Source organism: Engystomops pustulosus, chromosome 1 (assembly GCF_040894005.1).
Source record: "Engystomops pustulosus chromosome 1, aEngPut4.maternal, whole genome shotgun sequence".
NCBI lineage: Eukaryota > Metazoa > Chordata > Amphibia > Anura > Leptodactylidae > Engystomops > Engystomops pustulosus.
The window spans coordinates 233,735,277-233,862,760 of record NC_092411.1 but is presented as its reverse complement, the minus strand read 5'-3'; the positions used below and the strand labels follow the sequence as shown (position 1 = coordinate 233,862,760).

The window sequence follows — 127,484 nt, the reverse complement described above, 5'->3', positions numbered from 1 at the left end:
TGTGTATATATGCTGTATATCTGTGCGTATGTGTTGTATAAACTGGATGTGTGTGTATATATGCTGTATATCTGTGTGTATGCTGTATATACTGGATGTGTGTATGTATATATATATATATATATATGTTGTATATCTGTGCGTACGTGTTGTATATACTGGATGTGTGTGTGTATATATGCGGTATATCTGTGCGTTCATGTTGTATATATTGGATGTGTGTGTATATATTATGTATATCTGTGCATACGTGTTGTATATACTGGATGTGTGTGTATATATGCTGTATGTCTGTGCGTATGTGCTGTATATACTGGATGGGTGTGTGTATATATGCAGTATATCTGTGCGTTCATGTTGTATATATTGGATGTGTGTGTATATATTATGTATATCTGTGCATAGGTGTTGTATATACTGGATGTGTGTGTATATATGCTGTATGTCTGTGCGTATGTGCTGTATATACTGGATGGGTGTGTATATATGCTGTATATCTGTGTGTATGTATTGTATATACTGGATGCGTGTGTATATATGCTGTATATTTGTACGTGGGTGTTTTGGTATTTTAAATGTCTGTTTTTTAATGTCGCTACATAAGTTCACTGTTAAGGGGCCTACTGAGGCTTTATCGCCCAGGGGCCCACTGAAACCTGGAGCCGGCCCTGTCTATGGACTTTATTTCAAGTGTTACAGGTAAAATCTTTCAGATTTAACAGTTTATAAACTGCAGATCTGAAGAGGTTCTATACAGAGCAGTCTGTGAATGTCTGTTTAATGTGGATAAATGTAAGGTTATGCACCTGGGGGCCAATAATCCAAAGGCAAAATATGTCCTTGGGGGAGTAAATCTGGGAGAGTCCCTTGTTGAGAAGGACCTGGGGGTACTAGTAGATCATAAATTGAATAACAGCATGCAATCAGCTGCCTCTAAAGCTAGTAGGATCATGTCATGTATCAAAAGTGGAATGGACTCTCGTGATAGGGATGTAATATTACCACTATACAAGGCACTGGTTCGGCCACACCTGGAATATGCTGTCCAGTTCTGGGCACCGGTCCATAAAAAGGATGCCCTGGAGCTGGAGAGGGTTCAACGTAGAGCCACAAAACTGATAAGGGGTATGGAGGGTCTTAGTTATGAGGAAAGATTAAAACAACTAGATTTATTTAGTCTGGAAAAGAGATGACTACGAGGGGACATGATTAATTTATATAAATATATGAATGGTCCATACAAAAAATATGGTGGTAAATTGTTCCAGATTAAATCAAATCAAAAGACGAGGGGAGAAACCAAGGTTTAATCACCGGAGGCGACAGGGCTTTTTTACTATGAGAACTGTCAATCTGTGGAATAACCTGCCTCAGGCGCTGGTCACAGCAGGGACAGCGGAGAGCTTCAAGAAGGGTCTAGATGCCTTTTTACACCTTAATAACATTGATTGTTATGCTATATAGGATTGTTTTCCCTAAATCCCTTCCTTGGTTGAACTTGATGGACAAGTGTCTTTTTTCAACCGTATAAACTATGAAACTATGAAAGCATTGAGTTCATAAGAAAAGCCAAATGTGAATTAAGACAAAAAATATATTAGAAATAACAGAGAAACCTCCATTGTCCTCCCACATAAACATTATACACAAAGGCAACTGGGATAAAACCATCTTAGGCTACATGCACACAATGTATGCCCGCTGTACCGTAGTACGGCGGGCATACATCGGCGCTGTGAGAGAGGAGCAGGGGATGAGCGCAGTTCACCACTGCCCCTCCCCATAGACGGCACCCATCAGCATGCATTAAATGTGCATACACAGTTAGAACCAGCCTTCAGCTGCACACCAATTTACCCCGAGTCAGCCCGATTAAGCTCTCGCTTGGCGGCAATTCAGAAAGGATATACCTAAGCCTGTGACCAGGACAAGGGGGCATCCACTATGCCTAGAGGAGACGCAGTTCTACTATCACCATAGACGGGGATTCTTTACTGTGAAACTATGGAAGAGCAGTGAAACTATGGAACTCTCTGCCAAGTTGGTTCTACAAGTTATTGAGCCATGGGAATGACTTAACATTTGGTTTTTCTCTTTTAGCTTCATTTTTTTAAAATAAATATTTTAATATTAAAGTTAAAATAATAATTCTTATTAAATCCTGATGAAGGTAGAATCAGATATACAACATATATAAAAAGTTATAACTTGGAATATTAGACATGTATAAAGGTACAACTAGGTCGCATGTTCAGAGACATAGCCTATATAAGGACACCCTTTACCATAAATCATATATTTCCATAAGGGACCTTCAGTAGATGCATGATTGGTTGGGTGGAGATCCTCAGTAAATATATGAGGGGTGTGGGAGGGTACTCTATGTAATGTATGCGTTGTAGTGGAGAAGGGACCTTTGTAAGACTCCATCCCCCACCATTTAGTTATGGATGGTTACTGACACAGAGCGCTCTCTTTAAAGTTGTTGGGGATGGGGGGATACAGCACTAGCAATGTTGTGTTGTAATTAATTTCAGCCACATTAGTTTCAGGCTCCAGCTGAGCTACTTAGGTAACTGCAGTGACCACACAAAATATCCTGCTTGGTTCCCTCTAGTACTGTATGTCTCTGTTCTGCACTACAGTGATATAGTAGCAGTTACAGCGGTGCCTTGTGTGCTGAGCTGCGGAGACTGGAAGAGGGCGACTAAATGCTGGCTCAGCTGCCCGCTGTTATATGGGCATCTTAAGGCCCATGACGTATTATAAGAAGATTACAATTGGAAATCATGTATCACTGACCTCACTAAAATGTATAATTTAGAAAATATGTATAGACAAAAAGATTTTAATCTAAATTTCATTGGCTATAGGAACTCATCAAATGTCAGTTTTCTTTTTTCTCAAGCTAGCTTCTCTCTACTGCAAAGCTGCCATGACCTACAGGTTACAACCTGCTCTCTGCACTGACATCAGCTTCCTGGCACCAGTTACTGCATCTGCTGCTAAACATGGTACATCATATACATACTAGACAGAGTATATATTAGCAAAATAATTGGAATTATCTCCCCAAAAAAAGCAACAAAAAATTTGTGCAACCAAGGCCGGATGAAGATAGGTGGAGGCCCTCTAGTAAATGTAGCCCAGACAGTATACATTACTATTCTAAATTATCAATAATATTCTGCCGGCCTCACTGGCACAGTGACAGCAGTGTTAGCTTAGCTCTTGGCCTAGCTGGCACAGTTGCTGTGGCAGTACTATTGAACTACTAGTTCCAGTCGCAATGCCAGTCTCAATCGCTACTGCTTCATTAAGAGATTTCCACTCACACTGCATTCAGATGATATTGAGTACAGGCTGGGAGCTGATTGTCGGACATTGCTGGTGGGAGCCTCCTTTTGAGTAAAGTGGTGGGAGCCTCAGGACGCGTGCCCCTGGAGCCCTTCCTATAATCCGGTCCTGTGTGCAATAATTTCAACTTCAACTCAGACACTTCCATGGTTGGAATGGAGCTCATCGAAAAGATATTCCAGGGTAGGATAATCCATCAATATCAGATGAGACATTGTATTATTAGACACTTCATAAAATGACTGTAGTTCTACAATATTATTCATGTGCTGTATAGGTTCAACACTATTAGATACTCCAACCTTCATTCTACATATTATATTCTTTAGCAGGACCTCCCATGACTGCATTGTATCATTATATTACCATTTCAAGACTAAGGGACTCCATGTGCTCGGCTTTCATGATACACACATCACTCCCTATCTGCTAGGACACTGGATTTTTTTTAATATCCACAATCTTTTGCCCTGTTCAAGCGTTTCTTAGTTCTTGTGTTGTTACTGTAACATCTGAGGATGCTGATCAGAAGCATGTATTCTGCTAAAATAACTTCAGTTTCTGAAAATTAGCATTTAGAATGATATGCACTCACTAAAAGAAAAAATAAATCACATAAGTCAGATTTTTCAGCAGATATATAAAGTAAAGTTCTTTCCCTGCTGCACTAATAAACTTCTTAGGGGTTAGAATCCATAGAAAAACCAAGGAATCCAGCATCCAGGCATAAATGTGTCAAAGATAAGGTAAAATCCCTTCCGTAAGGTGCCAATCTGATGTTTTTAATGTGATTTAAATTAAGGAAGTGGTTTTATCTTAGCTCTGACACGTTTATACCTGGATGCCGGATTCCTTTGTTTTTCTATGGATTCTAACTACTGGTTCAGCCCAGATGCGCCAGTGACTACAAACATGAATCAGAAGCAGGTGAGCCATGACACCCATTTTTTTCCTCAGAGGTTACTTATGAGTAATGTACTTCTTGGCCCAAACTATTTTCAGATGCTAAGCAAAAGAAACTTTGCTGTCATGGTGCCCATTATTCGTCCTACAATTCACAGCCAGTCACCGTTGCTTTGCTGGGATTGGTGTTGTGAACAAGAATCCTGCTATGGGCTGGAACCATATCATCTTTACTGTCAAATTCAGGTTGTATTTGAAGTGCTTAAATTCTGTCTTCGCTGTGGAGCAACAGACTGCCTCAACTGCTGGAGTACCATCACATTTGACATTCGGACATCCCAAGTATACCAGGGACACAAACATGCTCAGGGATATGTGCAGGTCATCCAGTGGCCACATGGCAAGGTTTCATGGCAAAGCATCCTACTAGAATCGAGCAATTATGAGACCAGCGTACACACCAAAAGCCTACTTGTGTGTAAGATTTACTGACCCAGCTGCAACATTGCAGCATGTCACATGGCTGTAACATGTCACATGATACCATACAAGGGCCAGGAAGTAAGAGTTCTTCTATTGGAGAAGGAAGAGATTCCCAACTGTAGACAACACTGTTTTGACATAGTTGCGTCTCTTCAGTACAGTGTAGGGAACTTGTTTAGCTGAGTGAGAGGCTCAGAGGGTAAGAGTACTCCTTACGAATATGTTACCAATTAAGCCCACTTTATAGGCATGTGGAGACTTACAGCCATTGATGCTCCACTGGGGGAGTCTGGGAAAAATACAAATAAGTTTTCCAGCGAGGGACAAGGAAAATTATGGCTCTCTTGCTTGTAAGGCAGCCCCCCTTGCCATCAAACATGACTTTCAAGAAGCCTAATGACATGGTGTGATATTAAAGTATAAACCACTAAACAGTGCTGTCTCTAGTTGGGAATCTCTTCCTTCTGGAATAGATATACTAGTTTAGCTTAAATCCTGCATAACGTTATTAGGTTTCCTGCTTGATTGTAAAGGGGCTGCCTTACAAGATAGCAAAAGAGGCGTGGTTTTCCTTATCCCATCCTGGAAAACTTATTTGCATGATACCATTTAAAACATATATTCCTGTATGCTCACCCATAACTTCTCTAGTATCCAGGTGAGTGATGATCTAACAAGGTACTAGAAGCTCCTTTCAACTGTACAATATTATCAATGCATTCACACCTTTCATTTGATTCCAACAGCTCCTTCTAGTATAATTCTTGTATGATTTAGGATTTATTGGAAAAGTATATATCGCACTGACCCACGTTTTGCTCATCCTTAACACCTCAGTCCAAAACAAATATAATCTTCAGCGACTTACTATTTTTCCAACTATACAGGCGTTCTTTGGTGTGGTAGGCACTTGGGTCCTTTTAGTGCCAACCAACCGTGTTGCGCAGCCTGGGATCTCTAATATTGTAACTACTGTGCTAAAAAATATTTTTTTCTTTTCCTTATCGCATATTTGGTCCATAAACTAGGTCAACTGTTTTATTTTATATCAAAATTGTTTAAATTGGTATATGGTTACAAACTGTGGTTATAGCATGCAAGTTTATTACTATTCTATTTTTAATTAATTATTTTACTGTTTAGTGGCAGTTGTTGCTTGGTATTTTTATTTCATACTTTATGATTTATGTATCTCTCTTGTCAGTTTCGATGTATTGCCCACATAGCATAACCAAATCATCTAATAACAATTAAGTGGCGGAGGGAGCGACAGCACTTTTGTACAACAAGAGAACCAGATAAGGTGAAATAGCAACACTATACACTCAGATCTGTATATGTGTCTCCTGTCACTCTCCGGTCTCTGGGTGAGGGAATGAACTTAGTCCTGATGACTGCTAGGGAAACTGTACACAGATTCTTTGTAATAGGAATACAGGCAGTCCCCGGGTTACGTACAAGATAGGGTCCGGAGGTTTATTTTTAAGTTGAATTTGTATGTAAGTCGAAACTGTATATTTTATCATTGTAGATCCAGACAAAAAAAATGTTTGGCCCCAGTGACAATTGGAGTTTAAACATTTTTTGCTGTAATGGGACCAAGGATTATCAATAAAGCTTCATTACAGACACCTTACAGCTGATTATTGCAATCTGGGACTATAGTAAAGCATTGAGAAAGCTTCACCAGAGGTCAGAGGGGTCTGTCTGTAACTATGGGTTGTCTGTAAGTCGGGTGTCCTTAAGTAGGGGACTGCCTGTAACTGTATTTGATTAAAACATACATTTTAATTAAAATGTAGAATAATAGAGACTATTATTTATTTGATAAAATTCTAATGTCAAGTAAATAGTTAGATTTCAAAAGGTTATCAGGTTCATCTACATCACTGTGTACTGATGATCTTCAGGAACATTGAATATATGACAGGTTCTTGATCTAGGCTCAGCAATAAGAGCCTAGAAAGTTATTCCTACTACTGAGGATTTTAGTATTGAGAGGACATGGTGTTAGAGACAGCAGATAGACAATTACTGGTGTTATATATTAACGCTGGGGTGATGTTACTACATCCAGAATGATAGAAGGAATAACAGAGTAGTTAACCAACATAGATTTTTTTTTAAAAAACAATTTGTATTCATAGAAAACAATCTTGCTTACTTAAAGAAAAATATCCGGAACATAGATATAATAGGTCCTCATTAAGTGCTTAGAGTGTCTAGATGAACGCTATGTACTAATATTTTAGGGATTAGCTGTATAAACACTTAAGATGTTATATGATTCAAAAGTATGGAAAATTCTTCTCACCTTCATTTAAGAACTTAATCCTCATTTCCAATCATAAAGAAGCCTACTTGGAAATCATACTATACATGCATTTACGTCATTTTTACTTTTATACTGGATGCTTCCATTATTAACACACTCTGCTGAGAGATAGCAGTGACTCATCTCATGTAGTCATCATACTTGGAGGTCATTGGACTCTTTTATAACCCTTTAAATGAGGTCATTGTCATAATAACTGCACAAGCAATTGAAAGCGGATGTATGATCCATATCTGTTTTTTTTTTTCTTTTAAATCAGTGACATATATTCTTTTTTTTATCTGGAATTGTTTTCATAAACAAAACAAATGAGCAAACTGCGTACAAAAGAAAGATCCCTACTAGAGATGAGCGAACACTAAAATGCTCGGGTACTCGTTATTCGAGACGAACTTTTCCCGATGCTCGAGTGCTCGTCTCGAATAACGAACCCCATTGAAGTCAATGGGAGACTCGAGCATTTTTCAAGGGGACCAAGGCTCTGCACAGGGAAGCTTGGCCAAACACCTGGGAACCTCAGAAAAGGATGGAAACACCACGGAAATGGACAGGAAACAGCAGGGGCAGCATGCATGGATGCCTCTGAGGCTGCTTAATCGCACCATTATGCCAAAATTATGGGCAACAGCATGGCCATGACAGAGTGACAGAATGAAGCTAGATAGCATGTAAAACATCCAATAATTGACCCTGACACTATAGGGGACGGCATGCAGAGGCAGAGGCAGCGGCAGCAGGCTAGAGAGTGGCATGGCGACATACCCTAATTGGACTCAGGCTTCAAACCAATGGGTGGCAGAGAGGAACCAAAGGAGGTGAGCAAGAAGCGCTCAAATAATATCGGTACATGATAAAAGTTTGCCAGTATATTTTGTGGATTACACAGCAGGGTGGCGACAAAGTTAACATGGAAGCCATGAAAACAATCCAAAATTCTGCCTGACACAGCTCGTTTGATAAGGGGACCATGTATGCTTACAGTTCATGCCAGTCGCTGCACTGGCTGCCAGTCTCCTTTCGAATACAGTTTAAAATAATAATAACCCTCATCCATAAAGCTCTGTATAATGCTGCACCCCCCTACCTCTCCTCTCTTATCTCAGTCTATCGCCCAACCCGTGCTCTTAGATCCGCCAGTGATCTTAGATTAACCTCTACCCTAGTGCGGACCTCCCACTCGCGTCTCCAAGACTTCTCTAGAGCTGCACCAATTCTATGGAATGCTCTGCCCCGGACTATCAGACTAATACCTAACCTCCAAAGTTTCAAACGTGCTCTTAAAACCCATTTCTTTAGGCAAGCCTATAACACTCATTAACTGCATGAAGTTTTAACTCTTCTACTAACCCGTCCTGTGTCGTCCTCCCATCTGTTATCCAGCAACCAACAGGCACCAGACTTCTCTGCAGTCCCATTCACCCTGGACCTGGTATATAAGATGACGGCTGAGTGGTTCAAGCGACAGCAATTCAATTTATTATATTTTTTTCTATTCCCTAAGAAGAATGGCTTGACCATTAAATATTCTTTTACCTCGTGTTACCCCATCATCTTCATAAACCGTAAGCTCTGGCGAGCAGGGACCTCACTCCTGTTGTTCCATACAAATGTTGTGCTCTGTTACATTACATTTGTATTTGTTTCCTATGATTTGTAAAGCGCTACAGAATATGATGACGCTATATAAATAAAGATTATTATTATTATTATTATGGAGGCAGTGAACTAGTAGTAGATTAAAGGTGCTGCAACTATGTTAGTTGGATCTTGGGATGGAGCTGGCGCTCTGCAGCCAGGCGAGCTTTTGCCAATCCAAGCCCCTGTCTCTAGGCTACTCCCCAAACAGCACTTCTAAGAACCTTTTGTATAAGATCAAGTGTAGTAGCGTTCTTATAAGTTTAGGATATGGCGGGTGAGGGGAATGTAAACAGATGCGCAAGAAGCGCTGAAATAATATCCCTAAATGGTAAAAGTTTGCAAGTATATTTTGTGGATTACACAGCAGGGTGGCGACAAAGTTAACAACTTTGATGTGGAATGCCCTGTAATAGCTCTTGGGCGGTGTGCCTTTTATCGCCTAGGCTCAGCAGTTTCAGCACCGCCTGCTGTCGCTTAGCGACGGCACTGCTGCTGTGCCTAGAGCTACCGACTGATGGCGCCATGCCCACGGATGGTAATTCGGAGGAGGAGGAGGTGGAGGAGGGGTGGGAGGAGGTATAGTAGGCCTTTGAGACCTGGACCGAGGTAGGCCCCGCAATTCTCTGCGTCGGCAGTATATGACCAGCCCCAGGGTCAGACTCGGTCCCAGCCTGCACCAAGTTAAGTGTAGTAGCGTTCTTATAAGTTTGGGATATGGCGGGTGAGGGGAATGTAAACAGATGCGCAAGAAGCGCATGATGCGCATGGAGCTGGCGCTCCGCTGCCAGGCGAGCTTTCGCCAATTCAAGCCCCTGTCTCTAGGCTACTCCCCAAACAGCACTTCTAAGAACCTTTTGTATAAGATCAAGTGTAGTAGCGTTCTTATAAGTTTAGGATATGCCGGGTGAGGGGAATGTAAACAGATGCGCAAGAAGCGCTGAAATAATATCCCTAAATGGTAAAAGTTTGCCAGTATATTTTGTGGATAACACAGCAGGGTGGCGACAAAGTTAACAACTTTGATGTGGAATCCATGAAAACAACCCAAATTTCTGCCTGACACACCTCGTTTGATAAAGGGACGATGTATGGAGGCAGCTATATGGACGACTTTTGGAGGTAGCAATGGAGACAACGTGTGGAGGCTGCTATGGAGACAATTTAATTTGGATAGTGCCTGTATGTGGCAGTCCCAAACATTTTTCAAACCAGAGGAGCAGGTAGGTGGCCCTGCAGTAAAATGGAATAGATTGAGTGCCTGTATGTGGCAGTCCCAAAAATTTTTCAAACCAGAGGAGCAGGTAGGTGGCCCTCCAGTAAAATGGAATAGATTGAGTGCCTGTATGTGGCAGTCCCAAAAATGTTTCAAACCAGAGGAGCAGGTAGGTGGCCCTGCAGTAAAATGGAATAGATTGAGTGCCTGTATGTGGCAGTCCCAAAAATGTTTCAAACCAGAGGAGCAGGTAGGTGGCCCTGCAGTAAAATGGAATAGATTGAGTGCCTGTATGTGGCAGTCCCAAAAAATTTTCAAACCAGAGGAGCAGGTAGGTGGCCCTCCAGTAAAATGGAATAGATTGAGTGCCTGTATGTGGCAGTCCCAAAAATGTTTCAAACCAGAGGAGCAGGTAGGTGGCCCTGCAGTAAAATGGAATAGATTGAGTGCCTGTATGTGGCAGTCCCAAAAATGTTTCAAACCAGAGGAGCAGGTAGGTGGCCCTCCAGTAAAATGGAATAGATTGAGTGCCTGTATGTGGCAGTCCCAAAAATGTTTCAAACCAGAGGAGCAGGTAGGTGGCCCTGCAGTAAAATGGAATAGATTGAGTGCCTGTATGTGGCACTCACAAAAATTGTTTCAAACAGAGGACCGGGTAGGTGGCCCTCCAGAAAAATTAAATGCATGAAGTACTATAGCAAGAGCCAGTGGGCCCTGTCAAAAAATAGCCATTTTCCTCTGCTTTACTGTACAAAGAGGAGGAGAAGGAGGAAAATGAGGAGGAGGAGGAGTGGATCAATTATTCAGGTTGAGCTTCCTTCACCTGGTGGAGATTGGAAATTCTGAGAAATCCAGCCTTTATTCATTTTAATAAGCGTCAGCCTGTCAGCGCTGTCAGTCGACAGGCGTGTACGCTTATCGGTGATGATGCCACCAGCTGCACTGAAAACCCGCTCGGACAAGACGCTAGCGGCAGGGCAGGCAAGAACCTCCAAGGCGTACAGCGCCAGTTCGTGCCACATGTCCAGCTTTGAAACCCAGTAGTTGTAGGGAGCTGTGTGATCATTTAGGACGATGGTATGGTCAGCTACGTACTCCCTCACCATCTTTCTGTAAAGATCAGCCCTACTCTGCCGAGACTGGGGACAGGTGACAGTGTCTTGCTGGGGTGACATAAAGCTGGCAAAAGCCTTGTAAAGCGTACCCTTGCCAGTGCTGGACAAGCTGCCTGCTCGCCTACTCTCCCTCGCTACTTGTCCCGCAGAACTACGCACTCTGCCGCTAGCGCTGTCAGAAGGGAAATACTGTTTCAGCTTGTGCACCAGGGCCTGCTGGTATTCATGCATTCTCACACTCCTTTCCTCTGCAGGGATGAGAGTGGAAAGATTTTGCTTGTACCGTGGGTCCAGGAGAGTGAACACCCAGTAATCGGTGCTGGAATAAATTCTTTGAACGCGAGGGTCACGGGATAGGCAGCCTAGCATGAAATCTGCCATATGCGCCAGAGTACCAACGCGTAAGAATTCACTCCCCTCACTGGCCTGACTGTCCATTTCCTCCTCCTCCAACTCCTCCAACTCCTCTTCTTCTGCCCATACACGCTGAACAGTAAAGGACTCAACAATGGTCCCCTCTTGTGTCTCGCCAACATTCTCCTCCTCTTCCTCCTCATCCTCCTCCACCTCCACCTCCTCCGATATGCGGTGAGAAACAGACCTGAGGGTGCTTTGGCTATCAACAAGGGAATATTCTTCCCCTGTCTCTTGTGACGAGCGCAAAGCTTCCGACTTCATGCTGACCAGAGAGTTTTTCAACAGGCCAAGCAGCGGGATGGTGAGGCTGATGATGGCGGCATCGCCACTGACCATCTGTGTTGACTCCTCAAAGTTACTCAGCACCTGACAGATATCAGACATCCACGTCCACTCCTCATTGTAGACTTGAGGAAGCTGACTGACCTGACTACCAGTTCTGGTGGAAGTTGACATCTGGCAGTCTACAATCGCTCTGCGCTGCTGGTAAACTCTGGATAACATGGTCAGTGTTGAATTCCACCTCGTGGGCACGTCGCACAACAGTCGGTGAGCGGGCAGTTGGAGGCGGCGCTGCGCTGCCCTGAGAGTGGCAGCATCTGGGCTGGACTTCCTGAAATGCGCACAGATGCGGCGCACCTTCGTGAGCAAATCAGACAGATTGGGGTATGTCTTGAGGAAACGCTGAACTATCAGATTTAACACATGGGCCAGGCATGGCACATGTGTCAGTCTGCCGAGTTGCAGAGCCGCCACCAGGTTACGGCCGTTGTCACACACAACCATTCCCGGCTTGAGGTTCAGCGGTGCCAGCCACAGATCAGTCTGCGCCGTGATGCCCTGTAATAGCTCTTGGGCGGTGTGCCTTTTGTCGCCTAGGCTCAGCAGTTTGAGCACCGCCTGCTGTCGCTTAGCGACGGCACTGCTGCTGTGCCTAGAGCTACCGACTGATGGCGCCGTGCCCACGGATGGTAGTTCGGAGGAGGAGGTGGAGGAGGGGTGGGAGGAGGAGGAGGCATAGTAGGCCTGAAACACCTGGACCGAGGTAGGCCCCGCAATCCTCGGCGTCGGCAGTATATGAGCAGCCCCAGGGTCAGACTCGGTCCCAGCCTCCACCAAGTTAACCCAATGTGCCGTCAGAGATATATAGTGGCCCTGCCCGGCAGCACTCGTCCACGTGTCCGTGGTCAGGTGGACCTTGTCAGAAACGGCGTTGGTCAGGGCACGGATTATGTTGTCTGACACGTGCTGGTGCAGGGCTGGGACGGCACATCGGGAAAAGTAGTGGCGGCTGGGGACCGAATACCGAGGGGCGGCCGCCGCCATGAGGCTGCGAAAGGCCTCGGTCTCTACTAGCCTATAGGGCAGCATCTCCAGGCTTAGCAATCTGGAAATGTGCACATTAAGGGCTTGGGCGTGCGGGTGGGTTGCACTATATTTGCGTTTCCGCTCCAGCGTCTGGGGTATGGAGAGCTGAACGCTGGTGGATGCTGTGGAGGATCGTGGAGGCGACGATGGGGTTTTTGTGGCAGGGTCCTGGGCAGGGGGCTGACTAGCAGCTGACACAGGGGAAGGAGCAGTGGTGTGCACGGCCGGAGGTGAACGGGCTTGTTGCCACTGAGTGGGGTGTTTAGCATTCATATGCCTGCGCATACTGGTGGTAGTTAAGCTAGTAGTGGTGGAACCCCTGCTGAGCCTGGTTTGGCAAATGTTGCACACCACAGTCCGTCGGTCATCCGGTGTTTCCTTAAAGAACCTCCAGACTTCTGAAGATCTAGCCCTCGCCGCAAGAGCCCTCGCCACGGGAGCTTCACTAGTTGACACATTTGGCGCTGATGCACCAGCTCTGGCCCTGCCTCTCCGTCTGGCCCCACCACTGCCTCTTCCAACCTGTTCTAGTCGAGGACTCTCCTCCGTCTCAGAAGCACTGTGTTCACCCGGCCTCATCATCCTCCGATCCCTCAGTCTGCTCCCCCCTCGGACTTCCTGCCCTGACAACAACTTCCCCACTGTCTGACAACCGTGTCTCCTCATCGTCGGACACCTCTTTACACACTTCCACTACGTCAAGAAGGTCATCATCACCCACAGACTGTGACTGGTGGAAAACCTGGGCATCGGAAAATTGCTCAGCAGCAACCGGACAAGTGGTTTGTGACTGTGGGAAGGGTCCAGAAAACAGTTCCTCAGAGTATGCCGGTTCAAATGCCAAATTTTCCTGGGAGGGGGCAGACTGGGGGGGAGGAGGCTGAGGTGCAGGAGCAGGAGGAGTGGCGATTTCGGTGACATGGGTGGACTGCGTGGAAGACTGACTGGTGGTGGACAAATTGCTCGAAGCATTGTCAGCAATCCACGACATCACCTGTTCGCACTGTTCTGGCCTCAACAGTGCTCTACCACGAGTCCCAGTAACTTCAGACATGAACCTAGGGAGTGTAGCTCTGCGGCGTTCCCCTGCTCCCTCATCAGCAGGTGGTGTCTCACCCCGCCCAGGACCACGGCCTCTGACCCCTGCAGTAGTTGGACGCCCACGTCCCCGCCCTCGTCCTCTACCCCTAGCCCTCGGGTTAAACATTTTTAAAATGAGAGTTATAACTTTATTTTTTTTTTAACTTTTTTTTGTTTTTTTTTGTGTTTTTTGTTTTTTTTTGAGTTTTTAAAACCAAACAATGCTATCCTATTGCTATGGCTATTTTCTAGCCAAGTATCAAAGCACACTACTATGCCAGATGAGATGACACTGAGTTAGTGCCTAATTGAAATCCAACCCCTACTAAATTTTCCCACTTCGGTCTTTGCTATGGATATGTGCGTCACTAAGCGCAGAACACAGCGGTCGCAAGTCTCACTACAAATTGCTCAGAATTGGCTAGTACATGCACTGCAGAAAGTACAGCCACCAGCAGATCAACCAGAAATCAAATATATAGAACGCTACTGTATGCGTAAGTAAGCTCTTTGTATTCTCCTATGGCTATTTTCTAGCCAAGTATCAAAGCACACTACTATGCCAGATGAGATGACACTGAGTTAGTGCCTAATTGAAATCCAACCCCTACTAAATTTTCCCACTTCGGTCTTTGCTATGGATATGTGCGTCACTAAGCGCAGAACACAGCGGTCGCAAGTCTCACTACAAATTGCTCAGAATTGGCTAGTACATGCACTGCAGAAAGTACAGCCACCAGCAGATCAACCAGAAATCAAATATATAGAACGCTACTGTATGCGTAAGTAAGCTCTTTGTATTCTCCTATGGCTATTTTCTAGCCAAGTATCAAAGCACACTACTATGCCAGATGAGATGACACTGAGTTAGTGCCTAATTGAAATCCAACCCCTACTAAATTTTCCCACTTCGGTCTTTGCTATGGATATGTGTGCCACTAAGAGCTAAACACAACGGTGGCAAGTCCCCCTGCTAATTCCTCACAAAATGGTACTAGATGCAAATTAAAATAAAAAAAGTAGAACGTTATTGTAGCCCTAAGAAGGGCTGTTGGGTTCTTTGAGAATCACTCCTGCCTAACAGTAAGCTAATAGAACACCCTAACGCTTTCCCTGACCAGCAGCAGCTCTCTCCCTAGCGGCATCCAGACACAGAATGATCCGAGCAGCGCGGGCAGCGGCTAGTCTATCCCAGGGTCACCTGATCTGGCCAGCCAACCACTGCTATCGACATGTAAGGGTACCACGTCATGCTGGGTGGAGTGCAGAGTCTCCTGGCTTGTGATTGGCTCTGTTTCTGGCCGCCAAAAAGCAAAACGGCGGGAGCTGCCATTTTCTCGAGCGGGCGAAGTATTCGTCCGAGCAACGAGCAGTTTCGAGTACCCTAATGCTCGACCGAGCATCAAGCTCGGACGAGCATGTTCGCTCATCTCTAATCCCTACCCATAACAGTTTTTATATTCTAAGCAAAAGGAGTCTAAACTTAGCCTAGGCCAGTGGGGCTGAATCTCTGACCCAAAGCCTAGTTCTCCAGACAGGTCTCAAAGCCCCCACTTGCAATCCCAGGCAGCCCAGGAAGTGATATTTTAAAGCGCCACTTCTTAGGTCGCTGGGACTCAAGGAAGAATGAGAAACTGCGGACAGGGTCGGATTATCAGTGGAGCTCCAGAATCGGGCCCTGTGATTCTTAATCTTTCATGGGCACTGGAGATTAGCTACTGCGATAATCTGAATTTCCCCCCCATTTTCAGTGGTGTTAGTATCCTTAGGACACTAATGTTAACAGCTGTGGCAGAGCACGGAGCAATAAGATACTGCATAAAAGTGTTAGCGATAAATAATTGGGTTCTGAGTTTCAGTTTGGTCTCGGTCTCTTAAAGGTTTAAAATCACTGGACTAGGCCTTCATAAACTGAGACAGCTAAACCTAAATACAAAAGAAAGGGGGAAACACTAGTATGTAAAAATGAGTGTATCTTTATTAATTCATGCAAAAATAAAATATGTATCAAACACATGATAAATAGAACCCATAGAGGATGTGGACCATAAAATTGGCACATCTGGGTAAGGACCCACATAAATCCGTATATATTTGAAACATTGATACTATTAATACATAGAACTATTAATGCATGCCCTCAGCAAAAATATAGTAAAAAATAATCATTACATAGCTAGTAAGCAAAAGGTACATTCTCCTAAACATAGGTACAAAAAAATGTAAGGCTTACATCCAATACAAGTGTCAATAAAGGAGCAGAAACCAGTGGACCTGTTTTTTGGAAGAAACTTCTCCATCCCCCCTGTCCTTACCCAGATGTGCCAATTTTATGGTCAACGTCCCATATGGGTTCTATTTGTCATGTGTTTGATACTAATTTTAGGATGTCATTTGAGCATGAATTAATAAAGATATCCCTATTTATACTAGTGTGTCCCCCCTTTATTTTGGTTTGTAGTTTAATTGGCAGTACTAGATCAGTCCATGTATAAATACTAGGATATTGGAAAAAAATCTGGGTGTTTCAGCATTTTTTTTCTTTTTAGATTGATTGAGGTTTATCACGGTGCCTGATGCTGGCAGATACAGCATGTGTATCGTTACAATATCCAGAATTAATTCCACCATCTCTTTGTTGGCCCGGTTTACACCAAAAAATGCACCAACATATATAAAAACCAGTCCTTATCACCTAATCCCTAAACCATGACCTCTTATTTAACAAGGCACTAACATTGTAGAAACAATAATTTTGCTCTATAGAAAAGCTGAAATTGTTTTTGGTACAAAATATGGCATAATTTTGATTTGTAAATGGTAAATCTGCACCAATAGATACAAGATTTTAATTTAATGCAGGTCACCTGTTTTTGTGCTGGAAATGAAAATGAGTAAAACTGTGTATAAGATCTTGGCCTTGTTAGTATTCTAACCATTGTCTGTAAGTCACACAATTACTAGTAAATGTTACCAGACAATTCTATGCTGCTTATGCCTTATACATAAACTAGTGTACATGCTCTGTGAGTAGTGCTCTGTATGTTGTTGCTGCAGTGCCACCATCTGGACAGATTCGGGTACAGCATAGAAGCCCATATGAAGGAATAGGGTGAGAGTAAGGAGGCTCAGGGTGTACACATTGTAATACACACACGGAAGATCAGAATAAGAGCATAACACACTATTTTCTACATGTCAAGGTCATTGTGTAGTCTCCATGTGACTATATACTAATATGAGGAACTGGCTGTATTTGAAGCTTATTTCATAACTTGTATATATTCTAAAGCACAGAATAAAAATGTAAATGAGATCATTTTAAAATAACACTCAAAATTAGAGAACACTTTTAGATACCTGCAGGTCATTGGCACCTGATACTAATTACCTTAATTATCTGACTAACTTTTCATTTGCTCTGGCTTTGTGAAAATGGTGTGCTGTTCCAAAGTGACTGAAACCCTCTGGCATCAGGTTGTCCAGATGAAGGCTAAAGGGGTGACCCTATGAGCCATAGCAAGATTTGGTTGTTTCAAGTCTGTGATTTCTTGAATATTGCTTCTCTACAACACATCACAAACTAATTCTACTCTACAACATCACAAATCCCCGTGATTAGCCATGAAAGACAAATGCAAGAGAGGACAAGATAATGCGGAGAATCTCCATGGGTAATCAGTTCTAAACTGCAGCTGGAATTGCTCACCAGTTCAGCATGGAACAGGATAAGGCTTTGTCTCATCATATTGTGTATTAATATTTAGGATCATTTGGGTTGAAAGCCCACTCTGCAGAGACTAAACCTTTCATTAGTAGTAAGAATCAAAAAGCAAGGCTCACCTTTTTGAGGAGCATGTTGTGTGGACAAAGAAGTTGTCCACTGTAAACTTAAGTGATGAAAAGTTAAGTGGTTTGGGGAATGTTTTGTGCAACAGGAGTTTGCCTCTTATACAGGCAGAGTGAATGTGAGTGTGTATCAGAACCTTCTTCAACAACATGTGGTTCCTTCCTTGTGTTCTTCACCCAGTCAGCAATTAAAGATGCCCCCTGTCACACAAAACAGGTAAAGAAGTTCCCTAAAACAATGAAATGGCCTGCACAGATCCTGAACTTAACCCAATAGTAAACCTCTGGAAAATCCTTGGTGAAAAACTCATGACCAAGAAACAGTCACAGAGACTAGAAGAAGAGTGAAGAAATCAGGCGATACCTTTTTAAGGCTAACTGAGTATATTTGATGGTGAGCTTTCGAGAATACTAGTTCTCTTCGTCAGACATGATGTTATGCATGAAACAGAAATTTCTTCACTCTTCTTCTGCTCTCCATGGCTAACACAGTACAAATCTACACTACTAGCATCACAGAGACTAGGGATATCTGTCACGGTTACACCCGCAATCCTCGGTACAGATCGCGGGTGCACCCGTGCCCTCATGTGTGCCCCCACTGCCTCGCCTGCTCCCCCAGGGTCTGTACTCACTTCTCCTGGTACCTGGCTCCTGGCTCCGGTCCCTGGCTCCTGGCTCCGGTTCCATCTGGGGACGCTCCTGCTGCCTGACTAGGCCACTCGTGTCCCTGCTCACTAACGTCCTCCTAATTGGCGATGGCATTTCCGGGTTCCTTTATAGCCCGGCGGCTCCCAGCATCTCCCAAGTCATTCTGCTGAAGAGAAAGCCCTCCATGTTTCTTGAGCGTTTCCAGATGCCTCCATATTCTTGTACGTTTCCAGACGCATCCGTGTGTCCCGTGTTCCTGTGGTATTCCTGTGATCCTGTGGCGTTCCTGTGGCGGTCCTGTACTCCTGTGGCGGTCCTTTGTTCCTGTGGTGGTCCTGTACTCCTGTGGTGGTCCTGTGTTCCTGTGGTGGTCCTGTACTCCTGTGGCGGTCCTGTACTCCTGTGGTGGTCCTGTATCCCGGTGGCCATCCTGAGGTCCTGCCCTCCTCAGGTCCTGTCATCCCATGGTCCTGCCTTCCCTGTGTCCCGATTTGCGGCGGGCTCTGGTGGAATGCACCTCTGGGATCGTGGTAAGGGACAGGTAAGTAAATCTCCCCCATTGACTATTATCTGCAAGCCACTTAGTAAGCAGGTTGGTAGCATGCTTAGGGTCATTGTCCATTTGGAAGTGCCATTTGCACCCAAGCTTCTTTCCTCATGAAGCCATTTATTTTGTAAAGTGCCCTAGTCCCTCCTGCAGCAGAACAACCCCACGATATGATGCTGCCAACCCCGTGTTTCACAGTTGGGATGGTGCTTAATTGCTTCTCCCCTTTCCTCCAAATGTAATGATGGTCATTATAGGCAAAAAGTTCAATTTTAGTTTCTACACACCACAGTCCAGGTCTTGAAAAAAGGAAGATCTTTGTTGCTGTCTGCATTAACAAATATCAATCTGACTTTTTTTCATTCTTTTCTTTTGGAGTAATAGCTTCTTCCTGGCAGAGTGGCCTTTCAGCCCATCTCGATACAGAACTTGTTTCACTGTCGATAATGACACACAAGAGCCCCCTCCCTTTTCTGTATCCCCCTTTATATAAGTCGACCTGAGTATAAACCGAGGAAACTAATTAATGAAATGTCCAACAACCATCCCTTATTCATATTATGCACAGCCCCCATTGTAATGTCCCCTGCCCAGGCCCCAAAGTAATGTCCATTGCATAGCCCCCATAGTAATGTCCCCTGCTCAGCCCCCCATAGTAATGTCCACAGCACAGCCCACATTGTAATGTCGGCTGCACAGCCCCATAATAATGTCCATTGCATAGCCCCCATAGTAATGTCCCCTGCTCAGCCCCCCATAGTAATGTCCACAGCACAGCCCACATTGTAATGTCGGCTGCACAGCCCCCATAGTAATGTCCCCTGCACAGACCCCCATAGCAATGTCCCCTGCACAGCCCCCATGGTAATGTCCCCCATAGTAATATCTCCGGCCCAGTCCCCACAGTAATGATCCCTGCACAGCCCCCTTAAAAATAAAAAACTGCATACCTACCTCAGACACTCCTATTTTCCCTAAAGCTCCTGGTTCTTCTTTGCCCCGCGGCTTCCCAGCAGATGGTCAGAGGCACTTCTATGTGCTCTGGCAGTCCACCCACACTGACGCGTAAACGGACGTGTCAGAATGTAGATATTTTTGCTAATTAATTTATTAAACAAGACAAATTGAAATATCACATGGTCATAAGTTTTCAGACACTCATATTTAACATGCTGTCCAATTCCTTATAATCCTCTATGAGTTGGTTCTACTCCTTAATTGAAGTCCAGCTGTGTTTAATTAAAATGATTGGACTTGATAAGAAAGGCACACACCTGTCCATTTAAGACCTCACAGCTCAGGTTTAAGGAACTAGCCAATTGAACCATGGCACAAATGTTCCAAAGAGCACAGTGGCCTCCAAAATCTTTAAATGGAAGAAGTTTGGGACGACCACAACTCTTCCTAGACCTGGCTATCCAGCCAAACTAAACAATCATTGGAGAAGTACCTTGGTGAGAGAGGTAAAGAATAACCAAAAGATCACTGTGGCTGAGCTCCGAATATGCAGTAGGGAGATGAGATAAAGTTTCACAAATTCACCTATCACTGCAGCCTACACCAATCGGGGCTTTATGGCAGAGTCTGCTGACAGAAGCCTCTCCTCAGTTCAAGACATATGAAAGCCTGTATACAGTTTGCAAAAAAACATTAAAGACTCCCATACTATGACAAATAAGATTCTCTGGTCTGATGAGATGTGGATTAAACTTTTGGGTGTTAATTCTAAATGGTATGGGTGGAGAAAGCCAGGCACTGCTTATCACCTGCTAAATACAATCCTAACAGTGATACATGGTGGTGGCAGCATCATGCTATGGGGGTGTTTTTGAGCTACAGAGACAGGACAACTGAATGCGGCCAAGTACAGAGATATCTTAGATGAAATCCTCTACCAGAGCGCTCTGGACCTCAGACTAGGCCAAAGATTCACCTTCTATCAAGACAATGACCCTAAGCATACAACTAAAATAACAAAGCAGTGGCTTCAGAACAACTCTGTGACCATTCTTGACAGGTCCAGCCAGAGCCCTGACCTAAACCCAATTGAGCATCTCTGGAGAGATTTGAAAATGGCTTCCACCAATGTTCACCATCCAACCTGAGGGAACTGGAGAGGATCTGCAAGGAAGAGGCAGAGGATCCCTAAATCCAGATGTGAAAAACTTGTTGCATCATCCAGAAAAAGATCAAGAAATTGAAAGAATTGTAACGATCAGTGGAGGAAAACTGATGATGTGGGGTTGCTTCATAAGGTGTTGGATAATTGACCTACCGTATATACTTGATTATAAGCAGAGGTTTTCAGCAAAAAAAACTCTAACGCAGCTACTCAAGTCAAAAAAACACCAAAAAGTGTACTCACCTTCTGACCCCCTGGCAGGTCCTCTTCCATACACTCCATCCCCGGCTCCCAGTCTGTCACAGGCATATTCACGCCAGAATTGGCACACACTATGATGTCAGCGAGCGGCTGGCGTCATGGTGCCTGCGACGGACCAGCTATATACCACAGGGTGCTGGTTGGCTATATACTAGGGAGGCTGTGACCAATGCATTTCCCACCCTCGGTTTATACTCGAGTCAATAGGTTTTTCCGGTTTTTTTGTGTTAAAATTAGGGGTCTCGGCTTATACTTGGTATTTGATATCAGTCAAGTCTGCTCAAGAACATGTACAGAAGGATTCCGGCAGTGTTGAAAGCAAACAGGTGGGTTTACAAAATGCTACCAAAATTATTAAGATGGAGATTCAAGAAAAAAATTCTGGAAAAACAAATCAGTTACATGATGATGATATAGACAAAATGATGACTATAAAATGATGGTAGACCCCTGCGGAAGCCTCTTCTTGTGGCAATACATGTGGGTCTTGCTGTCCGCTCGCCCCCCCTATTTGTAGGTCTGTATCTAGATGGCTTTAGCACATGTATTTATTTAGTCAGTGGGGCACATTTACTAAGAAGGTAGGAAACTGCACTTATTCATGAATCTTTCGATTCTCTTTACTGGCCTGACAGAGTTCACCAACATTTTTGTGGTGCACCTTTAACAGTGCAACATACTTTGCATGTTAAATCAGGCGCGCGGTCTGACTACGCACCGGAACACCCCCTAATTTTTGTTACATGATGCCTAGTGAAGCACAAAAGTGGCGCAGACACTTCTTAAATACATGTGCAAGCAGTTTACACCTAAAAGAATGTGCAAACTAGCGCAAAGCCCTTAGTAAATGTGCCCCAGTGTGTTTTTTGCTTGGTTATCTCACTTTTGGGACTTGTTCCTATAATTGATGGAGTATTCAGTGTCTATTCTGGTGGGCATCACACGTATATACATATCCATGTTCATCATTTTTTTATTAGCTGCCAGATACTATTTTCTGACCTACATTTAGGACATTTGCATTGGTACTAACACTATCATATCTTTAGTTAGGTGTTAGGTGGTTGTTGTGGTTGCCTGTATGACACATTTCTTTCTTGAGAGGTTTTTATAAAATTATGGTAATCTCTGCTGCTATCCGATTACTGTGATACAACCCTGGACTTGTTATTTTACTCCATCTCTATTCTGTGATTCTGCTATTCTGATTCATGGTAACGATTCCAGGTTCATCTGACTTTGAATCGTAGCTTCTTCCAAGCTCTGCCTGAACTCCACCTTCCCTGACCTTAGCCTGTCTGGGACTATCCTCTGCCTGATATCATATAGCTGTGCACCAGGGTCTTCTGACCCACCAGGGCCAGCTTTCAGAAATACTGGGAAACGAGGAGAGATTCTAAAACATAGAGGATGTGCAAATCTACACATCTTGCTTTTACCTTACAAATATTGGCTACTTTTGTACAGTATATTGACAGGTTATATCTTTAGTTCTGACTCAAAACACCCCTGAACTTTTAGGACTCTAGATTGCCCGACATAAGTTGCAATAATATAATATGTAAAATATTATACAATGTTTACAATAATCAGTGTATTAACAACTATAGAAAATATGACCCAGATTCAGATTTTGCTCGCCAGTTTTTATACTGTATCTGATTATATTTTATAGTCATTAACTTACTGTAAGCTGCAGGCTGCACCACCAAGATTATATTATGTTTGGATTAGCGTATACACCCTATGCTATCTACACTCACTCCCTGCACAGATTAACTTGAAATCCTATCAAGTGTCTGGAGCCTCTAACTCTAGCTGGCAGAGCAGTATCCTGCAGGCATTGAGAAAATCTCTGAAATCTTCCATGCCATGTCATGCCATGCCAACAGGAAGGCATGTGCCTTAATGTATCCAGCACTTTCCTGGGACGTGTTTCTCTTTCCAAGATGCTTCCCAGCAGGATAGCTTTGCATTTAGCAGACGCGCATAATTCAGTTATAATTCGGTCATTGCTGCACTTTCACTGGATTGAAAATGAAAAAGCACTTACGGAGTGAGAAGCCATGAATACAACTGGCGTAAGAGCTTGATTTTAGGTAATGACTTTTCATTGACAATGTAAAATATTAATTTACTTAATAATGCTTGACTTGTTTGGATGTCATGCTTCATGAAGCAGAGCATAAAGTGGTGTAGCAGCGTGGCGTGAGTAATCAGCATTACTAGATGATAAATGAAATCAGTTTACTAATAATGTTTCTGGTTGAAAATGGAAAGGTTATCAGGTCATATGTGGAGGGGGCATTTATTTAGACCGGTGTTTTCTATGCCAGACTTATTTAACCTGTTTTGAGATGATAAAAATATCCAAGAGGCTCCATTCAGCATCATAATAACTTTGGTGCATCTTGTGAGGGATGTTTTGCCAGAATAAACATTTTCTGCATCCCTCATAGGAACACTATTCCATATATGAAGGTCGGGGACTTAGTTGGGTGCGATCACAAACCACAAGTGATGGGAATGGCCTGCGAGTAGCATCAACTGCATTGTCTTGCATTAAAAAAGCAAATGGACCAAATTCTGACTATTATGTTTAGACTGTGTTAGCCAAGTTTATTAATTATTTACTGCAGAAATATGAGTGCAGCTCTGAGTCAGATTATTAATAACTGTATAAAATGAATGAGAACATGAAGGCCCAATAGTATTGTTTAAAGGACATCTACCACCAGATCAGGGATTGAAGACCAAGCCCACTTACTGTACATGCATGTGTGTGTCCCCTCTGGCAGGATCTGCTGTTCTTTTAGCTTCTTGGTATCCTATGAGAGGCTGTAGGATTTGGAAAGGGGCCCCTGGGGGGGACCTGATCCATGGTGGGCCAGTCCTTGTATGAATGTGGATTAGGGATAATTTTTTAAAAAAGAAAATCTTTTTAAACTTTCCACTACCTGCTCCATCTGTCATGGAGTTTGTCAGTATTTAGCCGCTTTCATGCGACCATATTGGGGACGTTTGTATGGCCATGAGCTTGCCGTACATACGCCCCCTCATAGACAGCAATGGCCACACGTGCTGTACCGTACTGCTCCATACATGGGGAAAAGATGTCCTATCTTTTCCTGAGTAGGCCTGTACAGTGTGCATTTGTTTGGAGAGTGGAGCGGTCACCACTTCTCCTCTCCTTCGCAGCCGACGCATGCCCGCCCGGCTAGGTTTGTGTAAATTCAGTCTTACTATGTTAGTGCACAATAATAGGGGCAATAACCTCTCTGTACTAAGCTACTGACTTCATTCTTCCTGCAGACATCTCTTCCATGCTGCAGTATACAGTAAAAGGCCCATTAGTTTTCTGATTGGTTTTGTTATTCCAAAATCCTACACACTCATGACAATAGGGATACATTGATGGCCGCCATAGAAATTGAAGTATATAAACATAAATGTATATATATATATATATATATATATATATATATATATATATATATATACACTGTATACAAATGAGTGCAGGATATGACAGTGCAGATCACATGTATCAGACTGTTTCTATGGCAATAGTTTCGGGGGAAAAAAAAAATCTCCATCTGCAGTTTCCTTGGAAACAATTCCCCAGTGAGACAGGTGCCTTAGAGGGAAATGAGGTGAATGGCAATGAGAATGGCTAAGCGTGTGATGAGGAGCGAGAGCGGGATTGGATGTCACTAAGGCAGCCCTGCCATTCTATTAGGTGCATTTTCGGGGAGGCAGGGCAGTCATCTGCAGAGCTATGGATATGTAATTCGCTCCTTGAATGAAAGGAAAGTTTATGTGTCCTCATTTTTAGATGAAGCAGACCACTGACCATTCCATATGAGCGCTCCAGAACACAGTCATCTGTACTCTGGATATAGCTTTATAGGGCTTACTTTGTAGCTAACGGTAAATATGGTTCCATTTTCTGCCTATTATGAATTGGTACAGTACTATGACATACTGCCATGCTCTCATGTGATGTATATGTGATGTATGCATACTGTGCATGCTGTATATGTGTGCATTTGTATGGGTTTTAGGGGATCATACTTTTGTAACTCAGTGATTTTACATATCTAAATTTTATTGCTATTGGTTGCATCTTTTTTTCTTCCCATTCTTAGCTCAGGATAGATCTATTTTCAAGTCATGTAAGGATTAGATAAGATAACTGGCTATAGCATTATAAAGAAAGCAGACTGCAGTGTGTTTACCATATTCATTAGAAGAGTAAAATAAATATCATTGGGAATTTATGGCACAAAGTATCTTGATACATTATTAGAACACAACTGTACAGATAAGATGACTTTTACTTTTCAGAAGTTACGTTTCACAGTATGTTATCTTGGGCAACTCTCTAATTATGAACATATGCACAGCAAAACTTATGTGTGAGGCTAATATGGAGAGACAGAGAGAGACATATAGGGAGACAGAGACACAGACAGAGAGTCAGAGAGATAGACAGAGAGTCAGAGACTGAGACAAACAGAGACTAAGACTGAGACAGACAGAGACTGAGACAGACAGAGAGTCAGAGAATGAGACAGACAGACAAATAGATATAGAGATAAATAAATATAGAGATATATAGAAAATATTTTGTTGCCCATATTATTTGGTTATCATTAAGAGCAGTTATTTACTATCCTGGGCAACATTGGAGGATACAGCTAGTAGAATATATATGTAAAATTTTCCAAAAGCCAAAATAAAGCCTTCTTATGCTAGTATATCGGGAACTTTCCAGTTCTGCATTTTAAGGATGCATCCATAGAAGGATTATGATGCAACATGTAATACAGTTTTATTATAGGGTTGATACAAATTACATTGTTATCATTAATATCCACAAATGTAGCTCTAATACTTGAGTGATATGTAAAATTTTCCAAAAGCCAAAATAAAGCCTTCTTATGCTAGTATATCGGGAACTTTCCAGTTCTGCATTTTAAGGATGCATCCATAGAAGGATTATGATGCAACATGTAATACAGTTTTATTATAGGGTTGATACAAATTACATTTTTATCATTAATATCCACAAATGTAGCTCTAATACTTGAGTGATAAAATGAGTGTGTGTGCGTGTAATTTATGTGCGTTGTGCGTTGTTTATGCTGTAGTTATGAGCCATTGTCAAATGATTCAACAGGATATAACTAGATGAAAATCTGATTTTAACTTTTGGTTCCTACATACAAATGAATACTAACTATTTTGAATACAGTGTATTTAAAAATTAATAAGGTGTATGTTTCATCTAATATTTTCCAAATACATATGTATTCTTATAAACACACAAAATATATTCTTATATATTTTTATTTTTGGACACAACTTAATCATGTAATGGAGTAGCCTGTTGTAACGAACAGAGATATGCACATTCTTCATGTCATTGTATAGAAAGCTGATATAATGTAATTATACCATCTACATAGATAAAGTCACAAATGTGGTTTGATTGTTTTACAGCCACAAATGGCCTTAATTGCATTGTGGGCAAATTACCCCTGTACAGTTGCATGCAGTTCAATTTGCAACTTAAAGGAAACCTACCACTTAAAAGTGGTAGGTTTATACACATATACATGGCACCAGCCCAGGGTGAGCTGGTGCCAGAGCATATTTTTGTTAAGGGAACAAAGCCCCTATCTTAGAATTATAAGTTATATTAACTTATAACTCGGCGCACCGCACTTGGGCCGACCGTGCGCGCGCCGGATTCTGAAGTGCAGGAGAGCCGGTGACGTCACTGAGCTCACCGGCACACGCGCGGCTGCGCAACTTAGTACACCATGTATATGTGTATAAACCTACCACTTTTAAGTGGTAGGTTTCCTTTAAGTTTTAAATGTGGAAAGTTTTTTTTTCTGGGACAACCCTTTAAAAGAAATTACCTTAAGAAATCAAGCATGATAGACCAGGGACATTTACTCAACGATCCTCTTAGATCTTCTTATATTTGTTATCCATGGCCTCCTTCCTACTCAAATGTACTTTTAAAATTATGCTAATGAGTCAGAAGTGCTTCTGACAGAGCCCCTCTATGCTGCAGCTTATTAGACTGTTGCACCTGTCGCACCCTTCCCTGCTGTTCCCTCAGCACTTCACCTCTCCCACTGCCTGATGTAATTGCTTGTGTCATAGCCCTTTAATGGATGCAATGAATATAAACCAAGCACACGTGATGGCATGTGCTTGCTGAAACTGGTCTTCTTTTTGCTTATAACAGTTCAATTTTTGAGAAAAACACCTTTTTGTCGTCTGCAAGTAATTCTGGTTTCCATGTTGAATGGAAGTGAGAATAATTAGCAGACAACAGATCCAGAAGGGGCTTCTGTGACTTAGACAGGAGCCTTTGAGGCTTATTTGCATAATTTTAAAAGACGGTTTTATTCTAAAACTAAGCGATAAGCAAAAATAAGAATGGGTCTTGATTCAGGAGGCACATCGCAGCATGTAAGTGTGCTTGGATTAGAAGCACTGCATCCATGTGGTAGATTTCCTTAAACCTTTATCGTCCAAAGTGAAGAACTGGTATATATTTGTTCCACGTATACAGTATGGCCCACATTTATCAAAACCAGTACAATCTATAATATGTGCAGTTTGCCTGTGTAGTGTGCAGGGTGCGGCAGATTCATCAAAATTGGTCTTCATTAATCTGGCGCCTCCTGCACTGCTCTGGAAGTGGGCACCATTGTTTTTTTTGGTGCACTTTGTTCACGTTGCTGAATTGTGGTGCAGACAGGATTGTGGCGCACATAATAAATGTGGAGGAATCTACGACTAAGCAGTAACATGCCCCTCCAGGTGCACATTTATTCTGTCTTGTTGGACACAGCTCAGCCGCGACACAAAACTAGCGCAGACACTTAATAAATACATGTACAAGCAGTTTGCACATTTTTTCGGTGCAAAGTCAGACAGAAAAGTGGCGCAAACACTTTAATAATTGTGGGCCTATGTGTTAGGGAAACACAGCCTTGTAAATTAGAATGAATGTGTGCAATAATGTATTTTTTCTGAATCAATCAGTTCCTTACATTTCCTTGACATGAGGTTGGTGATAATACATTATTCTTAGACTTCAGACTTTCACTAGATTGTCATCATAAGATAAGAGCTAACAATCTGAATCAGAGGGGCATATTCTATGCAAAACAGAGATACTGACGCCTAAATACAGTATATGAAAAGCCTATAAATCTTATGATTTGTATGGTCCGTAATGTCATACTTGGGTTTGTTACAGTTCGTAAAACAATGGTAATAGTGAGAGTATGAAGTAAATGGAAAATATCAGACACCAAAAGCAGCATGATGTTACTAATCGTAGTCTTTGATGCAGCAGCTTGCAGCTGGGAAGCTTTGATAGATACCCATCATTATTATTCTCGCTCCCTGCAGACAGGCGGTGGTGAAGCACATTGCTGCGCATCACATAATGTGAGCGTATGAAACCCTGAGGCAGTAGGGAGGTCACATCTGACAGATGCAGCGGATGCAAGCAGCATGCAAGGCATAGCATAAAGAAGGTAACCATACTGCAGTCTTTCATCTGCTAGCACATAGACAGACCACATCTGAATCAACTCTCTCTTGTTTCTCCTGGAGCAGCCACTGGATCCCTGTATCTCCTAAATGTAAGTAATGTGGTGATCTCTTATCCTTATATTACATTTCATCATACCAGTGTTGTATTTGTCCTGCATGATGCACAGATGGATAAGACTTATGGCAATGATATGGTTAAGAATAATGTACTGGACGTACACACTGCAAGTGCATATAAATATAAATGCAAAATATGGACCATTGTTAATGGATATGTTGCATCCATCAGTGTTGTTGCTTCTTGGCTCCGTGGTCTAAACCATGAAGACACAAGTGATAACTGCTGTATCGCTATGTCCCTTGTCCCCATCCAGTCCACATGTATGACCTTGTGGACTGTGTATGTCTTTGCTTGTGCTGCCTCTTTTTGCTGCATTTTATGTGGTTTGTTCTGCTTTGAAGTCTAGACATGGGTGGTTGACTTGCCTTGTGTAACCTTCAGCCTTCGCAGTACTGCAGAGGACTTATTCACTGAGAAAATGCAGACAGAGAAAGAGTCTTAATGTTTTCTTGTAGTTTTGTTTTTTATGCATGGAATACGGTATGTAATTATTAGTCTGAACTCAAACAAGTTGAACATTGCCTTATTGAGAACTCCACACTGAACATTTATCATATAGTTAGGCTTAACTCTCGACATGTGTTTACCTTGCATAAAAAAATAAAATAAAACAATATATAAATTATTATATAAATATTAAAAAAGCTTCTGTAGCAAAATCTAGTGTCTTTTGGTACTAAAATATAAGTACATGTGTTTTTGGAGAGTGAATCAAACAACGAAGAATAAAAGTCCTCAGAATTATTTCTAATGTCTATGTTTATACTCTTTTATTCTAAGGAAGGAGGACAGATATGGACAGATCTATTTGCACATGTTTGTATTAGAAAAAAAGGAATTATAGTAAAAAAGGCATAAAATTATACAAAAACGAATACAACCGTTTCATATTGCTATTTTTTTCTGATATACACTGGTGTACAGGGGGCTTCTATCCAAAGAAGCAGGTCACATCATGACTGGAAGGTGAAGCTGCCTCCTGCTCCTTACCATCTACTGGTTCATAATACTGACATATGCTTTTAGTCAAATTACTGTGGCCTATGGTGGAGGAAAAGTATGTTCTTGGGGTATAGTGAGGGAAGTGGGGCACAGGTGGAATAGCTACTAAGTACTGTCATTTTCGTGGTTAGCTTTAGAATGTCAGCCTGATCCATCCATCCAAGGACTTTTCTGGTTAAATAAAATCAAAAGTGTCTCAGTACGGCACTGTGACTTAGTGGTTAGTATTACAACCTTGTAGTGCTGGGGACCTTGGTTCATGTCCTAGGGACCACATCTGCAAAGAGTTTGTATGTTCTCTCTGTGTTTGCGTGGGTTTCCTCCGGGTCCTCCAGTTTCCTCCCACACTCCAAATCATACTGGTAAGTTGATTAGATTGTGAGCCCCATGGGGACAGGGACCGATTTGGCAAGCTCTGTGTAGCGCTGGGTAATCTGTGTGCAATATATAATTAAAGGAATTATTATTATTATATCAGCTAGATTTAAAGAACATCTACCATTAGTTTAGTGATGGCATATGTGTCCAAGTAACACTGTTTCTCAGGACTTCTTTCATTATATCTCTATATCTCGTGGAAATCTAGAGTTATAAAAGTTATGCTAATTACCCTGGGATGCTCAGGCCATTATAAAGTTACAATAAAAGAAATCCTGAGAAACAATGCTCCTCAGGACGTTCTTACTAGTACACATCTACTATCACTAAACTGATGGTAGAGGTCCTTTAAAGACTATCTATAACTTTCCAACATATTGCCAAAAACTTTGTGTCTTTGAAAAACTTGCATCCAAATGGAAATATTCAACAAACTCTTTACAAAACTACAATGCAGTAATCATATTATCATAATCTTCTGAGAAAATCAGTAAAATAACAGGGGGTTATGATTGCAGTATCTGACTACACAGTTTGTATGTTGTCTGTTTACATAGAGATGTCATGGTGTACATAATTGCTGCAGACATAGAATAGTAGGATAATTCTAATGGAAAACTGCTAAATTTTTAAAGGAGTTGGCCACTAATACAACATTTTACCGGAGAAACAGGGCAGCACGGTGGCTGAGTGAGTAGCACTTCTGCCTTGCAGCGCTGGGATCCTGGGTTCTCATCCCACCCAGGTCAACATCTGCAAAGAGTTTTTATGTTCTCTCCGTGTTTGTGTGGGTTTCCTCCCACTCTCCAAAACATACTGGTAGGTTGTTTAGATTGTGAGCCCCAATGGGGACAGCGACCAATTTGTCATGCATTGTGCTTTGCTGCGTAATCTGTAGGCGCTATATAAATAAAGAATTATTATTAAAGTAGAAGACCCTAATAGAGTCACCTATATTATACATTACCCTGATAAAGTTTTTATGCACTCATTTGGAGCAGTGGGTCACGTGATCTGACGGAAGCTGTACTCAAGACTTTGTTTGATGTCCTGTGTCCTTCTGGCAGATGGAGGGGACTATGTAGTCATTACTGAATGCACATACCCTCTTTGAACACCCCTGCCATGTCAGTGGTTGAATGACATGTTATGGTGTCCTTGATGCGCATATAGTAATGACTGAATGGCCCCCTACATCGGACAGAAGCACACAGGACACAGGGTGTCCAAACCTGCTGCTGCGAGTGTCTGCATGAACTCTTCCTGCAGGACATACTAATAAGTCAAGTTTGTACATGATCATAAAAAAATATTTTCCTCATGTAAAGTAATCATGTAAATAATATATAATACTATTAGTGCATTTATTGATTTCTTTGTTTTTGTGCACATTACTGCATTGCTGGATGATTACACTTCAGTCCCCTGCTGGCTTGTAAATCTGCATCTAATCTCCAAAGGGAATATAATGTTCTGTAAATATGGAACTAAATAGTTGCTTATTATATTTTTATGGCTTAGACTTGTGTTATCTGGGTATAAGTATCTTATTCTGGGACATACAAATATTGATATGCTTAGGCTGCAAAGCCTAATTCTATAACTTCAGCTTTTATGGGGTTGCTTGAAATTTGTATGTATGTCGGAACTGTATATTTTATAATTGTAACCCCAGCCAAATTTTTTTTGGTCTCTGTGACAATTGGATTTAAAAAATGTTGGATTGTTATAAGAACCAGGATTAACAATAAATCTTCATTGCAGATGCCTGTGATAACTGTTACAGCTGTTTATTGTAGCTTAAGGCTAAAGTACAGTATATTACCAATTACCAGACGTCTGTTTGTAACTAGGGGTCGTCTGTAAGTTGGGTGTTCTTTTAATAGGGTACTTCCTGTACTTCTGTACCTCTGCGAACCCTCCCGGCTTACCGCACTGCCGTCCCTCTGGTCGATGCCCTTGTTTGTTTACAGGGGCACAGAAGCTCAGCTGAGTTTGCTTGACTGTCCCCATATCTCAGTGCATGATACAGTGCTAGTAATAGGGACGGGTGGTTGTAGCCGGGCACCTAGACAGTCCAGAAGCTGAACTCGGCTGAGCTTCCATGCCCCTGTAAACAAATGGGCACGGACTGTAGACCGACAGTGTGGGATGCCAGGAGTGACCGTGGAGGTGAGTAAATGTTTTTTTTTTTTATCCAACCCCATCCCGGCCACATAGAAGGTTTTTAAAGGTCTCGGACAACCCCTTTAATAAAGAACTTGTTTCAAATGTAACAGTACCTGCTCCCCGGCATGAACTATGTCTGTTAGATACAGATCTCTGTTAACTCCTCTGTTAAAGGGGCTAAATAATCTGAAATGCACCAATTAGTTCCCGAAGGTTAGCTGTAGCAGAACTAACTGTGACACCTGCAGAAGTGTACACTAGCAGTGGGTTATACAAATTTGAATATAAATTGCAGGTTAATTATTTCAGTCGATTATGTATTCCCAGGAAAATCATTATGGTAAGCTTGTTGTAGCCACAGTCTGAATTGTAACAGTGTGTCTGGACCTAAAATGCTTTTCTGACATTTAAAATCTGACAGCTTATGTTTAAAAAAAGGAAGAAAAAAACATGTACTTACCTTTCTACTACATTCATGAGGCTGAGTTGCCCTTGGAATGTGTTTTGAAATGCATCGCAGAGTCGGGAAGTAAGAGTTCCTCTTACGGAGACTTTTGGAATTAAGGCCACCTTGCAGGTGTGTGGAGACTTTTAGCCATTGATGCTCCACTAGGGGATATTTCCGGCAATCCCCTAGTGGAGCAACGCCGATTTCCCGACACAACCATGTTGAAGCAGTGCTGTCTACAGTTGTAAATCGGTTCCTTCTGGAATAGATATACTGGTTTGGCTTTAGTCCCACATCATGTCATTAGGCTTTATGAAAGTCATGCTTGATGGTAAGGAAGGGCTGCCTTACAAAGTAGCAAAAGAGGCAATATTTTCCTTGTTCTATCCTGGAAAACTTATTTTCTGCAGGCATAAAATTGGAAGGGAGGTCCGTTGTACCGCAAATGATCAGAGGGAGATACTTCTGCACTGCACCCTGAAATTTCCATCAGTGCCATAGACTGTGAATGGAGTTGGATACAACGGACCCCAGTTCTTGAGCCCCTTTAACCCCTTAATGCACCAGGACATACTATCAGGTACTGGTGCTGCATGGGGTGTATTGATAGAGCTCACGGGCTAAGCTGTCTCCTTACACAGCGAGTGTGTCGGCTGTATATCACACCTGACACCTGCCTGTAACTGCCGCTGACCTGTTAAGTGCAGCACCTAACACAGCTGCAGATGGCGCGACACTATCTTGGATGGCTGATCACTGCCCCCTGTAATGTCATTAGTGGGCGCCACTTGGTGGCCAATTGCAGGCCATTGGAGATCAGCAGTAAATTACTATATACTGTAATACAGTAATATTGAAATAATAGGTAAAAATAAATAAATAAAACTTTAAATCACCTCACAGTGCAGTTCTCTTCTCATTTAGGCTGCCCCTTGTAAACTACATTTCCCTGCAGGTCATGTGATCATGACATCATCACAGGTCATTGCAAAGGTCTCATTGCAATTTTGCAACAAATCACGGCAATTTTCTCAAATCTGCTCATGGATTGTGCGCCCATGGAGGAGTGACGACCATTAAAGGTTTTCTTACTAAAGACACCTATTCTATATCCACACAATAAATGATACATGATCTGTGAGGGTTTGATTGCTGAGAACCTCAGCTCAAGAATAAGAATTCTGTAAATAGAAGTCAGACACAAAGCTCCACACCATGAATCAATCATAATACATGGCTCCCTATATTCTGCCTGAAACTGATGCATAGAACAAGGAAGTGACAGGACATACAAATTCTGTCTACATCAAGGAAATGTGAGAATATACTTTCCAATGCCTTCAATTAGCAAAGCTTGTGGATATTGCTTTTTACCAAAGATGTTTTCATATGCTAACTCTGAGTTATTCTTCTGGAATGTACACTAATAATTCAATACTTTCCTTAGGGATGCGAGCGGTCTATGTAGAAAACCTTGAGAAATGTTATGGACCCAATATATGACATGAACACGTTGACACAGTAGACTTTTTTTTAAATTAATCTGGCCATACATTAGAGATCTTGTGGTTAGTCTTCGAAGTGGCATAAATTAAATAGATCATTTGGACAAATGTTACATAGATTTCCCTTATGATCTCTGGCCCAGACTGAGCTACTGCAGATGGCAGTGACTAATCCAAAACTAAAAGTATCTCACATTTATCAGAATCTATAAATATAATATTCCATGTTGTGCTCATACTCCTTTTATATTTGCTGAGGAACAGTGCAATTACGAGGTGTATCCAGTCCAAACTCCACCATTCACAAGCAGAACGACAAGGATAGATCCATGTTCACACTGAAACCACTAATGGCTGGTCGAAGGCCCGCATAATCTCTCCCACTCTTCAATAGAAGTGGTCCTATCAGCAACTTGTCCCACTCCAAGTGCAAACATAGTGAAGATAATCCAGGTGTATATTCGAAAATCCATTTATTGAAACATACTCACAGACACAAGTTTAAAAGTGGGCCTATAGTAAAACTACACCAAGTCAATTAGCCCGACCCACAGTTTTACCTTTAATGGCTTCTTCCAGGGCATGACCTTGGCATTCAAATGACCTTATTTATATACCTGTATGTATGTTTAAACATACAGCAAGATGTTAACAAAAAAAGACATATAGATCTCAATAATCTTGTGTTATATTACAAAAATGTACTTTACATTCCTTCACTATTCTGTATAAAACATGACATTGTATATCATACATACACTTATTTAAAGGAAACCTACCACTTAAAAATGGTAGTTCTGACCCTCAAATACATCGCACCAGTTTAGGGTGAGCTGGTGCCGGAGCATATTCATTAATTCCAGAAACTGCCAATTGCTTTATTAAACTGTTTTATACCTTATATTGCAAGGATGCTTCGGCACACCATGATACAGCTCGGCGCACCATGTTCGCGACCGTGCGTGCGTCTGATATGGAAGTGCCGAAGAGCCGGTGACGTCACCAAGCTCTCGGGCACACTCGCACCTGCGCAACTTCGCACGCCCGGCTTTGCATGCAAAGTTGCGCAGGCGCGGGTGTGCCCGAGAGCTCAGTGACGTCACCGGCTCTCTGCCACTTCCGAATCAGGCGCACGCACGGTCGCACAAATGTTGCGCCGAAGCGTACTTGCAATGTAAAGTATAAAAGAGTTTATTAAAGCAATCGCCGGTTTCCAAAATTAATGAATATATGATCCGCCACCAGCTCACCCTGTGCTGGTGCGATGTATTTCAGGGTTAGAACTGCCATTTTTTAAGTGGTAGGTTTCCTTTAATTAAACATTCCTATATGCATCTCTAATATCCCCACATTCTTTTTGTAATATCTAGCCTTTTCATTAAAATCACTAAACAAATATTTTAAACTCTATTCAGTGTGAACGTGGATCTACCCTTGTCCTGCCGCTCTTTCCAACATGAATGGTAGAGTCTGGAATGGGCACACCTCGTCATTGCACTGTTCCTCCACCAAGAGTTTGAGCACAACCTGTAATATTTTATTTGCGAAACTTTTTGAGGACTTTCGCAGTGGGACAGTAGCTCCTCCATCAATTGTCCTGGTAAAGTTTGTTAAAGTATTTACGTATTTTTCAGCATCTATTGTGCTCTTTTCAGATTTCTAAAACCTGTAGTGTATGAGCACCTTGATACTGTGTTACAATACTTAAAAATTGTATAACTTCACATGATTTGACTATCAATATTGTTATTGTCCACAAGAGGGCTGTAGGTACAAATGGATGAGTTGACAACTGCCAATTAGAAGAGTAAAGAAATTAGGTGATACCTATATTTTGAGTATATAGGATGGTGAACTTTTGAGAACACTTGCTCTTTTAGTATTCTTTAAAGCTCACCATCATATATACCAAGTTAGCCTTACAAGGGTATCACCTTATCTTTTCCCTCACACAGTTTTGTATCACTAACACGGTACAGGTCTACAATACTGGCAAATGTCAATTATAGAGTCTACTGAAGATGTTTTGAAGCATATTGAGAAATATACAGGGACTTTCTAGTAATATTGCATGCTATGCAAAAGCTTATTCATACAGGTGTATACATGTTATTTTACAAAGAAAAGAAGAAAATGAAATACAAAGAAAAGGGAGAAACCTTAAACACCCAGCTTACAGTATCATTTTATGAGCAATTACTGATAACATTAGGTATGTCGCCTCCCATATTCTATTGGTCCACAAATATATTGCAATGCAATACACATAGGAGCTGCTAAACATGTTTTTCTATCAAACTGAAGCATTATAACAGTATTTTCAGAAATATCTCTGTGTAATTATACGGCAGTTGCAATACACATTAGTAATAATTCTTATGAGAAGCCAACTTTTATTTACCGGTAAATATTGGCAGGATTTACTTTATTAATTAGACCCATTGCAGCTATGTGGTCTAGCTCTTTGGTAGATACATTTAGGGCCCTTTCACACTTGTGTTTTTCACTGACCAAACTCTGATCGCACCCTGATCAAACTCTGACGTGATCTGCAACGCAAGTGTGGAAGGGGCCTTACACTTATCATCTACTTATTAAAAAAAAAACAGGAAAAACCTATGAAATGAAAAAGTTCCAAAATTCTGAAGAGGTTTCATGGACAGACAGCGAGCAGATGGGTTTTCTTCTGTATACCCTGAAGCTTTTTGTCTGCTGTTTCTGCGAAGTCTGACTGCACTGCAAGGCCGAGACCACTAGGGACTCGGATAAAGCATATGTTTCAGGAAGCAGAGAATAAAGCAATAGAGAAATAAAATGAGCATCAAGGAAAATTAGGTCACTAGGATTAAAGATAATGCTAATGTTCATCATTTCACAGAAGGTTGGTTTTCCCTAAAGCTCAGAAAGCAGATAAGCCAGAAAAGAAAATAATTTATTATTTTCATTTTGTGCTGCAAATGTGATGTTTACAATAATATACATAATAAAATTCACATAAAAGGGTAAGGAGCTGTTATTAATTTAGACTGGCTCACTAGTGGATTCTCTTCCAGGCTATGCCATATCAGCGGGCCCAAAGGTCCAACAGAAGAAATTCTCGCTGGTATCTTACTTTGGAGCCAATCAGTTGCCACTTGTATCTATGCCCACGGCTGCCCAAATAGTCCATCCAAAAAATGAATTGTGTCTGTGCCTTTAAGACACAGATGCAATTAGTGGAAGGAGCGATGTATCTCCATCGCTCTGTATGCAGTGCAGGACCCAGGTACAGGTGCACAGCCTGCATCCCTGCAAAGAGGACACTGATTGACTTCACTGATAAGGGGAGGGCATCACTGAAGGTAAATATTAGTTTTATTATTTTAAAACTGATAGGAGGGGATCATGCATCTCTTTATGGGGGTGTGCATACTTTTATAATGGGTGGCTCTGGATAATATATCTGGGGACTGTGTATGATTTTCCTGGGGGGGAGGCCTGTATGTGGGGGCTGGTTTCTAATATGAAAGCGGACTATATATATTATACCTGGTGGGGGACATCAGTATATGGGTGCAGTATATAATATAACTGTGGGGGTATTTAAATATATATATGGGTACATATGTTAATCTTAGGGGCTGTGTATAATATTCCTGGGGGTTATCTTTGTATTGGGGCTTGTCAAGAACATGGCTGATCGCTGACCGGATCTGACTTAAGTTCAGGAAGGGAACCTGCTGGGTCTCAATGGACCGTGCTCTGACAGCTCTCCACCCTGCAAGAACCTGAGTGATATAGCTGCCACCACTCATCATATATAGACTGACAAGAAACCTAAGATTTATTATGCACCAATATTAGATTACAATCTCAAGTTAAACAATAAATCAATGTAGGTAACGTCTCCTCAGAGTTATGGAATTGTTAGAACACAAGAAGGCTCTTATTAAATGGACGTTTAATATCAAAAGGACAGTGCTTACAATTATAAAGGGTTATTATACAAAAAGGGTGACACATTAAACAGATATAAACATACAATGCAAAAAATAACAGTTTGGTAAAATAAAAAGGGATAAAGAACACAGAACTTAATACATTATGTGATGTTATAAGTCTGGCGTCTAGGGAAGCAGAAAGGCCTGATCAAACTGTCCGCATGGTACCCCCAAAGAATGACAATTTATAGATGGAGACTTTCATCTAAATAGATTCCAAGATTCCTTGACTACCCCCCTGCTTGTGATGAGACCAGGAGTCCTTGCATAGGATAATTGTCCTTTATCACTAGGGGGTGTAAACCAACCTTGAATGCCTCAGAATATTTCTTGACTGATATCTTGCCCTGTGTAATCAATTGCTAGTATTCTTAGATCAGGCTGTAGAATCTTTTTAAAAACTTGTCTATAAATTCAGTGAACCTATGTAGCAGGCGATAAGAAGTAAGCTGAGGGGAACAGGATTTAAATTTTCACCTCAGGCAGAGGCCAGGGTGTGGAACTGAACCCCATAGTCACCAACAGATGAGTATCCTTGGCGCAGGTTCAGCCGTGCAGTCTCAGCTGAAGACACCCGTGCAGGTTTCTCAAAAACGGATCAGATTTGTGCGAGGAATGCTGTGAGAGTAGCCGTGACTGGATCGCCCCTGTCCCAGAGGGGAGTAGCCCAGGCCAGGGCCTTCCCGGAGAGGAGTCTGAAGATGAATGCCACCTTAGACCGTTCTGTGACAAAGTGAGATGGCATAAGTTTGATGTGCAGGGAGCATGTGCATGTTTGATATGCGGCTTGACGCTGTTGCTGAGTAGCCATCAGTTGCTGCAACATGGCGGTGACTTGACCAAGCTGTTCTCCCTGCACGGCAATCTGCTCGGACTGCTGGACAACAGCTGGATATTACTGTTAGGCTTCAGGGGTAGTGGACTCACTAGACCACCGCGGATGATGGTATAAACTGACACCTGGGACCGGAGTCTAAGTGGCACCTGGTCTTCACCAGAGCCCGCTGCAGAGCGGGTTGGATTTGCTGCGGCGTGGTACCACCAGATCATTACAGAGGAGACTGGTACATGCCCTGGGAAGCCGGGACAGGAGTAGGAACGTGGAGAGGTGAGGGAACCCAGGGGGAGCTGATGCCACAGAGAGGGGCACCCGTGACACATACACGCATATGCAACATCCCCCACCGGGGCCTAGCCCTTGAGGTGAGGCCTGGTGACAGCCGGGGCCCGCGATACCAGAGTGGCTGGCGGTTGCGGCCTAAGCACGCTATTGTCACGGTGCTTGGTACGGGGTAACCGGAGGGCTGTCCTACAGCCTGGCAGGTCTCCAGCAGGGTGGTGTTGACAAGAAAAGATGAGGGAGAGGCTGCTATAGCGGATCTCCCTGGGGCAACCCCTTAATGTCCCGAGTGTGAGTCTCTGGGTGATCGACAGGGTGCCAGTGATGAAGGCAGCCGTATTAGCAGGGACCAGACGGAGACAGAAGTTGAAGAAAACAACTTACAGTTCTTTATTTGAACCGGCAGGAACCGCAGCAAACGTGCCTTTAACAGGTAGATGGAGTGCTGAGATGTGAGTTGGAGGGAGCCTCAGGAGATAGTTCACCAGCCTGGATGTAGAGGGCAGGCTGGGAGGCAGCTGTGTCCTGGTAGGAAGCTTCAGCTTGTCCTGTAGGGCTTCAGGTATCACCTTTAAAGGTAAGATGATACCCCTTTTCCTCACTACACTAACTCTAATCTATTAGCTCCACTCTTCAGAGGCAGGGGCTAAGCTCTTCCTGCTCTGGTATGGGCTAGACAGAGATTACTCACTCACTCACTGATCTCTAGGATTCTCCTACACTTGAATCTCTCTCTGAGTGTTCTGAGATCTGAGACTTCTCCTGGAATCCTCTGAAAGTTCTCTAGAACATTCCTGGCCAGGGGGTTTTATTACCTCCCTTTGGTCAGGTGGTGGCTGCTCCTCCAATCACATCTCAGCTCACAAAGGACAGGATGTAACACAGATCATTGGACAATAGCATCTTGCATCATACAAAATACTTAACTCCTGTCCTGCCAGGCAGGATTCACCACTGCAATACCCCTATGTCCTATCAGGACCATGTAGTTTGATGTGATTACATGCAGGTGGGACGTATTCGCAAACACTCCCTCGCCATTGCATCGGCGAGGGTGTTGCATACCCCGGGGGCAATTGAAAGAGCCGCCCTCGGCTCGACTACAGATGGTTTGGGGCGCAGAGGGGGCTAAGGGCACTTCTAGGAAGTGCAGGCTATGTGAGGTGTAGGGACAAACCGCCCATGGTCCTGGAGACAGGCACCTGGGTTGGTGTCGGACTAAGACAAAAACATGTAGCTGTATGACAGTTGGTCGCTGACGCCATTAAACCGAACTGTCCAGTAGGAAAGGTGTGGTGTCATGTCCTGTAATCCACTCCTTGCACCAAGGCCTGTATATTTGTTATATCAACGCTTCTTCCCTGGCGGCAATTATATAGTGTATATATGCATACATTGGCATATGTGACACAATAAAACATTGTACTACATAGAGACGGTCCGACACAGCCACACTACAACCTGAAAAGCCTATGAAAGGGTTAATGCAGACTACTGGCATATATGACAGTGTGCAAACAGGTTAATTCACATTGGCTTAGGAGCCCAATGGGTACACATCTTGAACGTTACAAACGTTACAGAGGTAGATAGGCTACTCAGGGTAGCACGATAGCAAATGTCTCTTTTCCTGCAAAGAAAAGGCATAAAGAGTGCAAGCAGAATGTCCATACCTAAAAAGGAAGGCATTAAGTGCAAAATAATAGTCAATAGACACAGCAACTTTTCCTTGGAATTGGCCAAAAGTCTCTCAGAAGGTCTCTAATGACAAAGTCCATCTTCTGGGTACAGCCCTTGATGTGGGGAAAAGTGCAATGGAAGAAGCAAAGGGTCTCCTCCATGTGTAGAGGGACAGAGTCCTTTGGGTAGGAATCTCTGCAGTGGCAGAGGAAGGGGTGCTATCATAGCACATGACAGTGTATAATCTCTTGACTGAGATAAATAAGGGTGAGCGGGCGCTCAGCCCAAATGGGATAGCAGTAATAAATATACATATGTACAATATTCACAGTACCTGAAGTGGGCTACAGCCCTTCAGGGGTTAATCTTGCTGCTCAAGAGCAATGGCTGCAGGCATGGAAGCAGGAACTGCAGCAGGGACATCATCAGCCTGGGTGAAGAAAGCAGTGTTGAGATCTGTCACCTGAAGACATCTGGTGGTAGACACTGGAACTGCTGACATGGAACACCCAGAAGCTGGAGCTGGAACAGCAGGGAGGTCATCTGCGGCGGCAGGCATCTCAGCAAAGGAAGGAGACAGGCACTTCTCTGGCTGACCTTCTGTAGCTGGGGGCGCTGTGGAGCGCATGATGATGACCGCAGGAGCTGTAACTTCTTCATTGCTGACAGCTGAAGGATTGTTGTTCCTGGACTGACCTGTAGCTCTTGGGGGCGCTGTTGCGCTGGCGGTGGTAACCTCTGTAGCTGGCAGGGCGTTCTCACCGGACAGCCTGGGCCTCTTAGCAGGTGGTCCTGGATACTCCGCAGGACGGTCAGCAGCATTAGATAAGGGGTCAGGCCCCTTTAAGAGAGTCCCTTTTGTAGCCGGGCCTCCTATGGGGAGATGTTGGCCCTCTGCAGGGAGGCCGGACTGTACCCCAGCCGGGGCTAAGGGAGATATAGTAACAGTCACTGTGATATAGGCCCTGGGGGCCACGGTACTCACATCCGCGGTGGTCCTCTGGAGGTCCGTCATCGGAGGAGGCAGCCGCTGTGGAGAATCCGCCATTGGAGACTGCGTACAGGAGACAGCAGTAAGCGGTGCAGCAGAGGAAGGGGCCCGAGGCTTGTGGGCAAGCCATGCGACACTTGGTTCTTCATCTCGGAGGCTGTGCGGCATGTCGGCAGGACAGGAGACAGCACGTGGAGAAATCCAAGATGGCCGATTAACCTCTCTGATGCTGGATGGCGGCTGCGCTGACTCTGAGGTACCTCGTGGGCTCTCACTGGCGTTGCAGCGCGGGAGAGTTTCGCACCCGAGGGCGGAGCTAGAGTCTTTCCCGCCAGGAGCTGTGGCGGGCTGAATTTTCTGCTGCGCCACAGCGCGCTGAGACAGGATTCGCGCCATGCGCAGGGGGCGGAGCTTAGCGATGTCTCTGGGTTTCCCGCCAGTGAAAGTTTTGGCGGGCTGGAATTACTTGCTGCGCCACAGTTTCTGAGGTAAAAATCTTCAGGCGCGGCAGCGCCGGATGTAGCAGAGCTGGTACAGTTCTTGCAGGGATTAACCTCTTGAGTGCTGGAGCGGCGCTCGACAGCACGTGGCAGCAGTATAACACAGTTCAATCCAGAAACACACAATTACTTGGGCCTAACCCGGATGGCAGCAGGGTTAGGCAGCACAGTCTTTGTAATAAAGGAAAGTCTTTAATGCCGTAATAAGGCACAGAAGTATCAATCCTGTTCGTGACGCCACTTGCAACATCCCCCATTGGGGCCTAGCCCTTGAGGTGAGGCCTGGTGACAGTCGGGGCCCGCGATACCGGAGTGGCTGGCGGTTGCGGCCTAAGCACGCTATTGTCACGGTGCTTGGTACGGGGTAACCGGAGGGCTGTCCTACAGCCTGGCAGGTCTCCAGCAGGGTGGTGTTGACAAGAAAAGATGAGGGAGAGGCTGCTATAGCGGATCTCCCTGGGGCAACCCCTTAATGTCCCGAGTGTGAGTCTCTGGGTGATGGACAGGGTGCCGGTGATGAAGGCAGCCGTATTAGCAGGGACCAGACGGAGACAGAAGTTGAAGAAAACAACTTACAGTTATTTATTTGAACCGGCAGGAACCGCAGCAAACGTGCCTTTAACAGGTAGATGGAGTGCTGAGATGTGAGTTGGAGGGAGCCTCAGGAGATAGTTCACCAGCCTGGATGTAGAGGGCAGGCTGGGAGGCAGCTGTGTCCTGGTAGGAAGCTTCAGCTTGTCCTGTAGGGCTTCAGGTATCACCTTTAAAGGTAAGATGATACCCCTTTTCCTCACTACACTAACTCTAATCTATTAGCTCCACTCTTCAGAGGCAGGGGCTAAGCTCTTCCTGCTCTGGTATGGGCTAGACAGAGATTACTCACTCACTCACTGATCTCTAGGATTCTCCTACACTTGAATCTCTCTCTGAGTGTTCTCTCCTGGAATCCTCTGAAAGTTCTCTAGAACATTCCTGGCCAGGGGGTTTTATTACCTCCCTTTGGTCAGGTGGTGGCTGCTCCTCCAATCACATCTCAGCTCACAAAGGACAGGATGTAACACAGATCATTGGACAATAGCATCTTGCATCATACAAAATACTTAACTCCTGTCCTGCCAGGCAGGATTCACCACTGCAATACCCCTATGTCCTATCAGGACCATGTAGTTTGATGTGATTACATGCAGGTGGGACGTATTCGCAAACACTCCCTCGCCATTGCATCGGCGAGGGTGTTGCATACCCCGGGGGCAATTGAAAGAGCCGCCCTCGGCTCGACTACAGATGGTTTGGGGCGCAGAGGGGGCTAAGGGCACTTCTAGGAAGTGCAGGCTATGTGAGGTGTAGGGACAAACCGCCCATGGTCCTGGAGACAGGCACCTGGGTTGGTGTCGGACTAAGACAAAAACATGTAGCTGTATGACAGTTGGTCGCTGACGCCATTAAACCGAACTGTCCAGTAGGAAAGGTGTGGTGTCATGTCCTGTAATCCACTCCTTGCACCAAGGCCTGTATATTTGTTATATCAACGCTTCTTCCCTGGCGGCAATTATATAGTGTATATATGCATACATTGGCATATGTGACACAATAAAACATTGTACTACATAGAGACGGTCCGACACAGCCACACTACAACCTGAAAAGCCTATGAAAGGGTTAATGCAGACTACTGGCATATATGACAGTGTGCAAACAGGTTAATTCACATTGGCTTAGGAGCCCAATGGGTACACATCTTGAACGTTACAAACGTTACAGAGGTAGATAGGCTACTCAGGGTAGCACGATAGCAAATGTCTCTTTTCCTGCAAAGAAAAGGCATAAAGAGTGCAAGCAGAATGTCCATACCTAAAAAGGAAGGCATTAAGTGCAAAATAATAGTCAATAGACACAGCAACTTTTCCTTGGAATTGGCCAAAAGTCTCTCAGAAGGTCTCTAATGACAAAGTCCATCTTCTGGGTACAGCCCTTGATGTGGGGAAAAGTGCAATGGAAGAAGCAAAGGGTCTCCTCCATGTGTAGAGGGACAGAGTCCTTTGGGTAGGAATCTCTGCATTGGCAGAGGAAGGGGTGCTATCATAGCACATGACAGTGTATAATCTCTTGACTGAGATAAATAAGGGTGAGCGGGCGCTCAGCCCAAATGGGATAGCAGTAATAAATATACATATGTACAATATTCACAGTACCTGAAGTGGGCTACAGCCCTTCAGGGGTTAATCTTGCTGCTCAAGAGCAATGGCTGCAGGCATGGAAGCAGGAACTGCAGCAGGGACATCATCAGCCTGGGTGAAGAAAGCAGTGTTGAGATCTGTCACCTGAAGACATCTGGTGGTAGACACTGGAACTGCTGACATGGAACACCCAGAAGCTGGAGCTGGAACAGCAGGGAGGTCATCTGCGGCGGCAGGCATCTCAGCAAAGGAAGGAGACAGGCACTTCTCTGGCTGACCTTCTGTAGCTGGGGGCGCTGTGGAGCGCATGATGATGACCGCAGGAGCTGTAACTTCTTCATTGCTGACAGCTGAAGGATTGTTGTTCCTGGACTGACCTGTAGCTCTTGGGGGCGCTGTTGCGCTGGCGGTGGTAACCTCTGTAGCTGGCAGGGCGTTCTCACCGGACAGCCTGGGCCTCTTAGCAGGTGGTCCTGGATACTCCGCAGGACGGTCAGCAGCATTAGATAAGGGGTCAGGCCCCTTTAAGAGAGTCCCTTTTGTAGCCGGGCCTCCTATGGGGAGATGTTGGCCCTCTGCAGGGAGGCCGGACTGTACCCCAGCCGGGGCTAAGGGAGATATAGTAACAGTCACTGTGATATAGGCCCTGGGGGCCACGGTACTCACATCCGCGGTGGTCCTCTGGAGGTCCGTCATCGGAGGAGGCAGCCGCTGTGGAGAATCCGCCATTGGAGACTGCGTACAGGAGACAGCAGTAAGCGGTGCAGCAGAGGAAGGGGCCCGAGGCTCGTGGGCAAGCCATGCGACACTTGGTTCTTCATCTCGGAGGCTGTGCGGCATGTCGGCAGGACAGGAGACAGCACGTGGAGAAATCCAAGATGGCCGATTAACCTCTCTGATGCTGGATGGCGGCTGCGCTGACTCTGAGGTACCTCGTGGGCTCTCACTGGCGTTGCAGCGCGGGAGAGTTTCGCACCCGAGGGCGGAGCTAGAGTCTTTCCCGCCAGGAGCTGTGGCGGGCTGAATTTTCTGCTGCGCCACAGCGCGCTGAGACAGGATTCGCGCCATGCGCAGGGGGCGGAGCTTAGCGATGTCTCTGGGTTTCCCGCCAGTGAAAGTTTTGGCGGGCTGGAATTACTTGCTGCGCCACAGTTTCTGAGGTAAAAATCTTCAGGCGCGGCAGCGCCGGATGTAGCAGAGCTGGTACAGTTCTTGCAGGGATTAACCTCTTGAGTGCTGGAGCGGCGCTCGACAGCACGTGGCAGCAGTATAACACAGTTCAATCCAGAAACACACAATTACTTGGGCCTAACCCGGATGGCAGCAGGGTTAGGCAGCACAGTCTTTGTAATAAAGGAAAGTCTTTAATGCCGTAATAAGGCACAGAAGTATCAATCCTGTTCGTGACGCCACTTGCAACATCCCCCACCGGGGCCTAGCCCTTGAGGTGAGGCCTGGTGACAGTCGGGGCCCGCGATACCGGAGTGGCTGGCGGTTGCGGCCTAAGCACGCTATTGTCACGGTGCTTGGTACGGGGTAACCGGAGGGCTGTCCTACAGCCTGGCAGGTCTCCAGCAGGGTGGTGTTGACAAGAAAAGATGAGGGAGAGGCTGCTATAGCGGATCTCCCTGGGGCAACCCCTTAATGTCCCGAGTGTGAGTCTCTGGGTGATGGACAGGGTGCCGGTGATGAAGGCAGCCGTATTAGCAGGGACCAGACGGAGACAGAAGTTGAAGAAAACAACTTACAGTTATTTATTTGAACCGGCAGGAACCGCAGCAAACGTGCCTTTAACAGGTAGATGGAGTGCTGAGATGTGAGTTGGAGGGAGCCTCAGGAGATAGTTCACCAGCCTGGATGTAGAGGGCAGGCTGGGAGGCAGCTGTGTCCTGGTAGGAAGCTTCAGCTTGTCCTGTAGGGCTTCAGGTATCACCTTTAAAGGTAAGATGATACCCCTTTTCCTCACTACACTAACTCTAATCTATTAGCTCCACTCTTCAGAGGCAGGGGCTAAGCTCTTCCTGCTCTGGTATGGGCTAGACAGAGATTACTCACTCACTCACTGATCTCTAGGATTCTCCTACACTTGAATCTCTCTCTGAGTGTTCTCTCCTGGAATCCTCTGAAAGTTCTCTAGAACATTCCTGGCCAGGGGGTTTTATTACCTCCCTTTGGTCAGGTGGTGGCTGCTCCTCCAATCACATCTCAGCTCACAAAGGACAGGATGTAACACAGATCATTGGACAATAGCATCTTGCATCATACAAAATACTTAACTCCTGCCCTGCCAGGCAGGATTCACCACTGCAATACCCCTATGTCCTATCAGGACCATGTAGTTTGATGTGATTACATGCAGGTGGGACGTATTCGCAAACACTCCCTCGCCATTGCATCGGCGAGGGTGTTGCACATACACTAACATACACTCAGCTTTATATACTAGATGCCATGTAGTGAACACTCTATTACTAGCTCTGTTGATTTACTATCATCCAATTTCCAGTTACTGCTCCAGATTTCAACACTTTTTCAGTGCATGTAAACTGTAAAGTAGAGCCAAAAGGTGAATATACACCTCATGTACAACCCTTTTTTTTACTTCTGTATCCAGTAGTAGATAATAACTTAGGCGATTTGTGTGGTAGCCCCGGGGCCCAAGCCTTCTTGGTGGATGTGAGATGAGCGCTCCTCCTCTCCAGCACTCTGTCGTGTTCTCCCCTGGACTATTGCGGGCGAGCACATGTCATTTGAAAGTAGCCTTAGGAGGAGAGATATATTGGAAATATTAACTTCTATGTGCAGGATAAGACAGGCTTGCTTTGCCTGTCCAACTACTTTGACACCCTAATTATTTGCTCCAGGACACAAACATTCTTTCTTGGGGTTACAGTACATATACATATATTAGAAAGTATGGAGAAAGTATGTGAAAAGCTCTTCTCAGTAGTCCTATTATTGTTTTCCATAGAAAAGTATACATATGTTCTGCTCACAGAGGATTTGTCATGTTAAAATGCAGCCTGACCTGCAGGCAGCAAGTAATAGAGCCGGTAGATTGAAAAGTAATTTGGTAGAAAAATATACTTTTTATCTTTTAACTTCAATTCCTGCTCATCCTAAATGTAGGAGTCCAGTGAGTAAATTAGAGTGTTTTCTGTATATACTATTATGCAGGGAAGTGAGGGAATATACTATTATATTAATGGACCCTAAATTGTAACGGAGTAGGAATATTAACTAAATTGTAACGGAGTAGGAACTAAAAGGCAAGTTATACTACATCATTTTTGTATTTTGCTACTTATCTAAGAAAACAACCAATAAAACTGGACAATGGGGCAGATTTACTTACCCGGTCCATTCGCGATCCAGCGGCGGGTTCTCTGCGGTGGATTCGGGTCCAGCCGGGATTCACTAAGGTAGTTCCTCCGACGTCCACCAGGTGGCGCTGCTGCGCTGAAGTTCCCTGAGGCCCTCTGGAATGCACTCAAGTTCACCGGCCTATTCCTGGTGAAGGTAAGTGCAAGTCCCGCAACACTTTTTGTTTTTTAAATATGGCGGTTTTTCCGAATCCGTCGGGTTTTCGTTCGTCCACGCCCCCCAATTTCCATCGCGTGCATGCCAGCACCGATGCGCCACAATCCAATCGTGTGCGCCAAAATCCCGGGGGAATACAGGGAAAATTGGCGCAAATCGGAAATATTCGGGTAACACGCCGGGAAAACGCGAATCGGGCCCTTAGTAAATGACCCCCAATGTGTCTGCCACAGAAGAAAGTGGCATGGTAGTGTTTCATCATATTATAGCCAGTAGTAAATAGCATTTACTGACGAGCTGCTTGGTGAAGATAATGGGACATTGTCATTTTTGCAGCAGTAGTTGTTACCTAGCCTTGTTACCATGAAGGAGGCCAGGAGAACCAAAATACATTTAAGCGGCTAAAGGGAAGTGTTCACGGCGCCAATCATTTGGACTAAAGATATTTCACTAGTAGGTTCCTTTATTTGGTAGCTTTATAATACGTGTTTCAGGCCCGGACCTGGCTCAAAACGCGTATTATAAAGCTACCAAATAAAGGAACCTACTAGTGAAATATCTCTAGTCTGAGTGATTGGCGCAGTGAACACCCTGGAATCTACCCTATAGCTGCTTGATCTTCATGGACACCAATGGTACCAGGAAGCCCAGGAAGGCAGCCTAAACCACTCAAAGATAAAACTGAAACTACTTCACTCTCTAATCCAATTGGTTTTATACATGTGGCGCCTGTATCGGCTCTCTTCTTTTTTTCTTTGAAAATACATTTAAGGAGATTCATCTTTAATAAAGTCCAAAAGAAAACGATATATTTCGGGATCCAGCACGCCAATGTAGAAATTCAGTAGCAGTTAAAAGATATGAGCAAAGACTAGGATTTTGAAATAGTCCGAAACACATTATCTGCTATCTTTTCTCACATGTCGTGTATTTTTTTATTGTTGTCCATTATGACCACATTGTGATTTTTTATCTTTTTTTGGAATAAAGCATGTAACTTTTTACTACTCCTGAATTTATACATTGAAGTGCTGGATCCCACAATCTTTTTCCTTTAGACATTAATCCCGGTGGCATGGTTCTGGATTTGTAGGAAAACTCACTATTGTTAGGGATGTAAATGTCCAATAAAGAGGATGTGCATCCAAACAAATGTGCCCTGTTATTTCAGACAATATCACCCTGTTATTGTCATGGATGTTGCACTAATGAGGGTTAAAATCTTGAGTAGTTTGATCAACTCATTAGCCAGCTTTAACGCTTTGCCTACCTGGTTTACCTGCCTGGATCATACCTGTAGTCACACATACATTACTGAACCATTCTTTTCTATGTGGATTTTCAGGTTTTATTTTGTCCACTTTTAGAACTAGTGCCATTTTTTCATGTTTACTATCCTAAAACAAATGACATTTGTGTTCAGTTACTTCTTTTTCACTGATTATGTGGGGTAACCATGCAATTCTGCAGACATAAAGAAAAACTGATGAACGAGTGCCATCTGAAAAAAATAGATGCAGATATAATACTGATACAAAATAAATTGTCTAATGCTGAAAATCAGGGATAGAAGTGTAAAGAATCCCTTCTGATTTGTTTTTTGACTTCCCCCTGCCTTCTGATTTTGTACTGATTTGCTATTTGATTGTGGTTCAGTTTTTAACCTTTGGCTATTCTGTTGAATACAGTTTATCTTTGACTCTTCTTGAAGCCCTTGACTTTCCCTGCTCTAAACCCTTGACATTGGTCAGTGTTCTGTTATGGGCTGTCGTCTCGGACAGTTATTCAAGCAGGCAGGGGACAGAGGGTGTGGTTTGTATAAGTGCTCCCGTCTCCTCTTTCTGACCTATAACTATCATAAGCATATACATTTAATGTACAATAAATCAGCTTGTAAAAAATTATCCTGTAGAGTAAACATGATCCCATAATATAAACTGTTATTTGTACCAGACCATGTCCTGCTGCGGAACTGTGTCTGCTAGAGAATAACTGCTAACTGCAAAGTTCTGCTGCATTGATTTAGAAGCCGCAATGCAGAATCACACATAATCTTCTGATTCCGTTGTGCAGGATATGACAATATTTCTAGATTATGTATATTTTTCTGAAACCATTAAAGATAATGGACTATAATGTATACAAATGTCCCAAATCTATGCAAATCTTAGTGAAAGCGGGATAGGTTCTACACTATACTCCAAGCCAACATTTTATTTCCTAGCCTTCTTTTTCTTCTCTATTTTTTTAATTTAGATTTCTTTCATTTCTGTTTTTTTACATGTGTTCCATCTGTATTACTATCCTTCATTGTATTTTGTAAAATAATGGCACTTTGCAGCATTTGGCAATTTCTTTTTTTTCATACTGTTCCATGTAAAAGAAATCTTCTTTGTTTTTGTTATAAAACTCATACAACTCAATAAAATACAAAAAGGCTCACTCACCTCATAGTTCTCTCATGTTCTAAATTCAAGATTGTCTAGTCACCTGCTGGTTGTCACGTGTGCTCCCGCGACCAACGTCTCGGTTTGTGGGCGAATTTACCCGTGACCCTCTGTGTGCCCCAGCGCCCTGCTGCTCTCTCTTACTTCTCCTCATTCCTTTGCCCTTCAGGAAATAGATAAAAGCCGTCGTCTGCCAGTATTCCTTGCCAGATCTTTGTGCTCTATGCAGTCAAGAAAGCTTAGTCTTGTGCCTTGTACCTGTGATTGGATTCCCTGTTGTGACCCCGGACCTGTTCCCATTTACGCGTCTCTGCTGCCAGCCCTGACCTTCTGCTCTGTCTCTGACCCTGAACCTTTGCCCCCTGTGTTGACCTCCAGCCTGTCCCCGACCACAATCTTGCCTTCTGACTCTATACCTTGCCTTGGCTGCCACCGCGGACAAAGTCGCACCTGTGGAACGACCTGGTGGTACCACGCCGCAGCATGTCCAACCCGCTTTGGTGAAAACCAGGTGCCACTTATATTCTGGTCCCAAGTGTTGGCTTGTGTCATCGTCTGCGGTGGTCCAGAGGGATCACTACCCCAGAAGCCTGAGACTGGTCATTATCTCCAGCTACATGGATAATGTCTGCGGCCAGGAACATGTGACTGCCCATTACTGACCATCATGGTGACCACCTCAGTGAGTAACTGGCAGCAGCGGCACATGTCCCTTCTTCAGGACATTGTGGAGGTGAGCATAACTTTCTATGTTTATACACCAGTCTAAACAATTCTCTATTGTTATGCAATATACTTTAATGAATTGAGTCCCACATAAGAGGGTATGAAAACATGACATGCTTAAACAGAGCATAGCAAACCACACCAGAGAGCTCCGAGAATATTATTTAGATAAAGAGTTTTCAGGCAACTGAGGTGAGAGTGGTGGAACACATGCTAAAACGTTGTTCTCCTATCAGTAAATAAATTCTTTTGTCTATATGATGAAAAGTTATACAATTTCTATATCAATTCCTTACAGTTTTGTAGATCACTGCTTGCTGTCCTTTAAATGGACATTAAATGACCATGGATAGATTTCTATCCACTGGGAGAAAACATAGAAGCTTCCTATATAATGACAGCAAGCAGAGATCTAGAAATATTACTTTTCATAACAATACTGTATATTTGCTGAAATGGGAAAACCCATTTACCAAATTTTATTTGCATTCAACTTATCAAAAATGTCTATAACTGGAAACCCTTTCAAAATCTTCTACCAATTGTATACAGTATAAGGGTTAATATGTGACACATACTGCATGTCTTAGTGTATTACTTTAATTGTATTTTTGACTTCTCTTAAGTAAACACTTGTAGTAGAGGAAGCTCTGCCTTTTGAAGAGCTGCATGCTTACTTGAATGCTTTCATAACAATGATTTTGAGTTCTTTCATGTCCCCGACAATTTCCTGAATGTCCGAACAGACACTTTCACATCAAAAAAGCAGACTATTGGAATATTGTATGTTTTGTGTGGAAACACTTTGGAAATCTAGGCCCATTGTTCCAAGGACAAATTTTAGATTTAGCAGACCGATCCAACAATGGCGGAACTGATCTCATTAGTTCTTGTTAAATTTAGTCATTCAAGGTTTGGTCCATCAAATGGAGCATGTGCACGGGGCAAGTATGTCAGAACAACCTCACTTGGGGGCAATGAGCCTAAAGGACTTACAAAGAATTTCCCTGCCAGATCCTTGTGCCTCATAGCCTTAGAGAAAGCTTTCCTGATGCCCTGTGCGATTATCCTGATTTCCCGTTGTGACCTTGATTCTGTTCCTGACCTTGATCCTGTGCTGCCCGTTGCGACCTTCTACTACATCCCTGATTATGATCCTGTGCTGCCTGTCTTGACCTCCTGCCTGTCCCGACCACAAGTTTGCCTTACGACTTTGTACTTCGCCTTAGCCACCACCACGGACAAAGTGGCACCTGTGAAATGATCTGGTAGTACCACAGCGCAGCAAGTCCAACCTGCTTTGCGGTGGGCTCTGGTGAAAACCAGGTACCACTTAGACTCTTCTCCCAGGTGTCGGCTTACGTCATCGTCTGCGGTGGACCAGAGGATCCACTACTACTGATCCTGACACAAACCATACCCCTTTTCTAAACTACACCCCTGGAGTTATAAAAAAAATTCTATGGCCACTTGTTACATGCGGCACAGTGAAAAACATTGCTGTCCTTTATTTTAAACAGACAACACACAACTGCTCTAAATGCAATACTTTTTAATGGATCAGTGTCCACGGCCATTACTTTAATGGACTCTGTGACCGACCTGTTACAAAGTAGAGCATGTCCTAGTCTGCACTGGTTTTGAAGGATCACTAAAAGCCTATAGTTTATGAGGATCCATAAAAAAAACTTATGTCAAAAATAAAAGTCTCCATCATAGTAAATAGGGGAAATCCTTTTAAGCCTGCCATATCTGCCCCTTGTTGTATTTCAGTTTTTCTGTTCCAATGACAAAACAAAAATAATAGATAAAATCCAAGATGACTGCTTAAGGCACAACAAGCTTGCAAAGGAAAATAAAACTGCATGATAAAATTCCATCTTCCTATTGTTCTCCACTGGAAGTGTATGAGTGCAAGGGGTGACATTGTCAGACAGTGTATAATGTAAGAATTTGCTTGGCTTTGATGACCTGAAGAACTTCCAGAATTCTGCAGTGAATGCCCTGTTTTTGCGCACAGTCGGACTATGCACCACTATAGACTATGCAGTGTCTGACAGAATTGTGTCTACGTTAAAGGTGAACCAAAAGATGTTGATGCACTCTGTTGGAGCAGTACAGAGGGCGCATAATTCAAGAAGAACGTGTGCCACAATTCATTAATCTGGCGCAGCCTGCACACTCCACAGGCAAACTGTACCTTGTGCTGTTTGCACAATTTTTGATGGGCCACTGTGTATCACACATAATAGGTATGTTGTGTGAACATGCCCTTAACGTTTTCAGAGGTACATAATAATCTAGGTTGGCTACAGTCAAAATTTTGCAGCCAGTGGCAACAGACAAGTATGTTGGTCCCATCCCCAGAACTGCACACATTGCACAGGATGGGAGTCCTTGCATTATACAAAAATATGATGCAAGGATTCTGCCTACAGCGCTGGTACTCTATTAACTGTTACATTGCTAGTGCTGACTGTCTGCCATCAGGCAGGGATTCCTTGAATCATATTTCTGTATGATACAAGGCCTCCCATCCAGTGCAATGTGTGCATTTTAATCGAAACAAGAAACATCGAAACAGGCTTTACAAGTTTGTGTGCAGTTGAAACACATATTTATATAGCACTGATGTGTAAGAATTTAGAATCATCCTTATTTTATGTGGTGTGAGGAGGCTGTCCAGACTATCCCCCCAATGCCATGTTGGATTTGGACATACCCAATCGAGTCGTTCGAAGCCAATACCGATGTGTCTGGTAGTGGTTAAAGGAAACCTACCATTTCAGATCATCGGTGTAAGCTGTAAACACCGAGCACCAGCTCAGGGTGAGCCGGTGCCGGTGCTTAGTTTCGTTAGTGTTATAAACCGCGGTATCGCGGTTTTAACACTTTTTAAACTTTCTAGCAGAAGCCGCTTCGGCGCTGCGCGCGACCGTGCGCGCGCAACGCCTGCGGCATTTCCTATGTAGGCGTGCGCACGCAGCGCCGAAGCAGTTTCTGCTAGAAAGTTTAAAAAGTGTTAAAACCGCGATACCGCGGTTTATAACACTAACGAAACTAAGCACCGGCACCAGCTCACCCTGAGCTGGTGCTCGGTGTTTACAGCTTACACCGACGATCTGAAATGGTAGGTTTCCTTTAATTCCTCTTTTACACCTCAGATGCATGCTCGACTGAGCAGAGTATGAATGTATGTTACACGTGAAATGGACATTTTTAGCACCCCATGCTATATATATATATATAATAGCTATGGTGGAATAGTAACCTCTGCATAGTCCAGAGCTCCCAGCACAAGTAATAAAATATCTGCCCATATAGTGATGACAGATCCTTTACAAATGTCACAAGCTATTCCGCATGTATAGACATAACTTTGTATATGCTGAGCATAGTGACAATTCCTGATAGACTGTAACAGTAGCACTGTTTCCGCCAAAGGCACTTTCTAAGAAAGATGAGCAGTGTGATGGCATGGCACAAGGCAGGGAGTAAGAAGCGATCATTGGCTGACACTCCCCCCATCCCCTGCACCTCCTCCCTCCATAGCTGGGGCTGACAAGCTGTTTGTGCTGAGAGGAGCCTTTCACTCTGCAGCTGAATGAGGACATTGGGGCTGATCTTCTGCAGGGATCACATCAGATGGTATATGGGATGCACATGATAGGATAAAGCCATGGAGTACCAGTGAGTAACCCTCCGCCTGCTGTTCTAGAACACAATGCATGGTTATGTAGTGACCCATTCATAGTTCTCTCTAGCAGCTGTTACTGGACTGCACTATTTATAATGCTGCACTTCCTACATGTCTAGGTATTATTTCCACTGTTTGTTCCTCTCACTTTCTGTATATCAGGTGGCATGATATGATCACATTTTGTAGCCTTTTAACCATTGCCACTTTTGCTGATGCAGGGGGTGGGTGGGGGACTTCCTGAGTGCTATGCTGTAAATGACTATGATAACACGCAGCATGTATCACTTTGTATGTGACTGGCAGTATGGTAATACAATGAAATAGCATTTGACACTAAATAAATAAAAGATGTTAGTTTGAATCCTTGAGTTGTGAAGCTCTTAAAACTTTTTTTTTACTCTTTGGATTAATTGGTTTCTTAACAAAAAGGCTGGGTGACAACCAATATGGTTACAATTGTAGGTCCCTATGGGCTTTTATTTAGCTCTCCTAGGGCTCCTATATTGGAGTACAATGGCAGAGAATGGATGACATTCTTGTACTATGCATTTTTGTCCCCATGTATATATTTTTTATGTCCCATATAGACCAGAATGGGACATGTGCTGTGTTTCTCGGAGTGTCGAATGTCATCTTTGAACTTTGCATTTTTGTCCCCATAATCTAAAATAGGATAGTCTTGGAAAATAAAGACCAAAATGGAACATGTGGTGTGTTTCTTGGAGTGTGATCCCATTGACATGTATAGGTTTGTCCATTAAAAGCAGTGATAGCTCTCATACATATAAATAAGCATTAGGACTGAGGCTCCACATCAATTTACTGTATGGAATAATAGCGCAAGTGCATTCACGTTAGAACAGTGTAAAATTGCTTAGAATTCTCTACATCAATTTTTTTTGTTTGCTATTCTATACGGTTACATTGAAAGAACACTATTAGAATGTCATGTATAGTGTAACAATTTAGTCCAGGTAATGAAATCTAAAAGTGAGCGAAAACTCATTCTTAGGAATCTGTTGCAATAAAATAATGCTATGTATATGTAACAAATTGCACTGTGGTTCCTCGCATGAGAAAATCTTGGCTTGCTATTAAAAATACAGGTAAAAGTTTGAAATAACCTACAACACATTTCAAGGCTGGTATTTACAATTGATTTGATATCTATGCTCTGTCTCTTTTATTCATGTAATGTTATATACTGATATTTAATTCTATATGAGGCAATATGTGCCTTCCGTGAATCCCTTGAAGGAGGGACCTTTAAACTGCTGTGCATGTCTAATTAGCTATAATGGAACTCATACAGAGCCGCAACTTTGCTTGTTCCATAAATGTCAGCGTCTAGATTTCCATGGGCAGTCTTCATTTAAAGGTCACCTGTTTTTCATCCCACTTTGAATGGCTTATTCATCAATTTGGACAATTCAATTTTTGGGAAGAAATCTGTGGGAGAAATGATGCTGGTATTGTTTCCAGAGTGAAAGGACCTTGCATTGACCGTCTAACCCTGGAATATAAGATCTGCATAATACAGCAACTCTAAAAGAAAGGGACTCTGGGATTTATGATCCACTGGCACAAGTGGTGGGAAAACTTTAACAGTTTGACCTTCCAATAAACCCTTCATTTCTTCTGCAAATGCTTTTACTGTAAAATGCCGGTTTTCACTACTGTATTATACAAAATTGTAGCATTTGTCATGACTATATTATTGTGGTCTGCTCCTTAGAGACAGACGAGTACTTAAAGCAGTTAATGTTTAGCATAATAAAAGATAGCTTACCTCTCCTCGGCCTGCAGACCATGTAGTCCATGGCTGCCTGGGTGCTTCAAGCTCTGTTTCCTATTTTCTTCCAGATGCTCGGGGAATACTGTGAGAATCTAAAAGATTCTTTGTACCATGTTAGCCAGTGGTTAAATAGATAAAAGTTGGGAGTTCTCAGTTGTTGATACCTTTTCTTGGCTAACCAAAAAGGAAGATGACAAGTGCAAGATTTGGAGACTAATTAGGTCTCTTCATCAGGCATGGTACCACTCTAAGAAGCCTATCTGGCCATTTGTAGGCCAGAGCGGTGACCCCAGGGGCATATCTTGGTAGGATGGAGAGGATACAACTATATCTGGGACCAGGAGCCTAAGGAGGCTCATAAAGTGTTTATTTGCTCTAGAAACACCACATCCACTATTACAATAGTCTATGAGTGAATCGTTAAAAACGGTTTTGACTAAGACCTGCTCTACTTTTTAATGGATCGGACACAATGGGGCAGATTCACTTACCCGGCCCATTCGCGATCCAGCGGCGCGTTCTCTGTTGTGGATTCGGGTCCGGCCGGGATTTATTAAGGTAGTTCCTCCGCCGTCCACCAGGTGGCGCTGCTGCGCTGAAGAGCATCGGAACGCACTGGAATACACAGAGCCGGGCTGAGTGAAGGTAAGTGCACTTTTCGCGACACATTTTTCAAAAAAATGTGGCGGTTTTTCCGAATCCGTCGGGTTTTCGTTTGGCCACGCCCCCGATTTCCGTCGCGTGCAATCCGGCGCCGATGCGCCACAATCCAATCGCATGCGGCAAAATCCCGGGGCAATTCAGGGGAAATCCGCGCAAATCGGAAATATTCGGGTAACACGTCGGGGAAAATGCGAATCGGGCCCTTAGTAAATGACCCCCACTGTCTGTTGAAATAACAGCGATCCATTCAGTGCATCTGTTTGCTATACATACTAAAAATGAATAGCATATGGCTAATTTTCAATGTCGAATGCATCTGCCCTAAGGGGCTTTCATGCATAGATCCACTTCAACTTCAGTCCATACGCTACACTTCAGTCTGCCTCCAGTCTGTCACTGCACTGGTTACCCATCTCCTTTGGAATACCAGTTTAAACTAATCCCTCTCATCCGCACAGTTCCACTCATTGCTGTACCACCCTGCTCCTTTTCTCTGCATCTCAGTCTATTACCCAACCCATGCACTTCAATCTGCCAGTTATCTTGGATTATTCTCTTCTTTAATGCGAACCTTTCCCATCTCCAGGACTTCTTCTGAACTGCACCAATTCTCTGGAATGCCCTATCCCGGACAATCAGACTTATACTCCACCTCCAAAGCTTCAAAGTGCTCTTAAAACCTCTTTAGGCAGGATTATCACATTCCCTAACTGCATGCAACTTCAACTCTCTCTTTACTAACCCATCCTGTGCACTCCTCCCATCTGTTATCCGGCAAACACCAGATACCAAGCTCCAGGCTTCTCAGCTGTCCCATTCACCATGTACTTTCAAGCAGCAGCATTTTTATTTATTAAATTATTTTTTCCATTTGCTTATAAAGAATGGCTGGACCATTATACCTTAATCCTCATAGACTGTAAGCTCTTGCAAGCAGGGCCATCACTCCTATGGTTTAATACCGGGTCTGACTAGGGTTCCTAGGGCCTTGGGGCCCACCTACTGCTACATGGAAATATTGCATGTGCAATATAAGTCTGCGATCATACAATGCATTGTGTTTTGAAATGCTCTGAAAAAGCCCCTTAATGGCTTGTGATATACTAGAACGGCACAAATCAGTTGAGGAAGTATGAAGTTTGCATTTCCATCACATTATATATATATATATATATATATATATATATATATATATATATATATATCTTGCTATCAACTAAAATATGGGGTGGTATATTTTGTGTGAAATTTACCTTCATTATACCAGAGCAAGAAAAAGGTTTTCTTTTTTATTCTTCCTATTTTTGGCTTTTTTCCCTCCTCTCTGAAAAGACCAGGTTACTAATCTGCATGCATTGTTCACATGGAAACAATCCTGCATCACTCATGGGAATTTCTGAAGAGAGGAGCAATTCATCTAAGGGATACACTACAAAATCTGTTCTCTGTGTTAGTCAGTGAATAAATGAATGATGCCAGTGTTTGATTTGTACCACTGTAATCTACCACTTCCAACTACAGTAGATTTTTGTCTTAATGTTGGCAGGTGTCAGCTGGTAGGTGGGTAAACCCTATAAGATCTGAGTGGCTTTAGCAGCAATATGCTCACATGTACCGGTAGTTGTGGATTTTGTTGCAAAAAGGTACAGAATCATTTTAACTGTTATTCTTCCTAGAGGTAAAATGTGTTTGCCATGAATAATAAGAATGTTTATCGGGTAAAGTAGAATACAGTATTAGGGCCACCGATATGGTACTTACCCTGGTAAACTTTGGCCTTCTGTCCTTTGAAGCCACAATGGCAGCCACTTTCAGAACTTCCTGTGACGTCCCATGGGTGGGTCAGGAAAGAGTGCCCTCATAACGGAATGCACACCTCCTTTGTGAACACAAATCTTATGGCACTGTTTCGAGAGATGGTGGAGATGTCCTTTGCATTCAGTAATGAGGACATCGTCCCCTGACCCAGGGGTAATCTGCAGGACAAGGGGCATCAAAAGAGAATCCAAAAGTGTCTGATGGTGGGTCACGTGGAAGGGGAAATTTAACCAGAGTAGGTACAAATTTAGTGAAAAATTGGAAAAGTTTGTTTGGAAAAGTGCAATATAAGTGACCCTATTAGGGTATTAAACTTACTCTTGTCAACTTTATTTGTTCCCAATCCCTTTAATACATAAATTAATATCTCTTTACCGTCAGTCTGACAATGTCCATCTAGCCTTGACTGTCTTTGACTTTTGATACGGAATACGATAACATCCAGTTCTCATTCTCTTAATAAACTTTGAGTAGTAGTAAAAAAGTCATCACAGTGATAGGAAAAGGCACTCCAGAGTCCTTGTTTTCAGTAGTGTAGGAATATTTCCTTTTAGAAGTGATTAAAGGGGTTGTCCGAGTTCTGGAAAAATAAAACTAAAGGTGGCCAGGAGAGGGCTGCTTAAAAAAAAATAAAGTCCTACTTACCTTCCGGTGCCCTCCGGTATCCAGCGCTGCTGTCACTCTGGTCCGGGCGCCATGTAAACAAACATGGCCGCCGGAGCAGCACAGGACTCAGCTTCCTGCCGGCCGTGGTCGGGCACGCCTAACCGTCCCTATTCACAGCATTGTGTATGGGGGCCGGAAGGTTGTCGGGTCCGACCGGAAGCTGAGTCCAGCGCTGCTCCGGTGGCCATGTTTGTTTACATGGCGCCCGGACCGGAGTGACAGCAGCGCTGGATACCGGAGGGCACCTGAAGGTAAGTAGGACTTTATTTTTTTAAGGAGCCCTCTCCCGGCCACCTTTTAGTTTTTTTTTCCAGAACTCGGACAACCCCTTTAAGGGGGTTTGGAGATTGGGTTCTTTTTACTCAGTTCCTCTAGGTTTCAGTGGTTTTATCCAGCCCCTTAGTCTGTGCTATATGTCATAAGCACCCACTCCATCACAAGAGTAACATACAACACTCGCAAATACTTATATATAAAAAGACTTTACTAACAACATACATGTGAGAAACTACATAAAATACAATATAAAATACATAGAGAACACAACTACACACAGAGGCCTCTTTCCCTGCACCCTCCTGGACCCCCAGTAATGTGTATGCATGTACAATATATACTATTACTACAGCAGCTCCTGGATATACCCTGAAACAGGAGTCACATCCAGTACCTGACCATATACATGTACATATAGAGACTCCTCCATTACACGTGCAAGGCACAGATCCACGTGTGAATGGAATACGGCTACAGGTTGTACATGTAGTTACACTAATATATACACACTCACTGCAGACACTTATATATATGATAAAACACAGAACACCTGGAACATCTATAGGTACATGTATAAAGTCTACTATATTATAATAAGTACTATCATAGAATTACTCTTATAAAGTTATATGCATTCACAGAAAGCACACACAATATATGACCTGCTTCCTTATGTTAAGTGCTGGTCATCCAGGTGGGTCAGGAAACAAAGAGCGCAAGATTTCTGGTTTCACCAGCCTAAGTATCCCTGTGGGCAGCCACTGCCCACCCCCCAGAACTCCAAACTAAGACCCTCTCCGGATAAACCCCAGTAGTGTGCAGGGAATCTCACACCTGGTTCATGGTGGCTTCTTCTTGTTCAAAGCCTTTTGCTATGTTAATGGCCAAATGGTCTCAGTACACACTGACATATCACTACAGAATATCAGTGACTGCGGTCAGTGTACACTGTATCCATTTACCCAATGTGCAATATATATATAATTATAGGACAGAGAGTCCAGTTAGGAACAATGTTCCCCTGTAACAAAAAGTCTCTAAGAATAGGTTCCTTTTTGAAGTAGAAAAGAATGGGCCAGATTTATGAATAGTGATGAAAACTGTTGCTTCACTATGTTTAATCTGGCTCAACATTTCTGTCAAGTTGCTGTAATAAATGTGGCACATGGTCCAAATCGGCACCGGAACACCCCTTTATGTGCACAATTTTGTGGCAGGATAGATACAGTGCAGCCATTACACATGCAAGCACCTTGCATGTTCTTTTCAGAGCAAAGTATGACAGAAAACTGGTGCAGCCAATTTAATAAATGTGGTTCAATGTACTGAATGCGTCCAGAAATGAAAGCCCCCTCTGTATATCAGGAGAAATCAGCCGCGTAATACAGTAGCAGTGTATTGTATGGGATTTATCCAAATCTTATACACACACTGTGAATTGATGATCCAAATCATGTTTGTTATCTGCTGCGGATCCTGGTGCAGAACACAACCTTCGCATTGTAAAGTCTGCCCCCCTGCTACAGCAAAATTATAGAAGAAAAGAACATCAAATAGCAGTTGATTTAAGCTGTTTTCTTACGCTTGTTAGATGTCTGATAAATACCACTGGGTAAATTCTGGAGCTATTCCGCTACGAGAGCAGATAACCTAAGAATAATGAATCGAAAGTTTAAACCTACACGTGGCTGCATGTACCTCAAGTAATTTAGAATATGTAGTAGAACCTGTTATGACCCTAAAATCAAAATTCTATGTGGAACCAGTTATACATGGTAATCTATTAGAGGTTCCTGTGAAATATACTGTGTTTTCCATCCTTTTAGTAAACACCACCTGAAGAATATAAAGAACGATACAGATACTCAGAAGAGCAAGTTATTGCACCGTGGCTCAGTTTTTAGCACTACAGCCTTGCAGGGCTGGGGTCCTGGTTTTAAGTTCTATCCAGGTCAACATCTGCAAAGAGTTTGTATGTTCTCTCTGTGTTTGAGTGGGTTTCCTCTGGGTCCTCCGGTTTCCTCCCACTCTCCAAAACATACTGGTAGGTTGATTAGATTGTGAGCCCCATGGGGACTATTTAGAAAACTCTGTGCAGCGCTATATAAATAAAATAATTTTTATTATACTCAAATCCTCGTAATCATTCCATATATACTACTACTGTTTTGCAGCAATCTTCTTTTATGAAGAAAACAAATCTCTATTTTTGTGCAAATTAGGGACATGCCCATGTTTTCTGGTGTTCCCATTTTCTCTTTATACACTTCTATACCAGATGTTGGCCAGGTTTGCATCTCTTTTCCCCCTTTGAAAATAAAGTAGTATGTACGCTGATATGTTTAGAGAAGCCCCTCAGTTTTATTAATGCTGCCATACTAATGCATTTCTGATTCTTAGATACCAGCCTTTAGAACAGGAGTGCAGTTCCCTGCCACAATCGCCTTCCTGTGGTTGATTACATGTACAAAATATCTATTAAAGAGAACCTGTCAATAGGATTACACATTTTCTCCTAAATGACAGGTTCCCTTAGTCTGTTTAATACAAATTTCCAAACTACTTTTACAATTAACCTTAGTGGCTCCATGCACTTTTAAAAGTTGATAAAATTATACCTGGTTTCTTGCCAGCAAACTGCATCGAGTCATTATCATTACTGCTCTCACAACTTGACTTCCTGCTCCCTTTTCCCCTTATGCAGGCTAAAGCTGACCCCCTGTTGTAATCAAATCTCTGTCAGCATGAGTTCATGCTGCAAGAGGGGAGGAGGGAGCAGGAAGTAGAGTTATAAAGGCAGTGTGCAGATAATAATGATGATTCCAGTTGCTGGCAGGGAGCCAAGTATACTTTTATCAACCTTTAAAAGCAAAATGAACCAGCAATGTTAAATATAAATCCAAATTGTGAATTACTGTTTAACAGACTATGGGAACCTGTCAGTTGAAATTATGAAATGTTGATGAAAAAATACATAATAGGACCAAAACTGCTGTTGTGGCATTACGGAGACTTTTAAATGGTGGGTTCTCTAAGTGGTGGTCTTGCTTATTAAAGGAGCTGAGTTAGGGTCTGCTTGCATCATTTCAGGACTGTTTCTTCACTTGAGCGAGGTGGGCGAAGCGTGGGGGGCAAGCAGCCACCCACTGCCACCAGGTAAAAAACTAAATAAACTAAGTACTCACCTTCAGGCACTCCTTGTGGCTCCTCTTCTCCCCTCTTCTTTAGCAGTAGTGTGGGAAGAGCCAGCTCCTTGTGCATTGCCCGAGCACACACTATGACGTCATGAGACGCCACATAATAGTGGGGCAGTGTGCTGACTACTGATATACTGGGGGTTGGTGCGGTGTTCTGGCTGCCTATATACAGGGGGGGGGGTTCTGGCTACCTATATACTGAAGGGAAGGGTGTGCAGTGTGTCAACTACCTTTATACATGAGGGGTTTGCAATGTGCTGGCTACCTATATACTGGGGGGGGGGGGTGCAGTGTGCTTGCTCGATCAGGGCTCGTTCATCTGCCGCCTAAGGAGGGATGGCAGATGCGGCCCTTATTTTGGACCCTAAACCACAGGTCCATTAGGACCTGTAGTTGGTTTATGGACAAAATTGAACTGACAGGTCCTCTTACATAGTGGAAGTCCAAACACAGGTGTGAACTGAGCCTAAATCTGCTTAAGGAAGATATAGATTTAGTTTTTTGCTTTAAGGCAGCCCAAGATTTACAAAAATGTATAAAACTTTCTTTATAAATTTGTGTGTTCTCTCTGTGTTTGCATGGGTTTCCTCTGGGTCCTCCACTTTTCTCCCACACTCCAAAACATACTGGAAGGTTGATTAGATTGTAAGCCCTATGGGACAGAGACTGATTTGACAAGCTCTGTGCAGCACTGCGTTATTATTCTTATTATACATTTATGTCCTGTAAATGTTATCACATGATCACTTTCAGTTGATTTTTCAGTCAATACATTGGTACTTTTAGTTAAAGTAATTATACCTAGTAAAAAGCACAGTGGCTGAGTGGGTAGCACTTCTGCCTTGCAGCGCTGGAGTCCTGGGCTCAAGTCCCACCCAGGTCAACATCTGCAAAGAGTTCGTATGTTCTCTCCGTGTTTGCGTGGGTTTCCTCCGACACTCCAAAACATACTGGTAGGTTGATTAGATTGTGAGCCCCATTGGGGACAGGGACCGATTTTGTATGCTTTGTGTAATCTGTGTGCGCTATATAATGAATTATTATTAAAATAATCATAATTGAATTATGCTTTATTAAATAATTTTAATGGATTTATAATACAGTAGTGACAAACACTTTTTAAAGTTTGTTCAACCCACAAGACCAAGACCACTCAAGACCACTCCACTGATTCTGATGTGATATCACAGGAAAGCAGCTGGTTTTCCCCATAATAACATGACATCTAGCAAGTTCTCCATAGTAATAGTTACTCTTGCCAGTGGTTCTCTGCTTTTGTTTTTAGAGGGATTTCTGAGCCTCTGGGACATGGTATGTGTAACCTTTGTCCAGAGTCAGTGACCCCTTATTGTATGTTGGCCTGGTATGTTTTTAGTAATGGGAATGATTAATGTCTGGAACAGTATTCTATAATCTGTGACTCTAGCTTTTATAAAAATAAAAATCCTAACATGCATCCTAATGTTGTAGCTCAGTAACAATAGGATAACCAGGGGATAGGGATAAGATAAGATAAGATAAGATAATCCTTTATTAGTCCCACAGTGGGGAAATTTAAAATAAAAGGGGCATTTATCAGTTTTGGTGCAGGGTCTGTGTTTTTGGTGCATGAATCGTGCGGTACTTTACACTGGGATGTTAAATTTTGGCGCAAAGGTATATAAATAGGTGCACAACCAAAAGTGATTTGAACTAGCTCCACGTTTATGAAGGTGAAATAGAATTCTGTAGACCAGCTTTTTGCTGCTTTAGGTGTGCGCCAAAGATTGTGCCAAAAAAGTGCTGAGATACTAGAAGCGCAGGAAAGTGTTGGGATTTCAAAGTGGCGTCCAAATTGTTTGGCAAAAAAAAGTCGTGAGTGTTGCAAGTAAAAAAACAAGTCAATAATGAATGCCCCCGTCTGTCTTTATACATTTTTAAAATTTGAGTAATTTTGATTATCTTTATATAGGGTAGGAGGGCTACAAAGAGGCTACTGGGGCGTGGAGTTCCACTCCATGGCGCGGCTACTCCACAACCCAGTAGCCTCTTCATGTAATTTGCATTTGCCATTCAAGATTTTGAATTAAAAAGTATAGGACTTGTTCCTAGTAAAGGAACCTGCGATTGAACTCTACCTTGTTAGGTAGATCTGTGATGGTAGGTTTCCTTTAAGCTCATTTTCACCTATAGGACACAGCCTGATTTTTCAAATCTGCCTGTGTCACAATATACAGTTATAACTTTGGAGCGCTTTATTTTACCGAGTTTGTTTTTTATGACATGTACTACATAATAATACTATATTTTAGTTTTAATTTTTTTTACACTTATTCATAAAAAAAATGGAAATATGGTAAAAAATTTTAAAAATTTGAGATTTCTAAATGTTATGCTCATTATACAATTAGGCCAAGTGCCCAAATTGGTTGCTATTAACCATTTGTCTGCTTTTTGTTGACATGCTAATTTATTGTATTAGGCCGTTAGGAGGCTCTCAGTTCGAACAGTGATTTTCCAAATTTTTAAGTAAATTTCAGAATAAATTTTTTATATAGGATGATTCGTCTTCATAAGGGTTTTTAAAGTTCTATTTATTAGAACTTTTATGGAATGCTTCTTTATTTTCTATGGAGACTATGTTAGTTGTCGTGGACTGGGGCTTGCAGGTAATGTTTTCACTGGTCCCTTTGCTATTACCATCTAGTAGACATTTCTGGAATATCCTGTGGTTTTTCCCTATAATATTCTAGCTTCTTTTAAAGATGGGATTTCCCCTTTAATGTCTATAAACACCCAGAGATTTTGGGGGTCATTTATTACGGCCTTTCAAACTGAAAACTGCCAGTGTCTTATTTTTCTTTCTGCACCTCTTGGGCTTGAATTTATCTAGTGTCGGCGCCACAATATTGACGTTTTCCGACACTCTCGACTTGTTCTATTTTTAGGCACATAATTTTGGTGCCGCTTGTGAATCCAACAGTTTTCCAGTGCTTCTATTTTTACAACTTGATTTTTGGCGCAATTTGTGGAGCAAAAAGAGAGTAGCTAAAGCAAGTCTAGTGAGTTCTAAACCTTTTATCCATGCACCAATTCATTAATCCCTTCTGCCACAAACTTTCATCCCACTGAAAAATATAGGACGGTTCCATCGCCAGTCTGCGCCAAAATTAATAAATGCCCCTCATCATGTCACAACATAAAATAAGCAAACAATGTAAATGAGAATCATATATACTTGAATATAAGCCGACCAGAGTATAAGCCGAGGCCCCTAATTTTACCACCAAAAACTTAAAAAAACCTATTGACTCGAGTATAAGTCGAGTAGTATTATACAGCCAGCCTGCCCACTGTAGTATACAGCTAGCCTGCCACCTGTAGTATAAAGCCAGCCTGCCCCCATGTAGTATACAGCCAGCCTGCCCCCATGTAGTATACAGCCAGCCTGCCCCCATGTAGTATACAGCTAGCCAGTCCCCATTTAGTATACAGCCAGCCTGCCCCCTGTAGTATACAGCCAGCCCCATGTAGTATACAGCCAGCCTGTCCCATGTGGTATACAGCCAGACAGCCCAATGTAGTATGGAGCCAGCCAGCCCCCAGTAGTATACACCCAGCCTGCCCCATGTAATATACAGCCAGCTTGCCCCATGTAGTATACAGCCAGCCTGCTCCCTGTAGTATACAGCCAGCCCTCAGTAGTATTCAACCATCCTGCCCCCTGTAGTATACAGCCAGCCTGCCCCCTGTAGTATACAGCCAGCCCACCCAGCACTTAAATAAAATAAACACATATACTCACCCTCCGGCGGCCCTGATGCTCAGCGCGGGTCTCCAATGTCGATGCAGCTCCTCTTTTGTCTTCCCCGGGGCTCCTCTTCTTTCTTTGTTCTCCTGTAACAGCCGAAATGGACGCGGCCATGTTATTTCACGTCCGGCGCATACTATGATGTGGCCACTGGTGACGTCACAGTATGCGCGAGGAGCCGTTCCGACATCGGGGAGCCTCGCTGAGCATAAGTTTATTTTTTATTATTGACTCGTGTATAAGCTGAGGTGAGGTTTTTCAGCACATTTTTTGTGCTGAAAAACTAGGCTAATATACAGTAATAATTTCTGAGTTGTGAAAAATTATAAATGCATACTATATATTTATAAATAATTTTTTAAAATGTTAATGCTGGGATTGAAGTCTTTCCTGTTCTCCTAAATTCCTTTGGCCACAGTCCACACATGTTTCTGGTTTAACTGCTTTGCAGTAGAGGGGACTGGAATAATAATTTGATTAGATCGTTGTTGCTAGAAAACATATGACTTAATGTAGTTGTAACTAGCCAGGGGAAATTACTTAGGTTACTATCCATTTTTCTTTGAGAAACTGGCACATAAAATGTTAACTCAGAAAGGGACGGTAGGAGGGAATTTGTCAGCTATTTTTAATATGCAAGCGGTTGTATTGGCTCAGCCTCTCATGTCACTGGAAGGAGTATGTACAGCTTCACAGATGACAAATCTGGAGAGGGATAAACAGACAGGACTGTTGTCATCCTCGTCATCGTGTGTGCCTGCATGTAAACAACACCCTGTCTGGGGGGACAGCTGCTGACACCCCTGTACTTTGTTTTTAGGTAAGTCTCACTTTTTAGACAGATGTGGATTAGGAAGCCTGTAACCTTGTGGGGACATGTTTTGTGGGTACACTCAGGAATGCCTCTGCTTCATGCTTCAACGCACATAATATTTCTTATAGTGAATTATACTGTTCAGTAGGGTGTGGTGCTGCACTATGGGGACTATTTTTGTGTTTCTGATATAAACCACTATAAGGCTACGCAGATAAAAGCATTGTAACGTTTCCTGTTACGTTCCAGCAATCCATGCTGAGTGACTTCAGGAGGCGATGCTGGAATAAGGATGAGGAAGTGGGGCAGACTTCAGTATGCACAGGGACATGACAGTTCTTTGTTATCAGTCTTGGAACTAGTATCCCCCCAGTGTCAACAGTTTGTTTATGGTCTTTTTCACATTTATTGTGTGCCGCGGTTGTAAAGTTGAGTTTGTGCAAATCTGTTATTTTATACAGTTCACCATCTACCAAACATGTTTTTTTGCCTCTTACAAAATATAGTTTGCGATACATTTGTAATATAGAAAGAGTGAGGTATATTATAAACTAAACACCAAACAGTAAATAACAGATGGCACTATCGGTACATGAGGTGGTGAGTAAACACACACTGTCCTCTTGGGTGGAAGTCGGTCGCAGATAATTTTTTTATATTTATAATCTTATAACTCAACTTTTATAAAAAAAATTGCTGAAAGGGGTATTATCATATGGGCATTCACATTTAATTTAATCTGTCTACCATATAGATACATTTCTTAAATTGGAATGTACCTTGCTGAAAATAATTTACCATAAATGCATTCCTATGGTCCATTATAAACAAGATAGCTGTCCTTGGATACGACCACTGCTGCTGGAATGATTGTGCAAAGAAACAGTGACGATAAAAGCTGAATCCAGGTGGTCAGGAACCTAAATAGTGGTCGTATTCAAGGATGACTATTTTGTTTCAAAGGGATATCATGCCGACATTCATGGGAAGTTATCTTCATACAGGTACATTTAATTGAACATCCAATTGAAAAAAATGTTTGTATATGGCAGATGAATTAAGTTTAATGTGAATACCCAGATGAAAATACCCCTTTAAGGCACTTAAAATAGACACCAATCCAAAAGGGAAGTGGTATGCCCAATTGACTTTTGAATGTCAAGCCTGCCTTCCTTGTAGAACTGACCGGAAACCGCCAGCTGTGACCTCCAAAGTGTACAAGTAAGACAAGTCTAAAAAGAAATGACAAAATAAACCAATAATAAAAAAACAAGGGAGAGAGGGAGAACCATCTTTATAGGTGGCAAAGAGGAAAAGGTGGAGACAGGCAACTGCTCTTAAAGAGGACCTGTCACCCCAAATTAGTGCCCCCATCCAAACATACCTAATGAATCTCCTCCCTGGCCCCTTTCTAATGCTGCCCATTTCAAAGTCCTGACATTAATCAAACTTTAGTAATCGGCGTTATAGCATATGACACATAACATACTTGATGTCCGATCGACGGGCGGGCTTATTCATTAGGGGCCCGTCCAGGAACTCCTCTTCTCCACAGGCCACCACTCCCCCGGCACCAGTTCTTATCCTATGAACTAGATGCCGGCGATTGTGGCAGCGTGACGATTAGAGCACAGGGGAGTGGCGGCCTGCGGAGAAGAGGAGTGTCTGGACGGCCCCCCTCATGAATAAGCTGGACTGCTTGTCCGTCGATCGGACATCAAGTATGTTATGTGTCATATGCTATGGAGGTCACAGTTTGAGTAATGCCAGGACTTTGAAATGGGCAGCATTAGAAAGGGGCCGGGGAGTAGATTCATTAGGTATGTTTGGATGGGGGCACTAATTTGGGGTGACAGGTCCTTTTTAAGGCAAGTTAGAGGGGAGTATAAAAGAAGGGGGGGGGGGGGTAACACTGCTATTGCCCATCTACAGGAGATGCTAGGTGGCTTGTTTCTGATTAAAAAAGCAAAAATTTATAGTTAAAATATTTATTTACAAATTCTATTTTTATGAAAAAAATCTGTAGCTTAAAAAAATGGTAAAAATGTCTAACATTTACAGGGGAATATTTACAAGAGGCAGGATTGTAGTGGAAATTTTGTAGTCTGCAAATCCATTCAATGCATACGAATTTGTTTTGGTAAATTTGGAATGAATTTTCACAAACCCCATTTCTAAATCGTCCTTATTGAAAATATCTTTTAAAAATTTCAAGACCATTCAAGATGACAGGAGAGAGAAAATTCCTTTAAAAAAGTGCAAAAAGTGTAGAGCAAACAATCTTATCAACCAGATTTTCAATCTCGCTATATGTACTGTCAACTAGAATTCAGGTTTAGGTCGACATTGCTTATGAATTGAGGACCTTTTCCATATGGATCTAAATTATTTGTTTGTATAGGCCGTAAACATCCAGAGTGAAAGTAAAAATGGTAAAAATTAGAACTATAAACCTAATAAAGATTAGGGGAGAATGTATCAACAGCTGGGAATCATGTGCCAAAGGCTTTAGGAGGAGATGTTAATGAGGGGATTTTCCACTGGTAAAATTGATGCTGAAATCAACCTACCATTGAAGTCAACTGTAGGCCACACGGAGCAACATACCTTATATTCTACTAAATATCTAAATCTTCTTCAGTGAAGCCAACAGTGGATCATTGCCAGGAATTTGACACATCATTTTCTAGTAAAAATCCATATTAAATTCAGTCTTAGGCTGCATTCACACTACAGTATGGGGGATGTATATACGGCCGACGTATATGCGGCCGATATCAACCCCCATACACTTCTATGGGCTCGCGGCGCCCTACGGGAGCGGTACGGTACAGCACACTTGCGGCACCGTACCGCTCCGTAGCCCGGGAAAAGATAGGACATGTCCTATCTTTTCCCGTATTACGGTGCCGCGGCCACACATCGCTATGGAGAGGGGCGGGGGTGAGCGGCGCTCACCTCCTCCTCCTCTCCCCGCGCTGCCGTGTGCCCGCCATGCTACGGTGCGGCAGGCACACTGCAGTGTGAATGTAGCCTTAGAGTTTTTTTTTCCAGGGGCATCTAAAATAGGGTCATTCATTACATGATGTCTGGCATTTTCCAGTTTGGTAATGGACATGTGCATGTCACTGTTCCACATGAATATTTTTGGATGTTTGGTTTGATACATTGATAAAGTTGTGGAACCCTTTAGTTACTAAGAAATTTATGTTATAGAATTTTCTTTCTTATAGGATTTTTTAAAATAAATTAAATTTTTAAAGAGGTTAACCTGCCTTTTCTGTGGGGAGTTGGAGGACTTTTTATTGTAAAACTTTATTAAACCTCATTATAGCTAGTTTTACATTGATGCCTTAGGCATGGCCTAATTTGAAGATAATGGGGCAGACTTTGTTAGGAATATATCTGCACACTGTTACCATATTGCAATTACAGATAAGCTGACCCAAACTCTAAGGTCAGATCCGGGCTTTGGCTGCATCCTGCGTGACCCAGACATATGGATGAATTAGGACCAAACAGCCAATCCAGCAATATGTCCAGATCCTGCAGGATGCACCCGAACCCCAGACCGGAACATAGAGTTTGGGTCCACTCATCTCTACTTGAAATTCTCTAAGGATAAGTAATTGTTTGCTATGAAGCAAATGAAAATATAGTCTAAGACCTATATTTCTCGGCTTACCCTAGTGCTATAGGCCGTAGATTCTAAAAGCTCTTGTGATATTTGTGTTTTGAGCACAAGTCATGCTGCACCTCAATCAACTTACATGTCCATCCAACATTATGATCTAAAAGTTATTGTTGTCAGGACTGTGGAGTTGATAAACCAAACCTTTGACTCAGACTCAATTTCCCTAACTCCGAGTCCCAGTCCCACATACATCGGGCATGTTTAAGTGATAAAGGCACAAAACACACGGACAACATTTTTAACAATTTCCGAATATAGAGGAATTGCCTCATGAAAAGACAGATTTGAACAGTTGAGCTTTCGATATCAGCCTTTTCTCTGAGAACAGTTTCACATCATAATGCTTCATAGTCTAACAGTGCTAGATAACATGAAGGCCTTGCTTTCTTACCTATTGTACTTTTTCATGTATGTGTTTCTGTATCTATGAATTTTAGATGTTAGGAAACGGTTTTCCCTCATATTCTATATATAGTGTATATTATCAGAGCAGCTCAACTCTACAAACATGAGGGAAAGCAAACTCAAACATAACACAGTATATAGAGAGACAATCCCTCTCACTCACATCTCCAGGACTTCTCCTGAGCTGCACCAATTTTCTGGAATGTCCTACCCTGGACTATCAGACTTATACCTAAACTCTAAAGTTTCAAATGTATCCTTAAAACCCATCTCCTTATGCTAACTGCATGAAATTTCAACTTTCTCTTTACTATTCCATCCTATATCCTCCTCCTGATGGTTATCTGGCAAATGCAGATATACCAAGCTCTAGGCTTCTCTGCAATCCAATTGATCTTGGACTCAGTATATAACATGGCGCCTGATGGCTGGTTCAAGAAGCAGCATTTTTATTTATTACATTATTGTATTCTGTTTCCTTATAAAGAATGGCTGGACCATTATACAAGCTCTTATACTTCTTGTGTCACAACTTCATCCTCATAGAGTTAGACTGTAAGCTCTTGTGAACAGGGGCCCCACTCCTATTGTTCCATATGAATGTTATAACTCTGTAATGTCTTATTTTATTTGTATATGTCCCCTATGATTTGTAAAGTGCTACGGATTACAATGGTGCTATATAAATGTAAATAAAGATTTTTTTTATTAATATTAGTTTTCATTATCATTCTAGCAGTTCTAAGATAAGTGCAGACACATGAGGTGGTGAGTAAACACACACTGTCCTCTTGGGTGGAAGTCGGTCGCAGATAATTTTTTTATATTTATAATCTTATAACTAAACTTTTATAAAAAAAATTGCTGAAAGGGGTATTATCATATGGGCATTCACATTTAATTTAATCTGTCTACCATATAGATACATTTCTTAAATTGGAATGTACCTTGCTGAAAATAATTTACCATAAATACATTCCTATGGTTCATTATAAACAAGATAGCTGTCCTTGGATACGACCACTGCTGCTGGAATGATTGTGCAAAGAAACAAATTGAGTGACCGGGAGTTTCTGTATGCCCCAAAACTCTCCAGTGACGATAAAAGCTGAATCCAGGTGGTCAGGAACCTAAATAGTGGTCGTATTCAAGGATGACTATTTTGTTTCAAAGGGATATCATGCCGACATTCATGGGAAGTTATCTTCATACAGGTACATTTAATTGAACATCCAATTGAAAAAAATGTTTGTATATGGCAGATGAATTAAGTTTAATGTGAATACCCAGATGAAAATACCCCTTTAAGGCACTTAAAATAGACACCAATCCAAAAGGGAAGTGGTATGCCCAATTGACTTTTGAATGTCAAGCCTGCCTTCCTTGTAGAACTGACTGGAAACCGCCAGCTGTGACCTCCAAAGTGTACAAGTAAGACAAGTCTAAAAAGAAATGACAAAATAAACCAATAATAAAAAAACAAGGGAGAGAGGGAGAACCATCTTTATAGGTGGCAAAGAGGAAAAGGTGGAGACAGGCAACTGCTCTTAAAGAGGACCTGTCACCCCAAATTAGTGCCCCCATCCAAACATACCTAATGAATCTCCTCCCTGGCCCCTTTCTAATGCTGCCCATTTCAAAGTCCTGACATTAATCAAACTTTAGTAATCGGCGTTATAGCATATGACACATAACATACTTGATGTCCGATCGACGGGCGGGCTTATTCATTAGGGGCCCGTCCAGGAACTCCTCTTCTCCACAGGCCACCACTCCCCCGGCACCAGTTCTTATCCTATGAACTAGATGCCGGCGATTGTGGCAGCGTGACGATTAGAGCACAGGGGAGTGGCGGCCTGCGGAGAAGAGGAGTGTCTGGACGGCCCCCCTCATGAATAAGCTGGACTGCTTGTCCGTCGATCGGACATCAAGTATGTTATGTGTCATATGCTGAAGCGCCGATTACTAAAGTTTGAGTAATGCCAGGACTTTGAAATGGGCAGCATTAGAAAGGGGCCGGGGAGTAGATTCATTAGGTATGTTTGGATGGGGGCACTAATTTGGGGTGACAGGTCCTTTTTAAGGCAAGTTAGAGGGGAGTATAAAAGAAGGGGGGGGGTAACACTGCTATTGCCCATCTACAGGAGATGCTAGGTGGCTTGTTTCTGATTAAAAAAGCAAAAATTTATAGTTAAAATATTTATTTACAAATTCTATTTTTATGAAAAAAATCTGTAGCTTAAAAAAATGGTAAAAATGTCTAACATTTACAGGGGAATATTTACAAGAGGCAGGATTGTAGTGGAAATTTTGTAGTCTGCAAATCCATTCAATGCATACGAATATTATTGTTTTGGTAAATTTGGAATGAATTTTCACAAACCCCATTTCTAAATCGTCCTTATTGAAAATATCTTTTAAAAATTTCAAGACCATTCAAGATGACAGGAGAGAGAAAATTCCTTTAAAAAAGTGCAAAAAGTGTAGAGCAAACAATCTTATCAACCAGATTTTCAATCTCGCTATATGTACTGTCAACTAGAATTCAGGTTTAGGTCGACATTGCTTATGAATTGAGGACCTTTTCCATATGGATCTAAATTATTTGTTTGTATAGGCCGTAAACATCCAGAGTGAAAGTAAAAATGGTAAAAATTAGAACTATAAACCTAATAAAGATTAGGGGAGAATGTATCAACAGCTGGGAATCATGTGCCAAAGGCTTTAGGAGGAGATGTTAATGAGGGGATTTTCCACTGGTAAAATTGATGCTGAAATCAACCTACCATTGAAGTCAACTGTAGGCCACAAGGAGCAACGTACCTTATATTCTACTAAATATCTAAATCTTCTTCAGAGAAGCCAACAGTGGATCATTGCCAGGAATTTGACACATCATTTTCTAGTAAAAATCCATATTAAATTCAGTCTTAGGCTGCATTCACACTACAGTATGGGGGACGTATATACGGCCGACGTATATGCGGCCGATATCAACCCCCATACACTTCTATGGGCTCGCGGCGCCCTACGGGAGCGGTACGGTACAGCACACTTGCGGCACCGTACCGCTCCGTAGCCCGGGAAAAGATAGGACATGTCCTATCTTTTCCCGTATTGCGGTGCCGCGGCCACACATCGCTATGGAGAGGGGCAGGGGTGAGCTGCACTCACCTCCTCCTCCTCTCCCCGCGCTGCCATGTGCCCGCCATGCTACGGTGCGGCAGGCACACTGCAGTGTGAATGTAGCCTTAGAGTTTTTTTTTCCAGGGGCATCTAAAATAGGGTCATTCATTACATGATGTCTGGCATTTTCCAGTTTGGTAATGGACATGTGCATGTCACTGTTCCACATGAATATTTTTGGATGTTTGGTTTGATACATTGATAAAGTTGTGGAACCCTTTAGTTACTAAGAAATTTATGTTATAGAATTTTCTTTCTTATAGGATTTTTTTAAATAAATAAAATTTTTAAAGAGGTTAACCTGCCTTTTTTGTGGGGAGTTGCAGGTCTTTTTATTGTAAAACTTTATTAAACCTCATTATAGCTTGTATTACATTGATGCCTTAGGCATGGCCTAATTTGAAGATAATGGGGCAGACTTTGTTAGGAATGCATCTGCACACTGTTACCATATTGCAATTACAGATAAGCTGACCCAAACTCTAAGGTCAGGTCCGGGCTTTGGCTGCATCCTGCGTGACCCAGACATATGGATGAATTAGGACCAAACAGCCAATCCAGCAATATGTCCAGATCCTGCAGGATGCACCCGAACCCCAGACCGGAACATAGAGTTTGGGTCCACTCATCTCTACTTGAAATTCTCTAAGGATAAGTAATTGTTTGCTATGAAGCAAATGAAAATATAGTCTAAGACCTATATTTCTCGGCTTACCCTAGTGCTATAGGCCGTAGATTGTAAAAGCTCTTGTGATATTTGTGTTTTGAGCACAAGTCATGCTGCACCTCAATCAACTTACATGTCCATCCAACATTATGAACTAAAAGTTATTGTTGTCAGGACTGTGGAGTTGATAAATCAAACCTTTGACTCAGACTCAATTTCCCTAACTCCGGGTCCCAGTCCCACATACATCAGGCATGTTTAAGTGATAAAGGCAGAAAACACACGGACAACATTTTTAACAATTTCCGAATATAGAGGAATTGCCTCATGAAAAGACAGATTTGAACAGTTAAACTTTCGGTATCAGCCTTTTCTCTGAGAACAGTTTCACATCATAATGCTTCATAGTCTAACAGTGCTAGATAACATGAAGGCCTTGCTTTCTTACCTATTGTACTTTTTCATGTATGTGTTTCTGTTAGGAAACTGTTTTCCCTCATATTCTATATATAGTGTATATAATCAGAGCAGCTCAACTCTACAAACATGAGGGAAAGCAAACTCAAACATAACACAGTATATAGAGAGACAATCCCTCTCACTCACGTCTCCAGGACTTTTCCTGAGCTGCACCAATTCTCTGGAATGTCCTACCCTGGACTATCAGACTTATACCTAACCTCTAAAGTTTCAAATGTATCCTTAAAACCCATCTCCTTATGCTAACTGCATGAAATTTCAACTTTCTCTTTACTATTCCATCCTATATCCTCCTCCTGATGGTTATCTGGCAAATACAGACATACCAAGCTCTAGGCTTCTCTGCAATCCCATTGATCTTGGACTCAGTATATAACATGGCATCTGATGGCTGGTTTAAGCAGCAGCATTTTTATTTATTAAATGATTGTATTCTGTTCCCTTATAAAGAATGGCTGGACCATTATACAAGCTCTTATACTTCTTGTGCCACCCCCTCATTCTCATAGACTGTAAGCTCTTGTGAACAGGGGCCCCACTCCTATTGTTCCATATGAATGTTATAACTCTGTAATGTCTTATTTTATTTGTATATGTCCCCTATGATTTGTAAAGTGCTACGGATTACAATGGTGCTATATAAATGTAAATAAAGATTTTTTTATTAATATTAGTTTTTATTATCATTCTAGCAGTTCTAAGATAAGTGCAGACATTCATTCCCGTCTGATCTGTATGGGAGGACCTTAAATACTGAGCATGAGAAAAAATTGCACCCACATTCATCTCAACTAAAGCCTCGTAAACCCCTAGATTTGTAATAGAACAGACATTTATAGGACATTCTATAATTTCTGATAATAAATAATAATAATGAAGAAAATATTATATTATAAGTCGGACCATTTTATTCTGACTCTGACTCCACCAAAATGGTCTCAAACTACACGACTCTACAGCCATGATTGTGGTGTGAAAACTTGATAGGATTTTCCACTAAAAGTATTCTAAGTTATTCTACTTATAATTGGGTCTTCAATTGACCTTCATTTTGACAAATACTACATTCTTAAAAGCAAGACTCTTTGATTTGTGATTTGTGATGGCGCCTCTGACGCAGATGTGTAGACATTTATAGGATGACCTGGAAGCAGTAGTCATGAACAGCCCAATAACAGGTTATTCATCTAAATGTGACAACATTCCAATAAAAGATGTATTTCATTGGTATACATTGAATATTATTCCATACTGACTTCTCCGAATAGGTAAAGGTGCCTTTAAATCCATCCTTGTAAAGTTGTATTCCATGGATAAATGAGACATGTGTATAATAGTATGCAAATGACTAAACACTTCTTCATTCATGTGATGGACATAATGATATTCATGGCTTGTAGATCACATCTGTGTTACTAACTGGCTTATATAAATGACTGTTTTATCTATTATTTGCTTGTCAGTTTTATGGCTAATTACCTTTTATAGTATATTGGTTTTATTGCCATCTACTTGACCTTTTTTTTTTTTATTTAAAACGTGAGCTGAAAAATAATGAGAAAAATTTTCCTCCAGAAATTAAAACATAGATGAACAATTACAAATACTGCACTACACTACAAAAATACTCTCACTACAACCTCCTACCCCGCCTGTCAGACAAGTCACGATGAGTAGGCTGAGTATGTATGATTAGATTAGAAGCTGTTCTTATAATACTTCTTACCTGCTCTGTGCTTCTGGGTGGGAGGCTACTATTAGGCCCCCGCTACACTTTTTTTCATGCACACAACAGTGCAAGATCTATTCAATTGATTTTTTCACATGCGCAGCAGCAGGCTATAATTTTGAGAGAGACACGCATGAAAACCCCCCCCCCCATCATGTCTATGGAAAAACATCAAAAATGCATTTTTTATTGATCCATTGCTATACAAAATATTTCTCACTTTCATCAATTTTTTTTAACACCCTTGAAGAACACATTAAAAACTGAACAAAACTGAAAGCAAAAAACTGAAACATTCAACAAATTCTGACAGAAAACAGGCTATGGGGCTTATTTACTAAGGGTCTGTGGACGCTCCTTTGTCGGACTTTCCGACGTTTTCGGGTTTGCACGACTGACAGATATTTAACAGGGGATTGTGTCGCACGTGATTGGATTTTGGCGCAGTTGCGATGGCTTTCACACTACAGAAATTGGGGGTTGTGCCAACGGACGATCTGACTGATTCGGACTGAGTCCGGGATTTAACTTTCAAATCGTGTCGCAAGATCACGCACTTACATACACCAGGAAGACGATGGTGAACTGTGTCGGACCTGAGCGGTGAAGCGCCACATGCAGGATATCGGGCGCACAATCTCAGTGAATCGCGGCACAGTGCATGATCGTCGGACAATGCATTTTCTGTGAACTCCTCCGGATGGGTAAGTAAATGTGCCCCTATGTATCATCCTAAAATTAGTTTTTGTGGATCTGCAAAAACAAAAATGGCAGAATCCATGGAAGGGCCACATGATAATGTTACATATGAAATAATCTGCTAGTACAGAGGGCACACAGATGACACCTCTGTGTCGAGTTGCAAACTGAGGCAGCAATAGGACTTGGTCCAAGTTTTCTACAACCTCCACACAGATCTGCAGAAAACACATGTGCATGAGTCCATTTAAATTAAATCCCCCCAAAATAACAGATACCACATGGACAAAAACAATGTTAGTGTACTTGTAGGGTTCCCTTAGGCCTTATGCACAAGAATGTAGCTTGCATGGCCCATGTATGAGCCGACTGCCATAGCCACAAAACATAAAGCAGATTCATTTCTTGTTGCAACATCCCACACCGGGGCCTGGATTTTCTAGTGGCCTAGAGGCAGGCGGGGCCCAGAATGCTGGAGTGGCTGGCTAGTGCCACCCTAGACACACTGTGGTCATGGTGCTTGGTATGGGGATCGGAGGGCTGACCCACTGCCTGGCAGGTCTCCAGCAGGTGGCATGTGAAAAAAATATGGAGGGAGAGTCCGATGCAATGGTTTCTCCCTGGGGCAATGCTGAGGTGTCTGTAAAATGGATCCCTGGGTCATGGATGGGGAGCCGGTGATGGTAAGCAGCCTTATCCAGGGATTAGACGGAGGCAACGTTGTGCAAATCACCTCAAGGTTCTTTATTCAACTTTGAACAGTAAGCAATAGCCAAACAGTAGCAGTACATTCAGCAGGCTGGTGAACTAGTGGAATGGAGTCCAGATTGTGGACCTCTGCTCTTGGGCTTAAGTCTCCTGACTTGCCCTAAGGTATCAGGCAGTGGCCTAAGGTACCTCTTCTTCGCGGTACTGGGTCTGGAGGAAAGCTCTACAGGAGCTTCACACTGGACCTGCTTCTCTATCTACTGACTGGATTCCAAGACCATGTGCTCCCGCTCTCCAGGGGTTTATATACTCCCTTGGTCAGGTGGTAGCACTCTCCAATCAGCTTCCAGCTTGCTTCGCAATAGCAAAAGAAACACCATTGGACAATAACCTTTGGAATTGTTAACTCTTGCCTTACCAGGCAGTGGCTAACGCTGCAATTACAAAGTTCTCCAGTACTTAGAGACCTCCTAGAGAGGTGATTAGTCTCCCTAACAGCTCCTGAAATGGAGAGGGTGCTATTCGTAACTACCACCTTGCCTGTGCGTTGGCAGGGGTGTTGCACTGTCCATGTTTGTGGCTCAAGCAGTGTATTCTCATGTCATCAGAGTGTGAGGTTGAATAACACACAGGAAAGAAACAACAGACCACATTTGTGTTCATAATGACATATTCTGCTGACAAACATTCTTAGAGATTTGACAGTTTCTTAAAGGGTTACCCCATTTACATGTCTGTGGCCATGTAATACAAATGATTCATCTCCTTTCTATTGGTTGTAAAGGTTCTCAAGACATATTGGCATAAAGTACAATATGACCTAACTTATTCTGTTTGCATTTCAGTAATGTATTGATATTCCTTCTTATACTCATCATCTGAATACAAAAGCAAATTGATGTAATAAATATTGCAAGAGTAAGGCCAATATATTATTAAGCATCCCACACCAGGGCTTCTAAGAATCTCTTCACGGCTTAGAATCTGGGATTTATTATTCTTGTTTGCTGCCAAATGAAAAAAAGTAGATGTGACCTATATAGACTGTGAATTTTCACATCTCACAGAACATTTTGTTACTGAGGATCACAATGTAGCCTCTGTATATATTAAAACTATAGCAGGTTCTTTTGATCCCTTTTGATGTCTCCGAAGGTGCCGGAGGGACCGGGTTTCTACCATATGCTGGCGCACGAGCACTGTCCCCCGTTGACTGTCCCTAATGCCTTGGGTTATTGTCCATTTGGAAGACCCATTTGCAACCAGGTTTTAACTTCCAGGCTGATGTTTTGAGAGGTTGCTTCAGTATTGCCGATGCCATCTATTTTGGAAGTCTACCAGTCCCTTCTGAAGCTGAATAACCCCACAACATGAAGCTGCTGCCCCGGGTTTCATAGTTATGATTTGGTGTTCCCAGGCTTGCAAGCTTCTCCCTTTTACCTCCAACAACACTGATCATGGTGGCCAAACAGTTCAATTTGAGTTTTGTCAGACCACTGGACATGACTTAAAAAAAACAAAGGTCTTTGTTCCTCTGCACATTTGCGAATATTAATCTGGCTTTTTTATGTTTATTTTCGAGTAATGGCTTCTTCGTGGCAGAGTGGCTTTTCAGTCCATGTATATACAGTACTTGTTTCCCTGTGGATAATGACTCTTACCAGCCTCAGCCAGCATCTTCACAAGGTCCTTTGCTTTTGTTCTTGGGTTATTATGCAAATTTTGGACCAATGCATGTTCATCCGTGGGACACAGAATATGTCTCCTTCCTGAGTCAGATGTAACCCCAAAATGGAGCTATAGAAAAATATAACTCATCTCACAGGAAACAAGTTCCTACTAAAACAGTCGATTGATATCTATTAATATGAGTTATAAGAAAAATAATTACTCTGACAGTGGCTTAGTATTTTAAACAATTAAACTTGCATGGATCCAGCAAAGTCAGTTTAGTTTATTCCAACCACGATAATGTCTTATTCACAGCCATAATACATTCTGCAGAATAAGGCCTCATAAACATGACTGTCTTTAGTGTATTCCCCAAAACAAACCTTTGTTTACAGCTATACAGTTGGATCTAAATCTGTATGGGCATAAACATAACCCTGCAGATAATCCTTCCTTGTTTCTATGTCCTATAAAGTCGAACTGTCAATTGTATGCCACTATCCTCTTGTGGTCCAGAATTAGAACATTTAGCACTTTTAGGGTCTAAAAGGCTCACTCATTTTATACTTTGTTAAAGTTGCCCTCAAAGCTGCGGGTCATGTGACCTCCTGGGCCGTAGGATTCAGTACTTCCTTTGATGTCCAGTATCCCACGGGTGGATTAATACTGCCATGGGCCCTGGACTGTATGAATATTATAGGCCCTACAAGTCTTGAATTGACCTCCTTCATATGGTACTAGAAGTAACTTCTTGGGAAATGTAGGATGTGTCCTTCAAAGGTCCTGAAATGGCTCTTGTGTACATGTGTATTGAGAGCATTAACAGATATACAAGGATTTCATGGGGGAAGGTCCTTCTCAGTATAAAATTTGTGGCCATGGGTTCCCTAGAAGGCTTGGGCCCCAGGCTATTTTAGGGAACAGGAGACTGTTTTAGTTTCTCAATTTTTAACGTCACCATGTGAGTTCACTGTAAAAGGGTCCACTGAGGCTCTGTCACCCAGGGGCCTGCTGAAACCTGGAGCCAACCCTGCATGTATCAAAGGGCAATATAAACGCTATTTGTGAACGTGACCTCAGTCCTGTGGTCCAGTGTGGTAACTGCTACAGCCTAAGGCTGCATTTAGATGAATGTATGCCCACACGGCTACGGCCGGGGGGGGGGGCATACGTCCGGTGCACTGGAGTGGAGGAGAGCTGACCCCTCCTCTCTCTATAGAAATGCACAGAATACGGGACGTGCACATGGGAGTCAATGCGGCTAAGCTCCTATTGAAATGGGTGTTGATCTGCAGTAACCTTGCCTGGCCACAACATTGAGAACAGAGCTGCTCGCGTTGTATTCTGTTGCAATCTGATATTGATATTTTATGGAGAGATTATCAAAAAATCCAAGCACTGTGACTGTGGTAATCTTCTTGTATTTGTTATCGATGGCCCCATTCATTCTAAAATCTATTTTTTTATTAATCTATTAAACTTATGCTATTGAGCCAGAGGGGGCGTTACCAGACCCCTTTCATGTTGCAGCTTGGCAGACTGTTAGACTGTCTTACCCTTCCCCTTTGCCTCGTCAGTACTTCCCAACTTACTCTGCCTTTCTGTATCCTCATTGCAGAAGAGGATTTCAGTACACAGTGGGAGGTGGAAATGCTCCTTGCACAGTGTAACAGCCTGTGAAGCTGCAGCATTGAGCGGCTCTGGTAACGTATCTTCTGGCTCATTAGCACAATTTTAAAAGTTGATGTAGTAGGAAGGAGTATGAGTAAATGATCCTGGTTTATTGTGCTTGATTTTGATGGTAGATTTCTTTTGAAACCACCCTTTGATTTATTTTATCTAATGAATCATTTTCCTGTCATATATGACTGTGAATATCTGATTGTATTTGTAAAATGACTACAGAAATTATATTAAAAGGATGTACAGTAAGTGGATAGTTCATAAATAAGTCATCAAACCAATGCTGCACTTTAGGTTTTGCTTTAAGTATAAATGACTGGGCTGGATTGATTCACTACAAACAGAATTCATGTTTATAATGTGTAGTGGTAAACGTTATATAAGTGTACCATGTAGTATCTGGAAGTAGGATCTGCCCACGTACATTTTCATTGGGGGGCATGTTTCTTTGATCTGTTTTTCTCTCTTCTTTTTGTGTTTTTTTTTTATTTTTTGGGGGTTTTTAAGTGCATTTTTGCGACTACTCCAGGGTCTTAAGAATTTAGATGGTGGTTGTGCCTGTTGCTGTGTTCCGAAATGTATCTTTTCTTTGTTCTGCAACTTGTATCACCATGGCAAATTTAGAAAGATACATAGCACTGCTAAAGTATCCTGACTTAAGACAGCTTTTAAAAGTCGTATAGGAAAACAAATTATATATTTGACCCATTGGGGCTTATTTATTAAGGGTCGCGGATCACACTTTTGTAGGACTGTTTGCAGTTTTCGGGATTTGCGCAGCTTTGACAGGTATTTAACAGGTGTCTGCGCTGGGATTGTGTAGCGCGCAATCGTTTTTTGGCGCAGCTGCGCTGGCTTTCATGCGACAGAACTTAGGGGGACGTGCCATCGGACAATCTAACTGAATCAATCTGAGCAAGGGATGTAAGATTCAAATTGTGTCGCAAGACAATGCACTTACATGCACCAGGAAGAACTCCATGAGGTGAACTCCGGTGGACCTGAGCGGGAAAGTGACACTTGCAGAATATCGGGCGCACAATTGCGGCAGAGTGATCGTCGGACAATGCACTTTCGGTGAACTCAGCGGACCGGGTAAGTAAATGTGCCTCATTGTGTTTCTAAATGCAATGTAAACGCGACATGTGAAGGTAGTCTGATAGAGGGCTTTTTTTGCACTTTGCTCACATGACATGTCTGGCGGTTTCCCACGTGGTGTTTTTGTCTCTTTTTAAACACATCCAAAACGCAAGTGTGAGGGGGTTTGGACAAAATGCATATGCATTTCCAATAGAACTTGTGCGTTTCCAATGAAACACATGCATTTCATTGCGATTTATTAGAAATACATATGCATTTTCACCAAACCCCTTCCCACTTGCGTTTTGGATGCATTTAAAAACTAAGAAGCCACATGCACAGAGAGAACATATGATAGCACATCATCTTATGCTACCTTCACCCTGGAGGGCACATCCCATCATGACTCTTTTCTGTGTAATTCTGAGACCTTGCTCACATGTGGTGGTTTTGCAGCGTTTTTTTAATGCTTTTCACTTCTGTCAAAGAAACGCGGAAATGCTTCTGTTGTTGCTTATGGATGTCATTTTCCATGCATGCCTCTTTGAATGCGGAACAGACCACACCAAAACCTCACATGTGAACACAGCCTGAATTTCCCAGAATACTGAAGGATATGATTGTGATCCTGTCACTATCTTGCATAGCAGGTAGGTTGTCGGGCCTAAATCCTCATAACAGTTTGCCTAATTAACTTTAATTATTATTATTTAATAATAATTAACTTTAAGACATAATAACATACTGGTCATAGACCGGACAGTTAAACGTTTAGATCGGTGCCTTGTTACAGTGAATTTCATTGGCTATTTGGAATTTTGATTTTGATAAATCTTGTTACTAGATGAGTTTATTCATTGGCTTTCTTTGTGTAGCACGCAGCTTCTAAAAATCTGCTTCCGTCTCTTGAGGTGAAGTTGTGTGGTTATTGTTCCTTGACTCAGCTCGTGATAATCGTGTACTAGCCCCCTCCTCCTCCCTCACTAGCCCACTCATCTCTCTCACTCAGCTGATTGATGCTGGAAGGGTGGGAAACAACAACGAATCTCTTTGCTGATCGCTGCTGCATCCCTATCCCACAATGCTTTGCATAGGCTGCTGCAGTCTTTCAGGACCAGCTCAGGAAGGAAAAAGATGAACTGAATCCAGACCGATGAATCCTATCGGGGACTCCTGTGCAATCGATGACCCAGAACTGATTTTTTTTTTCCTCCTCACCTGATGACGACACATCTGTCGCTTGTCTTCTAGCTGCTCCATTTTCCTTGTACGTCACTGGTGTACCAGGAATTCAGCCTCTCTCATTAACGCAGCCTGCTGCTGTATGGAAATGGCTTTAATACTGTGATTCGCTGTCCCTGCCTCTCCCATCTGTGCGCTTGGGAATTTCTTGTAGCCACAACAGCTATGCTGGATCCATTGGGATTTTTTCTGGCTTATATCTGCGACAGGACTGCTGCACTGGCTGACTGCTGACTGTGTTTTTCTACGACAATGGGTAGGTTTTTGCTATTCGGGTGACATTGCAATTTTGCAAGATACATGGGGTTTGTGTTAGAACACCTGCCTGTATGGTCTAATAGAGATGTACATAGATTAGGGAGGAGGATGTTAAAGCCATAAGCAGAACATATTATATGTAGGTATATATATATATATATATATATATATATGAAGGTACTGTTATCTATATGCTGTGTGTGTACACACATATATAATAATAATAATCTTTATTTATATAGCGCCATTATATTCCGTAGCACTTTATAAATCATATGGGACATGTACAAATAAAATAAAACATGACCGAGCACAAACATTCATATGGAACAAAAATGGAACATTATTATTATTATTATTTTATTTTTTTTTGCAAACAAAAAGCAGCTTCCACCAGGGACTACCACCCCTCCCTCTTTTAATTGCCTGTCTTGTATGGGAGGCACAGGGGATTGTTGGAAGCCTCTCTATTCACAATAGCTTGTTACATGAATGGAGATAGCAGCCCCCTGACCTTGCTAGTCTGACTCATTGGTGTGCTTGGGTGGGAAGCAGCTGGCAAAGCAAAAAAAATGACAAGCTGTTGGTAGCTCCCTTGCATTCCCTGGGAAGTCAATGGAATTTCTTAGAGTACACGATACGTTTGAATTACATAATGTTAATTTATGTTGCATTTTAATGAAATCCTAGTTGTATACACATGTTTTTGCTCCTTACTGCTTTCACCTTTTGAAAAAATGCATTCAGAGGCTGCGTTCACACGTGGCATTTACATTGCATTTTGAAACGCAGTACAACTGAGAAGAGGAGATTTGCCTTATTGCTTATAACAAAACACTATGTTAGGCCCCATTCACATTGCACGTATGGGGACGTATATCTGGCCACAAGTATGGCCTATCCTGATCTCTCCAGTTCTCTGACATGTGCTTGCCTGGCTACGGCGGGGAGAGCACGCGTCCATGTGAATGTAGCCTTAATGTGATGTAAGCGCACTGTATTAACATTGCATTTTGTAAATGCATGTCTTAACAGCAATGTAGTTAGGAAAATCTCTCCTCGGCGTTGTATTTCAAAATGGAATGTAAATGCCACATATGAATGCAGCCTAAAGCTGGTGCCACATGTAGCGCTTTGTCTGTGCTTGCAAACGCAGACAAAGTCGCTCCCACCGGGGCGGGCCTCGGCCCAATCGCATTGGCGTTTCTATGGAAACGCCTGCGATCGGGAACGAAATTAACGCAAAACACCGGCGTCTCGTTCCCGATTGCAGGCGTTTCCATAGAAACGCCAATGCGATTGGGCCAAGGCCCGCCCCGGTGGGCGCGACTTTGTTTGCGTTTGCAAGCGCAGACAAAGCGCTACGTGTGGCGCCAGCCTAAAGCTGGTGTCACACGTGCCGTTTTGTCTACGTTTGCAAACGCAGACAAAGCCGCACCCACCCTATGGAAAAGCCTGCGATCGGGAATGAGCCGCCAGTGTTTTGCATTAAATTAATGCAAAACACCGGCGGCTCGTTCCCGATCGCAACCGTTTCCATAGAAACGGCGATGCAATCGGGCCGCGGCCCGCCCTGGTGGGTGTGGCTTTGTTTGCGTTTGCAAACGCAGACAAAGCAGCATGTGTGGCACCAGCCTAAGGGTGATACCACATATGGCGTTTTGAAACAGTTTTTGGTCCGTTTTTAAGCAATCCGTTAAAAAATGCATGCATTAAAAAACGCATGCGGTTTTTGAAAACGCATGCTTTTTTTGAAACCGCATCCGTTTTTGACAGGTTTTCCAAATTCGCTCCATTAAAAACGGACAAAAACGGATGCGTTTTTGGGCCGTTTTTACTTTTCAGATCATGGAAAACGCATGCATTTTTGACAGGTTTGACCAATTATCTTAATTCAATCTGGTCAAAAACGCACGTGTTTTCAAAAAACGCATGCTTAAAAACGGCCCAAAACCGGCCTAAAAGAGCCACGTGTGTCTTCACCCTTAGGGCTCATGCACAGAACTGGGAATTATGGACGTGCGCTAGCTGTATTTTCTACAGCTACCACATGCCCCCACTCATTTCTATCTGCTCATGCACAAGGTTCCTCAGGGCACCTTCTCACGTGGCATTTTTTCCGCAATGTTTAAACGCATCCAAAACAAGCGTGGGAGGGGTTTTGGCCAAAACGCATATGCGTTTGCAATGAAACCCATGCATTTAATTGGAAACACATGCGTTTCAGGCAGACCCCCCTCCCACTTTTGTTTTGGATGCGTTTAAAAACGTGATAAAAATGCCACGTGGGAAGGTGCCCTCAGCCTGACTGCTGACACATAAAATACAGCAAGTCCTGGACCTGCTCCTGCTTGCAGCCCAGACAGTCTTTTTCAATTGCCACCGCTGGGTGAGTGGCACTCGCCCGACAATGATTCCTATATAAATACAAATGCCGAAAGCCTTTGGCTGCATTGACATGTAACATTTACATTGCATTTTGAAATGCGATAAAACAGCTGAGAAGAAGAGATTTGCCTAATTACATTGAGTTTTGTAAATGCAAATGTTAACAGCAATGTTAATGTAATGTTAACATGTGCATTAATGTTGAGTTAAAGTTATCATTTTCGCTAGCTGCCGAACACAAGCATTTTGGTCAAAACGTATATGCATTCAGGGTAGAATGGTACATGGTACAGCCAGGTATTGCAGCTATCTCCCTGTTTCATCAATTACACACCAAGTGGGTGTGATGGGCCAATGGCAGTGGGGCATTCCTGATTGCACACTAGCTATAACCTGCTCCTAGAAATGGTGCTGGACATATCAGGAGGTTGGAGCCTCTCAGTAGATCCGGTCCATGCAGGGGGCTGGAGTAATATCATACGCTGGCACACCATGTGCTGAAATCCAGCCAAGCACATTGTCATTGATCCTGACCACATTCATGTACTTCTAGCCTTAGGCTGATTTGAATATCAATTTTAGAAAAAACCTTAACAACCAGGCCCTTTTTTGTTTTTGCATTTTTTTTATTTCACTACCCACCTTCAAAAATGTATATATATTTTTTTCTCCATGTAAAGAGCTGTATTAGGGCTTGTTTTCTGTGTATCAAATTGCAATATATAGTGACGGTATTTTATATTCCGTGCTGTGTGCTGGAAAGCGGGAAATATATTCCAAATGCAGTGAAATTGGTGAAATAATGCGTTTGCAACATTTTCTTGTTGATTTGGATTTTACAGCTTTTACTGTGCACCCCAAATTAAATGTGTTCTTAATTCTTTGGGTCGGTGCGATCACGGGAAACCATATTTATATAGGTTTTATAATATTTTCATACATTTACAAAAATTAAAACCTCCTGTACAAAAAAAATCTTCTGCCGCTAATAATTTTTACATACTTTTTTGCCACTTTTGATGACGTTTTGGTCTTTGTCAAAGTTCTTTTGCAGTTTCAGGAACCTTGGAGAATTGCCTTTATTTGTAAAACAGTGACAGGTTTGGGACATATTTCATGTTGTTAATGATATAAATTCTGTGACATGCAGTAGAGGTTCTTTAAAGGAAATTTACCATATGGAATCCCCTTACCGAATTATTTCTAGAGGTAGATTTCCCATCCCTAAACAGGTTTCTATAATTTCTGGTTTGCAGGCTGTGTTAATACAAAAGTTATTTTATTATTATGCGAATTTGCTGCAGAGGCTACTGGGGGCATGTAATGGCCTCTTAAAGCTATTATTGCTAAGGATATTCCATCAATACAATTATGTTTTTATTCACACAGGCAGTATTACCAGAAATGTAAAAAACTGTTTAGGGATGACACTGCCATTGGGAATCTGCATATGGCTCTACTAGTAGGTGGAAGATTTTCTTTAAAGCGAAATCGGTCATCTGGATGTCAGGTTCCCTTAGCCTTTGCAATATTAACCCCTTCCCGCACCCTGAAGTAATTTTATGTAATAAGATGCAAGTAGTTCCCGCACCTTGACGTAGAACTATGCCATGTCCATCGTCCATGTAGGATCCAGGACACAGTAGCTAGGATCCCACAGTAACAGCCTCTGTTTAACCCTATAGACGCCATGGTCATAGTGACCGTGACTGAGACGATCGACACCCTCTGATCCTCCTAAAATGGCTTAGACCAGAAGGTTTTAATTCCCAATCTGATCAATTGAGAATTGTTTTCTAGATTTCTGCTTGCTCTCATTTATTAGCAAGTTTTATTGTTTACTTCCAGTGAATAAATATGTCCTTGATCGTGTGACATCACACAGCTGCAGAACTCCATAGTCACCTGTACTCTGTCTTGTATCATGCTGTGAAACTGCATTTCCCTGACATGTTTATTGCCCACTGTAAATATACAATGAAACTTCCTAGATCTAGAAAACAGCGAGGAATTCATACAGATATTATATTTGAGAATCATAAACTTTTCATTATACAAACAATAATGAGATTTATCAGAAGTTTCTGAGGTAAAACTGTTTTAGTTGCCCATAGAAACCAATCAGAGCTCAGCTTTGATTTCATAAACAGCTGTGGGAAAATGAAAGCTGAGCTCTGATTGGTTGCCAAGGACAACCAGAACAGTTCTACTCCCGGATACTTTTGATAAATCTCCCCTATAATGTTCTCATTTTCTTTGGGAAGGGACATTTATCATTGCCTGTTGACCAGTTTTCTGGCGTACAAGCCCTGAAATAGTCATAATTCCTAGTCGCATGCCACTATTTTTTCCATTATACCACCTCCACACCAAGTGGGCAAGAAGTGAGGTCGTTCTCGGCAGCGGAGTGGGCAGGACTGGCGTAGGTAGAACCTGGCTTTTTGACGCATTCCGCTGGCTTCAGCCTTAATTACATGCTAAGGTTACATTGCGTTTCCACTGCATCTGCTAAAACGCAATGTAACCTTCGCATGTAATCAAAGCTGAAGCTAGTGGAATCCGTCAAAAACGCAATGCACAACGCAACGCAACACATGCGTGAATGCGCCCTTAGAATTGTCTGGTGTAGCCGGTCCCTGGTGCCTCCTGATACATCCGGGGCGTGCAATGCACCAGCGTATTATACACCTTTCCTCCTGTAGATGCATATTCAAAAGTGCAGGGAAGGTCAGGGGCAGATTTCTATAAATGATTAAAATGTAAGCGCATAGGATAAGGTCATGTGCTGTATATGCCAGATGGAGATGTACCTTTCAATGACCCATAACAGATGGGACTGAGTAATTCACAAAATTAGATCTCTTATCTCTCATCCAGTGAATCTTTGGCAGAGCTGTACGTTATACGTGGGTGGACACCAGCAAAAGCAATTTGTTCATCACTTGCATCTCTCTGCACAGCAATCTGTTGAGATTGCACAGGAATATGGCATAATCTGAGATGTTGTAGTGCTGCACAGTGGATGCACCTCTAAACTTTTTTTTTTTGTCAATAACAATACTCAGTTTGGATTTCTTCAGGTATAACATAATAATAGAGGAAGGGGTGTTTGGATATTGTAATCTAACAGTTATGCACAGATCACTTCTGCTTCAGTGATCATTGCTGATTCTGCCTACATGACCCAGGAACACTTATCATGTGAGTCAACCAATAAGCGTTTCAGGCTTTGATCACACTGCATACCCTACTATATCTACCGTATATGTTATATGTACTTAAGGGCCCTGTCAAAATTCCAAATCCTGATATACTGCATTATATCTTAAGGAAGGCTCAGATGTAATGTGTGCAATCCCTTAGTGGCATTAGCAACACATTCATTTGGTGAGCTCACATATTGATGAGCAAGCCTAGAAATTTGTTGTGAAACCTAAGGGCACCCGCACACGTTACCTGTAGGTTTGCCAATCAGCATTTTGGTGTGGTTAATCAATGTCTGTATTAACACCATATGTCAATTTGGCGATTTTCTCACTTTAAACCCAATATATACTATGCTCCAGTATATACAATGTTTCAGTCTTTAGCAGACGCCACCTGAGTTCAATCTGCTTATCAATAGTAGCAAAAATATAAAAACGGTAGAGGAACCACTGTGCCACACTAAAAACAATTTTCAGGATATAAATGAGTGAATATTCCTATATTGACCTTTATTATTCTTGCACAAAAGGTTGCTAATAGATTATATAGCAATGGATCACATTTGAGCAGCTAATATACTCTGTACAGATGACCAAGAATAGATTATCAAGCTAATCAGACCATTTTTTAATAAAAATTCTGACCCAGTATTCTGAAATGTAATAGGTCTTTAATTTTGTAAAGTAAGAAGATTTTCCACTATTAATTTTCAGATTCTAGTAATCTTCAGTACTAAAGACTGAATCCGGCGGCCGGATTCCAGTTTTACCATGACTAAATAGCCTCTATTCTGCCTTTTTATCCCCATGTGAATATAAAGTGTGCAAGGACACCCTTCTGAATACAAATTTCTGCTTTGCTTTCATGTTCTTTAGAACTTTTGGACCTTCAGAGACATTCAGTACAGGGGACGCAGTGAACTGTGGATGACCGACTTTTGCTTACCAAATGTTCTATGCCTTTCCTTTTTATTGAAATATTTGTGTCTCGTATAATATTTACAGAATATTTACCTTCCTTATAATGAAGTTATGTCTAGGCTACCAGATGTATTGTTTTCAATTAAAATTCAACTACAACCCAATGTAATAGTGGTGTTAAATATCATTGCGTTGTCATACATCGTTACTGTGGCATACATAAAAATTACCCATGCAACCAGGCATGCTTTAAATTAATGTGACAGGTCAGATGTGTGTGACCCATCTTACAGCTATCTGGTGTTTGCATAATTTTATGTAATGATGTAATGCAATTTAAAGGGAGTCTTCCAGTTCACCTCCCCTCCACAGCCTGAGACACTCCATGACTTCATGACACTTACTAGACATATATCAGTGATGGCAAACCTTTTAGAGGCCGAGTGCCCAAACTGCAACCAAAAACCTGCTTATATATCGCGAGGTGCCAACCAAAAATTAAAGCAGTAACTTATTGCTCCCTGGTCAACAACTTTCAAAAATATTGGCCTCCTGAGGACAGCAACACAGTAGAAAGATGGAAAATTTTCATCATTTTAGCTTCTTTACAGTTTCCATCTGTACACAGAGAATAGTGGGGCCAGCAGGAGGTCCACCAAAAATAATTCGACCTTGTCTAATTCTTCCTCTTCCTACAATCCCAAGTAGCGAAGTCGGTATCAAAATATGACTAAAAGCTGCATCTTTTAAGTTGATTGGAACTGCAGGAAGATTCTTTGAGTCTTGTCTGATGTGCTGTGGCGATGGCCCGGGTGCCCACAAGAAGGGCTCCGAGTGCCGCCTCTGGCACCAGTGCCATAGGTTCGCCACCACTGACATATATCTTTCCCATTTCCCAGCTATCATTCTTTTTCTTTATGCAAATCAATTATTAGGTACACCTGGATTTTTCTTTATAATGAAAGGTGTATATATAAAGGTTTCATGTGTGGACCAAACATTTTGGCTTTGAGAGTTTTATAACAATAATACAAAGTGAACAGGATTTATCTCAGTTTATTTAACATGTAACCTTGTCCAGTCTTCACATAGCTGATTTTATAGGTCTTTACAGGGGTATAACTTGAGGGGGTTTAGAGGATGCAGTCGAAACCGGACACAAGAGGCTTTGGGGGCCCATAAGGTGTCACTTTCCCATATTAGACTAGTACTATAATCCATACATTATAGTTGGTGGGCCTGGCACAGACTTTGTACTGGGGCTCATCAGTTTCAAGTTACACCACTGTGTGTTTATTTGTAGGAGTTGAGTGTTCTTTCTGCACTTTAGTCACAGTCTCACAGAAGGAGGTAAAGAATGGTCACACAATCTACGTTTTCTATTTCACTGCCTGGATGGAATTTTTGGGTCGTGAGATTTTGCTGAACAAAGGTTTTGACATTTGTGTGCACTGTGGCTGAATGACTGATGGAAGAGAAGTATTTCTACTCTTGGTCATGTAGTGACTTAGCATGATAATAGTCTATGCAGTCCTCTCCACTGATGTTATATAAATTATTAGGTAGAGTTGATAAATTTCGTACTTATGGTATAAAGAGTAATTACACCTTTTAAGCATTTTGTATTTCAGAAATGATTAGAACAGGGGATAATATCAAACTTTGTAATGCACTTCATAAAAACCTAGCCCATTTGTTATTCCTTCCTTATTCTGCAGTGATCAGTGTTTCTAAAAGCCATCTCAAGTCTGTAGGCAGCAGATAAGGACATGAGGCTAAAAATTAACTCTTTAATTACCTAATGAATATTTTACAGGATAATTCTTCTCTGTGAGATCAGACTATCCAGTGACTTTAAATAGTTAAGTAATTTTTTTTTTTAAATCCCTAATTAATTTTTTTTTGTTACCCATCTATGAGCTACCACAGTGAGTAGAAAAGCTGATTTATAGACACTGCTAAAAGCAGAAAGGAGAGAAGGAAAATGCAGGAAGCAGAAGTATTCTTATTACAAAGTATGTTATTATCACCTGCACTATTGATTTATGCAATTTGATTAAAAAGTTTAGTTACCCTTTAAGTAGGCTTTATAGCCTTGTCTTTATATCCAAGTTTAAAGAGAACATGTCATCAGAAATTGGGCTAATAAACCTCTAGCAGCATGTTGTCAGACAGCTGAGCAGCTTCTAGATCAGTGATGGGCAACCTTATGAGCTTGGTGTGTCAAAATTCGCCAAAAAACCGAGCATAACTCGGGTGGTGTGTCACCTTGACAAAAAAAACATCATTTTGTGATATTTATAGTTTAAATAACAAATATGTATAATTATTTAACTTCTAGGGTTCTTTAATCCTAGGTTGTGTGATTGATCCTACCATGTACTGCCATACTACATCTATTTATTACAATGTGCTGGACAATCTCTCAGCCTCCCGGCAACTGCACCTGGCCGTGTAGGAGCCGAGGATGAAACTTAACTCTCCGGCGGCCGCGTGTCACTGAAAATGGCTATGCGTGTCAGCACTGACACGCGTGTCATAGGTTGGCCATCACTGTTCTAGATCATATTTGTTTCATGGCCTGGTGTGGTGGCATCATCCAGAAAATCAACTTTGAAGTGAGAGGTAAACTGGTTTTATGAAGTCAAGGAGGCAGAGAGTTTAACACTGAAGTCAAGCTTTCCCTGCCTTAAAATGTCCCTTTGACTGTAATTGATGGTCCTGCGTCTATGAACATCACTTATCAGATCTCCTAAAGTCCAATGCATGAAATCAGTCACATGGGAGGAGGTGTTCAGAGACAGGGAGAGCTTGACTTCTGTGATAAACGCTCTGCCTCCTTTTCTTTATACATCTAACTTGCATCTCACTTCAAAGTTGATTTTCTGGATTATACCTTGATCTACAAACTGTTCAACTGCTTGACAACATACTGATAGTGGTTTATTAGGCAAAAATTCTGATTACAGATTCCCTTTAAGTACACACATAGCTTTGTGAGTATGTTTAGTCTGGACAGTAGGGACCTATTTATGCTCCATACAATTAGATGTCAGACTGACTGTGAATTAGCATGCAGTGATTTCTCTATCAACAATGTGGGGTTCTGTTAATTTCGCAATTATGATTTACATGGCTACAGCCTGCTAGTGGCTCACTACAAATTGCCATTGAGCAATGTAGGGAGACTTTATGGTCGGATTTCAGCTATTTTAAAACTATATAGAAATTTGTCGCATTTTTGCTGAGAATCTGCAATACATAAGTCAAGTTATAGATTGTTTTCCACAGTGTGTCCCAAAATCTGCAAAAAATATTTTTCAACTCCATGTAAATTGCCTCTGATGTATATCTTACTGTACTGTTGTGCACAGATATACCAGGCTAGTGGTGGATCCACAATATGGACACACACCTGAGGAATAAATGTGTGTGACCATATTCCTAAATGTTCTTACCATACTCATGCAATAGTGTCTCTATTTTTAACCGTGCACTTACAAGTTAAATAAGTCTATTTTTTATCTTTTGTTCTCCCCAATCTTCGTGTTACATCTGACATAACTATTTTTGTTGAGAAATTCTGACAATTATAATTGGACATTTGTATTTAAACAACAATGTACATTTGTGTTCCAATTAAGCATCATTGTTTTAAAGGGTGTTTTCATAGAAAAGCCCTTTGATCTTGTCAAGTCATTTCTACAACAGTTTTCCAGGTTGTGGGTGAACATTGAGCACTCAGATTTATTTTTAGGATTAATAAGTCATAAATCTATATTGTATTCAGCTCATGTGGGGCCCTTTTTACTCCATTGCTCATCAGATACATTTTGTCCATTGTTATGCAACACTTTTTCAAGTTCAGACAAAAGTAAATAATTTGACTGTATCCACTGTATATCCAAAAGCTTAAAAACAAATCCCATAGCTATAAGGTCTGGAAATGATGATCCAAAAACAAACGCAAAAGACAAAACAACTAATAGAATTGGAAAGGATGACTCCACAGAACAACTTGTTTTTGTGATCTCATTCTGTAAGAACAAGTATCCAGGTTATGTTTTTGTACTCCAGAAAAATAACAAATCTTTCTCATCTCTTGTAATAATTGGACTGATGGAATGAAAGGTTAAACAATAATTAGATGAAACACTAGGCCGTATGTATCCAAACATAGAGACAGATCAGTTGTACCAACGTTCTGTAAAAACAGATGTGATCTATGTCACTATTATTTAGCCCTTATTGTCCCCTATCTTTTGCAACAGTGTATCTATACATAGTCTGCAGAAGACGCACAGACACTTTCATACTTTTACAATTGCCTTTTTACACCTAAATAACATTGATGGTTATGTTATATAGAATTGTTTCCCCTAAATCCCTTCCTCATCCAATCCCTTCCCTTCCTTGGTTGAACTTGATGGACAAGTGTCTTTTTTTCAACCGTAGAAACTATGAAACTATGAAACTATTATTTTTTTGATTTTTTTTTTGTATATTTTCTTAAAGGAGTTGCCCACTCGCAGCACACAATTTATATGGTTTGTGTAATGCAAAGTTTTACAATTCTTCAATATACTTTCTATATCAATTCCTCATGGGTTATGGGATCTGTTTGCTGTCATTCAAGCGCAAGCATCATTGTTTACTTCCTGTGGACAAAGTCCGGTCCATGGTCATGTGATGTCACACAGGTGCACGGCTTGTTGTATTAGAGAGAGTAATCAACACTGTGTGTTATAACAAGCCTTGCACCTGTGTGACATCACATGACCAGGGACAATTTTAAAAGAAGGAAAAAAGGAAACTTCCAATAGAACGACAGCAAGCAGAGATCTAGAAAATAGTGAGGAATTGATATAGAAAGGAAATTGGAAAATTTTACAACTTTTCATTACACCAACAATATCAATAATTTCCTGAATGTTCACAACCACTTTAATGTTAACTAATACAGTATATAACTTCTCAGCGGTTTACAAAATAGTGGCTGAGAATTCGTATGATATTTGTAGCTGGTTTCAGAACTATGAAGTATTTGACTCTATTTATAGACCTGGAATTATTTTTTCGTACACTTTGATGCTGAGATAGCTTAATTAAGTAGTATCTATTGGTCAGATGTGCTGTACTGTGATAATGGGCCCCTGTGGGATGCAAATGTGCACTAAAAATAAGCTGAACAGTCATAAATAAACATGGTGTGATTTGTTCACAGAAAAGCATGCTTATTTTGCGTGTTGGGTGATTTGCATTATGACTATGTGATGCGGTGCTGTTTCCAGCACATTTGAAAAGATAAAGCAACTATTAAATGTACTATATACATGTTTTAACACTTTAGATGCTAATGAATATAAAAATAAAATTATGTTTAAACAATATGTTATCTACAGTGGGAAATGTGGAAATGATGAATCCTATGACGTACAGTGTTGTAGAACTTTATGTATCTGACTATGGATATATCTAATTTTCCATAGTTCTAATAAGCTGTGAAATGGGCTGTTTAGGGCCTCTTGGTTGACTACTTTGCTTTACTGGGAAGTCAATGTAACCCTTTAGTAGATTACCGTAATTATTGTATCTTTTGTATTAGGTATTTTCTATGCTGTAACTGCATTCTCCTCAGGCCATTGATACACTGTTATATAAGTAATGTGCTTGGTTTTATGTAACATTTCTATTTCTTCCTCAGTGTGCAAGGTGGAAGGGAAGGTAACCCACATGTCAGTGGTCTAGGATGGCCAGTGAAGGTTCCAATATCCCTAGCCCTGTGGTGCGCCAGATCGACAAGCAGTTTCTAATCTGCAGTATATGCCTTGACCGATACAAAAATCCTAAAGTACTTCCCTGTCTTCACACGTTCTGTGAGAGGTGAATAGCATAATGTTTATTGTTGGAACGTAACCATTGTTGCCATAATATGCTTCAAATAACACAATATACATGGACTCATGCTTGCTTTCTGACAGTATGTGCAAAAGTTATAAACCTCATCCAAAGTTTCCAATTAGTGGGGGGGGGGGGATTAGAACAGAGAGGTTTACCTGTCCAGATGAAAAATGTGAAAATGTAGCATTTCTTAGCAGTAGAACTGACCTACTCAGTTCAGCTGGAAGCAGTAGTAATTCTGAGCAGTGCCTGTATATGCAGATTGCAGTATTTTGCTGTGTAATTTGCAGCATAGAAGTTACAAAACTTTGTAATGCCCATATATACCAGATAGTAATAGTAGTACAGGATAGGAGTAACAGTACTTTACTGTGCCTATATATGCAGTGTAGGAGTAGCAGTACTTTTCAGTGCCCATATATGCAGGGTAGGAGCAGGGGCAGATAAAGACTGTCATGAGCCCTAGGCTATATGAAAATGATGTGCCCCTTCCCTCCACAAGTCTAGTTTTATTTATTGGTTTGACGTTTACTGCCTGTATATAGTACCAGAACCAAGCTGCGTGGAGGATGAGGGGTCTCTTCTGTTGGCTTTTGGTTCTGTAGTTTAAGGACCTTTTAAAGGTTTTGAAAGTGCTATAACATACATGTGTGTTGAGAACTGGCACACATGTATGATGATTTCAGGGCTGAAATTTCCTCTCTTTATGATCCCTACAGGGCAGTATCAAATTTGGTGGGGGTTAGGTAGTCCTGGGCCCCGGGCTGCCACCACAAACCACCTATATTGTAATGTGTACAGTAGCAGTACTGTGTCTTGCTATGCCCCTATATATGTAGGGTAAGTATAGCAGTACTGTGCAGTGGCCATACTGGAAGGGTAAGAACATGTTTCAAGAACATGTTGGGCTGATAATGTGTGTCCCCCGTAGCTAAGGGGCCTGAAGCAGCTGTACCCTTTGGCCTATGGCTATAATGTCCCTGTTGAAGTATGTCATTCAGTATATATTCTTGGTTAGTCTTTAATACATGACAAAAATTAAATCTTTCAACCGTGGTCACATAATATTAAACTAGCCTAGACTAGGGAGATATCAGCTGACTGTTTAAACATAAACCATTGGTCATTGATTAAAAAGACTATTGTGTGCAGTACTCTACTGCCATGAATACCACCGACTTTCCATTTAACCTTTTCACGTCTTTGCTCTTTTAACTTAACGTTGGATAATCTTAAAGGGGTCCTCAAGTTTTTTTTCCATATATCTCTGCAGTTAATATTGGTTCAACCCTTCACAAACAATCTTATGTTTGCTAAACATGGGATCCCATTACATAGTATTTCTGGTCCCTGACCAATTCTAATTTGACAGATAAGTATCTGACCCTGGTATATAGTGCTAGGGAACAGATGCCTGTGTCGACTGTGTACACTTGGCACCGCAGGCTTCCTGAAAATACTGAACATTGAAGGATACCCTAAGGATAAGTCATGAACACCAAAATTATCCTCGGGACCAGAAATTTTCTCTAATTTAAAGCCCAATTAAAAAGGTTCTGGTAAACTATCCAGTACCTGGGACTACTTTGTTGATTGCCCTGATGGGAGTTCATCCTCTCAAACCCCTCCAGAATTATGGATATTTGTGTGAATTCTGTGTGAATAAAATACTGCCCCAACAATGTAAGAAGCATTCCTCATATGTAGCAATAATATAATAATGACCTTTGTATAACCCATTTTCATAGAACCAGCCAAGCTGCTAAGCCACTATCTTGCTTGTCATTTTCCTTTGCATGTTTATGCTGATTGTTATGATCCCCTGGTTTATTGTTGTAAACCTTATGTTGATAAAGATAACTGCTGTGTAACTGCTCCGGGACAGTGTGCTGACAAGTTTAGTTGAGGCTAGCTATATTTTCCCTCATTCCAGACAATGTGTAACTAATGCGGTATCTTTTCTATGACATTTCAGGTGTTTGCAGAATTACATTCCAGCTCACAGCTTGACCCTCTCCTGCCCAGTCTGCCGCCAGACCTCAATTCTACCCGAGAAGGGTGTGTCTGCGCTACAGAATAATTTCTTTATTACAAACCTGATGGATGTGCTGCAGCGGAGTCCAGATAATGGGATAGAAGAGTCCTCCATTCTGGAGACAGTGAATGCTGTTGCTGCTGGAAAACCTTTGTCATGTCCCAATCATGATGGAAATGTAAGAGATTTGTTGGGTTTGTGATATTTTAGGCTTACAGGAACTCGCATCAAACTTGCATCATGTTCTTGGTGGTATGTCCGACCCGAAAGCTCAGAAACCAGACCTGAACCCAACGTGTCAGTTCAGTCCCGGTTTCTGAGCGTTCAGGCTGGACGTTGCACGCAACAAACTGTAGTTGTGGGTAATGGGCCTTACTTCAGTTATTTTTGCATCATGTTTATTGGCTGCCTTGTGCAAACTACTGTCATAAACTCTGATCCAAAATCGCCATGCTAAATACTGCCTGGAAGCATTGACAGTTTAGGAGCAATCTGACAATCTAAGTGAATCCAAAACGATCCAGAATGTCATATAGAAAAACTGCAGGGAAATGTCCACTTCTACTATTTAATCACTCAAACTAGTCATTCTCGTACTCTAGTCCATACAGCAACAAGATGCCAGAGGTCACAACATCCTAATGAAAACTTAACAGAATAACAGGATGTAAACAGAATTAAAACTTAACTTTTAATGGTAATCAATAAAAATATAGTTATTGATAAAAAGTCATCGATAATTTTATCCTGATTAAGTGCAGATTTTTGCCATCTATCTTATTTCGAGAATAAATCCACATCAATACAAAGTCTGTGTGCAGATTTCCATTTGTCATAACCTGCAAATACACCACACATCTGCTTATCTACTGCTGAAAAATGGATTTTCTGCACAAACAATTTCCAGGTGGAAAAACCATACTGAATATCTTTGGTATAATCACTTTCCCTTGTATGCACATTAGGAAGATCATTTTTACATCATGACAGTTAGGTTGTGTTAAAGAATTAATTAACCCCCTCCTACCAATACCTTTTTAGTTTTTTGCGTTTCCATTTTCTTAAAAGTCCAAAACTCTCATATTTTTCTGTGTACAGAGATTTATAAGAGCTTATATTCTGTGTAACAAATTGTACTTTCTAGTGAGGGTATTTAATTTTACCTGCCTTGTCCTGGGAAGCGGGAAAAAATTTCCAAATGAAGTCAACTTGATGAGAAAATAATTTTGCGCCATTTTTTTGGTGGGCCCTGTATATGCGACTTTCCCTTGGGCTTCAAATGACACCTCCCCTTTATTCTGATGCAATTATGTCGCTCACTGATGATGTCCCCGATTACAGCCAAGGTAGCGGCGCCCATGTTACATGCTTAGCTATCGACATGTCAAGGGTTAATACTCGCGATCGGGCCAGCACCACTCATAGAGGTTGACGCTGGGTGCAATGTGCAATATGCACACCTTGCCTCATGCTAACATACTATTATGTTGGTTTGCTGAAAATGGTTAAAAATCTAAGGCATATTTTTATCTACTTGCCAGAGTCTATTGGAACCTGTCATCATATAAAATGAATTTCCTGATGCAAGGTTCCTTTTATCTATTGTGAAGGAACGATGCCAGAAATAGGCCAAAAGGTCCATAGCTAGAATATTTAGTTATTTATAGTTACATGAAAACAATGTATAGAGATAGAATGTATGTTATAAAATATAACATAAATCAAGAATGAACAAAGTTCCTTGTGCAATTTAAAAATACTTAAATTGCCTAAATAAGGTAGATGCACTGTAGCATCCCTTTGAGCTGTCCTCCGCCAATGACTCCTCTCTGCTCCCCATTATACCGCAGAGCCGACACTGTAGTGATTACAGTTGGCTCTGCCACATATTGGGGAAGCAGAAACTCATTATACAGTATATCATTATGATGCATGGAGTTCCATCCCCTGCGGTGTAGTCGGCACTTCTCACATTCTATGATCACAGGCTGATAATGGCAATTGTGTTTTAGCCCCAACTCCTAGACATGGGCCATCAGTATAAATTTCTGTTCAAACTCTTTAAATGTAGTGAGATCCAATTAGTTACTTCAATGATGAGAATAAAAAAGATCATTATGATGAAAATATACAGATTCTTTTCTCTGAATCCTTCTGCGGCTTGAGTTCTGAATGACTGGATTCCTATCTGTAGTCTAATGTAAATGAACAATGGAGCAGAAGGAAGTGAAAGGAGCTGATTAAATAGGATCACAAGTAATTCAGCTTGTCATGTGTACAATCTTGTTACTTGAACCCACCTAATCCTTTTGACCTTTAATTATAAACAAAATGCTAATTCCTTAGTATATCCTTCATGATTAGAGAGTTGGAGTCTTGGACCTGTACCAGCAGCTCTAGAAATTTGCAAGAGAATTAAGAAAAGTGTGTGCAGAGAAATATCATATGGATTACAGACCAGGACATGACTAACTAACTTTAAGGGTATTGTAAGCTCCTGTTCAGTGTCTTGCTTTATTAAGCAGTCTCATCTTGTATTTTACTTCTATTGTCTCCTGTGGAGTTCTCGCAGGAATACATTTTTTATTTAAAGGAAATCTATCATCAAAATCAAGCATGGATTAACCGGGGACATTCACTCCTAGACCCAGGCGCCGTAACTGTGGTAATCTTCTTATATTGCTTCGTTTCCTCTAAAAACAACTTTATGCTAATGAGCATGAGGGGCTCTGGTGGGTGTTTCCATAGCACCCTCATTGCTGCAGTGGCACAGGCTGTTTACAGTGAGCAGAACATGTCTCACCCTTCCCCTGCTCTCTCCCTCTGCCTGTGTAATCTAGCAGCAGCAGAAAGTGCTCGCTGTAACAACCAGTGAAAAGACATCACTGAGGTGCTCTGAAAACATCCACCAGAGCCCCCAGGCTCATTAGCATAATTTTAAAAGTTTATTTTACAAGATGGGATTCCATGGATAACAAATACAACAAGATAATCACAGTAACAGTGCCGGGATCTATGATTAGGTGTCTCTTGTTTATCATCATGGATTTTGATGGTATATTTTTTTTAAGAAATCTGGTTGCCATGAGCAAGTAGAACAGTTTTGCTTCCAGAGACTTCTGATAAATTTCCCAGTGCAGGTCTGTTGGAACAGGCGCAACGTAAAAAATACATTCATTAAAGAAATGAATACCGATCAATCGTATATCTTGAAGTAATGTAACTTTTGGGGTCTAAATGACCATTTAATTGGTTTTTTTTTGTGCAATTTGCAGACTATAGTAACACTTAAAATTAAAATAATGATGATTATTATAATGATAATAATGATAAATTCCTGAACCATAATAGTGAGCAACAATCCGATTCCAAGGATTTAAAAAAAAATTCCCTAAGCCATCTGTTTCTACATCAGTTATGGCAAAGGGTAATTCATATTCTTCCTCTTGATTTTTCTCTGCCACAGGTGATGGAATTTTACTGCCAGTCATGTGAGACTGCTATGTGCCAAGACTGTACTGGAGGGGAGCATGCCGAGCACCCCACTGTGCCCCTCAAAGATGTGGTGGAGCAGCATAAGGCGGCCCTGCAGGCTCAGCTGGATGCTGTCAAGAAGAGGTATGTGTTTCTTTCGGAACAGGCTTGCTTCTTGATGTAGCGCTCTGTAGCATGATGTGATTAATTGGACGTTGTGTCTTGGTTCTTCGCCATAAATAAATGTGTTTCTTACCAAAAGCAATTACCATTACATTGTAAATAACTGGAACTTATGCACAATTTAACCCCTTCACCAACCGCTTACACCAGTGTTTCTGTACAATAGATAGAAAAGTAACAAAAATATAAATCCTCAAAATACATACCTGGGGATTGTGCTTTTTCAGCAAACAAAAACCAAAAATTGTGTTAGTGCTCAACTCTCAAAATGTCCCATGTTAGTTGACCACTAACATAATTTTTGGTTTTTGTATACCGTACTCTGTTTGGCTACATTCGGGAGTGTTGCCTGTTAGTTGCTCCTCGCTTTGTAACCCTGATGCTCCAGATATCTAAGTGTTTGTGACTTCTTTTTTAGCAGTTCCATGCATTAATGACAGGACTTTTAGTTTTGGTGTCCATTATTTCCCACTTCCATAATTGTCAATGTTCTACTTGGAAATAATGTGAACTTTACCTTATATGTAAGGGTGTTGTTTTATAATTGCCGTTGTTTTACTAGAAATGTACATGTCCTTTTTATTACTTTAGGTTACCTGAAATAGACTCGGCGCTACAGGTTGTATCTGAAATTATCAACCAGCTGGCTATACAGAAGTCAAGCATTGTTGATGAAATTCATTCCACCTTTGAAGACCTACAGAAAACACTAAATGTTCGGAAGAGTGTATTGCTCATGGAACTGGAAGTGAACTATGGGCTAAAACACAAGGCAAGTGATTCATTTTGGTAAAAAAAATTGTATACATATCGAATTGCGTACACATAGGTTAAGGTGTAACATCAGTTACTTGGTTTCCATTTCTAAGTTTCGTGTATACAATCTAGACCATATATACGATTGGCTGCTGCTAGATAAGACTATCAGCTGTGCCTGTAGACTCTCTGTTCAGGGAAGGATTTTTTTTTTTCTGGTTAAATAACTAACTACTGAATTTTGTACTTTGGTCTTAGGTTCTCCAAGCCCAGCTAGACACATTAATTGAAGGGCAGGACAGTATAAAGAGTTGTAGCACTTTTACAGCACAAGCACTTAACCATGGGACTGAGACAGAGGTCTTACTAGTGAAAAAACAGATGAGCGATAAGCTCAACGAATTGGCAGACCAGGATTTCCCATTACTTCCTCATGAGAATGACCAATTGGACTTCATTGTAGAAACTGAAGGGTTAAAAAAGTCTATTCACAATCTTGGAACTATACTGACCACGAATGCTGTTGCGTCGGAGACTGTGGCCACCGGCGAAGGTTTGAGACAGAGTGTGGTCGGTCAGCCTATGTCTGTTACGATTACCACAAAGGACAAGGACGGTGAACTGTGCAAAACTGGCAATGCCTACATCTCGGCTGAGTTGTTTACGCCTGATGGTAGTGTCTCAGATGGAGAGATATTAGACAATAAAAATGGCACCTATGAATATTTGTATACAATTCCAAAAGAGGGGGATTTTACTCTATCTCTGAGACTTTATGACCAACATATCAAAGGAAGCCCTTTTAAACTCAAGGTGGTAAAGTCTGCGGATGTGTCCCCCACAACAGAGGGGGTCAAGAGGAGAGTGAAGTCTCCTGGCAGTGGACACGTCAAGCAGAAGGCAGTGAAGAGGCCGGCAAGTATGTACAGTACGGGGAAAAGGAAAGAAAACCCAATAGAGGACGATTTAATATTTAGAGTAGGTAAGTGGCATCTATGTTCAAAAATGTAAACATTTTTGTGATATTTAGATGAAAACAGTTATATTGTTTAGGAGCCACAGTGAAGTTTTTATAACACTACAAACAACAAACGAAGAAGTGTGAGGCAGAATATGGTCTTTTGTACTAACAAACACAGGCCTAATATTTATTAGTCGGAGATGAGATGATTCTATTTCTTCGTGGATTTGAGATAATAGCTGTAATAGTGCGCCTATATTTTAAATGAATTGTACTACATGCACATGTTCCTAAATAACGTTTGTGTCTACATAGCCTTAGTTGTACAAATGTGTCCAGATGAGGAAGTTAATTGTATAAAAAATAACAATTACAATAAATAATTACATGAGAAAAAATTAATAAAAATAACAAAATCCAGTTTAAAACTAGTAAGTAAACTAAACACATTTATTAACCCCTTAGCGCTCTGCGCCATAGCTGTACTGCGCTGAGTCCCGCGAATAGCGCTCAGCGCAGTACAGCTACTGCGCAGAGACGATGCCAGTTCAGCTCTGCAGAGGAGCCGAACCGGCATCGGGAGTCGCAGACTGTAAGCGGTAATCTACCTCTGACATCCCCGGGTAACACCCGCGGACGGAGTGGGCTGTGATCGCGGGTGTTTAACCCGTTAAATGCCGCGGTCGTGCCTTCCAGGGGTCTTTACCCCATGATCGGCGCCCCCGTGCCGTTTTCGGGGGTGCCGATCGCTGCTATGGCACCTCTGGGGTCCGATCGGGACCCCAGAGAAGCCTGAAAACAGTGCTTTTAGGATGGCGTCTGTGACGTCATCTTAAAGGCAAAGTGTCAGCCTATGCATCTGCATAGGCTCACACTGCTAATACCCTGCAATACATGAGTATTGCAGAGTATTATCATGAACAAGCAATCATATATCCCACTAAAAATGCAATAAAAAGTGATCAACAAAACATATGTACTCCAGAATGATACTGTTGCAAAGTACAACATGTCCCACAAAAAACAAGCCATCACCCAGCTCTGTAGCCAAAAAACGTAACAATGTTATGCCACTTGGAAGACGGTGATGCAAAAATGATAGATTTTCCCCCACATTAGGGTTTTATTTTTGCAAATTTAGTCAAACATAAAAAAAAATATTCATGTCTGGTATCTCCGTAATCGTATCGACCCATAGAATAAAGATAACATGATTATTAGGCTATACGGTGAACACGAAAAAAAAAAGTAAAAAATCCAGTACAGAATTGATGCTTTTCTACTCATGACCTCAAAAAAAGTTCCTAAATTTTCAACAATAGGGGATACCAACCCCAAAATGGTAACACTGGAAAAAGCATCTCATCCCGCAAAAAAATGCGTCACATGGCCCAAATAACGGAAAAGCAAAAAATGTTATAGCCTTCAAAAGGGGCCAATGAGAAAACTAAAATCCTGGCAGCTGCAGGGCTCCTTCCCTTCTGAGCTTCGCTGTGCCCCCATAAAACAAGTCACGGCCACATGTGGGGGGTCTCTGAGAACAAACTTTATGGTGGGTTTTCTCTTTTTATCTTTTGGTAATGTGTAAATTTTAGGACTAAATGAACGTATAACCGTCAAAATTTGACCATTATAAATTTCACCGCCATTTTGATTCAATTACTATGAAGATCTCAAGGGGTTAACAATCTTCGTAAATGCTGTTTCTGATAGCTTGAGGGGTGCAGATTTGAAAATGGGTTGGTTATATAGGGTGGTTTTAATGCTAAATATGTAAAATTTAATTTCAAACAGTATTTATCCCCAAAATAGTCAATTCTGAAAATACGGAAAATCGCTATTCGATTTGTAAGCCGCGTAACGTCAAAATAAATTATCTAGACATTTCAAAAATTATGAAAAGGTAAAGTAGACACATGAGAAATGTGACTTGGCAAGTTATTTAGGTGGTAAATCAATCTGCCTGAAAATGCGGTGATTTCGAAAATGGAAAATTTTTCTAAAAATTCATCATTTTTTTTTTCTTTTTTTTGTAAATAAACGCAAAACTTATCAGCCAAAATTTACCACTAAAATGAAGTACAACATGTGGGGAAAAACAATCTCAGAATCGCTTTGATTTGATAAGTAACAGTGTTCAAAAGTTATAACCATATAAAGAGACGCAAGTCAGAATCCAAAAAATGGGACTGAGCCTTAAGCTACAAAATGGCTGCGTCCTTAAGGGGTTAAAAAAATTTTTTTTTTAGTAAAAACACCAGTTACACTATTTAAAGCCATAAATGAAAGTCAAGCAACTTAATCAACAGTGTATACTAGTATATACGATAACACACACAACAATGCATTTATAATGTATATCTGGGAAATAAATATGCAAATGTTTCCATGTTAACTCTTGTTAACTTGAAGGGGGGCCCATTAAAGGGGTTGGCCACTCTTTTACAAAAATTGCCCATGTGTATTTACTGCTATAATGGTAATCCCTGAATGTTTACATCAAGTGATTCAGCATTCCTGATACTTACCTTAGTGCTGTCTGCAAACTCTCTCTTGGTTTACATGTCTAAGAACTGATGAATAGGAGGGGCTGAAGCAGGGGACTGCACTCCCCCTTCTCTCTCCTTATGTCTGTCAGAGAGATAGACAGTGAGGGAAGGAGGCACAGTGAGTGACGCCATTAGGATGGACTGAAGGAGTAAGCTACTAAGCTACAGGAAGTTGTGTATATATGCAGTGGGCAACATGGTAAGAACAGGGAAAGGCTGAAGCTATAGGTTTTATTTTTCTCTTTTTCCTCTCTCTCCCTCCTATCCTGGGTTATGCTCCTATCGTTTGGGGGTGGGTGGTGATGGTGTAAAAATAAATTACTTTGTTTGAGATGTGAAAAAGGAACAGGTACATTTACATGCAGAAACATGTCTAATAGAAGATGTGTGATAATGGCAAAACCAGAATATGTATACAAAAAGGAACAGACTTCCACACTGTGGACCGTGCTGTTTTGGTCTCTTTTCATCTTGTCGGTACAGTGTAGGGAGCTGGTTTGGCTGCATAAGAGACACAGGTCAGGGAAAACAGAGGACTGTAATGACAAACTCGCCATAAGGAGAATAGTTTCTTTTCTGATGTAACATACATCTAAACGTTCTACTAACTTTTTCTTTACAAATTTACATAGGAAATGCTGCCTTTTCTATATATTCATTAATATTCTGACATGTTAATGTTTGTTTTGGATAAAACTTGATTTTCCAGTGGTTTTTTAAGATGAAAATAATGTTCACATGATCTCCAAGTTTACATCTTGCACGACCTCAAAGAAAGCTCATCTTTACGTACCCACTGTGCTTAGCCTCTACATATGTAGCCCATGTGCTTTACCATATAATCTTCATACATATTATTGCTACTACTTTGATCCAATGGAAACTAAGTTTTATGCCTAGAGAGCCAACTCTCTAAGATAAAAGTTTGGTGGCTTAACAATAAAGTAAAAAATCTTACTTGAACACTGAGTTTGGAAAAAAAAATCTGGAAAAATATTAAGAGACCACTGCACAGTTTTCTAAAAATCAGCATCTCTTTCTATTCCAGTCTTAGTTGCATTCTAACCAAAGTACACCTCATTCTACATTCTACTTTGTGTGCTTTGGATTAGGCGATCACCTGAACCAAATCTTATTTAACCCTTTGACGACCCGTGACATAATAACACGTCACGGGTCAGCTGCGGGTGCATGGAGAGGGCTCACGGGCTGATGCTAGCACCAATCGCGGGTGTTAAGCCGGCGGCTTCAAAAAGATGGCGGCACACGGACGCTGCCATCTTGTTGGAGATCGACGCTCCCCGTGACGTAATCGGGGAGCGGCGATCGGTTGCCATGACAGCCTCGGGTCTTCCCAGTACACCGCATGGAAGAATAAATACTGTCACTATGAAGTGCAGTTTGTTGTTGCGCAGAAAACAATCGAAGTTATAGATTTTTGATTGTGGGGAGTGAAAAATAGAAATTAAAAAATAAAAAAGGGCCAGGTGCTTAAAGAGTTAAAGAAGGAAAGTATAAAAATCACTGCTGTGGTCTTCACAATCCTCTTGCAATAGGTCAAGATGGATGGCCAAACAAGGGCTCGAAAAAGCCCAAAAGTAGTTTCAATCAAAAAATTACTTTTAACCATTCATAAGGAGTTGACAAGAAAACTCAAATGTACTAGCAGAGGGAGACAGTGAGCGTCACGTTGCGTCCATTACAACAAGGTCAAGGAGCAGACATTGGGGACAACAAAGCTACAGATTGGAGAGTCACTTTTGCCCTCTGCCAATGACAGGACTGACCGTCATCTTATTTGAATGTCACTCAGCAACCATAGGATGACATCAAGTGACCTACAAAAGGGATGGCAAATGGCAGCTGGGGTCACCTGCATGGCAACAACAGCAGGGCTCAAGTCATATAAAGCTAGATACAAGGCTTTTATCTATGAGAAGCAAAGGAGAGCTGTGCTGAACTTTGCCAAAGACCATAAGGATTGGACCATAGAGGACTGGAGTATGGTAATCTTCTTTGATGCCTTGCCTGTGTGATGCCCACTGTGAAATTTGGGGGAGGATGTGTGATGATGCTTAAGCAAGGCGGGAATTTTGCAGGTCAAGGTCTGCATACAAGGTTACCTGGAAAAAGCACTTGTGTCCTTCTACTCAATCAATGTTTTTTTAACTCTGAGGACTGGTTTTTCTAGCAGGACAATCAGTGTGTGGATGGAGCTCCACATCAAGACCCTGTGATGGCCAGCCCAATCCCCAGACCCGAACCCCATTGAACACCTCTAGAATGTAATCAAGTGAAAGCTGGATAGTCACAAGCCATCAAACAAAGAAGAACTGCTAAAATGTCTGTGCCAGGAGTGGCATAATGTCACCCAAAAGCAGTGTGAAAGACTGGTGGAAAGCCTGCTAAGACACATGAACGCTGTGATTGAAAATCATGGATATTCCACCAAATATTCATTTCTGAACTCTTCTAGAGTTGTTGTTGTTTCTAAATAAAAATGAACTTGTTTTCTTTCTATTATTTGAGGTCTGACGGCACTGCTTCTTATTGTATTATTTTGACTATTTCTCATTTGCTGCAAATCCCCAAATTTTAGTTTGGCATTTTAGAGACTTTTTGTCAGTAGTTAACATAATAAAAGAACAATATACGTTTTACTCAAAAATCTACCAAACAAGAGAAAAAACTGAAACTGAAAATGTTGCAGTGGTATCTTAATTTTTTTCCAGAGATTGTGTAATATGTATAATATATTTTTTTTCTAATTTTGAACAGAGATCAATACATTTGTATCTGCGTACAGAAAGGGCTTATTTTTAATTGCTAGATGCTTCAAATTAGATTATCTTTTCACCTCTAGGTACAAAGGGAAGAAATAAGGGTGAATTTACTAATCTCCAAGGAGTAGCAGCATCAACCAATGGAAAAATATTGATTGCAGACAGTAACAACCAGTGTGTCCAGGTATGTCTGTCTTCTTTACAACTGCAGTCATATGCATTCCTATTTGTGTTATTTAGTGTTAGCATTATACATGGGACATCACTATCTTAAAGCAGAGAGAAATAGGAACAACCTGAATGTCTCTGTGCCTCTGGTTACTTTTTTTTATATATGAGCATAAAATAAATATCTGTGTTGCTCCTCACTTTACTGCAGCATTTTTTCAACCAGAATTAAAGGAAACCTACCACTGCTCGCATGATAAAATCATGCGAGCAGACCACCTGGTAGGCTATTTAATACTGATGCCGGCACATACTTTAGTTAGGCACGGCGATCGTTAGTTTAGATAAAAAAATGTTTTAATTACATATGAAAATATTCCTCCGGTGCTACCCCTACGTCATCTTCGGAAGGGAGATGCCTTCCGATCTTTAATTATTCCCGCCTCCTTCATTGTAGCCGTTTCCTTCGGGTGCCGAGAGCCGTGACGTCACCAAGCTCCCGGCACCTATCGCGCATGCGCAGATACTAACTCTCACACAGCCGGCTGGTGATAGGTGCCGAGAGCTTGGTGACGTCACGGCTCTCGGCACCTGAAGGAAATGGCTACAATGAAGGAGGCGTGAATAATTAAAGATCGGAAGGCATCTCCCTTCCGAAGATGACGTAGGGGTAGCACCGGAGGAATATTTTCATATGTAAGTAAAACATTTTTTTATCTAAACTAACGATCGCCGTGCCTAACTAAAGTATGTGCCGGCATCAGTATTAAATAGCCTACCAGGTGGTCTGCTCGCATGATTTTATCATGCGAGCAGTGGTAGGTTTCCTTTAAACACAAACACTGACAATGGGCTGGTAAGTCAGGGCAGTCCCATGTTTGTCCAACAGCCAGGACTGTAGACTATTCCACCCCCTAATGTTGTATTTTGTTGTCATTTACATAGGAAACTATGCAGGGGATTCCCCTTATCACCCTGTTGGTACCCATATGAATCAGGAAATAATGGGCAATTAACCATACAAGATCCCCTGCCAAAGTCTCTCATTAAGAAAAAAAAAGATTAAAAATAAATAAAGGTTAAAGAAGCAACTTATACCATTAAATTCTTTAATGCAAAAATGGTGACATTGCCTATAATATCAAAATTATTTTCAATCTGCGCAGTGAATGTTATCAAACTCTTAAAAAGATACAGGAACAGCAAACAGAAGATAAGTCAGCTCACCTGGATGGATAAGGCATATGCAGACGTGACGTCCCGTGAGCACGGATACTGTGGCTCCAAGTACAAGAAGGGTAATGGTAAAGAAATTCCAGCTGCAAACGGTGTCCACGTACGAATAAAATACTGTTTTCTTTATTCAAAAGCGTATTAAAAGCAGAAACATGATGAGGGCAAACAGCCTATATACATGGCAAACGCTGATACAGGGTAGTGAGGAGACGGATAACAGCCTACGCGTTTCAGAGAAACATCTCCTTAGTCATGGCTAACCTGTCAGAACTGACCGGGAGCTTATATGGGTACGACTGGTATCACATGATCCAAAAAAATGGGCGGTGTCGTGAGTCACGTGAAGCTCCACAGCGAGGTAGACAGGCTGTTTTTTTAACACAGGTATGCATAATAACATTAAAAATACTAACGTATACAAAAGTAAAAGAAGGAAAGTATGTTAGTTATGAGAGGGACATGTTAACATGGAACATAGCAACAGAATACTTTCAATATTGATATATTATATCCTGTTTTTTATTGAGACCTTCCGGAACACGGGTTTGTAACGAGAAGATCCAGAAGGTTTCTCTATTGAGAAGTTTCCTTCTGTGATCCCCCCCTCTGGAAGGGCGCTTGACTTTTTCAATTGCTATAACTGTGAGTCCTGTACAATCTCCCTGATGAACATTTTGAAAATGTTTAGAAACCGTAGAGGCATTGATTGTTTCTGTTTTACTAGCATCTGATATGTGACGACGGATTCTTGTTTTGAGAGAACAGGTGGTACAGCCCACGTATTGTATGTCACATCTGGTGCATGTAATGAGATAAATTACATATGTTGTATTGCAGTTGATAAAGCTGCATATTTTGTTTGTTTGTTGAGTGCGTACAGAGGTAAAATATTTGTTGGGAGCAGGAAAGTTGCAACAAATACATCTTTTGTGGCCGCATTTAAAAAAACCTTTTAAGTCTAACCAAGTGTTGGACACATGATTGTTAGATGTGAATAGACTGGGGGATAGTTGCATGCCTAGTGTGGGAGCTCTTCGAGCCACACATTTAATTTTGTCTGGAAGAATGGAAGCCAAGTCATTGTCTGTGTAAAGTATGGGAAGATGTTTGTTAACAATGTGAGAAATTTGTTCATATTGTAAACTGAATGTGGTGGAGAATGTGACCTGCTGTTTATGTTGTTTCTGTTTAATGTTTTCTGTTAGTAACTTATTCCTAGGAATCTTCTCCACTATATTTTGTGCCCTATTCAGCATCCATCTCGGATATTCCCTGTATGACAAATCTTCCTTCTTTTTGTGAATTTTTTGGGTTAGGGTTGCAATGTCTGTACAGTTGCGTTTGGTACGTATCATCTCCCCAACAGGAATATTTTTAATAACATGTTTGGAGTGACATGAACCAGCATTAAGTGTAGAATTAAGAGCTGTTGGTTTGGAGTAGGGTTCAATACTGACATGTGGGGTGCCCATGAGTGTGATGTCCAAGTAATGTATTGAGTTCTTGGATAATTCATGTGTGAACCGGAGATGCATGTCATTGGAGTTTATGTACTGTAAGAATTCTACGACCTCGGGTTCCGTCCCCTCCCACACCAGGAGGAGGTCGTCAATGTAGCGACCGTACCACCTGATGCGGGAGAGAAAAGGATTGTCCAAGGTGAAGAGGAACCGTTCTTCCCATGCGGCCATGTATATGTTAGCTAGTGATGGGGAGCATTTGCCCCCCATTGCTGCTCCACATCTCTGCACAAAAAATTCTTTATCAAATGCAAAATTATTATTTTCCAGCAGGAATTGTACCGCTAAGATCGTAAATTCTTGCATGACATTAGGGTAATCACTGAACCTTCTCAGGAAGGAGTGGAGACTTGTGACGGCAATTTCATGGTTAAGTGATGGGTATAGCCCAATGACATCACAAGTGAGCCAATAGTAGTGGTTTTTCCACTCAAAACCGTCAAATAATCCAACTACATGTTTAGAGTCCCTAATGTATCCTGGCAGGGATGTAACCAGGGATGTAACCTGACAGGTTAGCCATGACTAAGGAGATGTTTCTCTGAAACGCGTAGCCTGTTATCCATCTCCTCACTACCCTGTATCAGCGTTTGCCATGTATATAGGCTGTTTGCCCTCATCATGTTTCTGCTTTTAATACGCTTTTGAATAAAGAAAACAGTATTTTATTCGCACGTGGACACCATTTGCAGCTGGAATTTCTTTACCATTACTCTTAAAAAGATACTCTTAAAGAAAGTAAACAATAAATCCCATTAACACCAAAATAGAAGCATGAAAACAATACAAAGCTGGTATAGGGATACATGCAGTGGCCCAATGAATGATATCACTGTGAATATTTCAGCAGTTTTAACCATTTATAGCTGCAGAGAATGTAAGGGAACATTTCTCTGCCTCTGCCCAGCTGTTACTTATATTACAAGTGGCCCTGTGACTGCTAATTCAAGATGTATTAGTGGGGGGAGGCTGCTGCTGAGTATTTTATTGATGGGAGGCTGCTGCTGGACGTTTTATCAAGGGGAGGCTACTGCTGAACGTTTTATTAATGAGGTAAGGCTGTTCCTGGACATTGTATTGAGGGTATTCATGTGTAATGTGTAAGTGTTGGAGCACAAGTTTAAGTATATGAGGCACTGATCCAAATTTAAAATCGGGTTACACCTTTGATAAGGTGGTTTCCTAAACTTTACCAAATTTTTACTAAATCTATAATATCTGAAAAAATGTGCATATTTCTGGACATCTTCTTTAAAATGTTGTGACAGCTCCATGTTCCACTCCATAGCTTTTGCTTTAAGCCAGAGCTTTGTCCGAAATGTTATTAAAGCTAGATGTGAATGCTATCGGCTTGTTAGTCTTTCCATTGTGTTTAAAGCATATCCAGCTGCTCATTTAATGGGCTGCATAACGTGCTTTGTTTACTCATTAATGTAGATAGCTCTGCTTTCATACTACAGGATATGGACTCATTTTAGATTCTGACCTCACAGCATTGAGTGGAAATTTCCACTGAGTCCATTTGCCTGCTGACACAGAGGAATGGTTTGGATTTAATGCCGTACATCATTTTAGAGCAGTGCTTCCTGCAGATTGTTGCTTCACACTCAATAGTTTTATTTGATATGGATTACTAAGCTCGTTTTATTGTCATGGGTGTTATTTTTAATGATAGCTTTGATGTGATTATTGTCCCAACAAATTGTGACCACTTACAGACATATGAGATCCTAAGTTATCTGTAATATGTTTTAGAAAAAATGTGTTCCTAAAAACAAAACTTGAAATAAATGATTCAGACTGAAAACAATATGCCTGAATTCCAGGCTCTAAAGCTTTTCCACTCCTTAGATTAATAAGTCCTCTACTTATGTTTATCTGCTCCACTCTGGTGTCATGTAGCCCCTCTTAATGTGCCCCTCATGCACACAGTCATGTCGCAGTACGGGGGGAGGTCATACACACAGTCACGTTACAATACAGAGAGGAATCGTGCATACAATTGTGTCACGCTCCTGGGGGGGATCATGCACACAGCCGTGTTGCTGTACGGGGGGGGAGGTCATGTCACACTATGGGGGGAATTATGCACACAGTCGAGTTGCAGTATGGGGGGCCATGCACACAATCGTGACACACTACGAGGGGGTCATATGGACAGTTGTGTTGCACTACAAGAGGGTTATGCACACCTATGGTTATGGGGGGTTATGTTGCAGTCCGAGGGAGGTGGGATTTGTCATGCACACAGTCATACCGCAGTACGAGGGAGTCATGCACACAGTCAGGTTGCAGTACAGGGGTTCAAGCACACAGTGATACAGTACAGGGGAGAATGTCATCCATATAGCGCTAGGTGGGTCATGTACAAAGTCATGCCACAGTACCGCAGTAGGGGGGAATTATGTTACAGTCAGAGGTGAGGGTCATGCACACAGTCATGTTGCAGTACAGTGCGGTCATGCACACAGTCATGTTGCAGTACAGTGCGGTCATGCACACAGTCATGTTGCAGTACAGTGTGGTCCTGCACAAAGTCATGTCACAGTTTGGGGAGTCATGCACACAGTCATGTCGCAGTATGGAGGGGGGCTATGCACACAGCAGTGTCTCTGTATGAATGGGTCATGCACACAGTCAAGTAGCAGTTTGAAAGGGTTTCGCTGTACGAGGGTGTAATACATGTGGTTCATGCCACAGTACACACAGTCGCATCTCAATACAGGTGGAGCTATGCACACAGTCACGTCACTATACGAAGGAGGCCATACATACAGTCACTTTGCAGTACATGGGGGGGGGGGGTCATGCACATAGTCGCATCACAGTACAGGGGGGTCATGCACACAGTCATGTCGCAGTATGGGGGGGATCATGCACACCGTCTTGTTGCCATGCGGGGGGATCATGCACACAGTCATGTCACTGTACGGGGGGGTGATGCATATAGTCACGGCACAGTACGGAAGGGTCATGCACACAGTCAGGCCGCAGTATGGGGGGGTTATCTCACAGTCTGGGGGGAGGGGTCATGAATACAGTCAAATCACAATAATGGAGAGGTTCCTTGCACACAGTCATGTTGTAGTACGTGGATGTGTCATGCACACAGTCATGTCTCAGTACTAGGGGATAATACATACAGATGCCACAGTACAAGGGGGTGAATCTCACAGTCATGCCGTAGTATGAGGGGGTATTGCACACTGTTATGCTGTAGTATGAGGTCTTCATGCACACATCGATGTCTCAGTACGGGGGGTCATGCCTACGGTCATTTAACATTACCTTAAGGTTGCACACAGTCATGTCACATTACCAAGGGGGTCCATATTATAGTACTCTGGGGTCATGCCCACAGTTATGCCGCTGTACAAGGGGATCATTCACACAGCAATGTCTCAGTATGGTGGAGTCAAGTGCACAGCAATGTTGCAGTATAGCGGGGTTATGTACACAGCGATGTTCCATACGAGGGGGGGGGGGGGAGTTATGCACATAGCGATATCGCAGTACTCGGGGGTCATGCAAACAGCGATGTCACAGTATGGGGGTCATGCAATTGACACAGCCATGTCACAGTTTGGGGAGGTGGACATGTTTATAGTGATTTCACAGTACATGGGTGAGCCATGCACACAGTGATGTTTGAACTACTGGGAGGGTTAGGGGGTTTAAATAGAAAATATCAGCAGCACTCCAGGATGAAGTATTAAAGGGAACCTGTCACCACATTTTTCACAATTGCAGGTAGTGACAGGTTCCCATAGAGCCCTGGTAACTAACGGACACCTTTCTTTTAGCTAAAAATTGTTCCCTTAGATTCCCAATTTTCAACTTTATAGTTTTACCTGGTATCTAAGCTTGGCTACAGCAAGTCGAGGTGGGCGTGGCCTCCTTGGGCTGAATCCAGCAGCTCCTCTACATCCTGCAGCTATAATATCATGTGACCAGGGTGACATCATCTCAGGTCCTACAGCTTTTGTAGCATTAGAGAACTGTGCACCAAGCATATATCTCAAGAAATCACAGCATATTGTATCACATGAAATCACAGCAGCCTGCATGGAGAGGAGTAGTAGTTCATGCAGGCTGCTTGTTTTCGACTCCCTCCAAAGATGCATAGATACCAGTCAAAATTATAACTCTGATTTTATGGGGATCGGAGGGAAACTATTTATGAGTCAGTTACTAGGGCTCTGTAGGAACCTGACACTAGCTGTATATGTGAAAAAAGGGGTGACAGGTTCCCTTTAAATCAAAAGTTTTCCTTTAATTATCAGAGGTAGCATGCAGCATGCCTGATAAAGACCTATATGGTCCAAACGTTGCACAATAGCTCTGAATAAAGGAAAACTTTTGATTCAATACTTCATCCTGGAGGACTGCTTTTCTACTTTATCTACTATTGGATTCTGGCAACTAGGATCAGCATCTGCCGTGTACCCTATCTATATGTGAGTTACCATTAATTTGTTGGCTGACTGGATGCTGTTCCACACATGAATTTTCATAGAAGTACAACTGCGCAGTGCGGCAAGGGTCATGCACACAGCGATGGCGCAGTGCGGCAAGGGTCATGCACACAGCGGTGGCGCAGTGCGGCAAGGGTCATGCACACAGCGGTGGCGCAGTGCGGCAAGGGTCATGCACACAGCGATGGCGCAGTGCGGCAAGGGTCATGCACACAGCGATGGCGCAGTGCGGCCAGGGTCATGCACACAGCGATGGCGCAGTGCGGCAAGGGTCATGCACACAGCGATGGCGCAGTGCGGCAAGGGTCATGCACACAGCGATGGCGCAGTGCGGCAAGGGTCATGCACACAGCGATGGCGCAGTGCGGCAAGGGTCATGCACACAGCGATGGCGCAGTGCGGCAAGGGTCATGCACACAGCGATGGCGCAGTGCGGCAAGGGTCATGCACACAGCGATGGCGCAGTGCGGCAAGGGTCATGCACACAGCGATGGCGCAGTGCGGCAAGGGTCATGCACACAGCGTTGGCGCAGTGCGGCAAGGGTCATGCACACAGCGTTGGCGCAGTGCGGCAAGGGTCATGCACACAGCGTTGGCGCAGTACAGCTTGGTGAGAGTAAAATAGAAAGTAATAATTAAGGTTAAAAAGCTCAATTTCACTTTTCTGCACATACTGTTTAATCCCTACTTCTTTTGTAGGTGGTTAAAAAAACATAAGGTTAGAATTGCATTTTAATAGATAAGTTTATTCGCAACCAATACAATTAGCAGACGTAACAATAGAATCGCTGCAGTCAGAGGTTTGTGTTAGTAATAAAAGATTTGTGTTCCAGATATTTTCAAATGACGGCCAATTCAAAAGCCGGTTTGGCATTCGAGGAAGATCGCCAGGACAGCTACAGAGACCAACAGGCGTGGCAGTGCACCCCAGTGGTGACATTATTATTGCAGACTATGACAATAAGTGGGTCAGCATTTTCTCCAGTGACGGCAAGTTCAAGGTAAATAAATAATAATAATAATACTTTTGTGAACCACATTCCTTATTAATGCTCAGAGAGACCAAAAAAACCCAAATCAGAAACTGTAATTTTATTACATTTTCTGCTCACAAAATTTTATGTCACAAAAAAAAGACAACATTAAAATGCCAAGGTGAAACTCCTGTGTGCGTTGTGCTCAGTATACATATGATGCTCCCTCTAGTGGCCAACAGTAGTAAATCTAAAACAAAATTTAATTTGTAATAATTCACAAAACATGAAAAGAAATATACAAATAGATATTCATTTAAATCAATTGAAAATATTTACTTTTTTTTGGTTACGAATTCCTTAAAATTCCTTTTCTGATATGACACATAAGCTGGGTATGCACTTCTCTTCTTTACTATATGATGGGGCATGCGTGGGCACAGCTGAGTAGCCGAAGAGCACTGCGGCCCTGTGCACACAGGTAAGACATCAGAGGCTACAGGCGCTTGGTAAGGCTACTCCATGCCGCAGTAGCCTCTAAAGTTAATCTTAAAAAAAGATAACGTTTTTAATTAGTTAGGTATGGTTAAAAGTTTGGGTAAAGGCAATGTAGGGCTCGGTAGATAGGAAGGTATCGACCATCAGGAAAGGTTTCCTTTTAAAGGGGTTTTCCTATGAACAAAAGGTATGCCCTATGCACGCGATAGGGCCTAACTTGATGATCAGTGGGGGTCTCAGTGCTAAGACACCACAGATTACAAAAACAAGGGGCCTGTTTGTCGAGGAGCAGACGGGCACACATCCGTGATCAGTGATTGCGGCGCTCTGCAATTTCTGTCATCTCCATAGAGATTGATGGAGCAGAAAGGGCTGTCTGCCCCACGACGGAGCGACGAGAGGTTTGACGGAGGTACGTGAGACCCCATCCGACCCACTCATTTCATGATCTGTGGGAGTCTCGGCACTGAGACCCCCACTGATCAGCAAGTTAGGCCCTATCCCCATAGTCATCCATTTTCAAGTAAGTAGCTCTAATACCACTAATGAAGCCCCTTTAGTGACAGGGTCACAGTTTTATATGTAAGGCAACTACCGGTACTTGAATACCCTGCCCATTACATAGGGGTCATCTGCATCTCCAGCTAATAAGCTATAAGTGAAGCCTTAGACACATTAAACAAAAACTATTATCTATCCTTATACTGACTGTAGTGTTTCTACTTTCCAGACAAAAATTGGTTCAGGGAAATTGATGGGACCCAAAGGTGTGTCAGTTGATCGCAATGGACACATAATCGTGGTAGACAACAAGGCATGCTGTGTGTTCATCTTCCAGCCCAATGGCAAAATAGTAACCAGGTTTGGAAGTCGAGGAAATGGAGACAAGCAATTTGCAGGTAGAGTTTATGTAATATTTAGATTACCCTTGCTATATACTATTGTATGATTTCTGTTTTATGTTTCATTATTGGTAAGCAAATGTTAATAACTGATTCTGCTGCTCTCTCATTTGAGAATGACAGGGGTTCTGACAGGTGAACTTCCATAATAGGGAGGTGATGGCATATCCAACTGACGTGGGGAAATTGTATTCACTTAAAGGGGTATTCCAGGAATCAGCATAATTCATATACAAGCGGGCACTCAAAATAAAAGCTAATGTGTTATTAGTTGTTATTTAAAATTTTGCTCCCCTTAGCAGAAAATGCTGGTGACATAGACTGTAATGAAGAATTAAAATGCTACTGGCCCTTTAATCAGTCCGTTAATTTCCTCCGCGCGGTCCGTCGCAGAAAAGAAGATGGCCGCTGGTCACATGTCCACATCACATGTCCTGTACCTGCCTGGGCAGGGTCATGTGATCACCACTACGCTTGGCTGTAGTCGGTTGGTTGCAGTGCATCCAGTATGGCCAGTGTTGTGGTGATGGCAGTTACACATCATTACTATGGTAACAGAGCAAGAAAACCTGTTACATCATCACTGTTAGCAGAGCATAAGTGGTAGGAGGAGTTACTGAGAACTAAAGGATCATGGAACTTGTAGTTTCCAGTGGCGGCCATCTTGGTGATAACTCCACCTACTTTAGAGAGGTCATAAATTTTGTAAATCATAAAATCATATTATTTAAGCTCCGTTTTGTGACTAATGACACTGAGTATTGTTGTATTCATTTATTTATATCATCAAAGGTTTTTGTGTCAGACGTTCATATTCCCGGAATACCCCTTTAAGGCTACATTCAGACAGCCGTATGGGGGATGTATATACTACCGACATATATATGGCCAATATACGTCTCCCATAGATGGCAATGGGCGCGTGGCGCCCTACGGTAGCGTTACACACGTGCGGCGCCATACCACTCCGTACCCCGTGAAAGAGGGCAGAGCTCACCTCCTCCTCCTCTCCCCATGCAACGCGGTGTGCCTGCCGTAGCAGTACTTTGAGATATCAAATACCATGGAATTCATATGAATTAGTTAAAGGGGTATTCCAGGTATCAGCATAATTCATAGACAGATGGGACCACCATAAGATCATGAACATTATTATTACTAGCAACTATACAAGACTAAAGTTTTAAGGTGATTTGTTCTAGAAAAAGTGTGTTCTACTATTAAGTAGGGTATGAGAACAGGTAGGATCCTACAACTGGATGTATTAGTTAATAGTACATTTAGAATAAAGTTAGTATATAGTCATTATAGTTAATGCTGTGTATATCCGTTTCTAACAGTATTGCAAAAATGTTAAATGCATGTATAATTCTCTGTTTATTTAGGACCTCACTTTGCTGCTGTAAATAGCAATAATGAAATCATTGTGACTGATTTCCACAACCATTCGGTTAAGGTATTGTATTTTAAAATAACTTTTACTAGAACATTGTGACTATCATTCTGCCATGTAAATGTTATTTGGCAAAGCATTTTATATTCCCATTCCCACATTTAGTAAATATATATATGCATAGGATAAATGATTTCCCTGCAGATTTCATTATTCTTAACGTATGTCCATTGAATTATGATGTGTGTGATATGACTGCAGAGCCACTGACCTAATATTGTAAATAATAATGTTGCACATCACCCTGGAATAATATGTGTATATATCAGGAGTAACAATATTTATGGCAATTGTATGACTTGTAAGTTATTCCATGTGTGGCATCATTGGGATATTTTGTCACCTTCCGATCCAGGTATTTAATCAAGATGGAGAGTTTATCTTGAAGTTTGGATCAAATGGAGAAGGCAATGGACAGTTTAACGCACCAACAGGAGTGGCCGTGGATTCCAATGGAAATATAATAGTAGCTGACTGGGGAAATAGCAGAATACAAGTAAGAGCCAGCATGTTATTTGTTCCAGAAACATACACCCAGTAAGCAGCATACACATTAAATAAATGGTTAACATTATTGTGCTTTGACAGCTATATGTGTATATATATGTGTATGACAGAAGTTTGTGAGCAAGTTTGAAAAGAAAATCCCGTTCGGTGCTCGTTTCTGGATTTTTCACTTTTTTATTATTAATGATTAAAAGACAAGTACGCGTCACCCAATAACTATACATTTTTATTGTGATTTTAATATAGTTTAATAGTTTTTTACTTGTTTTTTTTAATCTTAATAATAAAAAAAATGAAAAATATGAAAAATCGGAAAATAAAAATCCCGTTTGGCACCCGTTTTTTAAACCCGAGCTACATGCTCACAAACCACTGGTTGGGAGACTTTGGGTCCACCAAGGGCAGTCTCGTGGATTTGGTCTACAAAAGCGTTACAAGTTGGTTTTGGCTTTTTACACAACACTGTAAGGTGAGCAACTAGTTATAATTATCTACTGGAGATCCGTAATACTAAACCTTCTACACTATATTTGCACTTTCCATCTTTTTTTCTTTACCACAAACATTCAACAAATATGTGTATGTCATACATGTAATATTTTATATGTACAGTTACTTTACCCAGCAGTAAATATTCTGTCTTCGTGACTATAGGTTTTTGATGGAAGCGGATCGTTTTTGTCTTACATCAACACTTCTGCAGACCCCCTGTATGGTCCACAAGGACTGGCTCTGACTTCAGACGGCCATGTTGTTGTAGCAGACTCTGGAAATCACTGTTTTAAGGTTTATCGGTACTTACAGTAACTTGATGGCCATTGTTTTTTGGGGGGATTTACTGCACTCAATATGAACCAATAGAACTTCTAGCAAGATGGATGGAAGTGATCTTAAAATGACTTTCTCTTATTTAATCTCCATGTGATCATGTTTACGTCTTAGCGATGGCTCGTGTCTGTGTCAGACTGCATTATCGCTGAACACTGAAGGAACTTGTCAGTGTAAAATAGGATGCCATTAACGTGTTACTGGAAACTTTGAAACACAAATTAAAATTAAAAAATGACTCATCTTGTGCACTTAGGTCTTTGACCTCATAGAAATGAACTCATGGACATGGTCACCCACATGCTATAACCAGTTGTTGTCATACATCATTTGCCCAGCACTGAAATGCAGAAGTCTAGCTCTGTGTATCCTGGTAGGTATTGTATTTAAACATAGGAAAAATAAAACCTTGGTCTTAAATAACATTAATGTAACATATTAAATGTACACGTGTATTCAGAAACTTTACAAATTATTGTCACATTTGTAATAATGACCTAAGTCTTCTTTACACGACCATTGGCAGTCTATGTGCACTTCTATTTATCCTGTGGTACATTGATAAAGCATCATGAAGTATATGCTGTTTCATTTCATGCATCTTTTTCCATTTTTATATAAGATATTCTGAATAAATGATGAGGGAAGCTTAAAATACTTTGCAATGGAGCTATGCCTTACTGATAGATAACCATAGATACCAAAAAGAATTGACTATGGAAACATTGCATGCTTTATTCTTCCAATAAGAGACTTGTTGGAGTCTCTCATTACAATTATTCTAAAGTGGAATGACAAAGTCAAGTCTTGTATGGGATTTATAGCCATATATTGAGTATTGACCTGTACTACTAGAACAACGGCACTAACAAAAATGGGAAAAACTTAGGTAACAAGTGAATGTAATTGTACATAAATTTCCTTTTGTAACGGTTTGCTAAAAAGAAGAATTACTAAACTGTTTGATATAATGGGTTTACAAAGTACAGACCATAGTATAGTCCTTTAATACAGAGGCATAGTGGAGCTGGTATAATGGTCACAATGGCCTCCCTCTAAGGCTTCATGCACACTCCCATGTGCTCCACTTGCCCTTATCCTGGGTGGAGGAGGAGTGGGTGAGCGCTGCTTACCCCTCCCCTCTCTATAGGGAGCTGCAAATTGCACCCCTATTCTGTGAGCTGGCTGCCTTTTTTGCGCCAAGCTCATATACAGATGTGTGCATGGAGCCCTATGGTGGGAATCTTCTGCCAGGCTGAGCATTTGCTGTGTTTGTATCGGTTATTACAATTATTTATTGTCCTAGAAAACGATGCAGAATCAAAAATTATATCGTGGTCAGTACAGATTGCATATTCTGCACAGTGGTGCAGATTTATTAAGATGGTACATTTTTGCCTAAATTTATGTTGTCTTGGTAATTGTGGCCCTGGACATAGCTCTTAACAACAGAGGGGAGTACACTCCATAAACTGCATCTGATGAAAGGCGCTACTTACTGAAAAATCTGTTTTGTGTACAGAAATAAACACCAGTGTGAATAGCTGCATGTATTAAGTTGGCTTTATATTGTACACTTAGTACACCCAGTTTCACTCTGCCATGGCCAGTTAGTGAATCATGGACTATGCCATTTCATAGAACAACCACACTGCTGAGGATGGGAATCCTTGCATCATTTTGATATACTGTATGATGTAAGAAATATCTGCTTCCCTGTCAAATGCAGCTCTGAAGTGTAATTATCTTATATCACTATAATGCAAGTATTCCTTTTCCTGGTTGTCTGGTTTTTTTGTGATAGAGGTCACTGTGTGGGGGGAGCCCAGAGGTCACTGTGTGGGGGGAGCCCTGAGGCCTCCTGCACATGAATGTCCTCAGTCTGTGTTGGTAGATCCCACAGACTGAGTACAGTGCAAAGAACGCAAGGGACTTCTTGTCTGCCAGTGGCAGGCAGGGATTCTTTGCATTATAAATCACTATATAAGGATATTTTCCACATATATTGTAAAAATCCATTGCAGATTTACAATAAAATCTCTATGTATTTTAAAGGCTTAAATCTGCAAAAACAATCAATGTGTTGTAATTTTAAAGGGAATGTGTTGTCAAGTTTTGTTTTGACTTTTTCAACCCAGATAGAAAACAAAAACAGATTATTTAATGAGGACCTGTCACCACGGAAAACCCATCCACCAAATGTGCCCCCCCTAATCCTCCCCCCAGCCCCTTTCTCCCTATTCATTTTTTTTTATTTATGTGCAGTAAATTGATTTAAACCGATCCGACCTCTTACCAAATAAGAGGTCGGAACGGGTATCTGGTGTGCTGGCAGTCGGCGGTATTCATAAGGGGGCCGGCCGACACACACACCCAGCACACCCCTGCCAGCGGTCACATTGCATTGCATCGCTGCCGGCTCTCCGCGGTGCGGCCGCACTGCACTAACAGCGCTGCGGAGAGCTGGCAGCGATGCGATGCTGCCGGCTTCTCCTACAATATGACCGCTGGCAGGCGCGTGCTGGGGGGGTGTCGGCCGGCCCCCTTATGAATACCGCTGACTCCCAGCACACCAGATACACAATCTGACCTTATTTGGTAAGTGGTTGGATCGGTTTGAATCAATTTACTGCACATAAATTAAAAAAAAAATGGCTAGGGAGAAAGGGGCTGGGGGGAGGATTATGGGGGGCACATTTGGTGGGTGGGTTTTCCGGGGTGACAGGTCCTCTTTAAAAAAGTTTCTCTGTCTATGATAATGGGGGCTTCCATCTTGCCTGAGCCCTGGTAGCAGCATAGAATTATATACGGTACATACATCACTGATTGTCTGTCAGTAGTGGTAATGAGGACTTATCTTCTACTATAATACTCACTGTCTTGTATATGATGTAAATGAAGTAACTGCTAAAAAAAGACCCTACTTACCAGCAAATGTCAGTTTATTATTAAGCCCAGTTTTCAAGGTGAAAATTGTGATATAGTGCTATTTATAAAAAATAAAGTTTTTAACGACACCTTCCCTTTAAAGAGAACCTACCAACAGGATTAAGGGGTGTAAACCAAGCCTACTTACAAACTGGTATATGCCCCTTCCCCAGGATCCGCTTCTTTTAGCTACTTACTCGTATGCCCATGTTTTTAAAAAGTATGCAAATGAACTAGAGGGGCTCCAGCTCCACAGCTATTACTTGATCCCAGAGCACCTCAGGCTTATTTGCATAATTTTTAAATCCTTTTTTGTAAAAACAGGGGCATAAGAAGCGACTTGGCGGTAGATGTCATTTAAAATCCACACAGCAACCCCAGTGCTGACTGCAGTATTCATGATGGGCCACCTCCGCTAACACTAGCGTGTCATTTATCAAGTGTATTGTTTCTTTTAGAACACGTCTGTAAAGGATTCTACTGTGAATAAAATGTGCACATGATCAGAATAATCTACATCCTAATTTTCAATGGTTTGCAATTTTACTAATTTATCAGAATTAAATCCACCAGTTTAGGAGAGAATTACATTTAAATATAACAATCTTCTTCAGATCTACATCACTGATGTTAAATCTTGACTTACTCCCATCTGTGGATCAGCACTCCTCTTACACCAGCTTACAGACTTGTGTGGTGTAACTTGATAGTGATCATATCTTTCATCATAATTGGTCGCTGGACTCTTCTTCTTGGTTGGATAATATAAGCCTCTATGCTATGGCACTCTCTCTCTCTCAGCATGTGGATGGATCACCACCTAATTGGAAAGACTAATGGCCGAAGCTCAGGTTACAGGCAATATTTGTTCTACTTTGACCCTATTAATAGAAAAAGAACTTCT

General features: G+C 41.8%; 1 protein-coding gene across 6 annotated transcripts; it reads left to right on the top strand.

The window, feature by feature from the left end:
- Window positions 1-23,222: 23,222 nt before the first annotated feature.
- On the top strand, window positions 23,223-123,812 carry TRIM2 (tripartite motif containing 2). Of its 6 annotated transcripts, XM_072121098.1 has the most exons (14): window positions 25,142-25,269; window positions 28,783-28,910; window positions 28,993-29,018; window positions 98,154-98,332; window positions 100,326-100,563; window positions 103,852-104,003; window positions 104,634-104,814; window positions 105,057-105,780; window positions 111,172-111,275; window positions 119,324-119,491; window positions 120,693-120,861; window positions 122,250-122,320; window positions 122,673-122,813; window positions 123,479-123,812. In XM_072121098.1, the coding sequence occupies exons 4-14, from the start codon at window positions 98,199-98,201 to the stop codon at window positions 123,629-123,631; spliced, it is 2,235 nt and encodes a 744-aa protein (XP_071977199.1). In that variant the 5' UTR covers window positions 25,142-25,269; window positions 28,783-28,910; window positions 28,993-29,018; window positions 98,154-98,198; the 3' UTR covers window positions 123,632-123,812. The 6 variants fall into 6 exon arrangements, with proteins under 6 accessions (XP_071977241.1, XP_071977199.1, XP_071977220.1 ...); XM_072121140.1 differs by lacking the exons at window positions 25,142-25,269; window positions 28,783-28,910 and adding an exon at window positions 23,223-23,438; XM_072121119.1 differs by lacking the exon at window positions 28,783-28,910 and having other exon boundaries at window positions 25,156-25,269.
- Window positions 123,813-127,484: the final 3,672 nt, after the last annotated feature.

Coding starts and splice junctions, on each gene's coding strand:
- TRIM2 (XM_072121140.1), top strand. CDS start 98,199: ATGGCCAGTGAAGGTTCCAATATCCCTAGCCCTGTGGTGCGCCAGATC. Junction 98,333..100,325: donor CTTCACACGTTCTGTGAGAG/GTGAATAGCATA, acceptor ATGACATTTCAG/GTGTTTGCAGAATTACATTC. Junction 104,815..105,056: donor ACTATGGGCTAAAACACAAG/GCAAGTGATTCA, acceptor CTTTGGTCTTAG/GTTCTCCAAGCCCAGCTAGA.